Source organism: Clinocottus analis, unplaced genomic scaffold, assembly GCF_023055335.1.
Source record: "Clinocottus analis isolate CAN_PGR_092001 unplaced genomic scaffold, fCliAna1.0.p SCAF_2, whole genome shotgun sequence".
Lineage (NCBI taxonomy): Eukaryota > Metazoa > Chordata > Actinopteri > Perciformes > Cottidae > Clinocottus > Clinocottus analis.
Window position 1 is genome coordinate 23839550 of NW_027175931.1, and position 106191 is coordinate 23945740.

Here is a 106191-nt window from a genome sequence, read left to right on the forward strand (position 1 = left end):
CGTTCATAAGTCTGACCTTCACCCCAAAGCCACGTCATCACCCTCTTGTTCCACGTTATTTCAAACACATGCATAACATCACGTGCAACATGAGTCCCACCTGGTGTGTTCAATACTTTTGGGTGTTTTTAATAACATTGGCATTGACTATTGTGTTACCAAATCTGCTTTGGCTGCTATGCAGGTGTTATATTTACTTTTCCTTTATGTGTTTCTGCATCTTGGTGGGTGGACACCTCTAGTCTCTATAAGTGCCTTCTGTCAATGGACATAGACTCACACGCTCACTCGTCTACACACCCACACACACCCTCGACTCGACAGAAAGTCAGACAATCATATGTATGCTCCCTTCTCAGTCCCTCTGACACACACACACACACACACACACACACAAACAAACCCGGAGCTCCGGTGGGATTAGTCTGGCAGGCAGCGCCTCAGAAATGAGTGGAGGTTTTCTGCAGCCGGTCATTAAAACTGCTGACACCTCCACATCCAAACCTCCACTGAAATATTATGCAGTGCAGCAGCCGAGGACAAACCGCCGCGTCCTGCCGACAAAAACACTTCAGACTTTCGCTGCACAAGCCAGACGCACGGCTCAATGTGATCCAACGTGTTCCTACAACGTTCACTACGCTGGGGGCTGATGAGAAGGTCCTGGTTTGGGTGAAATAAGTATGTCTGTTTTGTAAAATAACTACGCTTGTTACGCAACTGGCATGAGTAATGTCCGGGCGTTACGCAACAACAGTTGAATAACTACGCTGAGTTTGTTTCTCAGGGAGCACGAAGAGTCTCCTGGGTGAAAGTCCTGTGTTCGTCTGGTTTAGCTCCAGCTTTGCTTTCGCGCTGTTTCGAAGCAGCCGAACACAGAGGGCTTCACATCGGAGTTAGTTTAAAGCCCGGTGCGTCCCGAACAATCAGACCCCGAGGGGCACTGACCAAGTATTTGGTATTTGACAAAAATAATTCATGCATTTGTAAAGAAAGAACACAAGTCAGAGAAATAAAAAGAGCAAGCCCATAACAACACATGGTCAGGATTTAGTGGTTGAAGATGACGCTGAGGGTACAATTACACAATCTCCTTTTGTTGCAGATGTGGGGGAAGAGTTGAACAAATTAAATTTGCATTTGTCAATGAGCAATGCAAATGCTTTACCTCATAGGCCCGGGGTTAAAAAACAATACCAAAAGCTGACGTTACAAATGGGGCCGAACGGATTTAATAAAAATAATCACCGTCTGGAAAACAAGGAACCAGTTTTTGCTCCGTCATCCAACAGCCTTTCAGGTACACGACAACAACGCAGGTGCTCAGCGACCAGGCACAGCATCATTCATCATGTGCTGCGTATCGGCTACTGCAGAAAGCAAATAAGTTAGTCATCCACACACACACACGCACACACACACACACACACACACACACAACGTGTCTCATTCATTTCTTTCCAAAATTACAGTAACAAGCTCTAGTGATCTGATCAAGGCCAAATTAAGACGTGTTCAATAAAGCACGATGCTGGAAACGTCACAGGAAAATGTGACACTTTTATTGAAGTCATTAATTTTCCCTGCGGGGCGTCGGGTTGAGCTTACGAGGGCTTTGAAACATGGACGGCTGCACGGCCACCCGAGCATGAAATGAACAGCCTGCAGGATTAACTACCTGCAGCCTTCGAGCCCCTCCCCCCCCCCGTCTCTGCCTCCGGCACTGGACTGCTGTTATCTTACCCAACTCACTTCTTTCCTTGCACCACACTCCTGCTTTCCTTTCCTCCCACATGCCGATAACTGACTTCCTCGTTGCACCAGCTGGTCAGAGTGTCAACGACACACAAGCTGGACGCACTGGGAGGTTAAGCGGTGGCAAATGAGCCGATGCACAGGGCCCTTTGTAGCTGCGCCGCCGGCTTTTACCCAAAATGAAGGCGTCGAGGCAGCGACGATGCCACGTGGAGACATTCCGGTTCATGTTTGGCGGCTTTCCCGCTAAGCTCGTAGAGATCGCTGATAGTGAAGACATCTTCCTTTTCAGTAACACCGGGCGTAGTTCTCGATTCCCACAAAACAGATTTTAGAAGAAATGGGACTGGAATGGGACCCGGAGGAGAAAGATGATATGACAACGGAGCGGGAAGCGATTCATCAGGGTGCAGAAATGTCTCGAGGACGTCAAGAACTTTTGTCCTCAACGTTTGTAATATCACTGCTCGGTGCTGCGATGGTTGATGAGTGTATTTGTGTTTCTTTGAGGAATCTATTGACCCAACTGGTTGAATATTTAGTGACCCTTGATACGTTTTACCCATCCAAGTGTTTTTGTTATGCAAGAAAATCTATGTAGGACTTTTATTTTGAAAAACAATTGTGTGCATAACGCAGGTTTCCTATGAACGGAACAGATATTTGATTCCCTCCCTGGGACAACAAATTATCCCGACACACCCGACCAGCTCCGCATTTGTTATCAACCAACCAATTTGCATCTGTTTCACTCAATGGATGTTTCAAACCACAACTGTATTGCAGAATATGTTTGTCATGTACTCCAAGTCTCCAATTTCCGTATTTGCATTGTAAAATGTGTTCCAGCCTGTGGATCCACTTTTGCATTTAGTTTTTTTCTGAAGAGTGAATACTTTACTACTAACTGTGTAGATTTCTCTTGCAGTAATCCTTTATTAAAGTGGCGTATTGTTGGCTGACTCACTTCACAAAGGAACAAAGCTGCTGTCATTGTGTGCCGTACACCTTGTATGAAGAACCTTTTCATTATTAGGCTTGTTTTGTTTTTAATACTTTGCATTACTGCAAACAGACTGCTGGTCAGAAGTGAAGCTGGTTGATTGAGTTCAGGAGATAGAAACTTGAAGTTCACATGAAAGAAGAGCTAACGCTTGAGTGTGTGTAACCCATCCTTCACATCCAGTCTCCATATTCCCTTCACGAACAGGAGAGACCGATGAAAGACACAAACAAGGGTGGAAATTAGGGATTTGATGATAAAAAAGGAATCAGCTGTAAAATCCAGAATATTGTGGAACTTGCCAAAATGTTCCAGCAATTTACAAAAAAATCTGCCTAAAAAAATTGTGTCTATTTTTATTCACAGCTCAGAAGCAAAAACCTTCTCACTATACTCTTCAAAGACGAAGCAAAAAGCAGCATTGTTGACATAAACAAGAAGGCCGCTATTTGAGGTATTGAGATTTTGACTAAATTAAGATTAACATTAAATGTGCGTATATCTTTAATACATAATTCAGAAGTAAAAAAGTGCAGTAAAGAGCAGATCTCGTGTCTGCAATGACCACATCTTTATTGTGTGATTAAATGAATGCAACTAGTTCTGTTAAGCTGTTAAACATCTTCATTCAAACTCATTTTCAATTTCAATCAACAATTTTAACCACATGTTTAAAACTGTGGGAGAATATTTGTTATAATATGACGGTTTGTATTGATACAGGCAAACAAAACTGAAATGTAAAGGCAGAATATACCATGAAAACAACAAAACATCAACTAAACTCTCATCCATCTCTTCTTTCATGTCGTCATCTCTCTATAACATCGCCTCTGACAAATTTGATTGTGTTCGCTGTCTGTTTTGGAAAATGTTTTATGTCTCGGCTTTCAGCAGCTTGTTAGCTAGAAACAGTACTTTGTTTTCCTTTTTTATGTTTATCTTTAGTTTTAAATCTTTGCTTCTGTCTTTGCTTCATTCAATTTGTATCGTCTGTTTCTTTCTTCTTGCCGTTTCATTCCCTTCGTCCTGTAAACACGACTGTGTTTGTGCCGCGGGTTTTCTTTTTTTGTCCCTTGTTTAAAAGTGCTTCATACATGATTCAGAGCATTAATATAGCAGCAAACAACTGTTTGCCATGTAAAGAGTAGAGTAATGTCCACCTGAGCGGAGAACGAGGCGAGCTAGCGGCTGTTACAGTCGATTATTACACATTTCTGTTGCCCTACATGCAAACACTGTGAGCTCTCTTTGCACTTTTGCCAAAGTTAGCACTAGCAGCACCGTTAGCTGCGCTAAAAACAAAGTGGCCGCCATGTTGAGAGCCTTTGAGAGGCAATAGAAAGGCTCCCAATCTTGCATGGATGTGTTTCTTGTCTCCAAACATTTCCACTTTCTTATCGGCGTGTCCTGAACGAGCGCCACTGGCTCGCCGCTGTACTGACGCTCGCCGCTGCGGTGCAGCGCCAAAGCTTAGAAGACAAGGAGTTATTGTGCAGTAATGTCTACCCACCAGTAAAAGATGGATGGAAAAAGGTTAATGTTCCCAGGGCCAGTCTCATGACTCAGCAGCTGATGATGGGAGCAGTTATCTCTTGTTGTGCTCAGCGCCGGCGTCATCTCGTCAAACATGCATTGCGGTGACGGACTGTGTTTTCGGGCTGCGCCCTAACGGCAACACATCCTGTCCTGATGATTATTTTCTCTGATATTTGTCGTTGTGTGACATGACTGACCACATGTAGTCGTTAACTTTCTCACTGGTGACTTGTTCTGGAGAAACTGACTCACTAAGATATTTATTTTGTTGATCTCCACTGAATAAGAGCTCGCAGGTAATGTGCACCATTCTTATGTATGGTTGCTAACAGTTAATAGGGATTATTGAATCCGGTTTAACTCGCTAATATGAACAAGCCTCGCTGAAAGACCTGAGTAAGGATTATGATGAGAACGTGAGAGCTCCATGGTTCTCAAAATGTGTGGAAGTACTTTGAGTACAATTAATAGCACAAGAAACCAGAGTCAAATTGCTTCTAATCCTGTTTATTAAATGCTCCCTAAATGCAGATGCTTTACGTTTTAAAATAAGGAACCTCTCTTGTGAGTTTTAGACCGCCTGTCTTTTCAAAATAAACTTCCAACATAGGTTTAGTTTACTTTTCGGTTCACTGGCGTGATGAAACTACTTTGTTCAGTTAAGGAAAAGGTTGTGGTTTGGGTTAAAATGAGTATTGTGACGTAAAGTATCCTAAGTTTGTTCAGGAACTGAGTATGTTATGTAAGTTATGGTTATCGGTTTATTTGATACATCAAAGAGGAGAAGACCAATAGGAGGGATTGGGAGACAACATGCTCCAGTCACCCAACTGGGACCAGTGCAGGTCCATGTGACACCCAGCGTGCAACAATGTCCTGCTGGGCTTCACAAAAGCGACACAGGTGAGACTATGACCGACATGTTGGTCCCTGCTGATGACAGATGCTGACTGCTGCACTTTGCTGACTCACACGCTCAGATGTCATAGGAGTAGCATTTTACTCCAAAGATATTTTTTAAAAACTTGATTACTGTGCTGGAGACTGAGCCTTTTTTTAATAATACGGTCTGGTTGTTTGGTCCAGATGTACCCAGTCATCTTCACTGCGATCTAATCTGAAGTCACCGTCTGATGTGACTCACCTGTAAATGGATTAGGACTTTGATGGATCGCTGTAATAACCGTGACCGCACCGCTGGTGACTACTATCTGCCAGCACTTCCTACAGAGAATTTAAGCTGCTGGGCGGATCATGGAAACTGTAGAAAATGATCTAATTGGCAAACTATGAACTAAGGGAACGTTATTACAACAAATGCAGCGTGAGTTCTCAAAATAATTTGACCTAATTTTTAGATTAAAATATGTTAATGATCTATCTATCAAGAGATTGCATCCTCTGTGGTCATAACAGGATGCCTCTAATCCTAATGCACAGAGTATCATCATCATCCTCAGCCTGTACAGCTAACATAGCACCCTAACATGCTAAACCACATGTTTGTTCTCGCATGGCGGCGTGGGTTCCCTGCGAGTCCTCCGGCTTCCTCCCACAATCCAGAGACACGCAGCTCAGGTTAATTGGAGGATCTAAATGGCCTGCAGGTGTGAATGTGAGTGTGAACAGCGATAAACAGGCGACCTGTCCAGGTGAACCCTGCTTTCATCCAATGTCAGCTGGGATCGGCTCCAGCCTCCGAATGGGAAAAGCTCTTTGGACGATGAATGGATGGATGTGTGGATTCAGGAATACCAGAAATATGCAGCAGGAATTGAAAAATACTATTTAATAACGATAGAAGTTGTTGACGCGGTGCAATTGTTGCTTGTATCACATTTGAACTACTGTACAGCCTCGACTCAGACGCAGGAAAGGGACTTTAGTTGTTTTTATTCGACATTATTCTTTGTCAGAAGAGTTGCAGTTGTTTGAACCGTAAAGGAGAAACTGCTCTGTGAGCAGCGTGTTGTCGTATCGTTGCAGCTTGGAAGAGTTGCTCGGATGTTCGTGGTGGCAGCAGGAGCATCATGTTGTACTTGACTGTAACGCATGAGAGCACAGTTCACTGTACAGCCGTCGTCTTTAGCATGGCTGACACAAGGATAATTTCCTTGAAACATGACATGTCTAAATCAGATTTGTGAAATGTTTTACAGCTGGTTGAGGACTGCAGCCGCTGGCCTCGATCTGCGACCCCCATCCTGCCGTTTGTCTCAGCCGCTGGCCTGCAAAATATGTCTGAGCTCACCACAGATGGAGTGTTTTTGCAAACAATATTATTATTTTTATTTTTAAAGGGGTAAGGCAGTGACTGTCACAGGGACGTGGTTTTTCCAGGCTTCAGGCGAGCTGGCTGGGAAGCGCTGCAAACAGCCAGCTCACAATAGATCAGTATGGGGAACTGTGATGCGCGACATCTTGTTAGCAAAGAGAGGCCACAGCGTGCAGGATGGAATCACAAAGTTATATCTATTTTATAATTGAATTGTTTTCCACAAATACGCTTCACTAAAGGTGTCGGACAGCGTAGCAGCTGGCTGTGTTGCCTGTATCCGGGTAGGCACGTCCTGATTGGCGAATGGCTGCTCGTGATTGGACGAGAGTATTACCAATAGAGTCCAGTAGAGGGCTCCACCTGTGCTCGTCAATCTAGGGTCACAATATTGTAACCTTGGCCAATATTTCCATGGAGCGATTGTAAAGTTTTTTGGGAGAAGACTCTTTCAAAGCGCTCAGCTGTTCGTGTTTATTGATGCTTTGAGTTCTTTTTTCTTTTCTTTTTTTTGCAGTAATGGTGCTCTGGGGAATTACAGTTAGAACCGTTAAAGCAGAGCAGACCCAAACGAGCCCCGCTGGAGGAAGAAATAATGAAAACAACAAGCCATCTGGAGGCTTCTGAGTGCACGAACCAACAGTCGCTAAACTCACTGAGGTGTAACTCAACCGATGACATTTGTTCCTTCTGAACCAAATACTCTATGAAGGTCCATCCATTATCCAAATTAATCTGTCCATGAAGGTCTTAAACTCAAATTAAGTTTTAATGCCGAGTTCCTCCTGATCCAGTCACTGAGTCTGCACTTTCTGTCATGGAGACGATGAACCAACGTCCTCCCAACAAACCTCCTCTCTCCTCCTGCTGTGTTTATTGTTGCGGGGTTCGACAGGATGATGTCGGGGCTTTTCCCACCACACTTATGGGAGCTGACGCCGAGCCGTCCTCCCTCCTGTTTACAAGTCATTATGACGGTCGGGGCCCTCGGGGACGCCCGGACAGGAGACGCAGCCCAACTGTCGTCTGTGACGCTGTTGGCAGCTGTAACCGTTTCACATTAGATCGTCTCGAATTTCCTGAAACTTGATGCAAATGACAAGCTGGCACGCCAGCCAGGTGGGTGAGAGCAACTCAATATTTGCAGTTTCAGGTGAGTGAAATCCTGCAGCTCGCCGCTCGGTAGAAAAGTCCTAAATGTTTTAAATGGGCTGGACGAAGTGTTAGAAACACCTCGCTGGATAGTGCAACAACTCCACAAACTGCAGAGTTTGTAATGACCATGAAGTTGAATAAATATCTCTCTGAAACCGTTTCAACAGAAATTGAAGACTATAACATTTGTGACAGAAGGATTTATTGATTTATTGTATTTGTGTATATGATATTAGTTAGCAATGTCCTGTTATTACACATTTTGAAGTCAGTACCAGTGAAACACTCAAACAGATGCCACAGTAAGATACAAAAACAATCCCACACTCCTTTATTACATTTTGCATACTGTAAAAAACACATTACATCACACAAATGAAAACATAATTATTATTTCAGACTTTGCATTTAATCCAAACAATGTCCTGCTTCATATTAATTCCTGATGGTTCGCCTCAAGTTTCTCACCAAAAACTATTTTTTATAGAGATGAACACATCATAATGCAACGTCGGTATGTTGTTATGTTATGTTAACTGTGTCTAATTAAACCTTATCGCTTATCGTTTCTGCTGTATGAGACCTGGCCACATGGGAGAGTCTGTTTGAAAGCTGTTGTGCAAATGTTTTCTTTTCCATAACGGCTGTGAGTGAAAGTGAAAAGTGAGTGAAGGTGAAAAGCATCATACAACTCTTTAATATATCTGTTGTGAAAAGAAAGCAGAGTTTATCATCTTAAGGAGGGGAGCATTATGTAAAAGTGTGCGGGAAGGGAAGAGATAGAGATGGCGTGCATAACATAACGCGTAAGCCAGAGAAGATGGAAGCATCAATCATTCCTTATTTAATTGAGGAAATTCCCTTGAGTAAAAAAAAACAGCAAATAAAACCGAGCAGCACGAGTTACCGCTGACAGACACTGCTCAAATACCATTGGCCAGACTGTCACAACCAGAAAGATATCCCATTGCAAATATCATATCAGATATGGGACAGGGCCAACTCCTTATCTCAGCGGCCTGCGAAGCCAAAAACAACACAACAGCACTCAGGTGCTTTTGTGCGTTTGTCCGGCTGCATGTGGGTGAAGCAGAAGTAGAGCATGACTGCTATTTAAAGCTGCTTTGTCTTCCTATCTGATTCGTGGCTGTAAAAGCCTCCAGGAGACAGGGAGTTACTTCAGATGCTCATATGATTTGCACCACAAAAATGTGCACAGAGCAAAACACATTCTGTTCAATGCTATTTGTACAAAACAACAAACCTCTGCATCCTGGATGCTGAGGCTTTACATCTGCATCCACCTCTTTCCCCCTCCAGTCGAACGGTCACGGCTGTTCTGCAAGCATCTCCAAGGAGCAGAGCAACACATTATCTCCTCAAAAGCTTAATTTAATATCTCCGCTGTGCCACTGTGGTGGCGCTGAAGCCTCTGCACGATGCAAATGTTCTTCTCTCAGACACTTTTCTGGTCAAACAGCTCAATTCCACTCCAAGGTGGTCACAACCGAACGCTCTGGTTTTACGAGGACGACCAGAGATGCGAGATCTGAACGTGTTGCCTTGGACTTGTGAGATGCACCAAAGCAGAGATCAGATGGTTAACTTGTATACTCAATTGGAAGCGTATGTGAGTGGGAAGCCAGTGAGGGATCATGGACGTGTCTGGTTGAATAAAGTTAAAATGAAATACGGGCATCAGGTTTGTTTAAATGTTCAGTTTGTTGTTTGTGTGGTTGTTTGCATTCACAAGGGTTGGAGGCTATTCAATAAGAGATGAAAAAAAGGGTAAATTCTAATAAAAAATATTGCTAAATTAATATATCACTGTGTTTATGGTGCATTTTGGCCAGAGCACATACATGTGCTTTACCTCATGGTAAAAAAAAGGTAAATTGACATTCTCTAAAGGTAAAAGTAATGTACTTGTATAGAGTACTGCACTTATAGAAAGCTTTTATCCAGAGCACATTACAATTTGTCACCCATTCACACACTTCCATACACACACACACACACACACACACACACACACACACACACACACACACACACACACACACACCAAGGGCAGCAATCATTTAAGCCGACGTGAATTTGTTTTGAAATGTTAAGACTCCTCACTTTTCTTCTCACTGTTCCCGTCGATGACATCATGGACTGTGCGTGATGGACGAGGGTCGGAGTGGACCGGATTGTATTTATTGTCGCTCTTAGCACTAAATATGGCAATTTTATGGGAAACATGTTCCTGGTTTGGCTGATGTGACCGAGATGTGAAATATGCTCCCAGGGTTGCATAAAGAAAGAGATCATCAGTGACACGCAGCCAGAGGAGCTGACAGACTGCAGCTCTCGCTCTGCTGTTACAAACATGTTGGACGAGAACAGAGAACGCTCGCTTTAAAACTCCTCCATGTCTGTTTCATGTGGGAAACGAGACCTTCCGCCATCATTTCGTCGCATCATCATGACTTCAGGTCTCTGTTCCTGTACCTTCTACTGATTTCATCCCTTTAAATATTCTTCAAGCGGATCAGATTATTTTATCTCATGAGCTTAATCCCAAGAGAAGCATTCTTGTGACCAGATGGACACCAGTTTGAGTCGCCAGAGGAGTTCATTTAATTCACCCTCCGATGACTCAGCAGACAGTTTCAATAGCAGCATTAACAATAGTACAGTCAGATGCTTCGTACAGTCGAGGTCTCAGAGGGTTCCTGGTGTGATGGGTGTGTCTTTTAAATGTATATTAAAACTGATTGAATATTCAGGAGTCTGATTAGATGCTACCTTTCTGAAAAACGTGAGAAGGCAATAGTGAAGTTAAGTCTCCACTGAGCACATATGTGTAGTATTAGTTCTACACATATGTACTCAGTGATGAATGGAAAACACAAAACTGTGACGAGTGCAGCAGCGTCTGGGTCTAAAACAAGTCCTGAGTAGTTTAAAACCGTTTCATTTGGTTCTGACTTAATTAAGACTTTAAACCCAAAAACACACCATGGGATGGAAAAACATGTTTTCTTTAAATAGATGGTAAAACTACTCAGTTTATTATCGCTAGAAGCCGTGAAAAAAATCACTATCGTCATATTTACATCACAACACGTTGCTTAAAAATTGTATATTTCATTAAAAAACGAATAAACCATTTTACTCTAAACAGATCCTGTAAAATAACATAAAATGTGACGCTTGACATGTGAAACTTTGACTGCTGCTGAACACACAGAGCACAACCTGTGAGCAGAGGTCGTAAGCTCAATATATATATATATATATATATATATATATATATATATATATATATATATAGCAAGTGGAGCCGCCCCCAACATTGGAAACACTAGCAACCTGAAAACAAGTTGTGTAAATACGTTTCATAGCTTTTCTTGGAGAATGTTTGGAAAAGAAATTATCAAAGAAATAATTGTCAAAGAAATGCAACATGTGTTTTTGGCTTTTTTTTTCAGGGTATATGGCTTTGTCATTGAGTTTCACCACACAAGACATTAGTGCTTTCTACTTCTAGTTTCCATCGAGGGTGCAGGACTCGATGGAATATATATATATATATATATATATATATATATATATATATATATATATATATATATATATATATATATATGTATATATATATACATATATATATATATATATATATATATATATATATATATATATATATATATATATATATATATGTATATATATATACATATATATATATATATATATATATATGTATATATATATACATATATATATATATATATATATATGTATATATATATACATATATATATATATATATATATATATATATATATATATACATATATATTCCATCGAGTCCTGCACCCCTATATATATATATATATATATATATATGTATATATATATATATATATATAGTTCAAGGTTCATCGTTTCCGCTGTTACTAATGACGTCTATCATCGTCTCAGCCCACACTGAGATTAACAGCGTCAGTGTTGGAGAAAAGGTCCGATGGGATCCCCCCTCATGCAGGACAAGGTCGCGCTAGAGCATCTGAGGTCGTCTGAATTGAGTACAGTCCAGTCGGAGGATGCGCTCGGCCTGATCGGCGTTGCTGATGAGTAACGCCATCTGCGGCAAACGTTTGACGTCACTTGGTTTGCTTGAAATCCCCAGAGCTGTCCTCCAGTAGACGGACGCGCCATCAAGCGGCTGCCACAGTGTGTTTATGCAGAGCAGGTCGCAGCGGGAGACCGTCAACAAGTGTCCTTTGTGACGAGGCTGAGCCCTCAGAGTCCTCTGAACGTAAACTAGATGATCATGAACTCACAGGGCTTGGCATCCACTTTTTTCATTTCCCAGAATTACATCCGTTTTTTTTTTTTTTTTTGTGAATGTTCAGCCCTCAGTACTTTCGTAGTTTCTCTCTGTGGTTTGAAGTTTGAAGTTGAATATTTTGCATTCAGCTGCACGGGAACCGTGTCAACATTTCCTGATACGAGACTAAATGTGTTTATCACTTAATTAGCAAAGCTTTGTTAGCGGCTGTGCTTCAATAAAAACAAGTCTTCCGACACTGCAGGGAGGAAGAGTATAGCAGGAAGGAAAGATAACCGGGGACTTTTATTGTGAAGGTTATAGGAAGATAAACGTATTCGTCAATGTTTTTTAGTCGCAGCCGTGGTGTCGTACGCCTTCACCTCAGCACACAACAGAAGACCCCTTATGAAAACATCAAAAGTACCAAAGAGAGCTGCAAACGTCGGGAGGATAAGGTCAGGAAGAAGGAAGGGTGTGCCGACCCTGAGGTGGTCCACACAGCTCCATCGTGACCTCTTCTGTCTTCTTGTCCTCATTGTTTGCCAGAGAAGGCCGTACATCAGACCAACGAGACAGAAGAAAGGGAAAGACTCGTCCGACATGTTTAGTAAAGTTGAAGTGACTGAAATAAGTTTTCTTTTCTCTTTTGTGCTGCCAAAACTATTAACCCAGCAGCTAACAGGCTACCAAAGCTCTTGTGTTTGACTGGTTTAGAGCCGCGCAGCATGGATCCAAACAGATCCAATCACAATGATGCAATAAAGGTCATTTTTCCACTGTGGCTTGTGCCAAAGAAAATGAAGCGATTACGCCCCGTTGGGGTCGACCCTCAGATGCTGCTGACGCTGTTAATGAGGTTTGTTCACAAGGTCACCAGCTTTCAGATATAAAAGATCTGCTGAATTTCACTGTTCAGGGTCATTAATGACGGCAGTAATGGGAAAACCTTTTGCTTTTTAATGAGTGCAGCGTCTCTTTAAACTCCCCTGAGACTGCAGTGCCGACTGTACAGTACTAAATACAGGATTGTGTGTGTGTGTGTGTGTGTGTGTGTGTGTCCTGGGAGTGACTGAGTTGTAGGAAGTGTGTTGACATATTTGATAGTGTAGCATTACCGTCTTCCTGCGCCTACTGTTTGACTGTCAACAGGAATGTTTGACATGTGTTTGACAAACTTTGACTCCAATTAAACAAATCTGAAACAATAATTCCAGTTAATTAAATAAAAAAATGAAAAAACTACATCCTATTTGCTTGATTCTGACAATTGCTGGGTTGTGTCAGTCGGACCGGGCAGCAGCCTCCGCTTGTGTCCAGTGAAGCCGACACAGAAGGGTCTTAAAACTTGCAGTTGCTCTCCTGGCCATCAGGGGGCGACTCCTCGGGTTGCAAAATGTATAGAGGTCTATGAGAAAAGGACTTGTTTCCTCACTAAACATTGGAGAGAACATCACATGCAAACCCCACACAAAACACCTCTTCCTGTGAGGTGACAGTCACTACTTCAGCCCACAGGCGGAAACGTCTACTTGAAAAACACAACAAACAACAACAGCCGTGTGCGTGTGTGTGTGTGTATGTGTGTGTGTGTGTGTGCTCCCAACCTGCAGGACGTCCACACGGCTGCCTTGACCTAATCTCCTCTGGCGGCAGGTCAGACTCTGCTGTGTTGGACCAGACGGTCCACCACAGGTTGATCCAGGCCACCATTGTACACGTGCACATGCAGGCATGCACGTACATACACATCGCTAATGCTTCATCACCAATAGAGCTCTTGAAGCGCTTTCCAGTTACAGTATGTGTCTGCACAACTGTACTGGAACGCGAACAAGGTGTTGCATTTTTTTGCCCACGGAGAAACAAGTTCTCCTTGTGTTGTCACACAGGCAGTGTGATAAATTATGCAGCAATATTAGTCTACTGACTACTTCGTATCATAAGTAATTAGCTAAATGACTTGTCATATTTACATCTTGGGCCGAGCCCGACTAGCAGGAACCTCGGTGTGACACTCAACAGTCAACTCTCCCTGACTGCACTTGGATGGCACTTCCTTATCGCACTTTGTAGGATGGCTTCCTCCAGGAGGTTTCACCTTCTTGATTCTTGTTGTTCTGAGTTTGTATTCAATGCACTTTTATTGCACGTCGCTTTGGATATAAGCGTCAGCTCAATGAAATGTGATGTTTGACTGCTGCGGAGCTGCCGCTGACAGCGTGAAGGAACCTCCCAGTGAGGACTGGTGCTGCATACCAGCGCTCACACACACACACACACACACACACACAACACGCCAACATGAACCACACACAGAGTTGCGTGTGTGATAAACATCTGTAATTGACAGAACAAACTACATTTCTGGCGAAAGGGTGGGAGAAGATGTCACAAGCGCTGTTTGCTACATGCTGGGACACAAACCCATGGCACTCTGTGCTCGTCATGTCGCTAGAGCAACACGTGACACCCATGTTATCGCATGAGGAAGTCACTCTGAGCGCTCGCTGGGGACAGATGCGATCTCAGCACCGTGATAGTGAAGATCTGCGGCCGCAGGAGAGATACGACATTCAGTTTTTCTGTTAAACGTGTCTGACTTGTCTTTCATGTTCATAAGTTGCTCTGGTTAAAATGATCAAATTCGACACTCACAAGCTATACAGGTGTATAGAGCAAAAATGTATGTCGCTTTGGATAAAATATCAATATTTATGTTTTATATTTTCAATATGTGTTGAAAGGTTATATGTTCTATCCGCAACGTGTTTGTTGAGCCTTTAAAAAAAAAGTTAAGTCAGAAAACGGTTTATATTTATTTAAAATAGGATAAAATAAAAGAAGACTCGCCCATTTATTCCAATTAATCACATTTTTTGTATTGTACTGTCACGACATCCTAAAAAATGTGGACAGACATTCAGAGCTTCATTCAAAAACCTTGAAAGAAAGAAGCTTTAAATGTAAACGTTGTGATTCAGCTAATGGGTTGAGCCCTTTGACAAGATCGCTGTATAAACATCCCGACTTAACCCGTGTGTGTGTTTGTTTGTCCCGTTTGTCTGGACTACTGCGGCACTGGATCAGGCCACAAAGTCACTGTTCCACACCAGGTCTTCAAGCTCTGTTGATGTGTATTTCTTAATCCAATATCCACTTTACTTTGACAAACACTGAAGGAGAAGAAGAAGAAGAAGAAGAAGAAGAAGAAGAAGAAGAAGAAGAAGAAGAAGAAGAAGAAGAAGAAGAAGAAGAAGAAGAAGAAGAAGAAGAAGAAGAAGAAGAAGAAGAAGAAGAAGAAGAAGAAGAAGAAGAAGAAACACATAAAAGCTTCTTCGCTCCTCAGGCAGAAAAACTTTCATAGTTCCTTCTGAAATCTATCGATCTCAGAGCAACGGAATGAAAAGAAGCTGAAGAACACATAAACCGTTGGATTGAAAGCATATGTGTACTCATATCGGCCTTATTCAAAAATATCGAGGCGGCCCAAGATGTATAAACAGAAGCTGAGCTCAGGGCGGGAAGTGAGAAGTCGAGGAGTGACTGAGCTCTCTCTCTCTCTCTCTCTCTCTCTCTCTCTCTCTCTCTCTCTCTCTCTCTCTCTCTCTCTCTCTCTCTCTCATGTTTGGATGAAGGCTTACATGAAGCTTATCGTATGTCTCGGTCTCTCTGTTTGCAGCCAGGTTCCTTGTCTGTGTCCGTATGTTCTGTGTGATCAAACCAGATGTTGCAAAGTCTTTTCACAAATGTCACCAGATTAGCGTCTGCTGCTTCACTCTGTTGCATGAAGTCTTCATCTCTGTGCCGCTTTCTTCCACTTCCAGTCTCCCATCCCATCGAAGCAGAAGTCAACACATTGCAGAAAAGTGTGTTCATTACATTCACTTTAAATATACAAATATAAGTACTTCAAGTATACGTTCTGATTGCAGGAAGCCGTCGTGCATTCAAAGTACACTGCAAAAATTCAGCTTCCAAAAACAAGAAAAAAAAGTAATAAAATGAGGGAAATATTACTTGAAATAAGACAAATTATCTGCCAACAGAACAGCAAAACTTGACTTGCCAAGACTTCTTGAAACAAGTGAAATGCTCTCAAACAAAGAAGAAATATCTTGTGAATCAAAAAACAAGCGTATAATGCCTCGATTTAAGATATTTCATCTTACTTAGATTCAAATTTTTGCAGTGTATACCTGAATGAAATGTAGGCCACAGCAAAGGTGAACAGGAAATGAACAGTATGCCGCACAGAACTCATGCTACACATCGCTGGAACGTTTATATTTCTTTCCAAAGGCACCTCAAACTGTTTGACTAACACAGCTTTGATAAGGAGCCGAGGCCAGTTTATACAGAGATCTGATACTGTCAGTAACAGCAGCACACATGCACGGCATTGTGGGCCACCCACTTACACAATAAAGACAACTGAAATGTATTTCAGTCCGAACCAATCACATCAGGCCACTGACGTGATGTCACAGTACAGCCAGTGTTTAATTATTTACTTTAACAATAGAATACCCAAACTCGAAGGAAAAATGATGATGATGATTGTACATTCCTGTACACAAAATGTTTTTGTGTGTGTTTTTATTCAGTGTTCGATATTTGCTGCCGTGTGCAGCTGGATGTGTAAATCAATGGTTAAAATTGCAGATGCAATCACTGTCAACTTTTTATAACCTAAAAAGTGTCGTCAAGAGCTGGAAACTCATTGTCTCGAAATGTCCTTGAATGCATCGTCTGTTTCTGTTGAGACTAGCTGAGGAATTGCACCTCTCTCTCTCTCTCTCTCTCTCTCTCTCTCTCTCTCTCTCTCTCTCTCTCTCTCTCTCTCTCTCTCTCTCTCTCTCTCTCTCTCTCGCAGATCTTCAGCAGTTCAGAGTAAACGGACGACCTTTCGGCTCCAGACTGGTGAATCTCTGCGAAGCCATTCCTGTGTTTCAGAGCGAGCATCCCAGAGGAGTTGTGTGTTTCATCAGGACCTCGGGACACCCACACACACACACCCACACACACACACATTGATGTCCCGCCTCTCCCTATTACAGTAAACCTGGCAGACCTCTAATCTCTAAGCGATTGATGAGGTCCTGTTAAAGCGCAGGAGGCCTGGCACGGCGTCGATAAGGCAGCTTCACTCCTTTTTTTCTCCTCTGTGCTGAGGGATGCCGGAGCTGGCTTTGAAGCTCGAGAGAGGATTATGACATGACACGGCCCCTGGGCGAGGAGGACAGCGTTTCAAGAAACAGGAACCATGAAATGCCGCAGAAATGGCAGCTGTGTTTTCTTCTGTTGCTCCGCGTCGGACAGCCGCGTGGTAGCCGAGCAGGACGCCAGAGTCGGCATGTCACTGTCAAACTGCCGGAGCTGGAATAAAATGAAACTACAGAGGGACAGTCAGAGCTGAGAGTTGCTAAACACACACACACACACACACACACACACGCAGACACACAAACCCACTCAGAGCGTTCCACGCAGGACAATGTGCAACATCTCGTTCTGTGATGTGGACAGTCAGGTGGACCAGTTCTTCCAGCCAACGCTCTACATCATCGTCATCGTTCTGGGACTGCCCACGAATTGCATGGCCCTGTGGGCGGCCTATATGCAGGTGAGGAGGACACACACACACACAAACACACATTGAGGATATTTTTGCGAGGCTAAATATTTTTGGTTCGTTATGAAATTGTGGTTTCAAATGCACAATGCCACTTAGTTGACGCTGTGAAACGAGTACTTCGGTTTAGACAAAGTTATGTCAGAAGTCTAAACTGGTCTTCTAGTTTAAGGTCCACACAAGGTTTGCTTGACTCATTCAAAACAGTTACACACAATGCACGTCTCGCTCGCTCTAACACTTTTACTTCCACCTTAAAAAAAGAAACATGGGTGCGTCAACACACCCATGAAGCCACAGTGGTGCATGAAGATACACCTCTAAGACTCAGAATCAGTGCCATCGGGTCATGGCGTTATGGACGCTGGCTGCTTATCTTCCAGCATCAACACACAGATTTAACTCTTCGATGCGTGTGCTGGTTGCTCATTAAACGACGTGTATCACGATTTTAATTGTGTCGTAACCGATTTTGCGGGTAGCTTGTCTGACATTGCTGACCTCGTACACCTCAACAGAGCACGGGGCTGTGTGCTCCACGGTTTTCCCATACAGCAATAAACATTTCCAGTGTTTCCCACAGACAGTCAGTTTACTTTGGCAGCAGCGGACAGAATTGTTATTGACTTTTCATTCAAGCAAGTTCACGAGCTCATAAAAGTGAGGACATTTCAACATTTTCTTCCACTTCCGTCATCAGGGCGACTCCTCCTTTTCAACTCAAACTTTCTGACTCCAGCCCTGCCCCCAACACACAACCCAGCACGAGCCGGAAGAGCACAGGTGCATTATGGTTAGCGTAGTCGCTCGGTGGCATTACCTGCAGAGCCAGCAGCATTGTTAGTGACGACTGAATCCAAAACGCCAACCTACTAGATCTGCAGATGTGTCCGAACATAAAACATTCATCAATACTGAGTGTGAAGGCGAGCCGTCTCCTCGCAGGTAGATTCAGATCCATGTGCTGACAAATCAAATTATGAAAGGATGATGGAACTGCTGCGTCTGAAGAAATGATTTCCCTCTCACTCATTTACAAGCTGTGTTGTGGTTGCATGCGGCTGAGTTGCAGTCTATTACTAAGAATATGGTCATCTGTATGAGACAGGAAACAACATCAGACTTTGCATTTCTTCCACGTCTTGACATTCAGGAAGCGAAAAACACTTAATGTTTGTGTTTTATTTTCACATTTCAAAGGTTTGCATAAAAAGCAAACACAGACTGTCTTATTATATTTTCACAGATTAACTGTAATCTTTATCTTTATCCCTCTCTATCATTGCACCAGTCGTTTCCGTTTTGATCCGTTTGACCCTTTGAATTTGCATCGACCTCTCTCCCATCTTCCACCCTCGCCTCCCAAACCTTTCCTCCGTCATCTTTCCATCCTTCCCCTGGTCACATTCCTCCCTCCAGGTACGACAACGCAATGAGCTCGGCATCTACCTGATCAACCTGTCAGTGGCCGACCTCCTCTACATCAGCACTCTTCCTCTGTGGATCGACTACTTCCTGCAGCACGATGACTGGATCCACGGTCAGGAGAGCTGCAAGCTTTTCGGCTTCATCTTCTACACAAATATCTACGTCAGCATTGCCTTCCTCTGCTGTATATCCCTGGACAGGTACCTGGCCGTGGCATATCCTCTGCGCTTTGCCAAGGTGCGACGAATAAAAACAGGTATGTCGGCTTTTGAGAATGTATCCACTCTAAAACTAGCTCAAAAGCCTGTTTGATGAAATGATTGATGAATAAGTTGGTAGCTACATGGAGTCACTCAATCAATTCAATGTTGTGGACTTTCCAAGAGCACCCCTATATTCTTTTGATCCAGCAAAGCCTTATTCACACCGGCTATAGGAATGAAAATCTCTGCAAACTCGAGTATTTCTCATTTCTTTATTTCCCCCCCTGAACTTGCTGCAGCTGTCCTGGTCAGCGCCATGGTGTGGGTCATTGAGATCGTAGCCAACTCTGCGCCCCTCTTCCACGATGAGCTCTTCCAGGATCGCTTCAACCACACCTTCTGCTTTGAGAAGTATCCCATGCAGGACTGGGTGGCCGGGATGAACCTCTACAGGACATTTTTGGGCTTCCTCGCCCCATGGACAGCCATGCTCGTGGCCTACCGAGGGATCTTGGCGGCGGTGCGCTGCAACGTCTCGACAGAACGCGAGGAAAAGGCCAAGATTCAGCGCCTGGCACTGAGTCTCATCCTGATCGTTTTGCTCTGCTTCGGACCGTACCACATCCTCCTCCTGGTGCGGAGCGTCATGTTTCTGAGGAAGCCGTGCGACTGTGGCTCGGAGGAGAACTTGTTTGCGGCGTACCATGTGTCGTTGGCGTTGACGAGCCTCAACTGCGTCGCCGACCCCATCCTGTACTGTTTCGTCAACGAGGGGGCTCGGCACGACGTTGGCCGAGCCCTCTCGGCTTTACTGTCTGCAGCTTGCAAGAGGGGCTCCTCTTCCTCGCCATCGCACGGCGACATGCTCCACGCCGGCTCAGTGACTATCGATACGCCGCTGTCGGCTAAGAAGCAGACGTGTGTGTACGCCGACGGAGCCAAGACGAGCAGCTACAAGACAGAACTGGTGGCTCTGAAGGAGGAGTGTCTGCAGATGACCATCCTCGGTGTCAGGAAGTGACCAACCAGAAATAAACTAAGCAACTTGTCTGTAGTGACACTTGAGGACAGGTCCTGTTGTAAATCAAAAGGGAGCATCCGTTGTGCAGCCACCGTTTTAGCACAATCTGACAGACCGCCTGTCGGGCTGTTTGTCGCTTTCCTTGCGAATTTGGTTTAACGTTCATGACTTCAAGCTGTAGTTTGCCAGCCTCTGCGCAGCTGAACTGCATGCTAATGTTAGCATGCTAACATATTGCATTATCCTTAATCCCAGAGTGCAACTGAGGCTGACAAGGGTTCAGTCGTCAGCCTCAGCTGTATCCTCAGGAAGGGTTGTTCCAGAGCAGATTTTGACCTGCTGGCAGCGCTGTATGTAAAAGTCAGGGGATCACCAAAGTCCTCAGGGTTCAGCCTCAGGGGACCATGCATGTCTCTCCCAACTGTCCTCTTAATCTGTCCAGTAGATTTATTTCAATGACCAACAGATCCAAATACCAGCTGACCAGGTGTGGCTCATAAGAATCTTATCAAACACCACGAGGACAACGACCTGAGTGTCAGGAACGAGTCAGAAAACGTTCTTGAAAACTAAAGTGAAAGTATTGAAATGCTCCACATTCTGCATGAGTATTGTTCGTGGTGTAAGAGGACGTGTTAAGGATTGGGATTTGACACAAATGCCCCATTTTGGATTATGGAAGAAGAGCAGAAGGGTAAAAGAAGATATTCCCGATTACTCGTCAATAAAATGTTTTTTTGCTATTTTTAAATAAATGGTGAAGCCTTATGGAGTACCTCAGCTTCCAAACTGTGATAGCAAGAAGTATTAGAGTAGGAGGGCCTCTTACGTTGTGTGAGCAGTGTTTTATCTCTTTCAAATTCATAGGTGCAGAACTCCAGGATGAAAGAAACTTCTCAACCAAGCTTTTATTCCGCTGGGTTTGAAAGTCCAATGTGTCCGTTATTGCAACCACATAATGTTGATAAGAAAAAACGCCTTAACTGAAACTACGTTGCCTGAAACCATCTCCCAACCTCCCTCAATCCTGACTGCATGTGCACCATACTGTTTACATTCCTTTAACTTTAACTTTAATCTCATCACGTCGCGCAGGTTTTCAGATCTCGGTTCTCTCTGGAGGAACGATGTCGACGTTCAGTCTGGATTCAAGTGACACTAACCGATCAAAAGACTTTTCTCTGCAAAGTCAAACGTGTGTTGAGGAAATTAAGAAACACTTTACTGGATATCCACATAGGACCATCTACAGTGAATAAAAACTGACATTAAGCGTCTTTTTGTACATGAAGCTGATTGTTATTACTTTAAATATGACCGTTTTGATCCAACAACATGCATTAGCTGCCATATTTTGCCATATATTGAATTTTAAGTCTTGATGTCAAGTGAAAAGCGTCAGGGCCTGGGGAAGACAAGAAATCTTGAAAAATGTTCACGTGCTGTGCAATAATTACCATGATTTGACAAATCTTCTTTTTCCTAGTCGGCAGCTTGTTTTAAATCCCACAAAGAGTGACCAAACCGTCTCTTTTTTGTTGGTTTTGGCACTCAACCATTGGGATCCCCTAAACTTAAGGCTGCTTCTACAATGAGCGTTGAAAACTGTCCTCAGAGAGTCTCATTGCAGACTGGACACACACACATATAATCTATATATATATGCATATATATATAGATTAATGTGTCTTAATACTCTTTGCCAACACTGTGATTTCATGGGAGTTGGCAGTGACTGTCCATTTTGGCGAACAAATCACTTGTAAGGGTTATAAATGTTGTGGGAAGCGACGAGGTGACCCCCAGCGACGGCTCTTTCTTTAATGTTGTCTTGGCATGAAAACGCACTGATGTAAAAGCTCGCCGCTGCTGTGTACTATTGCTTTTGTTGTGCATCCGCATGTCAGTCTGAGAGAGGAGGCACCAGGCTTCCAAATGTGTATTTGTGCATCGACAGTGTCAGTGAGAAATAAATTATGCATATAAAAACCTTCGCATCTTCCTGCGGTTGTTTGTCCGGCTCCCCTATAATTTCCTTCCGTTGCGATAACACGACCTGAGAATGCTGACTTATCTTGAAGAGAAGTCAAGCTGGGAAATGATGAACCGAACCGTGAGCCACAGAGGGATTATTACCAACATGTGCTTCCCTTGAGTTACACCAAATCAAATAAATTGAATGATCCGGTCTTAACCACGAGGAAAACCACCTTTCCAAAACAGAACAGACCTTTTACTCGAGGAGGGAGAGCCTCGAAGTGGAAGCGACACTCGGAGCGGCTCTCAACACTTTGGGCTTGAGGCGGATTGGATATAACTTTGTTCAACCTCGTTCAATAAACGCCCACGAGAGCTTAAACATAATGACACCTACATGTTCGTCAGCGTTGGATCAAAACTCTCTGCGTATTGCTTCTCACACGTGACCAGCTGTCTGGGATGCATCGCCTTTTTCACTCTTCACTCCCGGAGCTGCACGGCTAATGAATAACATGAAGGACGTGCTGTAGGAATCTGAGCATGTGTGTGTGTGTGCATTCGCCTGTATTTAAAGCTGTTTTGTGTGTTATCTTCCAGAACATGTGTGTCGCAGTAACATCAGAGGGAGCGTTATATTTACGAGCCGTCCTCGGGGGGGAAGGGAAGATAGCGCAGAGCCACACAGACAAATAATGCATGCGTGTTTTTGTAAACACGTGTGTGAAAGACAAAGATGGGGAAACTGAAGCGCTCACACACACACACACAAACACACACACACCTTTATGTTCTTTGGAGGAAAAGAAAGGACATACCTCGCTCTCTCTGAGGGAACATTGTCTCTCGCCCTCTATGCTTCACTGCTCACCTCTGCTATATTTAGGCCGACGTAGCTTCCCACCAGAGGCCAAGCTGTCATTAGCAGCAGCCCAGATGGTTATTACAAGAGTATTTTATTATGAGGTTAGGATACCGAGAAAAACACCTTCACGAGACATAAACAGTGGTTGTGCTGTTGTTTTCATGAGATTTAAAGATTGATTTTTCCAGCCTGAGTGCAGTTCAGGAGCAACAGTATGCAGTTTGGTTTTGTGGAGGTAAGAGAAGGAGTTACAGTGGATGGAGCGATGCACCGCCCTTCAATTACAGGTTTTTGTCGATTGCTAAACGACAGCTGGCACAACTGGAGTCACGTGCAAAACTCTAACTACAGTCTGCACAGCAGCAGCCACCTAAACAGCTCACATCACCTGCAAAGCTCATTCCAAGCAACACAACTCTTAACACATGGCTCAACACACACACAGTGCAGCCAGACACGATGCACAACCCTCACTGAGATGACACACACTGTCACTCAGACGGCAACACTGACAGCTCGTCCCTTCAGGTCTCGCTCTGAAAAAATCGGTTACAAACCAAAAAAAAGACTATATGTATATATAGAAAGGTGGGATGAAACAATTAGACTTGAAAACATCAGTTTGGTTTTTGAAGAAAGGTGCCAAAGATGAAACTTTGTGTATTTGCATCTCTCCAACCCGGAAATAAAATCAAATAAACCAAATGGCATATTTAAGGGTACTGATATTATAGCAAATGACAAAAACGTAAAATAAAATACGCCTACTATTTTAAGTACCTTGTTCAAAAATAAACTTTTCATGAATCCCTCTTCCACAACAATTAACCCAATTTCCATGGTGTGCTACCTCCGTGTCGCACACGGTGAGCAGTTTACGACTCTTGCAACTGTGACCAATGTGACCCAGAATCCATTTTTAAGACGCATGTTATAATCTCATTAGTCACTCATTCAGTTGTATTTCCATCCTTGCAGAGGAAGCGGGTCACGAGTCCCCCGTGATGTAAAAATAAACCTCCACGATGCTTTTGGAAAGGAACCACGCATCGTGATCGGAGCAGCAGTCCAGAACAAAAGGCCTTAATTCCTGGCTGACAAGCGTGTGTGTTTTTGAGCGTTATCACATGTTTGGAGAGGCGTTCAGAGTCGGCCCCTTTCGGCTTATCAGCGTCTTTTTAGCTGGAAGAGCACAGTGAGGATCATACTCACATTGGACAACAGATGTAAACTGTTAATCTACTAAATAGAGGGACTGGTAGTAAATAATGAACAGGTTCTAGGTTTTCATTCATCATATGTGCAATACAGACTTTTTATTCTTGTCATGAACTCCATGGAGCAAGTCTTATAAACCCTCAAAACACATGGGCTTGATCAATCAATCAGTTCAGAAAATGCGCTGTGGGGAAATACAAGTTTTGTGATTATGGTAATGATGTGGGCGGGACTTCCTGCCCAGGTCTTGAATGTGGGCGGAGCCGTGAGATTGGAGTGATCTGAGTCAGGTGAGGTGGAGCTGCCCGGACACGTCAGTCTCCACGAAAGCCTCCCAATAAACTCCATAACATTTATTCCAATAATCCTCAACCTCATTATTCGTATCAGGAGCCACTGAATCACAAGAAACCTTCAGGTTCTGGGATGTGGATTTATAGAGTAAGTAACAAAAATAGAGGTCAAATAGGGAATTGCATAACCATTCATAAATCATATGCTATGAGACCTAATTTGCATGAATATGGAAATCTACAGGCACGTGGGAAAAATAATTATAACACGTTGTGTATTTGTGAAAAACAATTATATTATAAAGTAGCTATACATTTTAATTCTATAAAATAATAATGAATGTAATTTAAATTAAAACATATGTGATTCTGTGAAGGTTTATTACGCCTGACGACCCCCACAGTGTCTTCATTTAGTGGCGTGTTTATTAACATTTAGCTTGTAATTCAGTGGTTAGAATAATTTTGTCGCTGCTGGAAAGATTGGAGACGGTTAGGAAACCATCACGTAATTGTTTGATTGCCGGACTTACCATTTATCACGGTAAAGGCCATCACTTCATTTTGTTGAGAAAAACATTGCTGCTGTTTGTGATAATTAGCTCATCAAAACATATCAACGTGCTTAATTCATTAAATCTTAAATCTGTGTTGGAATCAGTAGGAGCATAGCTAGCAACACAGCTAACGGCTAACAGCTAACGGCGGTTACATTGTGATGTACTCAGAATTCAAATATGGATCGTTGAATTGGGATCGTGATCCGTGGATCTCTCAAAGTTTGGCTCTAGACCATGATGTGATTCAACAAGTCAGGTCAGCTGGACTTGTGGCTGATTTCAGATCTACAATACCAAATGTGAACATCCCCTCAGGGGAATAATGAAGTAAAGTAGTTCTTTAAGTCTTAAGGATGCTAGTTACCAACCTTACAAGCGACAAAGGAGAATATAAACAACAAATAATCCTGGATCTTAAGAGTGGCTGCTTCAACAGAAAAATGGAAAGCTTTTAAATAATATGACTGATTGCAGCTACACACAGACCCGTGTCCATGTCAAGGTGAAATTGCTTAAGGGATTTGCAGTTTTCCGTCCCAGTATTGAGCTGCGAGCAACCAAGCAGCTCCAGTCCTAAAGCCTGAGCTTGTGTCGTGTCCTTTATGTGTGTGTGTTTCTTTATTCTTCATGGAGATCACCGACCGTGTGCACATATGGAAATAGTCTGTTTGAAGTACTGCCCATTACCCAGTGTGTGTAAAGCTGCAACTGTACATGTGTGTGTGTGTGGAAAAACCTGTGTTCCCATATGCAGGCGCATGGCTCAGTGCATGCTGTCATGTGATGAGATATGAGGTGGAGGGAAATGAAACAATGGTTCCTGCTTTAGCGTTCATGAAGTCATAATGGACTGAAGTCTGACTCATGTCTGGCATCGAACCTCCGTCTCCTCCACCGCCTCGCTCCCTTTATAACGATCAACCTGAGAGAGAGAGAGAGAGAGAGAGAGAGAGAGAGAGAGAGAGAGAGAGAGAGAGAGAGAGAGATGCACAACGCGGCCCAGACGTATAAAGGTAAATTGTCAAAATGTATTATGAGTTTATGATAAATCGGGAATACATATTCTGAGGTAAAAGCACCTAATCTAAAACTAATTGAGAGATTGTATGTTTTTTTATTCACGATAGAACAGTTTGAGATGAATTGAAATGGCATTCCTCCATTTTTTTGGCGTTGGATTAGGATTATGACGCCTTTAAAAAAAATGATGAATATAATGTAATTCCTTTAAAGAGTTTCCATTCTTCAGTATGTAAAGGTCTTAAATGACAATAAAGAGACAATTCAAATGGCTCTCTGACAGTTGTTCCTGTTAAAGAAGAATTGTATTAAATTCACACACGAGTCAGACCGCCCTCCTCACTTTATATAAATTATGATATCAGGATTACATTACAGATGATCTGTGTGGTCGTGTCGTTTGTGTTTTGTGCCAGTAAATGCTTGATAATGATTGTCAACAATGAGGGGAAAAGAACCCAGTAATCCATTTTCATACAATCCATGTTCTATTAAGATTGTAAAACATTCAATGTAGTCTGAATAATGTATCAGATGTGTGTAAATCAATCGTTTAGTGGCAGGAAGGATAACATTAGTGTTCTAAAACTGGAAAGAGGCGTTGGTTTAACCAGGCAGAGGATTGGCTCGTGTAAGGATGAGACTTCCTTTGTTTCAGTCAGGAACAATCATTTCTCATAATTTCTCCTGTCTTGGGAAACTCTTTCACAGCGAGCAGGAGCCGACGAGGAGGGACAATCTGTCGTTCTTGTTGTTGTGGGTCCTCCAGTCGTCCTGTTTTCTGTCGCACCGCTAAAGGAAGACGGCGGACACCCAACATCAGCAGCATTCTCAGATGTCAGTGTGTGACTGGCCCTCTGCTTCTCCTTTCAAACAAATAGGAGCGATTGATTTGATTTGTCACAGAAGCAGTTGAACAAAACAACACAAAGAATTGGAACGAAGTCAAAGAACACAGCTACGCTGTGGCGACGCTGCACACTGGCCCGAATGTCAGAGAGCACCGCGGTCAGGTCAAGAGCCTTCTTCACAATCGGGTGCAGCGCATGTGCAATGTGACGGAGGCACAGGCCATCCTATTAACAGCACCGTCTGTAACCCTATCCCCCATTCCTCCGTGAGGGAGATACATTTTTTGAATTTTGGAGGTGGTTGAAGCTCCTCCTTCACTTCAGTTTCAGTCTTCTCCTTTTGCTTTGGTGCCTTTGAGCTCCACCGTGACATTCAAAGCCTCAAACGGTGCTTGATTGTCGAGTGCAATATGCTTTATCATGCACCTGTTTCCGTTCTAATCACAGCGCATGTTAATGGTCCAGCGGGTCCTGTGGCCAATCACACGTCCAGACCCTCTAGAAGACTGTTTCATGTATTTCAACCAGCTGCTCTTGCATAGAGGAAGACAGGTGAAATGTGATTGGATATAAGATGTTGTTGACCAGGAAGAAGCCATGAAGAGGCCACTACTTTAAACTCATTGCTGGTAATTCACAAGGCATTTCTCACCATATTTAGCAGAATAACATAACTGTTTTAAGTAAATCACATATAATACATGTCATCTTAGCCTGATGTATTATCACATTGTGTTTCTTTCCCACATTTACCAAACTCCCAAAAAAAAAGAGGAAATTCCGACGGAGCCCATTGATCAGTCACAGTGGCAACACATCAACAGCGAGTCCATAATGTCAAGGAAAACAGTTTTATTGAAGTGTAATGTAAACCAACACAACCGAGTCACTACTTAAGAATTTCGACAGTTTGAAGAACAGTCATTTAGAAAAGAAGAAGTGTCCCTCTTCGGTCGTCGGGTCAGACCGTTAGCGGTCGTGACCCAGGAGCTTCACTTATCTTTGGTTTACATTAAATATGTCCGACGTCCTCGCTAACCCCCGCAGATGTTTCCCGACAGTCTGAGCTGGGGGTCTGTGCCCGGGTGTGAATCCCGCTCTGATTGGCCGGACCAGAGAGGAAATAAGAAAATGTGCCCTGAAGCGCAGAGCCGGCCCACTTCCTGTTAACAGATAGTCCCCGTGGTGGGGACAGAGTCCAGTGAGAGTCCAGCTGTGTCAGCTCAGGGTCTGTGAATTTTGGGAGGAGTGGGACGATTCGACACTGGGAAATAGAACAAGACTAAGTGAGAAGAGTATTTTGAATATTAGATCAGCGAAATAAGACAAAACTATGAGTCAAAACTTGGAGCGAGGATTACTGGGATGTTTGACCTTCTGTGCCGTCTAATGTTTTACGTAAATACGCGCTTGATGGGATGCGGCGTCATTACCAAACAATGCATGTTTTCCACATCAACAAGATCCAGTCACATTTAGTTGTAACCAAACGAGACAAAACAATCCAACAAAACTGCGACACTTAAAGATGGCACACTCAAAAGAATGATATCAACTACCGTAAAATTCGCCACCACGCTCACGCGAGGAGGGTGCTAGCTAGTTTTTGGTCACAGCGCATGTTAATGCTCACGCTGGACCACTGACCAATCATAAGGCCAAAGGGTTTATTATAAAATAGCTCTTAGCGTGCCAAATGACTCTTTGTCCATGGAAACAGTCAAGTTATTAATCGCAAGCATTGCTGAGTCACAGTACTGCTGAAAGTAGAATCTGAGAGAGATTTATTTAGATGATTAAGAAGAAGATGTTTCTGTTAATAAAGCCGGTATTCATGTGAGGCATCACATGCTGGTCTGTGAGATGAGCACATTCCTTTGTTTTTGTGAAACCAAAGCAAAAACCTGCACATTCTGAAGTTAGATAAACAGAAAAAAGCCCATTTTAGGGTTTGTTGTCAAAAGTGCTTGATTTTGGCCTCAAGTGAACACAAAAAACATTCGCTATACTTATCTGTGGTTGCAAATTTTTTTTCAACTGTATTATTTCCCCACAATACTTTTATGTCTAATCCATAAAGAAACCGTTAGAGCTGGCTCACCTTGATGAGTTTTGATCGCAGTCTACCTGACAGACTGTCATTATGATTTGAAAACATGGTGTATGTTTTTCAGGGACACTGTCTTAACATCTACTGTACAGGCCGGTATTTTCACACTTACGTCACACAGTTCTCCTCCTGGTGCGACATCAAGATGTCTGCTTTGAAGAAAGGCGAATCACAAAAAGTCCCTCAGTCAACTCACCACATGAACCGAAGAGGTAAAAACATGACAACGCACATGGGCTGCAGCAGCTTTACACGACAAGTACCTTCAAAGCAAACTGTAAATGCACAATAACTTAAAGGTCATGGTCTGAAGGTCATGGTCTAGAAGCTCTGAAGTCATGTTGGCTACATCAGAGAAAATCCTGAATTATATTATCAGCAGTTACTTTTCCTTATGATGCACATTTTTCCAGCCAGTTAAAGAATGAGTGCAACATTTAGGGGAATATTTGAAGATCTATATGGAGCTCATATCTTTGCATAAAGTCCAGAGCTGGAGTTGGTTGGAGCTTTGTTTTGTCATGGTCCAAGTAACTATTCAGACAGTTTGTTACGTTTTGTAACCCTAGGTACTATGAATATAGTTGTAGCTCTCTAAGAGCTTTGGTTATACGGATTATTCCAGAGCAAATGAGTTACTAATGTAGTCTATGCCTAACTCTGACATTACGGTCCACAAGCAGACAATTCACACCGTCCCTCAAAAGTAGGTTAACACAATAATGGAGGGACAAGATGTGGGATCTGAGCCTTTTTTGTTGCTGTTTGGTTGCGTATTGTGGCGCCAATTTTATGCCCCTCCAATGAGAGTCGGCATCCGCTCGAGAAAACAAACAAGCTCAATCGTCTGCAAAGAATCTCATCCCATTTACAGTTTACAAACAAAATGTCCCCTCAGACAGGACTGCAGCTATTCTCACATCGGTGAATCTGCTTTGGTTTATTTTCTGTTTAGAATGAACACGTCACTAAAACAATAACCAGGCTTATTTTCAGCAAGAGATATAATTATGTTGTTTGACCCACTGTGCATTTGTTGTAATCTTATTCTGAGCACTTCCTGCCAGTATTCTGCATTTTTAACCCTCAGGCTTTGTAGGGTGAGAAACGTGCTTCCCCGGCCGCCGTTTATCAATTTATGATATAAAGATAGTGTCACACTATCTTACTAATTTGTTCTCAGACGAACAAATAATGCTAATTATATATATATATATATATATATATATATATATATATATATATATATATATATATATATATATATATATATATATATATATATATATATGTAAAACAAAGGATAGTTGTGCAAAAATGCCAAGAGTACAGCTCTGTTATTGGATAAACAGACATTATACCAGTATATGCTATTTACAATTTAAGGATATGAACATGTGAGCCTGTGAGCTGAGCCGCTCCATACAGGACAACTGCGTCCATTGTTAATCTGTTTCTGTAAAGAATCAATGAGAACAAACTTTCTCACGGTACCCAGACCGGACCGATGCTGGTGAAAGAATATCACCTACGTGACTGTCGTGTTTATCTTCGCCCAAACCAACCCTCCAAGATGGCCGACAAGCTGTACTAATGCATTGAAAGAACAGCATGTATGCATGTTGGGGCTTCAGAGGGGTCGGATTACCACAGATTGCTGATTGAGAATGAGATTACACGTTGGATTTAACGAAATGTGAATTGTGTACTGAGGGAGAAAAGTCAGCTCATTCACAAAAGCCTGGAGTGCTATGAACAGAAACGACTTACACATATCAAATTATTATTTGATATGAAACTGTTGGAAGGCTAATCCTCTCAATAACAAATAATGGCATTCCTGAAACAGTGCTCAGTGTGTTTGCTTGCTCATGAACACATTTTACATTTCTTACCACTGACCGAGAGTCTCACACTTCAGTTGTAAAGCAGCGGCTTTACAGTCGAATAGTGTTTTCCTTTTAATTTAAACTAATAGTTCCATAGTTGTGCTTTTATTCCCTCTGCCATGTGAGGCCTTTCTGCACTTTAACACTCGTATAATGTCTAACAAGAAAATAAATGGAATTCATCAGGGAGTAAATATGTTGCGTTGAAAGACAATGTTCAAAGACCTTCAGTCTACACTTTGAATTAATTTATCCGAGAGAGACGTGCACGTACAAATGGAATAAACAACAGCATCTTTATTATTCTTGAATTTTCACAAGGAAATATTTCCTGGCTCTTGCATTTTGAAGACAGCAGGGCTGCATTAACTTGTACAAGAGCACCCTCCAGTGTATGCAGAGCTGGATACTACTCAGTGTCTGCTGCTGTGTTACTATTGCAATAACAATAATTCATATCAAATTACATTTGATGTGGAGCTTTATTTTATTATAAAAGATTCTTCTAATTATCATATCTCAGTGTGGCAACCTAAAATGGATCAAATGTTACACTCACATGTAAAACCAACGAAAATCATTATTATAAAATAATTATTTCACAGACACATTAAGTGCAAGTTTTTCTAATGGTACTAAATATTGCATCTGCAGGCACGCAATGAAACATTAACATGCCTGTTAATGTTTTGAAAACTAAAAGTTGAAAGAATTAGAATAAAAAAATATCTGAGTTAGAGGAGATCTGTAATGCAGAAAACTTATTTTGTGTTAGCATGAGGTCATAGCATTAGCTTGCAACTTGAGAAGCTCATGAAGTTTGAACACTTAAGTGCTCCTCAGCTCGTAGTAAGATCTGAGCAGTATCGACACGTCTTCCACACAGTAGCCGACCGCAGCAGCAGCTGCATTAACAGGCAGGAGTTCTATGTAAAATGATCCCTGTGCAGCCGGCGGTTCTCCTCTCCATGCTGAGAGACTTGCGTCTTTTTCCAGACACCTCCTTTGCAAGCCTCACTGCTACATGAAAGACATTTGTGTTTCCGTCCACAGCCGATCCACAAATGGATTTGCAAGATGCTGCACGCAGCTGGTCGCTGACAGCCCTGCGGGGTAAATGTAAAGCTTCTAAACTTGATGCAGGAAGTCGCTCTGATATCACCCGCTAATGCAAGACTGATTTCAATGTGTCTCTGACCAGAGACTGTAATATAAAACACACAGAAACAGATGTGTGTCCGTCTGCTGCAGCAGAACAATGGCAGCTGGCCAGACACATGAGCTCCCCCTCTTCATCAACTGCTCTCCGGAGGGGAGATGGAAACGACATGTTTGTAATACGGAAATATGGCCGACGCTTTCCAATCTGGTTGAGAAAGAGCGGCTGTTTTACCTATAACTCCTGGCTTCCTTTCATCAGAAGCAAGTGAAATCGTCCGTGTTCATTCGTCTCATGATGAGAGAGAACTTCATGTGTGGAGCGATGCAGAAGCAGGACATGATTTATCCTTCTTCCCTCTCCCTACACAGACACTTAAACACTACAATTAGATTTTAGGCAACTAGCTGACGCCAGAGGGGACATTAAAAACACTACATTAACCGTTTAAGAGTTTAAGAGATCAGGGGAATGAAGTGTAGATATCCCAGGAATGTCATGAACATGAAAACATGTGCAGACGCACACGGCCACTCTTAAAAGAAACATGTGAGTTTATGCAAAAGCTTGTAAACCTCCAGCGGTGGGATGGTGGGTTTTTCACGCACCCCACATGTCCAGAATTACACACATTTTATATTTCCCATATGGCTAGATTCTGCTAACAGTGAGTGAGAAACATTTGTTGAATTAATTACAGTTCACGTGAACTGAGCTTTTGAGATTATAGACCTCGTTCAACACTGAATCCTTTGCAATTTTGAGATATTGAATAAAGAAGAATGTTAGCTACTAGGGGTGGGGGAAAAAATCAATACAGCACAGTATCGCGATACTTTGCGTGGCGATAAGATCGATACACGTAAGCCGAGTATCGATCTTTTATTTAATCAATTCTAAACTTTTAGATCCTGGAATAATGAAAGCAATTCATTTTTTTGTTGACAAAGTTTTAATTTGAGGACATATAAAAAGAAGGTAATAAATCGCGATACTCAATGTATCGCAGTATCGTGATAAAATCGTATCAGGACTTAAGTATCGTGACAATATCGTATCGATGGACCGCCGGTGATTCCCACCCCTACGCCGCCCAACATCTGGAGTAAACCAATCAGGAATGCTTTCTTACTTTGGCGATTTTGAATATAATATCATTCTTAAATAGCATGCATCTCCTTCTGTCTGCAGTCAGGACGTGTTGGTTTAGTCATATATGTTATAAGACATATAAGAGAAAAATAAAAAAGGAAGGAACGCATCACATCTGTCTCTTTCAAACCCCACAGAGGCGTCCGGGCTTCTTTTCTGCATTGACCTTTAAATTGACTTTTGCATTTTAATTGTTCTTCTTCATGTTATTCTGACAATTTACACATGTTTTAATGAAAGTAATTTAACAGTAAACAGTCAAATTCAAGCACTGAATGCAATCAAATATTTTGTATGCGCTGCAGATCTACAGCAACATGCTGCAAAGGACTTCTACAGTAAGAATACAGGAGCAATTCAGGGTTAAGTGTCTTGCTCAAGCACACATGTCTCATGATGCAAATATCAACGGTTACAGGAACATTATTATAGTCGCTGTGTAACACACTGTAGAATTAAAATAAAAAACAAATCCTCAACCTGTCACATTAAGATTATTGTTATGAACCAGATGCTTAAAAAAATAGAAAGAAAACTCAAGTGCTGAGAAAATCAGTTGTAAGTCCTTCCAAAAAAGAATGAATGTAGGTCAATGAGTTAACCTGAGGCAGGAGGAGCTGCAGGATAAGAGACCCGTCTTCATTTGTGGAGCTCCAGCAGAGCCAGGTGGTCCACGTCTGCGTCCTCCAGCGGGACACCTTCACCGGTCCAAGGGATCGGCACATTTCCAACAGCGCTCTGTTGCCCGAGGAAGTCCAGGTAAGCCTGCCAGCTCTCTGAGCAACTCAGCTGCACTGGAGGTGAAACAGGAGATCAGTAAGAGTTTGATCCAGTTTCTGGATGTTTACTTTGACATACACTTGTCGAGAAACTGGATCAAACTCTTACTGATCTCCTGTTTCACCTCCCTGGGTGCTGCTCATGCTTCCTTTAGTTTGCTTCTCCTTGTCCCAGCTCACAGGTGCAACATCACTTTTCTCCACATTAAAAAGGGCTATTCCGTAGTTTTTATTCCTGCTACAACTGTCTTGTGCACGTATGATAAGGACCAATAAAACACTTGACTGAGAAAATGAGGGAAATTCTGAGAAATGACTGGGAAACAATAACAGGAGAATTATGACTTAGTGCTGCTCTTCCAGCAGGCTACCAACAGGGGGCAGCAGAGCACCAGCGTCTATGAGCAACCCAGCAGCTCTTTCCATCCTGAATATCCATTTAGCTGCAGTCGGCCTTGACCCAGTGTGAGAACACCCGGGCAACTGTAGGTACAGTACTGAACCCTGCAGGGAAAACAGGTGTGAGCAGGTCCCACCTGCTGAGGATGACCTCGTTCTGAGAGAAAACTCACTTCACTACACCTTTTTCTGGGACGTGATGCTCCAGCCGTCTCGCGTCTCCGCTACTTCTTCACATTTAGTTTTTCTTATTCACACGACCAAACATTTTGTTTGTCACACAACATTTGGGAAGTCCAAACAGAAGAGTCCATCACTGGAAACAATAAATAAATCACCTCTCTCAGAAACTGATGAGAGTCGTGCTGTTGGCTGAACTAGAGTTAGTGCATCCAGATCATGAGCGTGGAGGGAGAAGGATAAGTCAGAGGAATGCACTCGTGTAGACTCTGAAAAGCTGCTCCAAGTGTTTTCGGGGTCACCGTCCAAAGCTGGACGGGAGTTTGCGGAACGCAAAAATCTCTGGAAACCATCCCTCAAACATGTGCTCATGCAGCAGCCCAATAAAAACTCAAGAATGCTGCCGGTCTGCGTGCTTTACTGCTTGTGGGGCTGCTTCACTTTTTCCATATGCTGCAGCAGCTTGGACTGGACGGCCCGGCAGTGTGGGGACCCTCACATTTCGGCATCCAACCGATTTTTTGTCCCTGCTCCAAATATATATGTATATATATGTAAATATATATGTGTATATGTACAGCTAAAACTGCATGCGGTGTCTCACACAGGTCTGTTGCCGGCGTTCGGGCCTTTTGTCCAACCCCCGAGTAGCCGCTCTGCTAGTTGTGGTGCTCAATCTGTCTCGGACTGCAGCCCTGAGATCCATCTGCCTCCCATTTGCCACGTATTTCCAGAGCTGGAGACGACTGGCTCACCGGTGCCTTTTCTCATGGCGATGTGAAATAGTGTGAGAAGAGCTGTGTGTGTGTGTGTGAGAGAGAGAGTGTGTGTGTGTGTGTGTGTGCATGTGCACATGCAGGCAGCCCAATGTCACCTTGACTACGATCCACAGGAGGCGATGAGGGCGCACCGCATCTGTATACGCCACCGGACAGAGGAGAGAGAGGGAGTAGAAGGTATTTGCTTGTGTGTGTGTGTGAGAGAAAGAAAGAGAGAATATGCCAAATGTGTGAGTGTGCGCGTGTGTGTGAGACAGAGAGAGAGAGAGAGAGAGAGAGAGAGAGAGAGAGAGAGAGAGAGAGAGAGAGAGAGAGAGGGAGAGAGGGAAAGACTGAGGCGGGTATAGCTCTCTCTCAGACAGCTCAGTGCTGGAGGATCTCTCTTCACATCCAGGCGGAGCGAACGCAGAGATGTCAGGCGCAGCACACACAGGTGGGTCACGCAGCAGCCGAGGGGACAGGTGAGGCGGGCCGGAGCCGCTCAGAAGAAAAAGGTTTCATGCTTCTTCATGTAGGGATGTTTTTTCTGGGGTTTCTTCAGTGTCAGAACTGCAGTGGGCTAATGCAAAAGCAAACACGGGATTTTCTTTTTCTCTTTTTTGGGGTGCAGGTATAGAGGCTGAGCAGGCCTGCAGTCAAGAGGGTCATTAGTGTTGGTCAGAGGCAAAAATGTGAGCTTGTGGGGAATCACAATAAGGCAAACAACCACCGATACAACCCCCCCAAAAATGTGTATTGTATATATTGAATTTTTTTTTTTAATGCTTTTTCCACTTCATAAAAAAAACACGCTCTTTAAGTGTCACCAGTCCATCTCCCATGCTGATTCATAGTGCTTCAAATTCAAGCCAGAAAGAACCAAATACATACATGAATGTATTTCCCGCAGATGTCCAGGTGAGCTGGAGGCTGCTCGGCCTGCTGCTCTCAGGCTTCAGACCTCAGAGGCTCCTCGTTCTGCCGTAATTGCATCGGAAGTAGCGGAGTAAAAGAAATGTATGAATAAATAAAATAACCCGCCGCCGCATCCTCTCCTCTCCTCTTCATCGTCATGTGACTCCGGCGGGGCGAATGCATATCTGTGTCCTCTTGTTCAGCCGGAGAAATGCTGCCTCGGCCAATCGCGTCGCGGCTGAAGGAGCCCCAACTCTCCCTCTGGCTCTCCTCGCTTTCTCTGCCGCGACGCCTTCGCGTGACGTGGGAAATCTGAACATCCAAGGCGTTGGGGGGTTTTTTTTCGGGGAGGGGGCGTGGGAGTGCTTGTGTGTTGGAATTGAACCGAACATGTTTATTTACATGAACACCTGGCGAGCACCGTTACTGCACGTTATTTGCTTTTATTGGTGCTTTCATTAGGACTCTATGTTCTTTGCGACGCCTTTGTGTGGCGTGGGAAATTTGAAAACCAAAGAGTTTTAGTTTTGTTGTGTGAGCAGGGTTTTATGTTTGAGTTTGTGTAAGACTCTTCCACGTGTTGTTCCGTTTGTTGTGCTTTTGTTTGACTTCTTTCGACTTTCAATGGAAAACTGTTTGTTAGCCTTAAAGCCCACTGGTGTGACGTGGATTAATCTTGTAATGCAGAAAGAGACGCAGACGCTGAAACAAGATAATACATTTCCTGGATAAACTTTGAATAAGGTCATTTCACGCTTTATTACCTCATAAAAAGAAGATTAAAACACTACAACGCACAGTAGCACTTTTACTAAACGTCTGAGGAGGGGGCGGGGGGATGGAACCTACTTTTACGAGATGCCTGTGAAGGCACCGCGAGGCCCTGTGACGTCAGCCGCTCCCCTACGCTCCCTCGAGCAGCCAGTCAGAGGAGGGATGCTCTGAACGCAAAGACTGCAGCATCTTCACCGAGAGAACGAGCAGGAAAAAAAAAGAATACACCGTCTCTTTCTACTCTCTCTCTCTCTCTCTCTCTCTCTCTCTCTCTCTCTCTCTCTCTCTCTCTCTCTCTCTCTCTCTCTCTCTCTCTTTCTGTGTGTGTGCGCGTGTGTGTGTGTGTGTGTGTGTTCCTACGGACACTCCTCGCGCAGCCCCGTCACCCCTGGGTGTCTTCATGATCGGAGCCGGGACAGGAGAAGAAGAAAATACATTATAATAGCCCCACTATTGGATTTTAATTTTTTTTTTGTTTTGTATTATAAATGCTTCGCCGACCTTCCCCTTCTCTCGTCGGTTGATTCCGCCTCTCTCTCTTTTCTTCCTCTCTTTCTGTCGGTCTTGTTTTGGTTTTATTTATCGTTCCGGAGCGCCACCGTCCTGTGCACTGCCTGACATGAGTACGCTCTTTTTCTCCTGGCTGCAGCGGAATGACACACATCTCCGAAGCTTGATGGAAGATTGACGCTCCTGTTTGCACGTTTTTGTCTGTTTTCTCCTCGGTAGCCGAGATCCTTCTCCATCTACTGAGGTTGTTTTCTTTTTGAGGATTTTATTCCCCCCTCCCCCCCTCCACCCACCACCACCACCACTACCACCACCACCTCCTCCTCCGACTCGATCATCCGCGTTTCTTTCTCTCCTGTCCCCTGCGCAGCATCTCTGCACGCAACGGGCGCACCGCCGCGGAGAACACGCGCAGCTAATCCTTCGCCGTCCGCAAGAAACGAGCGTATTTTTTTTATTTGTTTTTGCTCCTCCGATTCCTCAAATCGCGTTCGCATTTCTCCAAAGGACTCCCGTCTGTACGGCGACACGCTGTGTCCGAAGCACACAGAATACTAATAACACAAACGGGGGATTTAAACGCAAACGCAGCCCAAGCATCCAAGCGCGAGCTCGAAAATGATGGCCGGCGGAGCAGTACAGCAAAACGGGATTTTCTCAAATCCTCACCATCACAATCAACCACCGCACATGGAGTCCGATCCCCCGGACTCGCGCAAAAGACCCCTGGAGACCCCGACGGAGGCCAGCAGCACCAAACGCACAAACACAGGAGGTAAGAGCGCCGGGGTGGCTTTCTTTTTTTAGGGGGGGGGTGATGCGGAGCTGCTCGGGTTTTTTTTTTTTTTTTTTGTGAATGTTGCTCCGTCCTGAGGCGGCGGAGGAGAAAGCGGAGCAGGTTGATCTGCTTCTTAAACACGGAGGTCTATGCGGCGCAGACGCGTCTGTGTTCCGGTTACGCAGCGATGTAAACACGCAGAGAACCGCGTCTCGTGTCCTTTTAGTGAATTTACATCTGCATTGAAATAACGACGGGCCGCCTCTGTTTATGTGGAAAGGAAACAATGAGCGCGACTGAGCTGCTGAGTAGAAGGAGGGGGGGGGGGGGGCGATTTCCCCCCGTTTGCATCCCAATGGTTTAAAACCAGCCGAATTGGGCGTTCCTTTGTTTTATTTTTATTTTTTTCTCGCATTATTGCGATTAATACCTATATATGTTTGCGTCTTGAGATTCACGCGCAGCCGCAGCGGCCATGCTGCGAGGAGCCCGAGCGAGGATGTAAACAAGCGAGAGCCAGATCAGGCTGGTGCGCGATCCGCATGCAGCCCCCCCCCCCCCCCCCTCCTCCCCCCGCCGACGGATGACCTTGTGATAATCTCACACATCAGCCGCCGTCGCCGCGGACAGCGGGATAAACAAGGCGCTATAGCGGCGGCGGGCCGCGGGGGCTCAGTGCGCGACAGCGTCCCTGTGTCACTGCAGCATTGCCAGTCGGTTGCCAAGTGTATTTTGGATCATGCTTTGCTGTCCTGATTGCAAATGACCCGCAGATGGAGAGCGGGGAGATGTATTTCATTCTGTGGTTCTATAGCTCTAAATTGTCCAATCATCGCTGGCTTCGTTTCTCTGGTTGGAGGACGTGTCACCATGGGAATCACCACATTTTTTATTTTTTTGTTTACATGCTGTCATGCGCCAAGCATTCCCCATCAACCCGGCATTACACACCATCAGCACAGCCTCTCGTGGCCATGCACACCCTCCATCACGCACACGCGGACACACACTGCAGCTTTAAAATGTGTTATTTTACAGGACACCCGGAAGGGGCGCGTGCGTAAGAGCGGGGGACGGATTTGGAGATTTTAGGCAAACCCAAAATGTTAGTGCATGTGACCATGGAATAATAATGTTATATGTTCTGTGAAGAGTTAGAGAGAAATATGTCTTTAAGACGGAGACAATAATCCATCATATTACACTGTTATGTCCAATAAATCAAGTTACATGCTATGTTACGTGTATAAATGTAATTATTTTCATTAAAACATTTTAAAAAACAATGTCCAGAGCTTAATGGGACACTGAAAATCTCCACTGATGACAAAACAACAACTAAAGTTAGTGCATCCCCAGAGGGGAATGCAAAAATCCAAGATTCATTTTGAGAAAAATAACATTTTATTTTGCGCAGATTTTTTAGATCAGAGAAGAGCCTCCCTCATATTGAAGGTTGTCAACACAACCGTCCTATATTCACCCACGGAGGCGTCTTTTTAACGGCCAACAGATGTCCCCCACCACGCTCTCGGTGTGCCGGTGGCGTTCCCAGGTCGCCCCGGCTCAGAGTTTTGGGCCTCGGGTTGGCCGTGCGTTGTTTAACCGCAGGTCGATGCACTCCGAGCTCATAACGGCTCCTCCTGGCCCGTGTGGAGGGGCACCCAGGGGGGCATCCTCCTGCCTGCATAACAGGGCCCTCCATTTAGACAAATGAGAAGGTTGGGACGACGACGATGAAGATAATGATGATGATGATGGGTATCGCCGACGAGGCTTTCGCTCAGGCAGCGAGGGGGCGGCCTCCCTCAGCCAGCAGCATCAGCAGGATGACACTTGGTCCAGAAGCCTTTCAGATAATCAGCGATCGGAGGCTGCAGGTCGTTGGTGGAGTCTTTGTGTTGACCGTCAATTCAGACGTGTTTTTGTTTTGTTGTTTTCAGCATTCTGTTCCTTTTTATATACATTTTTAGAAGTTATGACTTTTACTCTGCTGATGATAAGATGCACTAGCGTATGTGTTTTGTGTTGGTATTTCTTCTCAAGAAAAAAATTCACAAAGTTCACAAAGTCAAAGTGCTGATGAGAGATCATAACAATGGTTGTTTCTCTGTATGATTAGCTCACGCCAAACAACCCCCACCCCGACCCCTGTGCTTCCTCTCTCTGTAGTGGCCTTCCTGCAGCCCCTATTTGAAACTGAAGGCATTGTATTCCCTCTCCAAGAAACTGAGACTCATGGTAAGAGAGACTTTGCTTTTGATCTTCTACCTGTTTTCTTTTTTTGTTCTTTTAAAAGAAACCTTTACTGTAACCTTCTTCAATGCAGGACTCATTCAGCAGCAACAACGCAAATCATTTTAAATGTCAGGGCAGTCTGACGACGATCAAATAGGATTCAAAGCAACACCCTCATGTGTTCTGGTCCGGGATAACGCATGATACTGTTTATCTACTGTGTGTTATCAGTTCCATGGCATCCATTTTCATGCTTTTTTACACAAACTCAGCCTTTTTTGTCATGGTGCTCTTACATTACACTCACAGATGAGCTCTGTTGACCTTTGACCTCATGCCAGCCATATCATCCCAACAATCGGGGTCCTACGGTCCGCCGCCGCTGTGCTGTTTTAAATGTTGGTTTCTCTGCGTGTGGTGTGTGGTGTGTGTGGTGTGTGGTGTGTGGTGTGTTGTTGAGTGACGCTACTGTTGTTTTAACCCTTTTTTAATTTTTCACAGCGATACATTGAAACTTAACGTGCGGAGCTCAAACAAAAAGAATGAAAAAGCCTTTAAAATCAGAAATATTTTAATTCATCACAGCAGAACAATTATGTTCGTTCCCTCCTCGCTCTCTGCGTGACCGAAGATGAGAAAGGACAGACTTTTTTTTCGCGGCTTTGTGATTCCAAACGTGTGTGTGATGACATTGGAGAGGACGAGCTGGTCAGACGGCCGACGGTCCGGGCCCGAGGCGTCCGGACTCTGAAAAGCTGAAGGTCTTAAAGATGAAGAGACCAGTGAGCGCGGCCGACACCGACCCGTCTAATCCAACAACCTGAAAAGCCTTTCTCATCTCTGCTGCCCCCCCCCCCCCCCGACCCAGCGGGGCTCCCCTCCCACATTAAAGGAATTCTGCTTTCCCTCTAATCATGCACATATATGATCAGAGACACCAAATGCGCCCGTTGTTAATATTTAATTTTGTTTCATGGGTTTTGAAACTTGGATCATTTTCAAAGACAAACTTCATGGCGATTGGCTAAAATGAGCAAAAAAATAAAAAAAAAACGTCCTGAAGCTTCATAATTTAAGGATCGGCAGCAGTCGGCCAATCAGGGTTCAGCGTTTCAAAGACTTTTCTCATTTATTTGGACATCAGACTCTCAAATAATGTGTTCTGTACCATCTTAATCTGATTATCAGATTATAAATCCAAGGTTTTTTCTCTTAATTTCTTCATTTAAATGCACTGTCAGTAACGTATCAGCTTCCTTTGCAGAGATGTATTTACAGTTAAAATAAAGTTGCAATAGGTTGTGAAGGTGAGAGCGTATTTATTTTCACCCAACTGTTCCTTTTTAAAAACAAACATATATTGTGATGATATTAAATTTGCATTTTAGCATTTCTTGGCCCCAAATAATTCACAAAAGAAAAGAAAAGTCTTAAACTTTCCACCGAGCTCCAAACGGATATTTGTTCAAAGTCTATTGTATATAGTACTTCAAAAACACAGCAGAGTTAAAAAAAACCCCTGCTTGTATAATTAAGGATTCTTACGTAAGCGCCAGCAAAATAAATTGGATGGTGTGTTTTTCTCCCTCTCGATTTTCATGTAGGTGGTCAGAAAAATGAACGCCCAGGTGTGTGGGGGAGGGGCCGCGTCCAGGTGTGACAGTCAGGAGGAAAGTTTGCTGACCTGGACGCGCAGACCTCTCAGTGCTTTCATCACTTTGTGTCGCTCTTCTCTCCTGTCGATGGGACCTAATACATTAATCTAGCAAATGGATGAACTGGCAAGGCGGCGTGGGGGGAGGGGGAGGAAATGCCCTTGCCAAGTGACATTAGGGGACTGGCAGGACACATTCTGTGTGTGTGTGTGTGTGTGTGTGTGTGTGTGTGTGTGTGTGTGTGTGTGTGCTGTCCTTGTGTTTTATGGGCAGACTTTAGAGAGCGTAGATGACGAGACAGGACCCTTTGACGCTATTGGTCCGAGCGTCCTCTGAAGCATCTTTTTCATTTTTTTTTTCCCGGGGGGACGTCCGTCGATCAGCTGTCGGAGACGGAGAAGCCTCACGTTTGGCTTTCCAGCTGCAGAGTCTAGACGCTGAAGTCTTTCCAGAAGACGCTTTTATTCAACATAGCGGGGAGTTATTCGCGCTTTCCCCCCGAACGCCGCGTTCTCCTCTGCGGACACGCCTGTTCCGCTCTCTCCGCGCTTCCTCTTCCATTGCCCTCCATCTTCCTCTTACTCCTCATCCATACTAATCGCGGTCTACTTCTTCAGACCGTCACGACTGCACCCTCCTCTTCTCCACCCCCCCACCTCCATTGCTCTGTCCTCCACCCCCTTCATCAATTCGCCGGCTGCCATTGACGACGCTCGCTCGGCAACCGTTGTCGATCGATTTGCCTCCGGTGGCTGCGAAACTCTCCTTCTCCACCCTCTCCTCTTCTTCCTCTTTTTTTTTTTTTTTTTTTTCCACGCCACTGCGTCAAAGTGAGAAAAAAATAAAGACGAAGAAGAAAAAAAAAAAGCAGCCATTGTACAGGGTGGGGTGAAGGCGCCGGGAGGTGGGAATGTTCCCACAAAGGGAGGCGTGCGATTGGCGGAGCGAGACGCCGGTCGCAGCGAAGCCGCTCGCTGATAGGTGAGGGGAGCGGCGATGAATATGGATAAGGGAGAGCGATGAAAGGGGACGACTGAAGGGGTCCCCCTCCTCTGCAATAGCCTCGGTCCGTGAACAATAAGCACACACAGACACACACAGACACACACAGACACACACACAGACAGGCTGGAGCGGGAGAAAGGAGGCGGCTGCTTCAGTTATCTTTGTTAGCGTAGCCACCACGTCTGCCTCGATTCCACGCAGACGCCCTGATGATAGGGATCGTTTCAGGAAGGAGGCATTTGATTGGTCCTCCTCTAACCTCCACCGCACAATGTTGTGCAGATGAAAAAAGATGGAGGTATTGCCCCGTCTGTCACCGACCAGGACCCCATATTTTATTTCTATTCAGATATATGTTTTCAATTGTTATAGTGACCCGGTTTGTACATCTGTTTTTGTTCCATTAATCCGATTTTGGCCGCGAAATGTTTGCAAATTAGAGCCTTTTATTATTTTTAAAGAGTTGTGTTTTCAAATTGAAATGCCCTCCATTAAAAAAAAAAAAAATCCTCTCTGAGAAGATGATGGTGTGAAAACGCAGCGTTATGTGCTGCTGGCGTTCTGAGTCATCTTGATACCTTTAACAGAAAAAAACTAAAACAGAGCACATTCGTTTGTGATTCGCTGATCGTGGCGTCAAAAAGTAGATTAAAAAAAAGGAAAGGATTTCAACCGCTCACTGCAAGCAGGTTATCTGGCCGCACTCCTCCCAAACTCCTTTGCTCGGCCCTTCTCCAAATGTCCCGAGAACGTGAAGGGCTTCGGCGTGGCGATTAAGAAAGCGGAGGACCTTTCGCACGCTGAAAGTCACCGCCGGAAAATGTCAAATCGGAGGCAAATGGAGGCCGCGCAAAAAGCCTGAGACGCAGAGAAGAGGACGACGAGGATGGAGATACTTCCTCCCGCGAGCCCTCTGCGGCGGCCATCTTTCCAGAAACGAGACAGCTGGTCGAAGCCCCGCTGCTGGAAAGCTATACGTGCGTGTGTGTGTGTGTGTGTGTGTGTGTGTGTGTGTGTGTGTGAATGTTGCCCCCCAACAAAAGAGCAGAGCAGAGGGGAGGGGGTGTGTTAGACAAAGCCTGCCCCCTCCCTTAACTCTCTCTGCTTAGAGGAGATGAATATTTTCCAAGTCCCCAGAGCTCAGAGCCCCCCTTCATCAGCCAGGCTGTGTGCACACTGATACACTTCAGTCACTGAAATATAACATTATTAAACATTAAAATTGGAAACTGGCAAATATAAATTGTGCACAAGACATCACACGTCCAGAGTCAACATGTGAAAAGTCTCAAATGACCTCCACTCCTTTATTGTGAAGCACTTTGTGCTTTATTTTCTGCACAAAAGATGCTATACAAATAACATTTATTATGATTATTATCGCTCTCAGTTCAGCATAAACACTCAGAGCTGTGACACAGACTTTTAAATGTGAAACAAATGTGAGTCCAACTACTTTTAGAGAGCAATTTAACACACGCTAATGTGTATTTAACAAACGTGTTTCTGGGAATCCGCCACAGTCGGTCCACAAGCTCAACCTCGAGATGTATTTTTGAGAATTAATTGACAGTAGCGTGACTGTAATTTACCAACTGGAACACTTTAAAGACGGTTTCTTTCTTCCTGCTATGAGGAGGCGACGGCCGGTGAAGCTCGTGAGCGTAAAACAGAACATGAGAAATTATTTGTGATCTTAAGCGGCCACGGCCCACAGCCCCGCCCTGCGAGCCCGTGGACACCAGATCCCAGGATTTGAGCCTCCAATCCCCCAGCATGGCGAGCCTATTCTGGGCCTGGCGGGTCCACAGGGGCCTTAGCAACAGATTGGACTGTTTACTCATCCAGATACGTCGTTGTGGAGGACCGCTTATTATTCATCACGAACGACCTCAAACAAAAAGCTTCCAAATGCGTCGATCCAGGACGTCTTTGTCAAATAAAAGGAGAGGTGTCGGTGTGTTGTTTACACGTGTTGAAAACATGAACCCCGTACAGACACAGCTACCATGAGGAGAAACCATCAAACCCTCCCAGAAGTGGCGGTTTGGTTGTCTTTTTACAGAAAGTGTTGTTGGACGCAGCCCTCGGGTTATTATAATATTTAACGTGCTTTGCTTGCAGCGTACTGAGACCCTGAATCTGGAACGAGAGCTTGCGCAATACCTTGCTGCTCTCTGTATGAAATGAAGGTCATTGTCCTTCCTTCAAAGTGTCTCGCATCCTTTTAGGAAGCCCCCGAAACGCTCCCTCCTCTGTGACCCTAAAACATTAAGACGTAATCAGTAACAATCACCACATCTGTAATTATGGAAGGAATGGAAGTTTACATGCTCATTATGTTGTCAGCGTGAGACACTCGCTGCACGCGGGAGGCTGAGACGCTGGAGCTGTGATTATGTTTCATATCAACAAGTGCAGAAAATAGTAGCAGAGGACAATGAATCTGACGTCACGCTGAGACATCGAGTTCTCTCGACGTGTTATTAATTGTGTTATTTTCAACCAGGGCGTCAAAAGAATTGTTGACGTTGTATATTCCTGCAGCTCACAGATACGTTGAACGTCGGCGTTTCTGAACCGGAAAAGTTTCATAATTGTGTATCGCATCCCGACACGTGGTCGTGGTTATGGAACATGTTCTTCAGTTTAGGCAGCATAAATACTTAGTGAAGGTTAAAAAAAGGTTATGGCTTATAATAATAATGAAATAATATTAATAATGAAACAACATGAAGGAACAGCGCACTATAACAGAGCCGCGTGACAGTGCAACGTGTCGCTCACAGAGTAAGACCACAGAGCAACGCAGCAGAGCAACCAGCGTAACGTAACGGTGCAACGTAACAACGGCGCAACGTAACGTAACGACGCAACGTAACGGCGCAACGTAACGGCGCAACGTAACGGCGCAACGTAACGGCGTAACAGCGTAACATAACGGCGTAACGTAACGGCGCAACGTAACGGCGCAACGTAACGGCGCAACGTAACGGCGTAACAGCGTAACATAACAGCATAATGTAACGGCTTAACGTAACAGAGTAACGCAATGTCGTAACGTAACGGAGTAACGCAATGTCGCAACGTAACGCGTAATGGCATAACGTAATGTGTAACGTAATGCGTAATGTTATGCGTAACGTAACGCGTAACGTAACAGAGTAACGCAATGTCGTAACGTAACAGAGTAACGCAATGTCGCAACGTAACGCGTAACGGCGTAACGTAATGTGTAGCGTAATGCGTAACGTAACGCGTAACGTAACAGAGTAACGCAATGTCGTAACGTAGCGGCGTAACGTAATGTGTAACGTAATGCGTAATGTTATGCGTAACGTAACGCGTAACGTAACAGAGTAACGCAATGTCGTAACGTAACAGAGTAACGCAATGTCGTAACGTAACAGAGTAACGCAATGTCGTAACGTAACGCGTAACGGCGTAACGTAATGCGTAATGTTATGCGTAACGTAACGCGTAACGTAACAGAGTAACGCAATGTCGTAACGTAACAGAGTAACGCAATGTCGCAAAGAAACGCGTAATGGCATAACGTAATGTGTAACGTAATGCGTAATGTTATGCGCAACGTACGCGCAACGTAACAGAGTAACGCAATGTCGTAACGTAACAGAGTAACGCAATGTCGCAACGTAACGGCATAACGTAATGTGTAATGTAATGCGTAATGTTATGCGTAACGTACGCGTAACGTAACAGAGTAACGCAATGTCGCAACGTAACGCGTAACGGCATAACGTAATGTGTAACGTAATGCGTAATGTTATGCGTAACGTAACGCGTAACGTAACAGAGTAACGCAATGTCGTAACGTAACAGAGTAACGCAATGTCGTAACGTAACAGAGTAACGCAATGTCGTAACGTAGCAGAGTAACGCAATGTCGCAAAGAAACGCGTAATGGCATAACGTAATGTGTAACGTAATGCGTAATGTTATGCGCAACGTACGCGTAACGTAACAGAGTAACGCAATGTCCTAACGTAACAGAGTAACGCAATGTCGCAACGTAACGGCATAACGTGATGTGTAATGTAATGCGTAATGTTATGCGTAACGTACGCGTAACGTAACAGAGTAACGCAATGTCGCAACGTAACGCGTAATGGCGTAATGTAATGTGTAATGTTATGCGTAACGTAACGCGTAACGTAACAGAGTAATGCAATGGCGTAACGTAACAGAGTAACGCAATGTCGTAACGTAACGCGTAACGGCGTAACGTAATGCGTAATGTTATGCGTAACGTAACGCGTAACGTAACAGAGTAACGCAATGTCGCAAAGAAACGCGTAATGGCATAACGTAATGTGTAACGTAATGCGTAATGTTATGCGTAACGTACGCGTAACGTAACAGAGTAACGCAATGGCGTAAGGTAACAGAGTAACGCAATGGCGTAAGGTAACAGAGTAACGCAATGTCGTAACGTAACGCGTAACGGCGTAACGTAATGCGTAATGTTATGCGTAACGTAACGCGTAACGTAACAGAGTAACGCAATGTCGTAACGTAACAGAGTAACGCAATGTCGCAAAGAAACGCGTAATGGCATAACGTAATGTGTAACGTAATGCGTAATGTTATGCGCAACGTACGCGCAACGTAACAGAGTAACGCAATGTCGCAACGTAACGGCATAACGTAATGTGTAATGTAATGCGTAATGTTATGCGTAACGTACGCGTAACGTAACAGAGTAACGCAATGTCGCAACGTAACGCGTAACGGCATAACGTAATGTGTAACGTAATGCGTAATGTTATGCGTAACGTAACGCGTAACGTAACAGAGTAACGCAATGTCGTAACGTAACAGAGTAACGCAATGTCGCAAAGAAACGCGTAATGGCATAACGTAATGTGTAACGTAATGCGTAATGTTATGCGCAACATACGCGTAACGTAACAGAGTAACGCAATGGCGTAAGGTAACAGAGTAACGCAATGGCGTAAGGTAACAGAGTAACGCAATGTCGTAACGTAACGCGTAACGGCGTAACGTAATGCGTAATGTTATGCGTAACGTAACAGAGTAACGCAATGTCGTAACGTAACGCGTAACGGCGTAACGTAATGCGTAATGTTATGCGTAACGTAACGCGTAACGTAACAGAGTAACGCAATGTCGTAATGTAACAGAGTAACGCAATGTCGCAAAGAAACGCGTAATGGCATAACGTAATGTGTAACGTAATGCGTAATGTTATGCGCAACGTACGCGCAACGTAACAGAGTAACGCAATGTCGTAACGTAACAGAGTAACGCAATGTCGCAACGTAACGGCATAACGTAATGTGTAATGTAATGCGTAATGTTATGCGTAACGTACGCGTAACGTAACAGAGTAACGCAATGTCGCAACGTAACGCGTAACGGCATAACGTAATGTGTAACGTAATGCGTAATGTTATGCGTAACGTAACGCGTAACGTAACAGAGTAACGCAATGTCGCAAAGAAACGCGTAATGGCATAACGTAATGTGTAACGTAATGCGTAATGTTATGCGCAACGTACGCGTAACGTAACAGAGTAACGCAATGGCGTAAGGTAACAGAGTAACGCAATGTCGTAACGTAACGCGTAACGGCGTAACGTAATGCGTAATGTTATGCGTAACGTAACAGAGTAATGCAATGGCGTAACGTAACAGAGTAACGCAATGTCGTAACGTAACGCGTAACGGCGTAACGTAATGCGTAATGTTATGCGTAACGTAACGCGTAACGTAACAGAGTAACGCAATGTCGTAACGTAACAGAGTAACGCAATGTCGCAAAGAAACGCGTAATGGCATAACGTAATGTGTAACGTAATGCGTAATGTTATGCGCAACGTACGCGCAACGTAACAGAGTAACGCAATGTCGTAACGTAACAGAGTAACGCAATGTCGCAACGTAACGGCATAACGTAATGTGTAATGTAATGCGTAATGTTATGCGTAACGTACGCGTAACGTAACAGAGTAACGCAATGTCGTAACGTAACAGAGTAACGCAATGTCGCAAAGAAACGCGTAATGGCATAACGTAATGTGTAACGTAATGCGTAATGTTATGCGTAACGTACGCGTAACGTAACAGAGTAACGCAATGGCGTAAGGTAACAGAGTAACGCAATGTCGTAACGTAACGCGTAACGGCGTAACGTAATGCGTAATGTTATGCGTAACGTAACGCGTAACGTAACAGAGTAACGCAATGTCGTAACGTAACAGAGTAACGCAATGTCGCAAAGAAACGCGTAATGGCATAACGTAATGTGTAACGTAATGCGTAATGTTATGCGCAACGTACGCGCAACGTAACAGAGTAACGCAATGTCGTAACGTAACAGAGTAACGCAATGTCGCAACGTAACGGCATAACGTAATGTGTAATGTAATGCGTAATGTTATGCGTAACGTACGCGTAACGTAACAGAGTAACGCAATGTCGTAACGTAACAGAGTAACGCAATGTCGCAAAGAAACGCGTAATGGCATAACGTAATGTGTAACGTAATGCGTAATGTTATGCGTAACGTACGCGTAACGTAACAGAGTAACGCAATGGCGTAAGGTAACAGAGTAACGCAATGTCGTAACGTAACGCGTAACGGCGTAACGTAATGCGTAATGTTATGCGTAACGTAACGCGTAACGTAACAGAGTAACGCAATGTCGTAACGTAACAGAGTAACGCAATGTCGCAAAGAAACGCGTAATGGCATAACGTAATGTGTAACGTAATGCGTAATGTTATGCGCAACGTACGCGCAACGTAACAGAGTAACGCAATGTCGCAACGTAACGGCATAACGTAATGTGTAATGTAATGCGTAATGTTATGCGTAACGTACGCGTAACGTAACAGAGTAACGCAATGTCGCAACGTAACGCGTAACGGCATAACGTAATGTGTAACGTAATGCGTAATGTTATGCGTAACGTAACGCGTAACGTAACAGAGTAACGCAATGTCGTAACGTAACAGAGTAACGCAATGTCGCAAAGAAACGCGTAATGGCATAACGTAATGTGTAACGTAATGCGTAATGTTATGCGCAACATACGCGTAACGTAACAGAGTAACGCAATGGCGTAAGGTAACAGAGTAACGCAATGGCGTAAGGTAACAGAGTAACGCAATGTCGTAACGTAACGCGTAACGGCGTAACGTAATGCGTAATGTTATGCGTAACGTAACAGAGTAATGCAATGGCGTAACGTAACAGAGTAACGCAATGTCGTAACGTAACGCGTAACGGCGTAACGTAATGCGTAATGTTATGCGTAACGTAACGCGTAACGTAACAGAGTAACGCAATGTCGTAACGTAACAGAGTAACGCAATGTCGCAAAGAAACGCGTAATGGCATAACGTAATGTGTAACGTAATGCGTAATGTTATGCGCAACGTACGCGCAACGTAACAGAGTAACGCAATGTCGTAACGTAACAGAGTAACGCAATGTCGCAACGTAACGGCATAACGTAATGTGTAATGTAATGCGTAATGTTATGCGTAACGTACGCGTAACGTAACAGAGTAACGCAATGTCGCAACGTAACGCGTAACGGCATAACGTAATGTGTAACGTAATGCGTAATGTTATGCGTAACGTAACGCGTAACGTAACAGAGTAACGCAATGTCGCAAAGAAACGCGTAATGGCATAACGTAATGTGTAACGTAATGCGTAATGTTATGCGCAACGTACGCGCAACGTAACAGAGTACCGCAATGTCGTAACGTAACAGAGTAACGCAATGTCGCAACGTAACGGCATAACGTAATGTGTAATGTAATGCGTAATGTTATGCGTAACGTACGCGTAACGTAACAGAGTAACGCAATGTCGCAACGTAACGCGTAACGGCATAACGTAATGTGTAACGTAATGCGTAATGTTATGCGTAACGTTATGCGTAACATAACGCGTAACGTAACAGAGTAACGCAATGTCGTAACGTAACGCGTAACGGCGTAACGTAATGCGTAACGTAATGCGTAACGTAACGTAACGCGTAACGTAATGCGTAATGTAACGGCGTAACGTAACAGAGTAACGCAATGTCGTAACGTAACGCGTAACGGCGTAACGTAATGTGTAACGTAATGCGTAATGTTATGCGTAACGTAACGCGTAACGTAACAGAGCAACGCAATGTCGTAACGTAACAGAGTAACGCAATGTCGCAACGTAACGCGTAACGGCGTAACGTAATGCGTAACGTAATGCGTAACGTAATGCGTAATGTTATGCGTAACGTAACGCGTAACGTAACAGAGCAACGCAATGTCGTAACGTAACAGAGTAACGCAATGTCGCAACGTAACGCGTAACGGCGTAACGTAATGCGTAACGTAATGCGTAACGTAATGCGTAATGTTATGCGTAACGTAACGGCGTAACGTAACAGAGTAACGCAATGTCGTAACGAACGCGTAACGGCATAACGTAATGTGTAACGTAATGCGTAATGTTATGCGTAACGTTATGCGTAACATAACGCGTAACGTAACAGAGTAACGCAATGTCGCAACGTAACGCGTAACGGCGTAACGTAATGCGTAACGTAATGCGTAACGTAACGCGTAACGTAACGCAATGCGTAACGTAACGCGTAACGTAACGCAATGCGTAACGTAACGCGTAACGTAACGTAATGCGTAACGTAACGTTACGTTACGTAACGCGTAACGTAACGTAATGCGTAACGTAATGCGTAATGTTATGCGTAACGTAACGCGTAACCTAACAGAGTAACGCAATGTCGTAACGTAACAGAGTAACGCAATGTCGCAACGTAACGCGTAACGGCGTAACGTAATGCGTAACGTAATGCGTAATGTTATGCGTAACGTAACGGCGTAACGTAACAGAGTAACGCAATGTCGCAACGTAACAGAGTAACGCAATGTCGTAAAGTAACAGTAACGCAATGTCGCAACGTAACGCGTAACGGCGTAACGTAATGCGTAACGTAATGCGTAACGTAACGCGTAACGTAACGCAATGCGTAACGTAACGCGTAACGTAACGCAATGCGTAACGTAACGCGTAACGTAACGTAATGCGTAACGTAATGCGTAACGTAATGCGTAACGTAACGCGTAACGTAACGCGTAACGTAATGCGTAATGTAACGGCGTAACGTAACGCGTAACGGCGTAACGTAATGTGTAACGTAATGCGTAATGTTATGCGTAACGTAACGCGTAACGTAACAGAGCAACGCAATGTCGTAACGTAACAGAGTAACGCAATGTCGTAACGTAACGCGCAACGTAACGCCGTAACGTAACAGAGGAACGTAATCTACGTACAGTAAATAAACAACAAACACCTTGTGAGCGCTACACCACCATCAGTGGATTCTTTCAGTAAAGTATTTCAGCTCACCTCAAGACATTTCAAACTCCTTTGAGCGAAGAAGTATTTCACCATCACTTTTCATTCGATGCGTGGGCGAGCGCTCCGTGACCTCTGTTGGAGTTTGAGGTTAGCGTTGACGTGCAGAGCCTGCGGATGCTTATTATGCCGGTTAGATTGGCGTGCATGAGTATCACCTGCACCTCTGGGATGACACACTGAAGGGAGCATGGGGTATAATTACACATAATTAGAATATGCAACTAGATGACACGAGCATGTGAGGATGAGTGGCAGCATCATTACAGAACATCAGGGTTTACATTTGTGTTCTGCTCAAAGACCGATGAGTTACAGCTGTGTAGCCTCATCAGTTCATTTAGCATTAATTAACTTCTATCTTTTATTCTGTAAGCCTGTTTCCTCACGCTTAATAATTTACAGTTTCTCAACTGTGGACTCACAAAACTATTAAAAAAGTGAGAAACCTTTTGATTTGGTTTTGCCAATATATATATATATATATATATATATATATATATATATATATATATATATATATATATATATATATATACACACACACACACAGTAAAAGCATTGCATCCTTAAGGACAAAGCAGATTCTGCTAATGTGTCCTAGATGTTCAAGATGCTCTTTCGTGTCGCTCGCCGAGAGCTTTTACTCTGAAACCAGAAGCATCTTTAAAATTAAGCTCATGAAAAAGATGCACGACTCTTAGAGCTGGTACCGTTGTATGTCAGAGGCTTTTAAATAGAGCTGATGAACCTGAGAGGAATGTTGATAAAACTCCTCTGTAAACAAGATAATTCAGTGTGTGGGAGGAGGAGGCAGAAAGTGCAGCACTGTTTTTTTTATTTCTTAAAAAAAGAAAATCTATCGTGAAGTTCGTATTTATGAAAATTGAGTCATGGCTGTTCTCAAACCTGCTAAAAGCTTATTTCCAAGGTTTAATTCAATCTGTGTTACATAACCCTGTTAACAAACTCAACACTGGAGATCTGCAGCGCTGTTTCATGAGACAGAGGACTTTATCTTGGCTCTTCTAGGGCATCCTATCGTGGGAAACTAACATTTTAGAGACATATAGCTCCAGAAATATCTCCTGGATGAGAATTAATCGATGATCTGGATGTAACACATTCCAGATTTAGTCTCTTCTTCTACAGCATGTTGACAGGATGTAGGTTCATTTGTTTTTATGTTAGTTTGTCTTAGGGTCATTTTAATTTTGGATATCGTGTTCGAGGCTTTTAAAAATACATCTTTAAATGTTTGCCATGGTAACACATACAAGTGTCACAGACAACAGATTCAAGTGATTAGTCACTCATTACATCCTCTCTCATGAATGATGAGTCATGTTGTCAAGGTGGCGTGGGCTTGTTTATGAGAAGTAGGAAACAGTCTGGTTGTGGAGGGGGTGTGTGTCCGTGCGTGTGCGTGTTGTATCTGTTTTGTGCGTGCAATTCATACACGTGTGTGTTTCTTATTTACTAATTCCCCTGCCTTATTAATACGGGCTGGTTATAATTAACTAGCCTCCATATAAAGCGGGTCAGTCCAAGGCTTCGTACTCAAAGTGGGTCACTGCAGCACACTGAGGAGAGGAGGAAGAGAGGAGGAGAGGAGAGGAAAGGAGAGGAGGAGGAGGAGGAGGAGGAGGAGGAAGAGAGGAAGGGAAAGGAGAGGTGATAAAAGGATAAGAGAGGAAAGGAAGGGAGAGAAGAGGATAGAGAATGAGAGGAAAGAAAAAGAGAAAAAGGAGAGGAGATAGCTATTGAGAGAAAAGGAAACAACACACGAGGAAACAAAAGGAGGATATAAAAGGAAAGGAGGAAAGGAAAGAAGATGAGAAGACAGACAGTTTTAGGCCACAACCATGTGACATGTCTTCAAGCCCACTGAACAGAAGAGCTGCTCTGAGCCTTGTTAATAAGAGAGAGCAAGAACTTAATCGGCACTATGAGCGCCACTTCATTGATGAAGATAATTAGCGATATAGCCGCTTGACTAAAAGGGAAACATGAAGACGGACAAGAGATTTGCAAGAGAAGCGCGTCTGCTGCTGAAGAAGATTCAACAAACGGCCTCGAATGACAATAGAAAGACAACTTCCTTCAACTGAAAAGCAGCTGGTTCCAGCTGAAGTTACGCAGATCAGCCCGTGAGTTAGCTCGAGCACAGTAGCTTCAGTAGCAGTCGACTGCTCGGCCGTGCCCAGAACATTGGAAACCGAGGAGAGAAGGAAGAAGGGAACAGAAGGATGAAGAGTAGGAAGCAGGTCCTGCAGAGGAGAGAAGAAGCAGAGGACGGTTGAGTAGATCACGGAGGCGTTTTTATTTCTGGAAACATCCAGCTCCAGTTAGCCGGAAGGCCGGAAGGGAAGAGCGTTTTGAGTGGAGCTGAAAACACATCAGGGAATCCTCAATTAACAAAAGCTTAACGAGCCCGCCTCGGCAACATGTACGTCCACGTCTGAGCTCCTCGCAGTTTGTGTTTCATCACTAGCAGGACAGACGGGTGTCAGGTTTCCTGTCCGTGTGCTCGTGCTTGGACTTGGCTGAACACCCAGAAATGACAACAGAGCCCACCAAGAGTCAAAGCACCCTGGACACCGCATCGCCCCGACACCACGCAGAAGCTTTTTCCGTATTTGAAAGACGAGACCGAGCCTCCCGGGAAACCATTTTGTTGCACGACAATTAAGACAAGTGTTGTGCAAAATATACATTCAAGAGAACAAGGAAGGAGTGTGTTTTGCTGAGCACTGCACACAAACTGTCCCAGACTCACAGGGTGATATGAACCTGGGTTACGTTCATGTAACACGCAGTCGCAGTAATTACCAGCGCTAGTGACTCGCGAGTCGGACGTTCAACGATATTGAACAGATTTAATCGTCGTGTTATCGATTCGGAGCGTTATTAACACTCACGTAGCCAAACCATCGTGGGAAACGTCAAACTCCAAGCGTCTCTTTTTACCAAAAGCTGGGGCGCATTAACCCGAGCGGAGGCTCGAATAAGAAGCGCGTGGGAGCGCCGGGTCTTTCACTAATGAGATGTATTTATAGCGAGGCGTCACAAACACCTCTGCTCCACCGACGTGAGAGTGAAAGAGATTCGACGGCTTCTCAAAGGCCTCTGATGGCCGTGACCCTGGCACTTGGAAAATGGGAGCAGGATATTGAAATGTGTATCTTTCTTACAGTTCGGCGTCTCGCCGACAGAGCGAGCGGTACGAGGCGCCTGCCCTTGTGAGAGGGAGTGTGCCCCTGTAATAATAATCCTATTTTAATCTGCCTCCTGAGGTTCCGTGTCCTGGATTATCAAACATGACGGGCGCTGCTGGGCAGGCCGCCTGCACATGCGTGGAGCAGTTGTCTGTGATAGAATGAAGAGTTTCTCTATAGAAATAGCACAAAAATAAATAAATAATCTAAAGCTGAGTTCATTTTTGTGCCAATGTTTCAACGTGTGATTTCAAATATTAAAATAAAAAAGCTACATTGTGATACATTCATATTTTGTCCAAGATTTAAGGCTTTGAAGAGGCATCTCCTCATGCAGACAGTTTAGTTTGAAATATTCAAATGACATTAAGATGCTGAATTGTACAATGCAGGTTTAAGGAATTTAGTCTCGCTGATCAATGCATTGAATATACTGTTGCTCTCTGCAATTCAGGTGAAATTAAACTTATATATTTACATGTTTTATTGGACAAAATGCTGCAATTCAACGTTGCATAACTAGCATCTAAGGTACTTTATTTACATCAGATTTTGGGCAACCCGTCTGGTTTTAAAGCAAAGGAAGACAGAGAGAGGAAGACGAAGAGAGGAAGACAAAGAGAGGAAGGCAGAGAGAGGAAGACAGAAGGAGGAAGACAGAGAGAGGAAGACAAAGAGAGGAAGATAGGAGGAAGGCAGAGAGAGGAAGACGAAGAGGAAGACAAAGAGAGGAAGACAGAGAGAGGAAGACAGAGAGAGGAAGACAGAGAGAGGAAGACAGAGAGAGGAAGACGAAGAGAGGAAGACAAAGAGAGGAAGACGAAGAGAGGAAGACAGAGAGAGGAAGACAGAGAGAGGAAGACAGAGAGAGGAAGACGAAGAGAGGAAGACAAAGAGAGGAAGACGAAGAGAGGAAGACAGAGAGAGGAAGACAGAGAGAGGAAGACGAAGAGAGGAAGACAGAGAGAGGAAGACAGAGAGGAAGACAGAGAGAGGAAGACGAAGAGAGGAAGACAGGAGGAAGGCAGAGAGAGGAAGACAGAGAGAGGAAGGCAGAGAGAGGAAGACGAAGAGAGGAAGACAGAGAGAGGAAGACAGAGAGAGGAAGACAGAGAGAGGAAGACAGGAGGAAGGCAGAGAGAGGAAGACAGAGAGAGGAAGACGAAGAGAGGAAGACAGGAGGAAGGCAGAGAGAGGAAGACAGAGAGAGGAAGGCAGAGAGAGGAAGACGAAGAGAGGAAGACAGAGAGAGGAAGACAGAGAGAGGAAGACAGAGAGAGGAAGACAATGGCGGCGGGCCAGGATGTTGTGACCAGCAGATTATGAAAAAGAACATGAACTTGAACATCTTACCAAGTTAGACCGAAACTCTTAATCCACCCGCGGACACACCAGAGAGCTTCTGGAGCTGCTGACGTCCAGATTAATACGTAAAGTTTTACAACATCACACGACAACGCTCGAAGGTGACGCACCTGGACGGTTCGCGCCGTACGAGCTCAGCTGTGAAAGTGACCAACGAGGAAGAGATGGATGCAAACATCTGACTCGCGCTCGCCTGCTTTGTGTTTTGTTTGTGTGCGACTATCTGCACGTGTGTGTGTGTGTGTGTGTGTGTGTGTGTGTGTGTTGTGGCAGGGAATGTGGTGTTATGCTTTCGCGAGGCGTCGCATCCGCAAGCGCCGGTCAAATCTGATTAGTTCTGATGAGAAAAGCAACGGGCAGCGTTTCTTTAATCAGCGCCTCTCTCTCTCCTCGCGCCGAGGAGGTTGACGAGGACCAGAATCCTCTGGGGCCCCGAGACGCCAAAATTAGATCAGACCAATCTGGAGAGAGCGTTTCAGAGGCACAAATGATGGAGCGGAGAGGAAAAAAAAACAGGGGAGAGATAACAGCAATCATCAGATTGTGGGAATAATTAGTTGTCAGGGATATCAGTCATCGTCCGATGTGATTGGACGGATTATTGCAGCTTGAGGGAGCTTCAGCTTCGGATGCTCAACCTCAAGAAAAAAGATTCTCACGCGGCATCGGTTTTGTCCGGCTGATGGACGCTTTGTAAAATGTGTAAAATTGTCACAAACTCAATAAAACTGTGTAAACAGACGGCGGCATGAGGGCAAAGGTCCAAACAGACTAATAATGCACACTGCAGCGTCTAGTGGTTCTCCTTCAGCTTCATTTCAGGTTAAAAACAACATGAACTGCAGTGGCGCTCTCTCTCTCTGACTTCCTGTTTCCTGTTTTGTGCTGCAGAGGAAGGCGAGTACTTCCTGAAGGTTTTGATTCCCAGCTATGCGGCCGGCTCCATCATCGGCAAAGGAGGTCAGACCATCGTCCAGCTGCAGAAAGAGACCGGAGCCACCATCAAACTGTCCAAATCCAAAGACTTCTACCCGGGTAAGACACCGAAACCACCGCCGCCGCCGCCGCCGCCGCCGCCGCCGCTTGTGAAAATGAACACTTTCACACTGTTAATGCACACACTCACCTGATTCTGACTCATCATTCAGATGACTAAGACAGAAAAGCACAAAACACACCGGCACAATAAAAGGAATCATTTGAACGCAATATATTTGTTTGGCCGATTGTTGCTTCACATGCTGCACAGCGTGTCTGCATTTGGGCCCCAAAAAATGTTTTGCCATCAGATATCAAAATACCGGCGCATGAAATACAAGATGCCTCTTTTGTTTAACAGTGTTAAAGTGTTATAAGTTGGAGTTTTGCTTGAATACAAGTACTGAATGTTTGAATGGTGACAGATGGATGGATGTTGATATGTGATGTCATTGAAAATAGAAAATAAACAGCGATGAACAGGAAAACAAATGGATGGATGGATCAGTTTTTCATGATGTTAAAACACACACACACACACACACACACACACACACACACACACACACACACACACACACACACACACACACACACACTCTTCTGCTGAGTGACTTCTCATTTCAACAACGTGGGGTTGATTTATGATCCATAAAGGCCATGTTGTCCCTGTGTGTGTGTGTGTGTTCTTGTTCATCTATCTTGGAGAGGACTTTGGAAACAGGAGGACATTTTGGCCTCGCTTCTACAAACACTTGTTTTAGGGATCAGAGTTGTTTTTTTCGGTGTTTCTACACCGAAAAAAACACTTTTCTATCATAACAACACGAGAGTCTTCTGCTCTTCAAAGAAATGTAAATTATTTCAATATTCTTTAAACTCTAATACAGTACATTCCCGCTTTAAATTCATGTTCTGAGCTTCCACTTTACAGATCACGATGTATTCCTCGACATTAGATGTAAAATTAGATGTAAAGTTTGCGTTGACAGAGGTTGTGAGTCCCCCCAACACACACACAGACACACACACACACACACGTGCGGTCCAACAGATCAGGATTACAGGATCAGAGGTGAAATTGTATTTGCCTAAACTCTTAATTCTGTCCCGGTTTGACGTGTGACTGGAGGGGTCGGGAGGTTTTGGGTTTGATGTCTGAGCGGCGGAGGAGACGACGTGCACGTTTTTTCCAACCAAACACGTGAGAGAAAAATGCATTCATGTACTACGCTAAAGAAAACAATTTATCCCCCCTGAATAAAATAAAAAATTGCAATCAAAGGCATGCTTGTGACGCCCTTTGAAGGGAAATAACTCACAGAGGTCGTTTGGAGCAATTGATTGATAGATATGTACTTTATTAGATATATATGTACTTCATTAGCTAGATATGTACTTTATTAGCTAGATATGTACTTTAATACATCAGAGTTTGACTCGTAAAACCTTCGGGCAGCTCGGGGAAACACTGAAAATGCAGACGCGTCGATTTTTTTCATGCTCTCGTTCGCCAGGATGGAAAGTCGTAAAATAAATGTTGGGAGTGAAGAAGTTGCATCAAGAGATGCGTGAACTCTTTGCACGTGCACGTGCCGCTCGGTGGTTTGACTCCTTCCCGGCCTCCACTTCGCTCGACCTCAAGCCGCGTGGGTTCAGGTCAGCTGTGTGTACTCAGTGGCAGGTGGCGGAGGGACTGGGTGTTTGTACGACCCAACTCGAGTACTACGATGTGTACCTTTCCCTCCGAAGGGATATTTTCTAGACCTCCCAGAGCCGCCGTAGCGCCCGCGGAGTCTCTGATGTCATCGTCGCCCCTGCAGAGACGTGTACACGCCTCCGAGCTGCTGCAGAGTTGTGTTGTTGCTCTCTGTGTGAAACCAGAGTCGCTGAATGCATCTTTTAATGAGGCAACGTCCCTCTGACTGTCAGCTACGTCTCATGTTTACGACACCGGGCCCAAAATGTTCTGCAGTCTTGGCCGGGAGTTCGAAAAAAATACGCTTTTTGCTTTAAAGAAAGCAATGAAAATACAAACATACAACATGCTACGTTTCCAGTGAGCTGCGTTCTGGAACGAAGTAGAAATATTCTGAATATTCTTCCCCGGCCGCTCGGACACTCTTGTTCTTTCCTTCCGTACTTTAACCTCCACCGTGATCCCAAAGTCGTGTGTTTGCTTTTGCATTTCAGCTCTCGTCCGTGTTGCGTTGGCGTGTTTGAATGTGTGCTTCAGTTCAGAGCAAAACAAGCCGCCGTTGTTTGACACCGACACACAGGACTCCTGGAAGCTCTGCCAGCGAGAACAGATGCAAGGTGCAAGAGCCTCACACACACACACACACACACATACACACACTAAAGGGACACAATTATATATTCACTCACAGAAAATGTGCACATTAATCCATTGAAAGTTTGCACACTTCCACCAAGGAAGTGCATGTAAATCTACAAAAAAAAAAGATGTTGAAGGGACAGAGACGGAGAGGGAGGAAGGGACACAGAGAAAGAAAGAAAGAAAAAAGAAAGAGAGGGTTGTATGGGCCTCCGTCTAGAGGGGAAGACTGAAGAAGCTGTGTGTGTGTGTGTGTGTGTGTGTGTGTGTGTGTGTGTGTGTGTGTGTGTGTGTGTGTGTGTGCGTGTGTGTGTTTGCACAGTTCTTAAGGGCTGAAGGGGGCATCTGTATGCAAATGAGACACGGTTCTTCCTGGGTGACAAATCAAAAGGCCCACCTGCTGCAAGGGCCCGTGTGTGTGTGTGTGTGTGTGTGTGTGTGTGTGTGTGTGTGTGTGTGTTGGGAATAACAGGGCCAGTCTAACGAGAGTAGAGAGTTACTGCTGTGTCTCGGCCAAAGCGTCTCATTCCTCTCCTCTCAATCCTCGGAAGACATTAGTCGCCTCCCTTTCCTCATCATCCTCCCCCCTTCACACACACACACACACACACACACACACACACATACACACACACACACACACACACACACACACCACCATCCCAGCTGTCACAAAAAACCTGGCAGAGGTCCTTGATGTTGTCGTCACAATAGTCTCATTTGGACCCAAATTTGTACGCTTTTAACTTTTTCCCCTTTCACAATAAAAGCTTTGGTGGGTTTTTGGTTGATGCATTCTGGTGTAAGGTTTGCCCGTCTTTAAAGGAATAACACGAATAACCCAGTTAAGATGACTTTGATCTTTTTTGCCAAGGTCCCACGGAGCAAAAGTGGCATCAAGCCAAAGAAAGTGAGATCATCATTTTATATTAAAATAAAGCACCTCTGGCTCTAAAGCCACAGGGTTTGGCAGCGTTTTAAGCACTGGAGAGTTGGCAAAATCTCAAGCTGGATCCAGCAGATTAGAAATGTCGATGGATGAAGTTAGGATAAAAACATAAATCCTCTCATTTTGGAGTCGTAAATATGAATCTTCGCTTTGCATAACTCCGTAATTGACCTTAATGCGACACTTCTAGCAGACAGGAGAGAGAAAGAATGAGCACACAATGAAAACCAAGGTTACAGGAAGTAGACAGCTGTGAGGTTAAACCAGCACTTCCATCATATCACCAGAACGCACAAGGAAAGCTCCAGATCACTATGCATTGTTTGAATTTGATTTATTCGTATCTATATTTATAAACTCCAGATAGGGAAACCACATGGACTCGTCTCACCCTTCCTCTCTTAACCGACATTCCTCACAGTATCTCGCTGTCCTCCCTCCATCCCTCCATCCCTCATCCCTCCTGTCCTCTTGTCTCCTCTGTCCTCTCGCGTCCTTTTAAATTCATGCGTCCTTCGATCTCGCCCATCAGTCGTTGCTGCCGTCCTCTTCCCCGTCGCATTAGACCGTCAGCTCCCTCCCACTTCACCTCCTCCCACAGTCTCTCCTTCCCTCTGCTTCCTTTCAACCCCCTCCTCCCCTCATCTCTCCCTCCTCCCCTCATCTCTCCCTCCTTCCCTTCATCTCTCCCTCCTTCCCATCTATCTGGAGAATAGTGCTGCAGCAGCACTTAAGCCGACGACCAATTACAGTAGCAAGGAGCAGCGGTACTGGGGGAGCGAGACAGGCCACCATTCATCGTCTCACACACACACACACACACACACACACACACACACACACACACACACACACACACAGACTCACGCAGTGCTGGGCGACCCACCATTCACTATTATGGCACAACAGATTTATTACATACCCATACAGTACAAGGCAGTGCTGCTTCCAAATATAGCTCCTCTCTCTCTCTCTCTCTCTCTCTCTCTCTCTTTCTCTCTCTCTCTCTCTCTCTCTCTGTCTTTGCTAACATGGATACAAAGGGACTTCATGACAACACTGCGTCTACAGAGCTGCAATCTGCAAGAGACTGAAACCAAAAACAAACAAAACAAAAAAAACCTTTCCATTTCGGGATGATAAGGCCAGAAAACGTGTGTGTGTGTGTGTGTGTGTGTGTGTGTGTGTGTGTGTGTGCGTGTGTTGTTGTGAGAGAGGACAGTGCCACCACGAAGCATATTCTCATTTCCAAAGACAAAGGGAGTCATTGAGCGCTCTCGTTCGGCGGTGACACAACGAGCGCATCAGACTTGTGTTTGTGCGTTAATTACAGCGCTGCGTGTCAGGATGCGTTGAACTCTTCCTTCAGCAGGTTCGGAGTCTCGGGTGACTCATCAGCTAATTAAGTGTAACAGTATTAATTATCTCCGCCAGGAGAGTCGCGCGCTGAGCTGTGTGCGTGCTGCTGTGCATCTCGGTGTCTGTCCCGGTTTAATCTGCGTGGGTGGCGATATCGATGGCGGCGGCGTTCTCAAAACAGCTTTTTTTGTTGTTACTGGTTTTATACTGAAATTGAGCAGCTCCTCACTCACCGCTCTGAAGTGGACACCTAAAGGGGCCGCTAGTGATAACACAACTAAGTGCATCACCGCCACAGGAAGCTCATTGAGTTTAGTTTACATTTTGCCAAGAGATGAATTGCCTGAATACCTCGTCGCTCGTTAGTGTCCTTCCTCCATTTTCTTGCTTTTCTCCTGAACAAGAGAAAGTCTTTCTTTAACAGACCATTCTGTGGTTGGTTCAGATCAGTTGTGCTGCAGAAAAAAGCTGTAAAATTATATATATATATTGTATACGCAGGGTTACAGGAAATAACAGCGAAACAAAAGGTGTGGGCGGGGCTAAGCTTCTTAGGAAGGACAACATTGGAGATAATACAGTTCATGCAATTTAAAGATATAACGCGTTCCTCCTGCAGCCTGCAGCTGCTTCCAACGAGTTCAACGAAATAAAACGACTGCAGAATAATCTTGAAACATTCACAAGTTGTAGTTTCTTTCTTCGCTGGCTGCATTTGCTCAGCAAGCAGCCGGTAAAGATCCCACGTGACGGCTGCATCTGTTGGTTCATCAGTTTGTGGGGAGAACACACACACACACACACACACACACGGCCGCCGCCGTTCCACATCAAATATTCATTCGCAACACCTGTTTTATAATTAGAATCGACCCGCTTTTACTCCTCGCCGTCGAGATATTGACCTCCGGTCGGACGCGGTGGCAAAGCCATGAAGAAGAACTTAAAGCTGGAAATGAATTAGTATCGACGCCGCGGACGCTTCCTCCTCCTGTCGTGGTTCAGTTTCACAGCTGCGGCGCCTCGCTGAGTGCAGCACCAGATAGAAACGAGTCGTTTGAAGGGTGAGTGATGCTTGAGAGCGGAGATGGAGGCTCAGCCACCAGGACTGCAGGCGACACTGGAGCAGCAACGCAGCCGATGTTCAGTCCACGACGTCTTTTGAGGATTCCTCGATCGAGGCCTCTGAGCTTTAGCTGTACGTCTGTTTGTGTGAGCGCTCAGGACGCACCGGGAGTAAAAGTCCTCTTCGCCAAAAGAGCACAACTCTCTGGTTAGAAGTGTGATTTTTTTCATTAAGTCAACTCATCCTGAGTCTGATCGTTAAGTTAACTCATCCTGAGTCTGATCGTTAAGTCAACTGATCCTGAGTCTGATCGTTAAGTTAACTGATCCTGAGTCTGATCGTTAAGTCAACTGATCCTGAGTCTGATTGTTGAGTCAACTGATCCTGAGTCTGATCGTTGAGTTAATTGATCCTGAGTCTGATCGTTGAGTCAACTGATCCTGAGTCTGATCATTGAGTCAACTGATCCTGAGTCTGATCGTTAAGTTAACTGATCCTGAGTCTGATCGTTGAATCAACTGATCCTGAGTCTGATCGTTGAGTTAATTGATCCTGAGTCTGATCATTGAGTTAACTGATCTTGAGTCTGATCGTTGAGTTAATTGATCCTGAGTCTGATCGTTAAAGTCCAGGTGAAACAGAAGTGAGAGCGTCTGCAGCTTCTGTGTTGCGACGTATTTCACTGTGAAATGGAATATTTTCTCATTTCCTGCGCATTTGATTTGGCCGCTAATGAAGTGGGCGGGCTCAGAGTTGGACGCCATACGGAGCTACACAGGACTGTTGGCTCTACACACACACACACACACACACACACACACACACACACCTCCCTCACATGTTGTGACATCAGGAGGACGACGGGATAAGTCGTACAAATTAACGGCGCCCTGATACCCGACGGTACCTGAACTCCTCGCTCAGCCGAGTCGTCTGCATATTTCCTGCGCATCAGGATTCCCTGGATTAAATTAAACCTCAGCCACGTTGTCTTTGCCCACTTATATACAACCACGTCTCTTCCCATCGAGGATGATTCGAGGGTTTAGATGAATAACTCCTCCCCCAATCGTACTTTGTTGCAGGAAGATTAAATCAAAACCATTTTACAAAAAAGAAAAGACAGGGATTAGACTATAAATATTTTGTTTTTGTTTCACAAGGACACAGGACTAAACCAGAGAGAGTGTTTGTCATTTCACTGGGACTCTAATCAGACTGACGAGGACCGCATGCTCCGCTTTGACTCACGTTCACGCGACTGCAGAGAAGACGAGACGATTCAGCTCTTCGTTAGCAGCTGAGAAAACACTGAGTCACATGTGAGAAGAAGAGATACTCAGTGAGGCTGTGCAGTGAGTCACACCGTCGAGGCCAAAAGTATGTGGACGCTTGAATATCTAACTTCTTTTCTACTTTTCCAACTTTAGTTGCGCGTCTCAAACTCGACCCAGATCACCGCTCCCTCCGTTCTTCCTCTTTTTCACTTTTCTTTGCTCATTTTCTTTGCTCTCGTCTCCTCTGTCTGTCCTCTGTCACGCCGTGACACCGTTTCAGAGCTTTGTCTTTAATCCCACGCCATGATTGCAGTTTTCAGCATTTGAAATCCCATCTGAACACACACACACACACACACACGCATGCACAAGCACACACAACCAGCACACATCTGTCGCAAAAGGCCACATGACCTAACATACAAACACACACACACACACACAGCCTCCCCAAGCCCTTATCAATGTTACCGGTTTCAGTGCTCTAAGCCTCTTATGCAGCTCTAAGCTCTCAGAGATGGAAAACTGGAATATTACATATCACACACACATGCGAGCACACACATACAGATGCAACTATAATGAATTTCTTGTTTGTCAGCCATTTCCTCTCTTCATTAAGCGGCAAATTCATTACAAATGTCTGCTGTTCATCAGTTGTGACGAGATAATTTCCACTAAATTCGATTACTTTGGTTCCAGTTTGGAATATTTCATATTATCGCTGCAAATGGACACCAGTTGAAGTGTCTGCATTCTGTCTGTCCGCCGGCGTCGATGTGAAACCCCTCACCGGGTCCGTGTCAGGACTTTGAAAGCAATGAGGCAGATGAAAAGAGATTCATCTGATTCACGGCATGGTGTTTAAAAAGATATATGAAGAAGATCAACAGCTAAACATGTGATTCAACAATCATGCAGGTTCATCACTATGTAAACACCTAATAGAAACCAAACATCACAATAGGGACTCTCATATCGCTGAGAGAGTCAGGCTGCAGCTGCTTCGTCTCCATCATCTTCATCACCTCCATCACCTCCAAGGCGAGGTTTCAGCTTAAAACAGGAAACTGAATGGATGACATGAAACAAGGAGAAACATCCACAGAGCAGTGCAGATTCATGTGAAACACCGAAATATGAGAACTGTCACTCGCTCATGTATTGCACAAAGGATGCAACTTGGTGTAAAAAGAATTGCAATCACAGCCGATATGTCTTTGTTTGTCACCGAGACGATGGAGCGCTTACATTTTTCTTCCAGCACTTTTCTGAATACACAAAGACGCTTGACATCGGGGACAAGAGACGGCGACAAAGCAAACAAAACAAACATTTTTGGCCACAAAGAAGGAAAGGAAAGCAAACTGCAGAAGCTGTGGGGGTCACAGCGCGGGGAGCAGCAGGGTCGAAGCCGGAGGAGGCGAGTAGGAAGAGGCGTGTGTTCAAATAGAGAACAACCTTCAATCTTTCACTCAAATAGTCGCACACGTTTGGAGCGGAGGAGCTCTGTAGTTAAAAAGGTCGAATGAGTTGCTTCCCGCTAAAGTGCCTCTCTGAGTGTGTTCCCGTGTTCTCCGGCGGGAGCTGAACCCTGAACCCCGACAGGGTCTGTGACGTCCTCCTCCATGAACTCATGCAGAAGGAGCTGCTCGGCCCCAGTTGTGTTAATACCACACTGACACACAGCGCCGTCCACCAACCAGCAGCTGCAGATACACAAGTACGACCTTTTCAGAATTACACTGAGAAATGTTCCTGTTCTTTTCACTAATATACAGGGGAACATGTAAGCCTTTAGTTTGAGTAATAAACCATCTCTGGTATACTTCAAACTGAACATTGGGATCTTTTAACGCATCAACAACCAGTGTCAGTTTATTACTTGTTTAGAATATTTATCAAAATGATTAGGCAACAAAAGAGCTCGGTTATAGGTTCAGGGAAAGATCCTAAACTTCTACGTTAGGTTTAGCTTTAATGAGACTACATTACTGAGTTTTAGAGGTTGTGCAATACTTAAATAGATTCAGGAAAAGATCGGGTTTGGTTTATAATACCTGGCTTGGTGACGAATGAATCTCCACTGAGTCCTGGCTTCACATCGGGTTCAGGCAGCGTCTCCTTGGAGGAAGACGAAGACCATTACAAACCTTTTCGTAGGTGTCTGTAGGCGATGCTGCGATCGTCAGCATCTAACACGTCACACAGGGAAGGTGTGGCGCCGTCAGCACACGAGGGGCTCTGCAGGATCTGAAACGGCGGCAGCGGCGATGAGGAAGAAGAAGTTGGTGATCGATGGTGTTGTTCCTTCACCTCGGTGCACTAACTCTCTCTCCATTTGCTGCCTTCATGTTTGGACTTTTAATAAGGCAGCGCTGAGGGTCCCAGCGAGGCCGACGCAAATAGAACAGCAGGAATATGGCCGACCTGACCGCAGATCAATGCTGCACCGAGACTGTGTGTGTGTGTGTGTGTGAGTGTGTCCTTGGGAAGTGGTAGGATAATGCAGTCTGTCAGTGAAATACGACTGTCATAAAACCTCTCAAACACTTTCGCTGCCACTCATCACTCCCACAGTGCACACACACACACACACACACACACACGCACACACACACACACACACACGCACACACACATTATTGATCCCCACTGCAGGTCTGAGTGTGTGTCTTCCTGAGATGATTCTGAGACAACCTGCATTTTATTTGTGGTGTTTCCATCTCCCGCTGTTCTGCTTCTGTAACACTGCGTTGATCAACGCAGACATGAAAGCTTTTTTATGTCTCATCAGGGAAAAGAAATCGCCTGCAAGCAAATGATGTGCATTTTTATTGTTATTGTTTCAGTTTATTTGGAATAACCAAAAGGAAAACTGACTAACCTGAACAGAGAAAGCCTCCATGATGACTCTCTGATGGCGCCGCCAACCAAATAATGGAAAGAAGATCGTTGGCGTGTTGCCAAATCTGCTCTGAACCGAATATTTAAAACAAAATCAAAAAGTTTCTCTTGGAAACAATTGTTATAAGTTGTCTTTCAACGGCGCATAATTATTTGTTAACTTTTAACGAGAAGCATTTCCAATTATTGCCTTCTTCTTCTTCTTCTTCTTCTTCTTCTTCTTCTTCTTCTTCTTCTTCTTCTTCTTCTTCTTCTTCTTCTTCTTCTCCTTCTTCTTCTCCTCCTTCTCCTTCTTCTCCTCCTTCTTCTTCTTCTCCTTCTTCTCCTTCTTCTTCTTCTCCTTCTTCTCCTCCTTCTTCTTCTTCTCCTTCTTCTCCTTCTTCTCCTCCTTCTTCTTCTTCTTCTCCTCCTCCTTCTTCTCCTTCTTCTCTTCCTTCTTCTTCTTCTTCTCCTCCTTCTTCTTCTCCTTCTTCTCCTCCTTCTTCTTCTTCTCCTTCTTCTCCTTCTTCTTCTTCTCCTTCTTCTCCTCCTTCTTCTTCTTCTTCTTCTTCTCCTTCTCCTTCTTCTCCTTCTTCTCCTCCTTCTTCTTCTTCTCCTCCTCCTTCTTCTCCTTCTTCTCTTCCTTCTTCTTCTTCTTCTCCTCCTTCTTCTCCTTCTTCTTCTTCTTCTTCTTCTTCTTCTTCTTCTTCTTCTTCTTCTCCTCCTCCTCCTTCTTCTTCTTCTCCTTCTTCTCCTTCTCCTTCTTCTTCTTCTTCTTCTTCTCCTTTTCCTTCTTCTCCTTCTTCTCCTTCTCCTCCTTCTCCTTCTTCTTCTTCTTCTCCTCCTCCTTCTTCTCCTCCTCCTCCTTCTTCTTCTTCTTCTTCTTCTTCTTCTTCTTCTTCTTCTTCTTCTTCTTCTTCTTCTTCTCCTCAATAAATAATCGCGGTGGCTCCGCGGGCTGGGAGCCGTTGTGATGGATGGGATCCGCTCCGCTCCACCTCCGTAAGCCTTAACCTTTAATATTAGACACACACACGGCGCCTGCAGGGTTCAGCTCGCGGCCCAACAGGAAGTCGTCTGTTTTCGTGATGACAGAACACACCTGAACAGAAACAAATGTAATTGCTTTCCATCTTGCCCTCCTGCAACCAACAAAGCCGCCTGACATCGACTCTCCTGTTATTTAGCGTCGGACTTTCTTCTTTTTTTTTATCCTCATTTCGCTCCTTTTTTTTTTTGTTTGCTTTTATATAACCGAGAGGAGGGGTGAAGGAACCCTTCCCTGTCAGTACGTCCAGTGATAAGGAGTCAAAGAGGCTTTTTGATTTGCTTGCATCTGAATGCGTCAGATTAGCGTTGTTTTTGCCCACACTGAAGGTCAAAGGTCACCAGACACAATGACCTGGATGTTAGGAGCAAAGGGATCACTGACTGGCCTCCAATCAGAGGTTTCAGAGGAACTATATCTTTTCTCTCTTTCGTCAAATTACCCGGGGCTTGTGATGTTTTCCACTTCTTCTTGAATCCATTCACATTTCCTTCAGCGTTGTTATTAAGTCTAGCAACAACTCGTTTTTTACCACAAAGGTCATTAATGATGCATGTGCTCTAATCTAATCTGATCATCTGACTGAACGACTGCAGCATCAATACGGCCCGAAGAAGAGGAATCAAACAAACACAACAACAAGACATTAAACGTAAGAGCTTCAGTCAACACACTAAAGCGCTGCTGATGAGGCAGTTGATGCTTTTTGTGTGTCTGCACAGGTCCAGCTGTGCAAGTGTGACAGATTGAAGAGCCCAGTCAGCACATAGCGAGGAGGGGGAGGGGGAGGAAGAGGAGGAGGAGGACATTGGGAAAGCAAGCGGGCGAAAGTAAGAGTGGAATAAAAAAGGAGAAAGGAGGAGGAGGAGGAGGAGGAGGAGGAGGAGGAGTTGAATGTGCAGAGGTTTGTATGAGCTCTGAGGGTTTCCAACTGTCACAGACAATAGATGGAGGCGAGGCGCTCTGTGCGACAATAGGCTCTTTGACCCTGGTCATGCTCGGGGGGGATGGAGGGTGTCCCCATCTGCCTGAGAAGAGAGAGAGAGAGAGAGAGAGAGAGAGAGAGAGAGAGAGAGAGAGAGAGAGAGCACATATGTCCTCTGCAATCTGTGTGTTAAAGTCTGCAGCTCGATTCGTTTCTTGCAGCTTAAGCAGCCGACGCACCGGCCGACCGTGCAGAGCTGCAGTTAAAAAATAATACGATCTTTCCAAGATGAAGGCTGCGGGTTCTGTCATTTCTCCTCCGGCTTCTCTGCTCCTTTCCTGTCGTCTCTGCAGGTTTTTAGTGAAAATAAATGAAAGTAAGCGAGTCTGCAAGCGCGTACAGGAATCAATTTTTCACAAATAAAAGAACTAAAGAGCACAAAATATGATCATGTAAGAACAGTATCAACCATATCAAATAGACGAAGGCTCATTATGAGGAACCCCTCCTCCTCCTCTTCCTCCAACTTCCTTCTATGTCTTTAGCATACCTGCTGGCAGCTTAAAATAGTGACAGAAGGCATGTGTTGGGTCTCTAATGAGGCCAGTAAGTTACATTTTGTTTAGATTTCAGATGTTCGGGGGCGACTGACAGGTGACAAACGTTTAGAATACGTGATGTTCACATACTCACGCTTCCTCGCTTCCTCGCTTCCTCGCGGCCTTCTCGACTACGATTCAGTCGAGAACAGCCGCTGTCATTTGAGGGAGATTGATGAGAAACACCTTCTGCATTTCAGGACATTTGATATCGTGACCCCTGGACGACCTCTTCCAGAGTCCTGCACCACCTCATGCTGGGTTCACTGCCGACACTTTCAAAATAAAGGCCCGGAGGGCCGAGTCTCATCAGCAGACTCCTAACTGATGAATGTCTCTCTCTCTCTCTCTCTCTCTCTCTCTCTCTCTCTCTCTCTCTCTCTCTCTCTCTCTCTCTCTCTCTCGTGTCTGTCAGTTCTCGTGACAAAGCTCCTCTCTGTGAGGAGCTCGGCGAAGCAAACGCAGCTCGTCCGTCTTCATGAAACATCTTTATCATGTACGGAGAGACGGCACACGCGTGCACACACACACACACACACACACACACGCACACACACGCCAATTTCAGCTGGTTTGGCCGCACAATATTCCCCTCTTTCTGTCTCTCTCTCTAGATTTATCTCTGTGTCACCATGGCGATCCGCTTCGCTTTTCTCGACCTGCTATGACGATAGCACCAGGCTGCCTCGGTGTGTGTGTGTGTGTGTGTGTGTGTGTGTGTGTGTGTGTGTGCAATGCAGTGTTTGTAGAGGCACAGCACGGCAGCCACCGCACACACTCCCCCACCCCCCCCCTCCCCTATCGGACAAAGCAGAGGATTGTGGGACTGCACACCCGTTGCCTTGGTGATGAGAATCAAAGTGACAGCTCTCCTAGAAGAGGAACACGCCCCTCCTCCTCTTCCTCCTCCTCCTCTTCCTCCTCCTCCTCCTCCTCATAGCAGGTGTAAGGGCGCTGGAGACTGAGAGATGTCTTTCTTCTGGTCTTGGTCTCCGTCCAGGTTCCCTCTCTGAAGGAAGTCCAGCGTTTAGTAACACCTGAAACGCTCGTCTGCAGAGGAGCGTTCAGGAAAGCGTATTTGGAGGCGCTGCTGCCAGGGCGTCACAAATGAACGGTTTAGAAATTAAAATACTGCAAGATTTAAAGAAAATATATATATAACTGCCGGGTGTCTCCGTGGAGAAGTGAAGAAGTTGTAATTCTTTGTGTTAACGACGTGAAGTAAAACTAATCGGTGAAATCAAATGCAGTGCTGATCAAACACTCCTACACACACACACACACACACACACACACACGCGCGCTTCGTTCTGATTGGCCCCTTCACAACAATGACACTTAGCATTGGGGGTAGCCATGGCAACACCCCTCTAGTTGCACAAAGAGGTCAGATCTGAAAGGTCTAAATCTGCTAATGTCTACGAGTACCTCGCACACACACACTCACTGACACAGATGTGTGTGTGTGTGTGTGTGTGTGTGTGTGTGTGTGTGTGTGTGTGTGTGTGTGTGTGTGTGCTCTTAAAGGAGCAGGTTCCTTCACTATGGAGCGCTGCTTTGTGCAGGAGTGGCATTCCCTTTAAGGAGGAAGGTGTGTGCGGCAAACAAAGAGCCTCATTGACGAGAGAGAGAGAGAGAGAGAGAGAGAGAGAGAGAGAGAGAGAGAGAGAGAGAGAGAGAGAGAGAGAGAGAGAGAGAGAGAGAGAGAGAGAGAACCAGTTGTGAAATTGCATTTTTTTCTCCTTTTTTTCTCTCGTCTTTGCAGACCCCCGATCTCTGGCGAGGGGACAAAGGTAGCCCTCTGGGACCCCTTAACCCTTCAGTCTCTCACACACACACACACACACACACACACACACACACACACACACACACACACACACACACCTCTCCCTCACAAAGAGCTGGTTCCACAGCTGCCCCCCCCCCTCCCCCACCCCATTTCCATTATTTTTAATCCCCCTGGTGAAAGCTCCCCAATTTCCCTGCCTCCCCCTGTTTCCCCAACACCCACGCCCCCATATAGCGCCCCGCTCCCCGCCCCGCTCCCCGCCCCTCCAGCATGTATGTACACCCACATATGCACCACCGTCATCTCCTTCATCCCCAATGATTAATCCCTCCTCCTCCTCCTCCTCCTCTTCCTCCCTCTCTCCCCGTCCCGAGGTCCCACAAAGCCGTCAGCTGTCGCATCGTCTCTCTGACACACCGGCTGGACTCTCACTTTAATTATGGAGCCCTGAGCCTGATTACTGTGTGTGTGTGCGTGTGTGTGTGTGTGTGTGTGTGTGTGTGTGTGTGTGTTGCCGGGTACCACAGTGCGTATAGCGTGTATTGTACGGATGTGATGGCGTGTGTGTTAATGGTCAGGGGTCAGACAGACAGACCTCAGAGGAAGGTGCTGATTGGCTGATGGGGTGCATGATCTGACCGAGCAGTGATGACAGGTTGATATTCACCCCATCTACCATCTGACGGTCTCTTTTTCTCTTTCATCATTACTTTTTCCCCCCTTTTTTGGGGGTTTGGGTCGTTTCCAGTTTCTGCCTTTATTCTTTCATTCTTTCATATTATTTCTTGCCTTCCTTCTTTTTCTGTTTTCAATGTTTTCTGCTCAATCAAAGAGTCGTCGTGTGCACGAATGTCCACAGATGAGCAGTTCTGTCGAGGCGGCCTTCGTTTCTTAATGATCACTACAAAAGAAAACAGAGAAATAATTAGGCTCCAAACTGTGCTTGAGCAAACAACAGCTCATTATTTTCAACACAATAACAGCGAGTGACAATCATTTGGGCACTGAAACATCTTTTTGCTCAGTTTTTCACCCCTTGTGTTCTCGTCCGTTCACTGCCGCGGCGCTTTACCAACAGCCATCAATTATTTCATGTGTGTGTGTGTGTGTGTGTGTGTGTGTGTGTGTGTGTGTGTCCTCCCCCCCCTCCTCACCTCACTTTTCAATAAACTTGAGCCACGTTCTGTAAAACTCTGCTTTCATCTTCCTCCAGCCGCCGTCTGTTGTTTCCCACGTCGGGCTGTAAATCATACAACGAAGGTCCATATGGTTGTCGTTTATAAAGATGAAGTCACACTTCCCGTCGGGACCCCGCCCTCCACGCTCACGTTCATACGGGCGCTCGCACACACACACACACAGACACACACACACACACGCACGCAGACAACATGGAGGTGCAGCACACCCCGTGTGCACATCAGTGCACATGTGCACACATGCAGATGGATGCTCACACACGGCCGAGCTGATACTTGGAAGAGAGAGAGAGAGAGAGAGAGAGAGAGAGAGAGAGAGAGAGAGAGAGAGAGAGAGCTAATTAGTGTTTTAGCTGATTGTTAATTGCCACTTTCTTCCGCCTACTTACACACAACACTGAAAGAGAGAGCGAGAAAGAGAGAGAGAGAGATCATCTCCTGTTTCTTTCTCCATCAGTTACTTATCATTTACCTCTAATTACAGACATGTCCATCAAGTTCTGCACACACACACACACACACACACACACACACACACACACACACACACACACACACACACTCATGTCAGGAGTCTAACCTCAGTCTGTATATTCAGAATAGTTGTTGTATTGTGTGTTCAGCTGTCCAGAGGGCCCACTGTGACCATGCTTGGCTCTCAGCAAGGCGGCGGCTAGCGGCTAACGGTGCTAACAGTGCACACAAAGGGAACAGAGGTAGACTCTCCGCTCTATCTTTCCATGGCAGATAGCCGTTTGCTCCTCTATTAATGCTCTGCATATCACAGCGATGACCTTTAATAGGATAAATATGTAGGTTTTGCTATTTCATAGTCAATAATTCCATATTTATCGCCAGTCCAAACTATTGTTGGTGACGCGAGAGCGAATAAAAGTCAAGAAAGGTTTTTTTCTCTTGGTGTGTTTGGCTCAGATTCCTCGTCCTCTCCCAGCTTCTGCTCTGGTGTTAATGGAGTCGCTCGCAGCTTAAACGTTGGGTCTGCAGTGACAGCACGAGTCCTGCGCCTCAGCCGGAGAGAGTTTTATTTGCTTTTCCTTCTCCGATGTGGATTTATGTCCCGCTTGAAGAGAAGTGTGCGTTGGAGTGTAAACTCTCGGGCGGTTTCACCAGCAGCGCATGAGGCAACGGGTTCAGGCGTAGTTGAGGATGTTTTGGTGTGTGAGGCTCTGCACAGTTTTCACTTTCTCAAGCTACGTGTCCCCACTGAGAGCCAAGTCCCAGCACACACACACACACACACACGCGCGCACGCACACACGCGTGCGCGCACGCGGGCATACATGACCTCAGACGTACAAAAAAAATACCCAGAGACAAGCACACACACACACACTCACACATGTTGCCGTCCCAGCTGTAACAAATGTGGACCAGATTGTGTATGATGATGATGTAAAAGACCAGGCATGCTGGTCTCCATGGTTGACGAGCTTTGTTGAGTAAATGTTTTGTGTGTGTGTGTGTGTGTGTGTGTGTGTGTGTGTGTGTATCCAGAGGGGTCAAACCCTGAGCCATGTGCCATGAGCTGTTAAGCAGCCCTCTTTGGTTCCCTGTCGAATACATCATACGATGCTGCAGCCAATCACAAGCAGGCGTGTGGGGGACGAGACACTGCGTCCACTTCCTTGTTCTTCTTCCCTCTTCCTCCGTCCGAGGAAGATGGAGAACTGCTTTAAGAGTTTTGAGTAAGTTATGAACGTCTCCTGGCACTTTGTTGAGGTTTGTTTACATCTGGAGTCTTTGCAAAGTAGAAGTAAAACAGGCCCGTGCGTTCAATATGATTAATATATGAGCATACAAACAAGTTAAAACCTCCTCACTTATGTCAATATACAGCCGATGCAGGCGGTGGAAATGTTCCGAACGAGCCTCGAACACTCGAGTCATCACACGGATGTTGAGTTTGTAAATTAGAGGCACGCTAATGCTTCCTTGAGGGGTGAGGTTCCTCCTCATTAACTTGTGGTCCTTTAATAGTCAATGAACAGAGCAGAGCGTTCACGTGGCCGGCGGCAGGGCCTCCATTAGCGCGCCGCTACCATGCGGCGTTAGCATGCGGCGCTACCATGCGGCGAGGGGAGAGCGGACGGCACGGAGGGCCGGGTCCAAACGGCGGCAACTCTGCCGGGTTACGAAGGCGCCTAAAAAATAAAAGACAAGCTCATATTACAGCTGTGTGTGTGTGTGTGTGTGTGTGTTCCAAGGAGCATGAGTCAGAAGAAAAAGGGTGTGTTCAGCTCGGTGAGATACAGAGAGAGAGAACGGAGGGAAATGAGAGGAACTAAGAGGAATGTGGAAGGATGGAACGAGGGAGGAAGAATGAGAGAGAGAGAGAGCGAGAAAGAGAGAGAGAGAGAGAGAGACGCATGTAATGGTATTTTCTTCTTTGTTTACCATGTAAACAAATGTGCAAGGCCTCTTTACTACACTGCCTGAAGTCGAAATGCTGTTTTGTTTTGTTTTGCAGTCGACCTTCAAAGACCATGACTAAATATAACTTCATTTACATTGTGTTGTATTTGGAACAGTTGTCTCTTTGCCATTGAAGTATGAATTACACCAGCGGCATCACTGGGCTGTTCCTCGGGACCATCAGGACTTATCGGCTTTGCAAGATGTGCGTGGTCACGAGGGCTCTGAGTCTCTGCACCTTATACGGGCTTGACGATACTATTGAAAGTTCTCCAGACAAACGGTAACTGCCCTCCGTCCGTCACTGCGGCCGATCACCGCAGGCGTGCTTCAGTTTAATGTGACACCTGATTGGCCCGCTCGCAGCGATGCCCAGCGCTAATGGCTGCCCAACAGGGTCGAATGGAAAGAGCTGCATTGTGGGATATTCGGGATGGAAGTCTGGACGTCTCCGCCCATGTTGCGCCATTTCGACATCGCTGGCTCGTGAAAGTCTTTTGTCTGCATGAGAGCGCGACTCCTTCCGACTCATTTTGAGACTTGTTTTGTTCATCTGTAGAGCTATTTCAACACACGCTGTTTGGCTCCGCCCACTGGGGCCTGACTCCGCCCACTGCGGCCCGGCTCCAGCCGATGAGAGGATCTCGGCCTCAGAAATGTTTACGGGACTAAAACTTCAGTCTGTAAATGATCTTCCCACTGAGAGACAGAGAGGGGGAGAGGAGCCATGATGAGGGGAAGAAAGGTGTGTGTGCGTGTGTGTGTGTGTGTGTGTGTGTGTGTGTGTGTAGAGAGAGAGGCTGACAGCAGTGTCGGGGCAGCTGACGGGATAAAGGGGCAGTTGTAGTGCACATGGGAGGCAGAGATGGATTTGGGGGGATTTGAGGCTGTAAGAGGGTGGGGACAAGGAGGCTTAGTCCAGCTGACACCGTCCACATCACACACACACACACACACACACACACACACACACACACACACACACACACACCAGTTAAAGATAGACCAGCCATAGCAATGAGGCAAAAATACAGAAATGAACTCACAGCTTGATTTTTAGCCTTGAAATTTACACACACACACACACACATACACACACAGACACACACACACAAGAACCGAACACACATGGGTACAAACACACAGAAAGGATCTCATGCAGTCACACCTTCCACACACACACACACGCAGAGGTTGGGAGGCTTCAGGACACAGTGCAGCGTGTGTAGGAGAGGAGAAGGGGTGTGTGTGTGTGTGTGTGTGTGTGTGTGTGTGTGTGTGTGTGTGTGTGTGTGTGTGTGTGTGTGTGTGTGTTTGTGTTGGGCAAGAAGACAGGTGTGGCCCCATCAAGGCAGTTGTGTGACACCAGATACCAACAGAGTAGATAACGCTCGACGGACAAGTATCAGACCTGGTGTGTGTGTGTGTGTGTGCGTGTATGTGTGTGTGGCATGATGTATGTTGTTTCACACACACACACACACACTCACAGCCGTGCAGAAGGCCAGTGTGGTATCTGGTGAGCTTCCAGGAAATTCCTGAGATCTCATGAACGCGACCGCTGAGTGAAGATATGAAAGCTAATTCTAATCCAACAAAAACAAGCTTTTTAAAGCGTTTATACATTTAATTGTTAATTGTTGAGAGAGAGAGAGAGAGAGAGAGAGAGAGAGAGAGAGAGAGAGAGAGAGAGAGAGAGTGAGAGAGAGAGAGAGAGAGAGAGAGAGAGAGAGAGAGTGAGAGAGAGAGAGAGAGTGTGTGTGTGTGTGTGTGTGTGTGAGTAAAATCAGAACAGTGTTAAACTCGTTTGGGTCGACCAAGAATTCACACGAGGTCCAGTTACCACGCGGGCCCTCGAGGACACAAACGAGCCATGTGTGTGTGTGTGTGTGTGTGTGTGTGTGTGTAGAAGATAGATGAGTATGCGGGTGATTAGGTGCGTATATATTTGTGTATATATAGTTGTCTGTGGTTACACGTGTGACTTTCTAGAGAGGGTGTGTGTGTGTGTGTGTGTGTGTGTGTGTGTGTGTGTGTGTGTGTGTGTGTGTGTGTCTGCGTTCTTTCCACAAACGACTTCTCGTGGGTCGAGGAGTTCCTGCACCGTCGCCATTCAATGACATTAAGTTTCGCTTTGTCTCTACAGTGTGTGTGTGTGTGTGTGTGTGTGTGTGTGTGTGTGTGTGTGTGTGTCCACGGGGGGCCCCGGTGGAGCATGTTATCACAGCTGTCCGTCTCCATCACCACGGTCACTTCCTACTTGATGCGCGTCCTGTTTGTCACATCTTGTCAGAGACCTGCTGAGGTGCAGAATATTATTCTCTGTGTTCACATAAACAACAGACAGAAGAGACTTAAAGCGTTAAAACTTTCTTTGTGGGGTCTGATTTAGTTTTCCTTCTGCGAAAGGTTTTCTCTGAACCGTCTGACATGTTCAAACGGTTCCAGATCCACTGGCATGTTCCTCGTTTACTTTAATGCTGTTTTCTACTTGTTGCTGAGGGAAGGCAGCGTCATGTGACAGCAGGTACAACGGGAACGAGAGAGAGAGAAGAGGAGGAGGAGGAAGAGGAGGAGGAGGAGGAGGAGGAGGTGGTCGGAGAGGAGAGGAGGTGGAGAGGGGAGGAGGAGAGGAGAGAAAAGGAGAGGAGAGGTGGAAGTGGTGGTCGGAGATCAAAAATGAGAGGAGAGAAGGAGAGGAGGGGAGAGAAGAGGAGAGTAGAGGAGGAAAGGAGAGGCGAGGAGAGGAGGAGGTGAAGAGGAGGAGAGGAGAGAGGAGAGGAGAAGAGAGAGAGAGAGAGGAGGAGAGGAGGTAGAGGAGAGAAGGAGAGGAGAGGAGGAGGAGAAAAGGAGAGGAGGAGAGGAGGTATAGAAGAGGAGAGGAGGTGAGGAGAAGAGAAGGAGAGGAGAAGAGAGAGGCGAGAGGAGAGGAGGTATAGAATAGGAGAGGAGAGGAGGAGAGCAAGTGAGGAGGAGAGGAGGTAGAGAAGAGGAGAGGAGGTGAGGAGGAGAGAAGGAGAGGAGAAGAGAGAGGAGGAGAGGAGGTAGAGAATTGGAGAGGAGAGGAAGTGAGGGGGAGAAGAGGAGAGGAGGAGAAGAGAGGAGAGGAAGTGAGGAGAAGAGGAGAGGAGAGGAGGTAGAGGAGGAGGAGAGGAGAGGAGAGGAGAGGAGGTAGAGGAGAGGAGAGGAGAGGAGGTAGAGGAGAGGAGAGGAGAGGAGGTAGAGGAGAGGAGAAGAGAGGAGAGGAGAAGAGAGGAGAGGAGAGGAGAGGAGAGGAGAGGAGAGGAGAGGAGAGGAGAAGAGAGGAGAGGAGAGGAGAGGAGAGGAGAGGAGAGGAGAGGAAGTAGAGGAGAGGAGGGGCCGTCATGGCATCTTTTCAGCTGTTAGCTCAGCATGGGTCGGGTCACTTGGGCAACACGAACTGACGCTGCTGCCAAAGAAAGAAAGAAAGAAAGAAAGACAAGCACCGAGAAGGAGGGAGAGACGGGGGGGATTATGGGAAACGGGGAGGAGAGCTCCACAGAGGGGGGAGAGGGCAGAGAAGTGGTGAGAAAAAGCAGTTCATCCACTGTTGTGTTCAGCAAAGTGAAAAGGGAACGTCGCAGCGTACCCAAAGTAAACATGTATTTATACATGTGTGTCAAAATAATGCATGTATGGGAACAGGAAGTGGGAAAACAGGAATGTTTCAGGTCAAACCTCTGCTCCATTGAAATGTTCCAGTCGTTAAAGGACTCTTTTACACGCAATTACACACCATGAGAATCCGTCAGGACACCATGTTCACCATTCGCCAGAAGTATTGATTGATTTTTGGAATTGTTTCCCCGAAATGTTGCCCCGAGGCGTGCAAACCGGGCGCTGGGAGACGGAGGCGAGAAGGAGGTGGAGGCTGGATGCAGAGAGCAACGCATTACATCACGGCAGAGGAATTCCTGCCTTTTCTTCCACTTTCTTTTGTTATTCTTTAGAGAGAGTCGCCTTATTCTTCTCACCGAGGGCTCCGTCACCGCCGGACGTCGGCGGGGGATGAAGGAGAAAAGGGGGGGATGCAGGAGGAGAGAGAGAGAGAGAGAGAGAGAGAGAGAGAGAGAGAGAGAGAGAGAGAGAGAGAGAGAGGCTGACGGGAAACCATGTTTTTACTGTCCCTGGTGCTGCTTTCAGGACTGATTTTGGAAAACAGCACGAGGAGGAGAGGACGAGAGCAGAGGATACGTAGAGAGGAGGGAGGAAACAGGAAACGAGGGATAACATGAGATTCATGTTGAACACGACTCTGAGAACACGTCACACCCAGGCAGATTGTTTTGATTTAATGGTGTATTGTTCTTAGGTGGCCGGTTTATTGTGGTACTTTTTAAGGTTGCTGTTTGCGTAGCTGTGTTATTTTTTGGGGGGGGGGGGCTAATTGTAATAATTCGGGGTACTCTTTGAAGTAATTTCAGCAATTCTTTGTGGAATTTCCTCCAGTACTTCAAACACGTCTCATACAGTGCATTAATAATGCTGTCAAGGCCTCACACAGAGCAATGTGAGCGTGGTTTCTTTCATACGTTTGGTGTTTCAGGGACCGGTTGAGACAGTTTGAAAAGTGAAAAGAGGGGCGACTCCGCTGCTAAATGAGTAAATTATGCTCCAGATACAGTCAAACGGACCTTAAAGCAGAGGATGTTTTTAGGGCGGGGCTATGTTGTGATTGGCAGGTCGCTACCGCTAACGTGTTTTCTGTTCGTAAAAACTTAATTGCTAAAAATGTCTTTTGGACTTAGCTCCACCCCTTCTTGTTGCTAAAAGAACAAGATGGCGACGGCCAAAACTCTCGTGGCTTCACAAGATCAAAACAGTGACTTCATCCACTCTCGAGGAGCCTTTTTATTTGTCCTGTTTGGTTGTTTTACAGTCAGTTAAAGGCAGTAGAGACCAGTCAAAGCGGCGGCCCGTGCCAGCCGGCCACAGGGACTCCGGGGTTTAATACCTTTTTCCTAATCGGCCCGTGATTTTGTCCGGTGTAAATGTGCGGGCGCCAAGGGGAGTGTGTGTTGCAGCCTGGACTCGAGGCGCGCTGCAGTCTCTGCCAGCTCGTTGCAAAGCGACCATCACATTTTCATCCACATAAGCTGCCCTGCTGGACCGAGCTCTGCTTTCCGTCTTCTCTTTCTTTTCTTCTTCGCTTGCTGGTTTTCTCTCACGCCTCTCGCTCCCTTCTCTTGGATCCCCTCTTGATCCCTTCTTACCTCGCTTTGTTTTACACTTTTTAGGGCTTTTCTCTTTTCCCTCGTCTTTTTTTCTGCTCTAGTTTTCCAACTTTCCTTCCTTCACTCACTCGTTCCCTTCTTCCTTCCCTCCTCTTCCTCTCCCCTCCTATCTGTCTGTCTCCTTGATGAAGACTTGGTCGAATGCAGCAGAGAACAGGTCCAAGTTTCCTTACTGCTCCTGATTACATCAGCACATGCAGTCATGCTCTCTCTCTCTCTCTCTCTCTCTCTCTCTCTCTCTCTCTCTCTCTCTCTCTCTCTCTCTCTCTGTCTTTGGGAATAACAACTGATGACATCACCAACAGCTGCCCAGCTGCATGAAAGAGTGTGTGTTTGGTGTATAATCCCACTCGTGTGTGAGTGTGTATGCGTCTGTTTTACAGTTGCAGGTCAAACTTTGCAGAAGTTATCCGTCAATTATCCATCCATCCGTCCATTTATCTGTCTATACCTTTCTGTTAAGAGTGAAAAGAACAATGACATCTTTTTGTTTCCACACATCTGGGCCTGCTCATTAGGCCATAAAAGCTTTTTAATTGGATACTGAGGTTCTGCACGACCGTTTCCGTTGGCTTATTTGGGTGTCAGTCAATAAACTCATCCATCTCTCACTGAAAGAGGCCTGTTGGTCGTCGTCAGCACTTCTTTGTGTTCGATTTACATGGACTCATTGTGCAGAGAAGCTGCTGTAAAGTCACTGCAGAGGAGGAGCAGGTTGGAAAAGGCTCTTGTCCTGAGAGGTGACTAGTGGCAACAAAACCAAAGCATCAGAAAAATAACTTTGAGACATGAGTACAAATTCAGTCAGACATTTGTACTGTGTGCCATGCAATGGCTTCTATGCAGGAATAGTGCTTTGTTTCTTCACGGCACAAAATAAATGAGACAAATAAACTCCCTTCTGCAGCTGGAAGTCACCAGTGCAGCGGAGGAAGCTCACTGGTTCGGAAAAGCACGCCATCGATGCTTCTGCCCCTTTGTTGTGAAGCATCCTAATAATGGAAAGATGTTGGTTCGCCTTGGCAGGAACATCCTCTGGCGCGCAGAATATTGGTTGCAAATGAATTTGAATGCTCTCGGGTTTTCAAATGACTGCATTTGAGTGAGACTCCCAATTGGAAACGCTCACTCATAACGTCAGTTATTATTACATTATAAAGTAGGGATGCCAAAAGGCCAACGCGAGGACATGCACCACTCTTTCATCGTTTTCTTTCTTGTTTTTTTTTTTATCATTTGTCTCTAATCTCGTTTTTTAAATGAACCTTTTCAGCAGACTGAGAGTCAAATGTTCCCTTTTCGTAGTGAAAAGCATCTGTCGCATCAGGATTCTGCAGCTGATCTTCACCTCTCGCTCCGTGCATCCGATTAGCCGTTTCAAACACTCTTTCACCCTCCGGAACAACAAGGTGTTGAGCTACACCGCTAACAGCCGGCTAATCCAACCGATCTGATCAAAGGTAGCCGGTTAACCTGAGCTTATCCGCAGCCTAAGGAGATCCGTTTAATGAGCTTACATTAAGTCACTGCGCTTCCAATCAGCTGGGATTGAGCCTTGGAGGTTATTTTACGCTACCAGATGGATTTAATCGTCGTTATATATCTCCCTCTCTCCCTCTGTCTGCTTGTATCCTCCTGCCTGGATTGGATCTTAATCAAGTGAAATGTTTTGTGTGTTTCCATCTCTCCCTCTCCGCTCGTCTCTCGTCTCTTTCATGACTGCATTCCTCTTTCTGCATCTGATTCCAGTTTCAGCTCGTGCCGTGAATATCTGTCCGTGTAAGTAAGAAGAAAGACGGGGATTCAAAAAAAAACAAGAGAGAAAGAAAGAAGCCCGATGTGTAAAAGGTGTTGGAGTGATTTCTAAGTTACAATCCCATTCTGTTGCTGTCAATGCGTCTTGGAGACGGGCGGCCATGTTTCCACCACAAACTGTCGCTTTGAAAAGACGCCAGGAAAAGAGTCTCTTGAGTCGCACGCCGTCAGGTTTCTCTTGTTGTCTCTTCCTCTCCGTGTTTTTGGACGTTTCTTTGTTGTGACAGATTTCACGGAGCTCTCTCTCTCTCCCTCTCTCTCTCTCTCTCTCTCTCTCTCTCTCTCTCTCTCTCTCTTTGTTTGTCTCTCTCCTTCTCTCGGTGTCACTCCATTTTGACATGACCGCCGCGACTTTGTGCTCGATCTGCCTCTCCCCCTTCGAGTTTCTGTCCGTTTCCCATCACCTCCTCCTCTTCCTCCTCCTTCCCTCCTCCTCCTTCTCTTCCTCCTCCATCGCCCTGCACTTGATCACTTGATGTGTTACGGATGTGACAGAAGTCGCATAAGCCACTCTATCTGTTTCTATCGGCCGTCTCTCTCTCTCTCTCTCTCTCTCTCTCTCTCTCTCTCTCTCTCTCTCTCTCTCTCTCTCTCTCTCTCTCGCTGGGAGGGAAAAAGGCCGCACGTGTCAAAAGAGCGTGAACATGTACCTGTGAACACACGACCTCTGGCGCTGCTGTCACAGCTGCTCTCGTCTCTCCATCCTCTGCGTCGGATCTTTTAAGGACTCTCAGGAGGAACTTTCTGACTCTTTCGTTTTGGTCTTTCTTTTTACAAATGGGTCCCTTTGCGAGAATTTATTTCACAACTTGCTTCACGCTGTAACCTGTTCTCAGCCAACCAGACTGTTTCATGCCTTTAGTGGGAGTCTGAGCTGAAAAACAACATTAATAAACCAAGAAGGAATAACTTTTTTTTTCAGGTCACAGTAGCTCTCTGACTTTGTTGAGGAAAGTCTCAGACTTTTTACACTGAGGTCTGTAAATAAATACTCTTCGTGGCCCAGTTTAGAGCTGCAGCTTGAAATTCCCACTCTGAGGAGTGACTGAGCTCATATGAGGCTCATTTTTTATTCATCAGTTGTTTTACTTTGAATGTATTTCTTCCTTCTGAAGATATTCGTCTCAAAACATTTGCTTTTTTAATTGAAGAACATAATCAGGAAGATATTAAAACGAGTAAGCTTGATAATATTGTACACATAATAATGTACATAATCTGACAATGACGATATGAAGACTTTGCTGGATTGGAATTAATTTGGGGTTCCTACGACGACTCAAACTCAGGAGAAAAGAGCTGTGCAACGGGTTAAAAGCCCGAGGACATGTAAATGTCTGCTCGCTGCCTGCATATGCTTTTGTGTGCGGCCGTGAGTCAGAAATCAGAGGAGAAGCGTCTCCTTTTGGCGCGCTGCCTCCGGTGCCTCTCTGGTCATCAGGGAGATGGAGGAGGAGGAAGAGGAGGAAGGAAGAGGAGGAAGGAGTGAGTCACGCTAGTTAGACTTTAATAAAAACAACCGCCAGGGTCCACAGCTCGGATCCCGATAATGATGGTGATGAGGATGAGGATGATGATGACGTCTTCTGGTGTTGAACAAAGTGCTGTCGGGTCACTTGGTCACTGTGGAGCCGAAGTTCTCCGTCTGCTGTGAATTTCGCTTTTCATTCTCAATCCCCGCCATGCTGCGGTGGGAACGAGCGCTCCTGTGATCCACCTCTCGTGCCGTCTGGGCTTCGACTCTGCGGCTCGGTCCAGACGGACACCGGCCAGCTGCATTATGGGCCGGAGCCCTCCTGCTGCACGCAGACAGTTACTCACAGAGACGCAGCAACGCGACTGAAGAGATGCTATCGATGGGACTCGGTGCACCCGAGAGGCTGTTATCGCTTTGTGTTTACAACCACAGACTCTTGCTTCAGCCCGGACAACATTCAGCCCTGCGGTGCAGCTCCAATGATCCCAAACTCTGCAATAAACGCTGCACTGTTCAGATCTGTTCAGGTGCAAAGCGCTGCCAGCTTCACCTGAAAGTTGTTGTGAGTTAAAACCAGTTCACCTCCTCTCGTAAACGTCTCGAACACTGAACAGATATCGCTCCGGCAGCTGCAGCACGTCAAGCTCGGGAAAAAAAAGCAGCTTCCAACTGTTAAAATGTCAAATGATAAAAGTTGCATACAAAGACACACACACACACACACACACACAGTGATGTTTTGCACCAGTGGGGCTGAGGTTGCTGCCAACTGAGCTCAAACTGGATCCCTGAGGGAGGGGTAGGCGCTGGTCTGGCGTTTGCATGACACTGACTGAGAGTGTGTGTGCGCTCGCTGCACAATGGAGACGCAATACTGCATGAGCCTAATACCTTCAATCATACTTTGCTTTATGTGAACATTAATTGATCTGTAATAGCGGTTTCAGGTTTCACCACGATCTGCACAGACAGAGTGGCCTTTTCTGCTACAATCATACTCGTCACACACACACACACACACACACACGTGTACGCAGACAACTGCATGTGCACATGATCACAAGCTACACACAAAGACAATCACACACTCATGCCAAGACAATGGCCTGCTAATCCGTGCCTGTGATTGGATGGATACAGATTACCCAGAGGGCACCAGCTGTCGGGGGTGAGGCGAAGCCCAGTTTTCTCAGTATCTGCACACACACACACACACACACACACACACACACAGTCCCCTACTAATGCCGAATTAAACGCGGAATGAGGCTGAAATGTTCCCCGACGTCGCGTTAGCATGTGGCTACACCTGAAATCCCGAGCTCTGGTGCGTCTGTCGGCTTGCGTTTGTCGGCTTGCGTTTGTCGGCCTGCGTTTGTCGGCTTGCGTCGCGGCGAGCTGAAGCGTTCAGCTGCTGAAACAGAGGCCGTGTGTCACTGCTGTCAACAGACTGTAAAAATAGGGAGCGGGAATTAATATGAGGGCATTTGCTAACCGGCGTCCGGCCCAGCCAGGTAGCCAAATGTCGCAGATGCCTGGACGGGCTGTGTGTGTGTTTATTTATAGCCTCTGTTGTTTCAAGCCCCCACGACACACACACACACACACACACACACACACACACACACACACACACACTCTGCTCTTTGTCTGGAGGATGTGAGTTCATTAAAAGTATGAGAGATATCATTCAGAATATCATTTTATTTGACATGCACTGACATTTTCATAAATGTAGCACGTCTCGATTGGACTCTTCAGTCTGCTTTGATCCGTGTTGTTGCTGAAGTTTTATTTCTTAAACCAAACACACACACACAGACACACACACACACTGCACAGCTTCTATCCCTCCACAGAGGCCGATCCAAGCCGAGCCGGTCCAACAATGGCGGCAGGGGGAGGAGACAGGAAGTGCTCACTCACACGCTGCTGCGCAGAGATAAAGGCAGATCCCACTAAATACTCGAGTCAAGGGAGAGAGAGATGGGAGGATGGGAGAGGAAGAAGAGGAAATGTATGCGTGGGGGGGGATGAAGGGAGTTAGAGAGCAAAATGGAAACGAGAAAGAATAAATAAATGCTCAAAAGGGAGCGGGAGAAACCGCCAAAGAGAGATTTACTTCTCGTGTTATTGAGACGCGGAGGACTGAGAGGCTTTGCGTTGGCCTAGATTCTCGGTGCCGGCCTCCTCTCTGGACACGTCACGGACGTATTTATCCTCCTAGAGACCCGAAACATTTACAGAAACAATGAGGTCATAAAGTACGAGGACGGGGATTACGTTTGTCATTGTTTGGGCCGGAGCCGCGAGCTTAAAGTCCTCTTTTCCAGCTGCTGTGGACCGCGCTCGACAGGTGGTTCCTACAAGTCACGTTACGCTGCAACACAGCTCAAGATCGTTCATTCTTTTTGTAAAGTTAAAAATAGATGAAGCTTTAAGTCTTTTTTACAAGGAAAACAACAATGCAGCCTGGAAATAGTGAACAAAATGCTTCTAGAAACACCTGAACCTCCAAACACTGTGACTGGAATCTGTTGAAATGTCGAAAAATGTGTAAAGAAGAGGAAAAAAAGGACGATGGACATCCTCTGATTGAAGCCAAAATAACTACAACAAACTGATCATTCATCCCCTCGCTCAGCGTTGTAAACATTGCATTTAAAGGAAGTAATCAGCAAAATACAAATGTATGACATTTATTTTCCCCTCGTGAGGACGTTGAGTGTTAATTCTCTTTGATTTGTGTAGTAGAGTTTCGCCCGTTTGTTTGGACCAGGGAGTGTGTTTCCTGGTTGGACGGCGTTCTGGAAACATGAGCTGAACGTTTCTGATGCGTTCAGACATGGAAATGTGAACGCACAAACGTTCTCATGCGCTTCTGATTAGTTTTCTGGCCGTATCATATGTGTGTATACAATGCAGACAAACATGCTCTTGCAGCTGCAGCGACACAAAATGGATCGAAATGTTTTTTGAAATGCCCCCGTTGTCTTTTTTTTTTTGAACCATCTTAAATGGCCCCGAGGTACAAAAGGCTTTGTGTTCAGCGTTCTGTTGGCGGCTCCATCGATTACACTTCCCTCGTTTCTTTTCCTGCCTCGCCGTCGCCGTTGTTATTTGTTGGAAAGCAGCTTCAGTCCCGTTCAACGAACACGTTTAGAAAATGATCACAACAGAAGATCGTTAGTTTTCGCTGCAGAGTCCTGCACAACATCGAGCCTTCGTCTCCGTCCGCCTGTGGAAACATTTCACAAACACAGGAAACGCGACCATTCGCCAGAAGTGACACAAGTCACAAGTTTAAAACTCATGCGCCGACTCGTTTGTGTCCGCAGGAACGACAGAGCGCGTGTGTCTGATCCAGGGGACGGTGGAGGCGCTGAACGGCGTCCACGACTTCATCGCTGAGAAGGTCAGGGAGATGCCGCAGAGCACCCAGAAGACGGAGCCGGTCAGCATCATGCAGCCGCAGACCACCGTCAACCCCGACCGAGTCAAGCAGGTCAGTCCCACCGCCGTGTGTGTGTGTGTGTGTGTGTGTGTTAAGGGTGTGTGAGGAAGAGGAGGGAGCGAGGTGTTTGCCTTTCGGAGCGACAAACCGCACCGTGGTCGAGCTGTGATTTTCTGTGTGAGTGAAACTGAATGAGGCGGAAAGGAAAGAAGAAGAGAAACGACATGCAGACGTGTAAACGGATGAGGGAGGGGGGGAGGGAAGAAGGGAGGGAGGGAGAGAGGGAGGGAGGAAGAGAAAAGGAGCATCAGGGAGATGATGCAAAGAAGAAGAAAAAGGAGAAAGGTCAAGACAGGAGAGAATAGGGAGAGAGACTGTAGAGAGAGAGAGAGAGAGAGAGAGAGAGAGAGAGAGAGAGAGAGAGAGAGAGAGAGAGAGAGAGAGAGAGAGAGAGAGAGATGACATCCACTCACACAGGATGCAGTGTGAACATAAAACCTCCCCATGTGGCATGAACTGTAGGGTGCCACACACACTCACACACACACACACACACACACACACACACACACACACACACACCTAAACATCCACTTTCCAACTGGGAATCGTTTCCCGCTAAGGGAGAAAGTGAAAGCCTCTCTCTCAAATTAAATTCAAAATAGCTTTATTGGCATGATCTTGCCAACGCATTGGGACATCTCTCTCTCTCTCTCTCTCTCTCTCTCTCTCTCTCTCTCTCTCTCTCTCTCTCTCTCTCTCTCTCTCTCTCTCTCTCTCTCTCTCTCTCTCTCTCTCTCTCTCTCTTTGTATTTTGGAATAACAACTGATGACATCACCAACAGCTGCATGAAAGAGTGTGTGTTTGGTGCACAATCACACTTGTGTGTGAGTGTGTCTGCGTTTGTTGCAGGTCGAGCTATCCATCCTCTCTCTCTCTCTCTCTCTCTCTCTCTCTCTCTCTCTCTCTCTCTCTCTCTCTCTCTCTCTCTCTCTCTCTCTCTCTCTCTCTCTCTCTCCCTGATTGGTTCTCCTTCTGTTCGTACCCGTTGACGTTTTCTTATTTCTGCACTTGGCTCGTGACCGAGATAAGAGAAAACATCTGTTTTTCAGTCCACACGTTGTCAACAGCAAGGAGACATGTTTTGTGTTTTAATTAGACGAACATAAAGAAAACGCATGAATATCCTGCAGTTCATCTTCACGCCTATTTTTGGTCGCTGTCCTCAAATTTGTAAATGTGAAGCTTTCTCACGTTGTACTGTATGAAATATATCATTTATATTTATATCACAGAGTTTGAGGTTCACAGGGAGCTGGTTGAACAGCTGATACCCGCCGCACAATTAACACAGCCGTCGATGATGATGCGTTTAAGTGATCATCATCGTTCTCTCTTCATGATTGCTCCCTATTGATTAGTCAGGTCTGGCCTTGTTTCCAGCTATTGACTGTTGGGGCCTCCGGACGACGCAGTCGACCAGGCCAGACACACACACTCCACACTTCGTCACACACACACACACACACACACACACAGAATTGAACTCAGGTTTTTTAAGGCTTCTGACTAGGGTTGAAAAATTCTGGGAATATTCAAAGTTGGAAACTTTCCACGGGAATAAACGGGAATTAACAGGAATTAACAGGACATTTTGGGGTAATTTAACTGTATTTATCTTGTCATAAGCAGACATGCCTGCAAACATTTATAATACAACTTTTAAAAATGACTTTTTTGACTTTCCAAAAGCCGTGAATAGCCGAGGTGATGGAGTACTTTTGTGTGGACATACATACTTCATACTCTACTGCTGTAAAAAGTCTACTGTATACAATAAACTTGTTATTAAAATGAACATGGCTTCAGTTTACCAAGTAATCAATATGCTAATGACAAACAGAGTTGGGAAAGTTCACTTTCTACATGAACTAGTTCAGTTCATAGTCCATAATTCAAAATTGTGAACCAAGTTCACGGCTTCAAAAGATAAACTAGTTCAGTTATTCTTTTCAATATGTTGCAGCTGTAATTTAAATCTCTGGCTGCAGTACCGCTCTTGGCCTCTACACAACTCGGCGCTCTCACACTCTCCAAAGGCTGAAACGTTCAGACGCAACACTGATGACAAAGACGTTCAAAAACAACACAACGTTTTATGTTTATGTTTCTGCATTCAGGGTCCAGCTGAGCTCGGCGTTTATACTTTTGTTCTCAACTACATTTAAGTTCCCCGTTATATGCTTTTGCAAAAAATTTCGGCACATTTCTTTTTTTCAAAATTCCCCAAATTCCCGTGGAAACTTTCCAGAAATTTACCGGAAAGTTTCCTCCCCTTTGCGACTTACTTCTGACTGGGTCTTGTTCCTCCGTGTTTGCTTCTTCTGATGCTCACGCTGGGATGGAGAAGGTCCCAGCTGGTCTCCTCGCATCCCGTTCAGCCGCGGTGGTTCTTCCCTCAGGTGTTGGAGGTGATGTGGTCGAGGCCTCCGTTTCCCAATCCCAAGACGAGCTGTGATTTTAAGGCAACAACGTGGCTCAGTGGTCAGAACCAGAACCGCAAACTCCATTTCTCCCATTGCAGCGTCCCTCCTTTCGCCCTTTCACAATAAAAGCCCTGCATACACCGTAGAGCAGGGGTGTCAAACATATATATATATATATTCTTTTTTTTAAGAACAAAATCAGCAGAGCTGGGATTCAAACCTCTGATCCTCTGCTTATAGGACGGACATGCAAACCATTGATCCTCAGTAGCAATGGATGTGAGCGCTGATATTAATGTGTTGAAGTCGTTAAACATGGATGACGTCTGAATTTTTAGTCTTTATGTTTCTAGTTAATTCTTAAAAGACCTTAAAATAGAGTTTATCATCTAAAAACCTTCACCAGTGACTTAAACATAGAGAAACCTTGTCGTTAATTATGCGTTATTATGCTGTGGTTGTTCTGGTCCGGCCCACTTGAGATTAAAATGGGCAGCATGTGGCCCCTTCACTAACACGAGTTTGACCCCCTGGTGTGGAGCTTCAGTTTGAATTCGTCCACACTTTGAACAAAACCGATGCTCAGCATTGAAATCTGATGTATTACTAAAAAGGCGCTTTTACATTTTCCTCCGCCATCGTCTCGACAGTCAACTCTCGGCGCGTGAAGTCCGACGCTGTGACTCTTCTGCTGCTGCATTTTAAACTTTTATTAATGTGGCGTCCACCGACCGACTGAGAGCTGATAATACTTGAATAATACTGAGAGAAGCGGAGCGATGTGACGCTGTGACTCAAAGCCCAGTTGCAGTGTCTCACAGTGAGCTTTTGTACCGTTGTGTCTCTGTTTGTTTGGTCTTTGTCGTGAAGTGACAGTCGAGGAACAGCGTTTTGGACCAGCAGCCGCCGGGCGGCGAGCAGGCTGATAGCGGCTGATATTTAGACACTTATAATAGAGGGCCAATCCCCCTGTTGCTCTTTCGGCTATTTATACCACGTTGGAGAGGCGACTAAATGGATTTGTGCAGCAATTTGGAGACACACAGATACACACATGTTCACACACACACACACACAGAAAGAAACCCCCGGACCAAAATAACAGATGCCCCGACCTTTCAAAGACAGCCGAGCAAAACCCAAAAGACCCAAAGGACCTCCAGGGCTGTTGAGATGGCACATGCGCATATTGTGACATTGTGAAATTGCATGGCAATGTAATTAAATAAGGGTTCTATTGTGTCTTCCCCAAGACAATTAAATAGCATGAAATTATTGAAGAATTATATAAAAAATATCTGAGAAAAACGACCATTGCAAAAGTCACATTTTCATTATAAACTGTAGCTTGATGTGATACTTTGCTTGTAGTCGCCACAAAGTGTAATGGAAGTACTGTAATGCAAGTAACACAGTGCACACACACACACACACACACACACACACACTTATATACTTACATACACATGTAAGGTCAGTGGGCTGAGAGTAAGCTGAGAAGTCTTGGTATTTAAAAGCATGGCGGTCATTGTGGAAACACACAAACACAAGCTGGCTTTGATCTGATGAATGGAGCTCTAACACACACACACACACACACACACACACACACACGTTGACATACACACCACCATACACACAACACGTGTGCTGATGAAAGATGAACTGGTGATTGTCTGCTATTTTGGGGTTGTGGATAAAAATTTCTTCTTCTTCTTCTTCTTCTTCTTCTTCTTCTTCTTCTTCTTCTTCTTCTTTTACTCCTCCTCCTCCTCCTCCTCCTCCTCCTTCTTCTACTTCTTCTTCTTCTTCTTCTTCTTCTTCTTCTTCTTCTTCTTCTTCTTCTCCTAATCCTCCTCCTCCTTCTTCTTCTTCTCCTTCTCCTGCTTCTCCTTCTCCTTCTTCTCCTTCTCCTGCTTCTCCTTCTCCTTCTTCTCCTTCTCCTTCTTCTCCTTCTCTTCTTCTCCTTCTCCTTCTTCTCCTTCTTCTCCTTCTTCTCCTTCTTCTCCTTCTCCTTCTTCTACTTCTTCTACTCCTTCTACTTCTTCTACTTCTTCTACTTCTTCTACTTCTTCTCCTTCTTCTCCTTCTACTCCTTCTCCTTCTTCTCCTTCTTCTCCTTCTACTCCTTCTCCTTCTTCTCCTTCTTCTACTTCTTCTACTTCTTCTACTTCTTCTTCTTCTTCTTCTTCTTCTTCTTCTCCTTCTTCTTCTTCTTGGTGTCAGCAGCGTGGCTGTTGTAGCATGTGGTGTTGGCCTCGCTGGTTGACCTCTGGGGCGAGAGAGAGAGAGAGAGAGAGAGAGAGAGAGAGAGAGAGAGAGAGAGAGAGAGAGAGAGAGAGAGAGTAAAGGGCGCTCATGATGTTGAGGGAAAAGACAAAGCAGCAGGCAGGAGGATGATGGAGGGATGATATGGAGACAGAGGGAGGACAAACGCAGCCAGAGAACAGGCGTCCTGGCTCTCGGCCGGCTTAGTCGGTGACGCCGGCGGCCGGCCGGCTTCAAGGCCGCGTCGCAGGAGGAAGATTTATGGGCAGAATAAATTCTTCCACCGCGGCTGATGAGATCTGACGTGACACATGGAAGACGAGCGTTTCATTGAGGGGATTTATTACTTTTATTAGTCTGTTAATGCTCTTGTAAAAAAAAAAAACAGCGTCGCACCACCGCAGCGGGCTGTAATGTTGTGTACATAACATTTTAGTTAGATATTCATAGTTTGACGAGGCTCATAAGTGCTCTGCAGAAAACAATTTGTGTGATGTGCAACATGCTGACAAAGGATTTGTTGTGTTTGTTTTTATTGGGATATTGTGACAGATAAGCATGAAATACTGAATAAGAACAAATTCAATATATCAAAAAGAATATATATATATATATATATATATATATATATATATATATATATATATATATATATATATATATATATATATATATATATATAGTATAAAAAACAAAGTTATTTTTCACACTAATTTCACTTGTTCTAAAGTGTAGAAATAAAGATTGAAGAAGATCTTTAAACCCAGGTCCAGGTTTTAGGTTTTAGGTCACGAGGCTGCTAGTTTATGATCGTCATGTGACGTCATCATGTGACATCATCATGTGATGTCACATGTGACGTCATCATGTGACGTCGTCATGTGATGTCGTCATGTTATGTCGTCATGTTATGTCGTCATATGATGTCTCATATGATGTCGTCATGTGACATCTCATGTCATGTCATCATGTGACATCATGTGACGTCTTTATGACATCATCATGTGACGTCGTCATGACATCATCATGTGACGACGTCACCGACGTTTGTGCGCTGCTTTCCTTTGAAGACAAAAACACCGAACCAACATGACGTTGTCATGTGATGTTGTCATGTGACGTCACACGTGACATCATCACGTGACGTCGTCACGTTGGTTCGGTGTTTTTGTCTTCAAAGGAAAGCAGCGCACAAACCTCGGTGATGGTGAGATAAAAGCCGCTCAGACCTGCTGCTGCGTGTGAAGGATCACCTTACTGCATCAATATTGTGTTCATAATGGAAGTGAAACTCTCTCTGGTCTGCTGTTGTTGCATTATGGCGTCTTCCCCGTGAGATCAGCTGTAACTGGCTTGTGGTTGTGTTGTGGTTTTATTGTTCTGGGGTTACACTCGTACACGAGCGTTTGTGCTCATCGCCTCCAGCCTGGCTGTGTTTCCCAGCCGCTCCCTCCGGCCGCTTCCTGCCGGAGAGAGGCGCCATTTCCAGTGAACTTTCACCTCCGGCGCGAACACCTGTTTCCTACTTCCTGTTATTGTCTTGCCTGCACAGGAAGTTGGCCGCAAATGTCAGGAAATCGTAGAGTCTGGCTCTGCGTTGTGTCAGATGCTGGCGAAGTGGGAGTGTAAGACTCCACGGTGAGGGAGAAGCAGCTCCAGCCAGAGAATTCAAACACATGACTTCTGTGTTGTGGTTGATCCGTGGAGTTTGATCGCATTAATCAAATATAAATCTTTTAAAAATCCCGTATCAAGTCCTTTTGGGTTCGGCTCTCAACAAAAACAACATTGCAGAAGTGACTTTAGTTATAAATAAGCAGCACTGTGTCTGTTTTTTAGTTTTTTCCCTTTTATGATGCGACGCCGTGTTGAAGTGAAAATGACGTCATGCAAATTAACACAGACATTAAAATGCATTAATGTACAAATCCTACATTTAATCCCCTCAAAGCCACCAAACCCCAACATAAAAACAGACCTTTCACCTTGTTGATTGTCCGAAAACACGTTCAAACTCCACAGATCTGGTCTCTCCTGATCCGAGAGCTGGAAAGAGAAACAGAAGATGTTTATAAGGAAGTCCGTTCTGTTTTTTTTTTACACACAGACTCTTCCCTCGTACAGTATGCTGCTAACGTTTTATCTCCCTGTCGGTCCTGTGATTTGCAGCCTCACCGCTGAGTCAGCAGAATACCTCTCTGGCTCTCTCTCGCCCTCTGCGTCTCTTATCTGCTCCAAACCGTCACGATGGAGCGTCTGCATCTTGTTATCTCTGCAGTTATTTGCGTTTCACTGCCGTGCTCGACGCGTGTGAGCAGAGGGAGGAAATAAAATCCAGCTCAGACGTAACGTTTTGCTTTCTCTTTTTCCTTTCCCCCTTTTTTCTTTTCCTCTCGCTCTGTTTTGCGTTTGTTGTGTCTTTATTTAGAACATGATTACGATGCATTTGGGCCTGTGTAGGTTAAAAAAATACCTTTTTAATCAAATGATTCCTCTCGGCAGGGAGTTTACACTCCTTGGAAAAAAGAAGATAAAACATGCTAACATTGGAATGAATGCGTGTTCTTCATCTTCATGTTGGACCTGGACGTTTTATTTTGAAAATGGTCCGGTAAGTTAAGGTCAGACTGCTTCTGGTCGAGGTGAAGGTCCTGTATGATTCACAGCTCTTTCATGACCATAAATCACTACAATATATTAGATTTGGCACTCCTGGACTCACTTTGTGCTGTTTTTTAACGGTGCAGTGATGACGCTGATCCAACCTTGGAAAGGGAAGCGAGGTGACTCGCCAATTTTGTGAGTTATTTTTGTTGAATCTTTAGCACTTTAATTTCAGGGCGTATTTCAGTTTTTTACCCTGACAAGCAGATTGTCTCTTAATTCCTTCTCTCACTATTAATACACTGTTATTCATCATATCTCTGTGTCGGGGATGTACAAGAAAGATGCATTAGCCGTGTACAGTCACAAGAGATTTCTGCTTTTAGGAGGAGGAAAGGAGGTAAACACCAAGGACGCCGAAGGGAAAGGAAGAAAGGAGACATTGTATTATCTGCCACTTCATTACTCAAAGAGATTTTAATGTATATTTTACAATATCTGTAGTTTCATGCAGGACAACTTCTCGTGCTTTTATTTTGACACGATGTAAAAAGCCCTTCGCTCCCTGTCATTAGCATGTGCTGGTTCCAATAGCCACAATGCATGGTTTTTACTTTTGAAGTCTATAGAAATGGAAATATTTCTCCATGTATTTTGCATCAATTTCAAATCTGCACTCGTCCCCAAAATGGAGCAGGACATGTTCAGTATCTGTGGAAACTTTGGGGCTTGTGGGTTTGAGCAAGTCTTGGCTCCACACTGCATGTAATGACGGAGCCAGCAGAGGGTCCAGTCGGTTAGAGGAAACACACACACACACACACACACACACACACACGCACACACACACACACACACACACACACACACGATTTCACAGTTCCCGAAGAAAAGTGACTCATGGTGTGAAGTGGCAGTCGTTCACTGATGCTTTGGGTTTTATTTACAAATCAAAAGCATTTTTATCGACTTAAGTGTTTATAATTTGAAAATATTGAACCACAATTTATTTATTTATTTTTTTGTTGCAGTTAATCTTAATTCTTTTTACACATATTAAGGCAAAAAATTTAAAATCCCTCACAGTGAAATAATATAACTTTGTGTGTGTGTGTGCGTGTGTGTGTGTGTGTGTGTGTGTGTGTGTGTGTGTGTGTGTGTTAACACTATGTTGCTGTCAGTCTTTGTGCCCCGGCTCTTCTGTCCTGCAGTTATTTTTAACCTGGTGGCCGGAGGATGAAAGGAGAAAGACGGCGAGAGAGACGAAAAAAGAGGGATTGCATGGTGATGGAGGGGGGAGGAGGGAGAGAGGGAGAGAGGGAGAGAGAGAGAGAGAGAGAGAGAGAGAGAGAGAGAGAGAGAGGTGACTAAGCCTGTGGATCAGCAGGAGGCAGATTAAGCTAAAGTCCTCCGCTCAAGACTTTAAAGTTCAAACTCCTTCAGCCTCAACAGTTGTTGCTGTCCTCCACTCTGTGTGTGTATGTGTGTGTGTGTGTGTGTGTGTGTGTGTGTGTGTGTGTGTGTGTGTGTGTGTGTGTGTATATATGCAGGTGTGCACATGCATCTCAGAGTGTGTGTGTGCGTTGTTTAGCTTTGCATGTGTGGGACTGTATGCGTCTTTTTGGGAGTGAATCGTAAATTTGTGTGTTTCTTTGCGTGTTTGTGCCTATGCCAAGTGTGTGTGTGTGTGTGTGTGTGTGTGTGTGTGTGTGTGTGTGTGTGTGAGTGTGTGTGTGTGTGTGTCTGTGTGTTTGTTGGCAGACGACCTTGTGACCTGGAGGAAACGCGACACAACTTTAGGACGAGGAGACGACTTGTCATCACCTCCATGACGGCTGAGATATATGGAGACAGAGAAAGAGAGGAAGGAAGGAAGGAAGGAAGGAAGGAAGGAAGGAAGGAAGGGCGTAGGGATGATGGTGTGATGAGAGATGAAGAGAAGGGATAGAGAAAAAGAGAGAGAGTAGTTTAAACTGTCTGGAAGCCGTTATGGGATTTAGTTTATGCAAATGTTCTTCTTAATGTTACAAATATGGGATGAAGCAGGAGGTTGAGCTGCTTTGACCTTTTTTTATTTTACTTTTTGGGATGGGATGATACACAATGCGCTAAACATTTCAATAAATAATAATACAACCCTCAACTTGTTTACTGCTTTAGCGGATATTTAAAACGAGTGTGAAGGTGAATGAGCTTCCAGAGAAAACTCTTGAGAGTGTTTACCAATAAAACTGAACGCTTCATCAATTATTCAACTAATTCATTGCCGCTGTGAACGTCTTCACCGGTGAGACATGTACAGCTTCTCTGTCTGCACTCCTGAGCTTTTTATTATTATTTTATATTACAATGCAGAAAGAAATGACGCGCGAGAGGCCGCGGGCTGGAGCTGTGTGTTACTACGTCTGCGCCTCAAGGTGTGTGTGTGTGTGTGTGTGTGTGTGTGTGTGTGTGTGGTTTGTTAACAGTTTGCTTGTTTCCTTGTTTGATAAATCAGACATTGCTCTTTAGATTTCCATGCTTCGGTGACCTCTACACCCCGTGAGCTTATCAGTACACACACACACACACACACACACACACACACACACACACACACACACACTAAAGGAAACTACTGCATTGCTCCATCCGGACGTTCAGCCAGCAAGAGTCCACGAGTATAACTTTAAAATCTGTGTTTTTCAGTGTATCCAACTGACAAGTCAAAGTGTGTTGCCAACATTTTTATATTTATATTTCTGTCGGAAACATAAAGTCAGAATCCGCTGAGCCGGCCGGCGGAGCCAAATGGAGCCGTTAAGATGACGTTGAGGAATTATTAATAGTGCGGTATTAAAATATGAGGGTTTATTGGACCAAAGAGACGGCTGGAGGGTCACAGAAGCAGACGAGGAATCACACCTCCGCTCGCCGCCGCGAACGTGAGTCCGCTCGCTCGGCTCCGACCCGTTACCGGAGGGGTTTGTGTCGTTTAGATTCACGGACAACAGAACATGGCAGCCGGGCTCCGTCGGGTCGTAACGAGCACGAGGGCCAGCTGGACGCTAACGAGCCGCCGGGCCTAAAATCACGAGTCCGGGTTTCACGCCGTCGCATCAGAGGCCGCTCCAGCAGACGTCACCGACTGGCGTCGGCCTTTTTTGGTTATTATTTAATTATCAAAGGATGAACTACTGGTGTTGAGTAGTTGACCCCGGACTCGACCCCCCGGCCGCTGCAGCAACACGTTCTAGTCGGCAGCTGGATGGACGCCAAACGCTGCCCTCCTCTCCTCTGTGGAAAAGTTTCTCCCAACAGACAGAAAGCTCTTCAAGGGGAGGAATAAAATAAAATAAAAAACTTCTCAAAGCAGTGTTCGAGGAGAGGCTGAGAGGAAATAAGGAAACATGAAAGAGCCGTCACTGGAGGAGAGATATCCCAACGCTGCCGACTGTCACGTCTTCTTCTTCTGTGCAGCGGAAAGGTGCGCGCAGCAGAGGATTGTGGGTAAGTGGGAGGCAGGATGGCTGAGACGGCCATTACAGTGAGCAGAACCAAAGTCAGCTGAACAACACCAGGGCGAAGATTTTCAAAATAAAACGCCCTTCAGATCGTGTGGCATTGACCTTTTACGAAGAGGTTTATAAGCTTTAAAAATCTGCAACAACAAAAAACTGACATGACATGAAACGAGAGAGAAGCGACAATATGGAGGAAAAGAAATCGGAGCAGGCGGAGGAAGAGGAAGAAGAGGAAGAAGAGGAGGAAGAGGAGGAGGAAGAGGAGGCAAAACCGAGAAGCTCATTAGCAAAGAATCAGTTTGGATTTAAAGACGGGGATCATTAGGGCCTGGAGGGATCAGACATCACAGCACACCAACTGTGTGTGTGTGTGTGTGTGTGTGTGTGTGTGTGTGTGTGTGTGTGTGTGTGTGTGTGTGTGTGTGTGTGTGAGAATGTTTCAGTGCAGAAGATGAAAGAGTTCATGGGTAAAAAAAAAATTCAGCTCCCTCCCTTGCTCTCTCTCTCTCTCTCTCTCTCTCTCTCTCTCTCTCTCTCTCTTCATCTTTTATCCCTCGTCTTCATTGTTTACGCCCCGCTGGTCTCCTTTCGCTGCTGAAAATGCAACAAGCCTTCCTAAAAATATTGCCGTTGGAAGAAAAATGAATCCGGCTTGAACATCAGCGAGGGATTCAAAAGCAGACGTTTCTACTTCTTCCACTGTTTTGCTTTTATTCATTCATTTAGAGAATATTTTTTCTCTTTAACTTTTAATTTTTGGAAACCGTGTGCGAAAATCCCGCCGCTCCCATTTTAAGTCCCAGCATGCCCCATTCACACAATCTTTTGGCATGAGTAATTTTTCCTTTTTTTTTTTTTTTTTTTTTGACTGAAACTGCTTCCTAACAGACCAACACTTTGATTTATTGTGATTTTTGTTGCAGATTCTGATTCTTTAGGTCCTAATCTCTCCAAAAAGGTGTCTTATAGACGCTCCAGGAGGCATTTTCATATCATGCCGGATGTTCATAGTTATTATCACAATATCTTTTAAAGGTGTTTTTTTTTTTTGAAGATATACATTTTTGTCGCGTCCCTCTGTTGGATTTTTCTTCGCTTCCTTTGTTTGGCTCTGCGTGGAAAAACAGAACACACACAAAAAACAGCTCGGTCCTCTTTTCTCTCCGTTCATTGAATTGGTCGACCTCGCTTTCTCCCCTCCTCTCTCTCTCTCTTTCATCCTATCTTTTCTTTATCAAGGCCAAGTCTTTTTTCCCTCGCTCCCTCCTCTTCCTGCAGCCCACTCTCTCATCTCGTCTGCTCACGCTTGCACTATATCATAATATTCGACGTTCAGGCGGACAGCAGGTACAGCGGCGGCGGTTTTTCGAGTGGGATCGATTCCCACGGGGAGAGAGAGCGTGGCCCTCGTCCTCGCACAAGCATTCGATGGCGGCGATGGCGGCTGCCGTCATGGCGGCTGCCGTCGGGGAGCGTCTGATCCCGAACGAGCACTTTGCAGAAAACAATCCCCGTCGCTTCGCTTTCACACCTGGAGAGCGACGCCCCAGAAGACGCAAAGCGGCGACCCCCTCGTGCAGAGAGCTCAGCCGAGTGGCGGCGCGTCCACGGGGCCTTGCTTCGTGGTTCTCGGTTCTCGGTTCTCCGTCCTCGGTCCGCTCAGACCTCAGATCGGACCTCCAGACGTCAGATGGTTGGAAACACGCAGAAGTGAAGGCTCAACTTCCGTCTGCCCGCCGGACAAACCGGCAGTCGCTTGTGTTCCTTTCAGCCAATTTGGCCGTTAACTTCCCCCAAAATGGTGTCAACTCATGTGTGTGTGTGTGTGTGTGTGTGTGTGTGTGTGTGTGTGTGTGTGTCATCGCCTCGCTCTCTTTCACTATACCCTTTGAATGCTGGAGCTGTTTCCATGGCAACACTGACCCCTGGGAGTCAATGTTATTTTTTTTTCACACAAGTAGCCTCTAGAATTCCTCCCGCTCGCTCGCTCGCTCGCTCGCTCTCTCGCTCTCTCGCTCGCTCATCCATCCTTCCCTCCCACTCCTCTTCATCACCTGCTCTCTCACCAACATGCACTCCGTCTCTTCCTCTCCATCGCGTACCAAAGATATTCGCTGTGTGTTCAGGTGGATAAAAACACTGCACACGCCATCATGTTGTCCGTCCGTCTCAGATCTTTCTCCTCGTCACACACACACACACACACACACACACACACACACACACACACACTCTCAGCGCTGACCTCGCCTTAACGTCTGCTCTTGAGCTTTGCGTTGTGCGCGTGCACCGCTTCACCAACAGGAAGATTTCGCACGACCAACTACCCGCCGCCGGTTCCTGTTTTTGTTTTTTTAATCGTCATGAATTCATTTCATTTGGAAGGCGTGTCGTGTTTCATCCTCACAGGTGTGCAGAGTTGTTTTTGTTGGTATCATCCAGCATGCGTAGCTGTACCTACGGGGGCAATAAAATTTGGGGTGACGCACGCAAAATGGCCGATTTGACCACGCAAGGGCGGCCATGCGTGTCTTCGAAATTGTGTCGTCCAAGTATTTTACAAACTTTTCCTGAACCTAACTAAGTATTTTAAGATCTTTTCCTGAACCTGAATAAGCATTTTATGATATTTTCCGAAACCTAACCAAGTAGTTTTGTTGCTTAAAACTAACTGAGTTGTTAGTTTAAACTGTATTTTCAAAACAAGGTCTGCATGTTTTGAGCTGAAACGACACATGTTGCTGAACTTTCACAGCAAAAAATGGCTTTTTGTAAGATATAAGATGAGTAAGATTAGATTAACGATGTTGTTAAAGAAACGTAGTGGAGACAACATTCAGTATAGTTCTCTGTTCACTGACTTCTTCATCTTCATTTAGTTCATTCAGTTGATGTAATTGTTCGATGAATAAATGGACACATGTTTTATTTTTATCTCTCATGTGATGCACAGGGGCTCGCTTATATTTTTTAACTATTGCTGGATTATAATAAAACATCTGATCGAAAGCAATAACCAAATTGTCTTCTTTCTCCCCCCCTCCTCCCCCTTTCCTCCCACCAGTCTAAGCTGATCGTCCCCAACAGCACGGCAGGGCTGATCATCGGCAAAGGTGGCGCGACAGTCAAGGCGGTGATGGAGCAGTCCGGGGCGTGGGTGCAGCTTTCCCAAAAGCCCGAGGGCATCAACCTGCAGGAGCGCGTCGTCACCATCAGCGGGGAGCCGGAGCAGAACCGCAAAGCCGTGGAGATCATTGTCCAGAAGATCCAGGAGGACCCGCAGAGCTCCTCCTGCCTCAACATCTCCTACTCCAACATCACAGGGCCCGTCGCCAACTCCAACCCCACCGGCTCCCCGTACGCCAACTCCACCGAGATCGGCATGCCGTCCGCGGCGGCCGCGGCGGCGGCAACGGCTTCCTCTCTGCTCGGCCAGGCCAGCATGGCGTGCGGCGGAGTGGGGGCCTTCCCGACCACCATGTCCAGCTTCTCAGGCAACGACCTGCTGGCGATCACCTCCGCCCTCAACACCCTGGCCAGCTACGGCTACAACACCAACTCCCTGGGCCTCGGGCTGAATCCCGCTGCAGCCACAGGGGTGCTAGCCGCTGTAGCGGCCAATGCTAACCCGGCAGCGGCTGCCGCGGCTAATTTGTTAGCATCATACGCCAACGATGCATCCACCAGCGCAGCTCACCCGGCTCTCGGGGGCTTCAGCCTGGGATCCCTGGCCGCCGCTACAGGGGCCACCAACGGCTACTTGAGCGCCGCGTCGCCCCTCGTGGCGTCATCTCTACTGGCCACGGAGAAGCTATCAGAAGGAGCGAAGGAAGTGGTCGAGATCGCCGTGCCAGAAAACCTGGTAGGAGCCATCTTGGGGAAAGGAGGGAAGACGCTAGTGGAGTACCAGGAGCTGACCGGCGCCAGGATCCAGATCTCCAAGAAAGGCGAGTTCATCCCTGGAACTCGGAACAGGAAGGTGACCATCACGGGTTCCCAGGCCGCCACGCAGGCCGCTCAGTACCTGATCAGCCAGCGAATCACCTACGAGCAGGGGGTACGTGCCACCAACCCACAGAAGTTGGGCTAAACCTGACAGCCAATGAGAAATGAGGAGGAAAAGAGGAAAAGAAAAAAAAAAAGAGTGGGGGCTTGGGGGAGGAGTATAAAAAGAAGTGAGAGTGAGAACGGAAAAAAAGGAGAGGAGAGCAAGAATGTCAGAAGGAATCGCCCGCGCTGTTTTCTTCTGCGTGTTTTCAGTATTCTCTATTAAAAAAAAAAAAGAAATTTTGACGCGAAGCAAAAATGTGCTGAGAAGACGAGGAGGGAGAGGAGCGAGTTTTCATGCTGAAAAACCAAGAAAAAAAATTGTGTAACATGTAAATAAGGTTTTATTACTTAACGTCTTGACCTTTCGGGATTTTTTTTATCGTTTTGTTTCATTGTTTTATTGTTTGGTTCAGTAAAGTAAGCTGTCTGTTTGTTCGTTTGTGTATCGTGTGGACAAAGCTGAATGCCAGGTAGACAGGCCGACTGCCTGAGGGGCTGCAGGGGGGGGAGGGGAGGAAGGGGGAGGGAGGGGGGTGCTTGCATTTACAGGGTACAACCCTCCACCCCCCTCCCCCCCAACCCTACATCCCTTATGGAAACAACCCTCACCCACCTCCCCCCCTGCAGCCCACACCCGCCCCCTCCCGTCAGGCTTTTGTTTTCCTCCTCGTTTTGATTTGCCCCCCCCCCCCCCCCCCCCCTCCTCCCAAAGCCTCTCTCGCTACTTGCCCACAGTCTTGCCCCCTCCCTCCCCCCCTCTCTCCTCCGTTTTACTACAAGGGTTTTTATAATGAGCAAGACTGCAAACGTAAGCCCGGTGTGCAAAGGAAGGAACGTCCTCAGATCCCCCCTCCGACCCTCTTGGTCGCCTCCCCCGGCCTGTGATCTCACCTCCCCCCCCCCCCCCCCCCTCCTCCCCCTCTCTCTGGGAGACGAAGGATGGGGCAAAGTGACATCGGGGGCAGAAGGGCGAGAATCAGCTGGGCGTTCCTTCATTTGCACACCACCCCCTGTGCACCCTGTGTTGTATCCCACAAGCAGTGCAGCGCCCCAACCCTCCTCCTCCCCCCCCCCCTCCCCACACACACACACACCTTTTACACAGCCGTGTTTGAGACAGAATGCCGAGGCGCACGCTGATGACCTCACGTAGTGCGAACCCGACGAGAGTGATACTGTGCAAGCTGCGGCAAACACACAGGATCCACGGCGTCGCTCTGCAGTCTGCTGGGATCATTCTGCTCACGAGATTGTCGAGATTTATTAGGAATCATCGCCATCGTCATTATTTATTAATGAGTTCACCCAGAAAAAAAAAAAGCTTAGTTGTTTTTTGTTTTCCTTTCTTTTTTATCTGTGAATTCAGGTTGACATGAATGTAAATGAAACTATTTTTTGATTTGAATCTTTTGTTTTAATTTAAGTGGATTGAAGATGAATCGTAATGTTACATAGTGTAATATATGTCTTATTTAAGTCCAGTAAGCCGCCCCAGGCGTTAATATCATTACAGTGAAGGATTACCTTATATATATAAAGATATATATATTTATCCAGTCAAAAAGCAGAACAGGGAACGCACACGCACTGAAACAAAACACTATGATGCCATATTTGGTGCTAGAAAAGGGAATTTACCATATCTAATGATGCAGACTGCAGTATCTGAAAACCACACCACAGGCCGCAGGGCAGCGTCTCCACGGCGATATCGCCCCGCTCGGCTAAGCCTCGCTCGTTTGCGCCGAAACGCCGCCGCTGTTTCTGCATCTGTACGCAAACTGTCCTGTTGCAGCTCTTGCCTGCAGCGTAAACCGTCCTGTTGCAGCTCTTGCCTGCAGCGTAAACCGCCCTGTTGCAGCTCTTGCCTGCAGCGTAAACCGTCCTGTTGCAGCTCTTGCCTGCAGCGTAAACCGTCCTGTTGCAGCTCTTGCCTGCAGCGTAAACCGTCCTGTTGCAGCTCTTGCCTGCAGCGTAAACCGACACGAGACCGAGGCGAGCCGCTCGGCCTGTGGTGTGCCCCGACGTCATTTCGATGAATCCCCAAAAACCCTCAGACTAGAACGAGCAAGAGCACTTAAGACTCACAACATACGACACACAACTACTACTGAGAAAACACTGAAACCCTGCCGTTGCTCGTGCGGGGGTCCACTGCTCCGGCTGCACGCCTCGCCATCAGAGCTGCTCCTTAAGGACAGCGTGCATATCAGTTAAGGACATAAGTAGCCTCGCTGATCTTAGCCATTGTCAAACAACCGTCCGGCTGCCGGCGAGGCGACGGGCAGACACGAGAGGTTTTCAACCCACACGTCCAGGGAGTTGAGCTCGTTCCCGCCTCTGTCTAAACGCAGGTCTTTCACGGCAACAGGTGTGCCGCCCACTGTAGACCCAGGAGGCTGCTGAAGATGCTGTCTTTTCTTTGATTGTTTGAATTTTTTTTTATTTTGTGTCGTGTTATAATTTTTATTTTTTATTTTTTACAATCGGAGTACACTGAATTGTTTGTCTTAATGCACTGTGAAGCGAGGGAGCGGTTCTCTCTGCCCACGAGGTCAGGGACGTGTGCTGTAGACGGCATCGCGATTGGATGGTGTTTTTTTTTGTGTGGCATGGGGGGAAAAGGGGGCGGGGGGGGTGTACAAATCACATATATGAAATATATGTAGAATGCATATGAAGAACCTGTACGTCATATCTGAATACTGGAAGAGACTAGGTCGATGAAGAGTATATCAATCAATTCAGTTGACGAGTCGAGATCTATTAGAGTCCGCTCGCACCTGTTGTTCCAGAAGAGTCTTTTTGTAAACACAGGGCAGGATGTTGGGGGGAGTGTTAGTCCAGCAGCAGATTGAAGAGACTGGAACAAATTGTATAAAAAACACTTTTCTATCGCAGCTGTGTCTTTTTCATAAGCAGTTGGAATTGGTCATGCACTGTACATCCCAACGGGCGAATCCCTGGACACGTATTTAAGTCCAGGAGCTGAAGTGTGA

General features: G+C 45.5%; 2 protein-coding genes across 4 annotated transcripts in view; both read left to right on the forward strand.

The window, feature by feature from the left end:
• The window catches only part of gpr4 (G protein-coupled receptor 4), a 25738-nt gene extending 3439 nt beyond the window's left edge, over nucleotides 1-22299 (forward strand). The window contains exons 2-4 of the mRNA XM_068585150.1: nucleotides 16939-17677; nucleotides 19106-19370; nucleotides 19617-22299. Coding sequence (XP_068441251.1) covers nucleotides 17549-17677; nucleotides 19106-19370; nucleotides 19617-20338 — 1116 coding nt within the window. The 5' untranslated portion in view covers nucleotides 16939-17548 and the 3' untranslated portion in view covers nucleotides 20339-22299. The remainder of the gene's footprint in view (nucleotides 1-16938; nucleotides 17678-19105; nucleotides 19371-19616) is intronic.
• A 13607-nt stretch (nucleotides 22300-35906) lies between these two features.
• Nucleotides 35907-103712, forward strand: nova2 (NOVA alternative splicing regulator 2). 3 transcript variants are annotated; one of them, XM_068585224.1, is made up of 5 exons: nucleotides 37568-38522; nucleotides 40698-40766; nucleotides 58322-58465; nucleotides 88165-88331; nucleotides 102207-103712. In XM_068585224.1, exons 1-5 carry the CDS (start codon nucleotides 38366-38368, stop codon nucleotides 103230-103232), a joined length of 1563 nt encoding a protein of 520 aa, XP_068441325.1. In that variant the 5' UTR covers nucleotides 37568-38365; the 3' UTR covers nucleotides 103233-103712. The 3 variants fall into 3 exon arrangements, with proteins under 3 accessions (XP_068441327.1, XP_068441325.1, XP_068441326.1); XM_068585226.1 differs by lacking the exons at nucleotides 37568-38522; nucleotides 40698-40766 and adding an exon at nucleotides 35907-36002; XM_068585225.1 differs by lacking the exon at nucleotides 40698-40766.
• Nucleotides 103713-106191: the final 2479 nt, after the last annotated feature.

Excerpts from the sequence above, each read along its gene's own strand:
- nova2 (XM_068585224.1), top strand. The coding sequence starts at position 38,366 with ATGATGGCCGGCGGAGCAGTACAGCAAAACGGGATTTTCTCAAATCCT. Across the intron at positions 40,767-58,321 it reads CCAAGAAACTGAGACTCATG|AGGAAGGCGAGTACTTCCTG; the intron begins GTAAGAGAGACT and ends TTTGTGCTGCAG. Across the intron at positions 58,466-88,164 it reads ATCCAAAGACTTCTACCCGG|GAACGACAGAGCGCGTGTGT; the intron begins GTAAGACACCGA and ends TTGTGTCCGCAG.